The sequence below is a fragment of the Dendrobates tinctorius genome, unplaced genomic scaffold (assembly GCF_039654945.1).
Source record: "Dendrobates tinctorius isolate UK_male_01 unplaced genomic scaffold, ASM3965494v1 ptg000196l, whole genome shotgun sequence".
Classification (NCBI taxonomy): Eukaryota; Metazoa; Chordata; class Amphibia; order Anura; family Dendrobatidae; genus Dendrobates; species Dendrobates tinctorius.
Genome location: NW_027361863.1, coordinates 28531833 through 28676011, shown reverse-complemented (window position 1 = coordinate 28676011; position 144179 = coordinate 28531833). Strand labels below are relative to the sequence as shown.

The 144179-nt window shown below is 48.8% G+C and overlaps 1 protein-coding gene across 5 annotated transcripts; it reads right to left on the bottom strand.

The window, feature by feature from the left end:
- Positions 1-41863: 41863 nt before the first annotated feature.
- Positions 41864-122610, bottom strand: ADD3 (adducin 3). Of its 5 annotated transcripts, none has more exons than XM_073553092.1 (17): positions 122590-122610; positions 76380-76427; positions 61872-62087; positions 57406-57544; positions 57122-57166; positions 56281-56432; positions 55772-55852; positions 55540-55689; positions 55009-55152; positions 54029-54127; positions 53431-53613; positions 52432-52692; positions 52112-52231; positions 51773-51859; positions 51568-51664; positions 50994-51077; positions 41864-45439 (listed from the first exon to the last, which is right to left on the bottom strand). In XM_073553092.1, exons 3-17 carry the CDS (start codon positions 62064-62066, stop codon positions 45162-45164), a joined length of 2115 nt encoding a protein of 704 aa, XP_073409193.1. In that variant the 5' UTR covers positions 62067-62087; positions 76380-76427; positions 122590-122610; the 3' UTR covers positions 41864-45161. The 5 variants fall into 5 exon arrangements, with proteins under 5 accessions (XP_073409193.1, XP_073409192.1, XP_073409195.1 ...); XM_073553091.1 differs by lacking the exon at positions 122590-122610 and adding an exon at positions 105210-105354; XM_073553094.1 differs by lacking the exons at positions 50994-51077; positions 122590-122610 and adding an exon at positions 105210-105355.
- Positions 122611-144179: the final 21569 nt, after the last annotated feature.

The following is a 144179-nucleotide window of genomic DNA, read 5'->3' as shown; positions in this document are numbered from 1 at the left end:
AAAAAGGGCGAACCATCCTGGAACAAATGCGGGCCAAACTCTCCGGACTAACTGCAGCCCAGCTCTCTCAGATAAAAACACTGCTCGGACAGTACCACGAGGTATTTGCTAGTCATGAGGAAGATTTTGGATGTACCACCGCCATTACCCATGGAATTCCCATGACAGGAGCAGCCCCCATTCGTGAACGATATCGACAGATTCCTCCACAGCTCTACCAAGAAGTGAAAACTCTGTTGGCACAAATGCTACGGAAGGGAGTTATCCGAGAAAGCCAAAGCCCCTGGGGGGCTCCCATTGTGTTAGTCCACAAAAAGGACGGCACCCTACGCATCTGTGTGGACTATTGGAAGCTGAATGCTTGTACCATCAAAGACTCGTATCTTCTACCCCGTATAGAAGAATCTTTGTCCGACCTGGGGAAGGCGACGTATTTATCAACTTTGGACCTGGCCAGTGGGTATTGGCAGGTGCCTATGTCAGAAGAAGACGGGGCTAAGACGGCGTTCATACTTCCTATGGGACAATTTGAGCTCAATCGGATGCCGTTCGGACTGGCTAACGCCCCGGGGACTTTTCAGCGGTTGATGGAGCGGTATCTGGGAGATGTCAATTTCGAGGCCGCGTTAATATACCTAGACGACATCATCTATGCTGCCACATTTGAGGACCACCTGAAGCGGTTGGGGCAGGTACTCGGCCGGCTGCAAAAGTACGGGTTGAAGGTAAAACCACAGAAATGCCACCTGTTTCACACCCAGATCGAATATCTGGGCCGTATCTTCTCGGCGGAGGGTGTAAGGCCGTCCCAGGAAAAGATTGCTGCCATCCAGGGATGGCCTACCCCCGAGACGATAAAAGACGTGCGGGCCTTCCTGGGGTTGGCCAGATACTACCATCGTTTCGTACCGAATTTTGCATGTCGAGCTTGAGCCCTGCACGACCTGCTGAAAGGGGCTTCTGCTGGGGCAAATGGACGGAAAATCCAGTGGCTACAATCTCAAGAAGAGGCCTTCCAAGACCTTAAGGCTGCACTCTCGGGTGCCCCGGTGTTAGCTTATGCGGATTTCTCGCAACCGTTCATCCTGGACACTGACGGGAGTCTTCACGGGCTGGAGGCTGTGTTGTCACAGGTTCAAGATGGCCGGGAGAGTGATCGCGTATGGAAGCCGCTCACTTCATGATTCCGAGCGCAACCCTGACAACTATAGCTCCTTCAAGCTCGAGCTCCTCGCAGTAGTGTGGGCCATGACGGGGCGGTTTGCAGAGTATCTGGCGGGCTCTGAAGTAGTGGTGCGGACCGACAATAATCCGCTGGCTCATTTGGAGAATGCCAAATTGGGGGCTCTGGAACAAAGGTGGGTAGCCCGGATGGCGATATTCAACTATAAAATCATCTATAAAAGAGGGGTCGAGAGTGTACACGCTGATGCCCTCTCCAGGATCCGACATACCACCCCAGGGAAGAGCCGAGACGACAAACTGGAAGGGGAAGAGATATCGTTCGCCCTCACCGCTGCTGTGCTCACAGCTGCCACCCAAAAAGTACTCCCCTCAGAGACCCTAAGGGGCATGCTGGAGCAATCCCGTGATAAATGGATCCAACAGCAGCAAGAGGACAAAGAAATTGGGCTTCTCCGGACATGGGTAACCGCTGGCAAATTACCCACTGACTCCCAAAGACAGACTTTGACTCAGGACATGTCGCTGATGTTACGACAATGGGAGAAGCTGGTTATCAGAAAGGGACTATTATATCGTAAAATGACACCAAGGACAACATCCATGACAATTTGGCAGGTAGCTGCGCCCGGAACCCAACTTAACGAGCTGGCTCGAGAAGCTCACGAAAAAGGGGCTCATTTCGGAGCTTAAAAGACCTTGCAATGGTTACAACAGATAATTTACCATCCACGCTTGCATGCTGTTGTGGACGAGACTTGCCGGGCCTGTCGCCTATGCATATTAGCCAAACCGCCTGCACAGCGAGCCCCAGTACAAACAATAGTGACCTCCGCGCCCCTCGAGCTTCTAACGGTGGATTACCTGACCATTGGTCCCGCATTCCAGGGGTACGAACACTGCTTCGTCATGGTAGACCATTTCACTAAGTTCGCTGTAGTCACTCCCACTCGAGACCAGACCGCGGAGTCGACCGCCTCCGCAATTTGCAGAAACTTCATACAAGTATATGGCTGCCCTCAACGCATAAATTCCGACCAAGGCGCATGTTTTTTGGGAAAAATTATGGAGGAACTGCACCATCTCTACTGTATCGACAAATCCCGGACAATGACATACCACCCGCAGGGGAATGGGGCTTGTGAACGATTTAATCGGACATTAATCCAAATGTTGCGTACTCTGGAAAGTGACAAGAAGGCCCGGGCCCGTTGGCCCGAATATGTACCTGAACTAGTATGGGTTTACAATAATCGGGTACACCGAGTTACCGGCTATACCCCTTACTCTCTGCTATTCGGACGAGAAGGCAAAGGGATCACGGAGATAGAGTTGGACCCAGAGGAACCCCAGCCCTGGACCGGGGTATCATCGTGGGTGCGAAATCACCGGCACCGGCTGCAAACTCTCCATCGAATTGTACATACCAATCTCCAAGATTTAGAAAATCCAGGGAAGAATCTAGCCCCACCTCCTAACCTCCAAATTGGAGACCGAGTACTCGTACTAGACCAACACCCCCAAAACAAATTAGAGCCACGCAGGGAAGAGAATCCCTATCGAGTCCTACGCCATATAAACCCTGAAGGACCAGTGTACGAAATACGACCTGAGCAAGATGAAACACTACCAACTCGTATTGTGCATTGTAATATGTTACGCCCATGTACGTCCACCGACCCTGCACAACCTGAACTTTCTCCTCAGGTCTCTGAACCAGTGCCAGTGTACTGGGATCCAGACGACGAAGAAGACTTTCCCCCAATATCCAGAGCCTCTTCACTCAATGACAACCCAACTGGCACAATTAACCTGCCCGAACCAGCTGAGCCACCACCGACCACTACCCCAGAAGAATCCACCTTAGTCGAACTGAGACGCTCCGAGCGGTCAACGGCTGGCAAACTCCCCGAACGATACGAACAGGACCAGTTCATATGGCAACAAAAATTGAAATCTCCACAGACCAACCCAAGTATACTAAGGCCCTCGCCCGAGGACTGGCGAACATACAGGATGGGAGAGCGTAGGGGGGAGGACCCCGCAGAGTGTCCAGGCTGGAACCAAGGGGACCACCATCTAAGTTCCTAAGGGAACTGTACCCGGGGAACAGAGAGGGAAGGGGGACGGCTGTGAGTGACAGGGCAGCAAGGGGAGGGACGGATATAAAAGGAGCAGGGAGCGCGCAAGAGGGGCAGTTGGTGATACGTCAGACACGGAGCAGGAGACGGAGGGGGCGTGAGAGAACGAGAAGGACACAGACAGTTCAGAGAGTGTAGGGAAGGTGACCGGACGGACGGACTAGTCAGAGTGAAGAAAGATAGGTTTGCACAGTGTAGGTAGGAGTCAGTGATTACAGTGGGGAAACAACTAGGAAAGTGTAGTGGACGTGCAGTACCTTGGGATGACCATTAGATGGCAGGGTGGAGTGTGAGCAAAGGACTTTACAGCAGCTTAGGGCTTTAGAAACCGTTGGTCATGGGGGGCGTGGTGACAGTTAGAGTGACAGTTTCAAGGAACGGGGGAGTTATAAATACTGAGGGAGGGTTCCAGAAAGTTCCAGTCCCCAGGGGGAGCTCAAGTGACAGGAGGACTGCGACAGTCTGTGCACTCTGAGGAGAATCCAGACCAGGGGGACTGAGGAGAGAGGACGTCAGGGGGGTGGTCCTGACAGGAAAGGACCGCAGATGAGACGAGGTACTGGGTGTAAGACACCGTATGTGACACGACGACTGAGCAGTAGAAGCGCTGTTGGTTAATGGGCCTAAGGCGGCCACAGTGACGGACCTGTCAGGAGCGTCGACAGTAAAGGAGGGGACGGTGTGTGCAGACACGTCTCCAGTGTACGGTGTGAGAAGCGGCTCTGGAAACGGAGGGCCGCGAGGTGTGCCGTCAGTCGGACGGCAAGTGAAGAAATAAACTTGGACCTGTTGCACCCAGAATCTGCCTCCATCGTGTCTCTGTTGTCATCTCTGCGCGGTACAAAAGTAGGACCACCCCCCCCAGCTGGCCCGACCCCCCACCACCGACCCTACATTTGGCGTAGTCGGCAGGATCGCCGCCGCTAATACGCTATCTTCTGCGGCAGGCCTGCAACTGAAGGACTGAGGAAAACTTGGACTGCTCTATTTCGGATTATAAACACCTGTGGACTACCAATTACTGACCTGTGGATTACAAATTGGGACGCTGTGTCGGATCTGTGTTGCTTGCAGAGGATCCAAGGCAGTAGCTGATTCTGCCCAAGATGGCGGTATTACTTCAGCGCAGAGGAGAGGTCCGGGTGTTTGCAGTTGTTCAGAATGGACTGGGACCCCCTCCAACGTACCCCAAAAGGAAGCAATATATGCCCGGAGACCGACGTTTCCATATATTGGACCCTGGCAGATGGATGGAAAGGTCTGCCAACGCCCCACCCAGCAGGAGTGGCACAGAAGAAAAACTTGGCTGCGGCTGTCTGACGCCATTCGAGTGCTGCCCAACGGACGGTATGAGATGCTGCGGGTGTCGGGGCATCGGCCGCCTAGAGTGGCAATGGCGGCGAGAGATGGAGCTGCACCAGAAGTCATCTTCAGATTTACGGGCAGGCAGCGGGATGCTGAGCCTGAGGGGAGTCAGCGAGAACGGCTGCCACCAATACCAGCAGAGGACTTCTCAGCGGAGCCCTTGAGTCCGGAGGGAAGGCCCGCAGGACAGTGGAGCAAGGAACGGAGGCTGCGGGGGAAACTGCGTGATGATGGAACGGAGGCCGCAGCGCCGGGGAAGGTGAGAGTACCCCCGGCCCTACCAGTGCCTCCGCAAGCGGCCCCCACCATTCTGCTGCAGCACGCGGCCCCCTGCGCACCGGAAGGCCTAGTTACCAGGGCCCCGTGGTGTATGCAGAGCTGAGCGAGGTCCCCGCTCATGTCCCCGAACTACCCCGCCCGGAGTCACCAGTGCAGAGCTCACCCAAAGAAGATGCTGCTGCGCTTTCCCTGCTAATAGCAGCTGCATTGTTGAAATCGGCCGTTACTCCGACTCCGTTGGAAGTAGTGGATGCGGCCTGTCCTGAGGCCGCGGTTATGCCGCTGCTGGAGTCGGCTGCGACCGACTTAGCGGGCCCTGTGATTCCAGCCCCCGAGGACCCGGTTGTCCCCATTTGCCACCTGACCCCAGCGGCTGCTGGGCCACAGAAATCTTCGGCCGTTTCTGTCTTGCGGTCTTTTTCAGTGGAGGCCCGCCCACCGGAGTCCAGGGCTCATGCCGGACCCTCTGTTTGGGTCGCAGGAGTTATAGAGAAGAAGAGGGCCAGGGGGCAGGAAGTCTGGAACCTGCTCCATGAGAGGGGAGAGGCTGGCATGGCGGCTGCACGACCCCCGGGACGGCTCGTTTATATTATCTTGCAGAAAGGGACACTTCTTGCATCCTGGGAGCTCCACGGTTGTGGGGTCCCATACTACTGACCACCGAAAGGAGGATTGAACTGTCAGGAGTTCGTTGCACCGTTGTGCAGGTCAAAAGGACAGTTCGCGGTCAGCTTTTAAAAAAAAAAGAAATGTTTATCTGTGATTTTTATGTCTGTTTTTCTATGTTCCTCTTACAGGATAGATTGTGTTTACTTTTTAAACTTGACAGAACGGGGATACGAAGACAAGAGGGAGTGTTCATGTCCAAGAAAGGGAAAAGGAGTACTGGCGATGTTTATTGTTGAACGTTGAGTTTTAAAGCAAAAGAAAATGAAAAAAAAAAATAATATAAAAATGGGTACTTGTGCTATTATAAAGTTGTTTATTGTATGATATGCCAAAGTAAAATGCAACAGGTCCGGGTAAGGGAAGGTCTGCGGGACCAAAGGAAAGTGTGAGATCCGGTAGGGATCTAAGAGTTGAGGTCTGGGAGACCGGGACGCCGACCATGACATGTAATTGAAAGAAGGAAAATGAGTGGGAAGACGTGAGAAAGACAGCCGTCCTAGGTCAGGTCCCCAACACCACGGACACCCCTGAAGAAGGAAAGGAGGGCGCCGGCAATGATCTGGTAGGTGAGTGGCCTCGATCATGGCGTACCGGATAGTGAAAGGTAACAGTAGGGGAAAGATACACGCCGTAGAGAGAATACGGGTGTACCTTGCCCAATTTGAAAGACGTTGTCATGTGGCGTGCGCGCTGGTGAGTAGCAGTAGGCTGCTCAGAGCATAGTGCTCCCAGTATAGTTCGGCCCCCGCAGATAGTGGGTTTGGCTCAACTTCTGGTCCGACAACAGAATGTAGGTGTAGATTCAGAACGACGAAGGCAGGGATGACGATTGTCGAGGACGACAATGGACAAAGGAAGGGGGAGTGTAGGGAAGGTGACCTGACGGACGGACGGACTAGTCAGAGTGAAGAAAGATAGGTTTGCACAGTGTAGGTAGGAGTCAGTGATTACAGTGGGGAAACAACTAGGAAAGTGTAGTGGACGTGCAGTACCTTGGGATGACCATTAGATGGCAGGGTGGAGTGTGAGCAAAGGACTTTACAGCAGCTTAGGGCTTTAGAAACCGTTGGTCATGGGGGGCGTGGTGACAGTTAGAGTGACAGTTTCAAGGAACCGGGGGAGTTATAAATACTGAGGGAGGGTTCCAGAAAGTTCCAGTCCCCAGGGGGAGCTCAAGTGACAGGAGGACTACGACAGTCTGTGCACTCTGAGGAGAATCCAGACCAGGGGGACTGAGGAGAGAGGACGTCAGGGGGGTGGTCCTGACAGGAAAGGACCGCAGTTGAGACGAGGTACTGGGTGTAAGACACCGTATGTGACACGACGACTGAGCAGTAGAAGCGCTGTTGGTTAATGGGCCTAAGGCGGCCACAGTGACGGAACTGTCAGGAGCGTCGACAGTAAAGGAGGGGACGGTGTGTGCAGACACGTCTCCAGTGTACGGTGTGAGAAGCGGCTCTGGAAACGGAGGGCCGCGAGGTGTGCCGTCAGTCGGACGGCAAGTGAAGAAATAAACTTGGACCTGTTGCACCCAGAATCTGCCTCCATCGTGTCTCTGTTGTCATCTCTGCGCGGTACAAAAGTAGGACCACCCCCCCCAGCTGGCCCGACCCCCCACCACCGACCCTACAAGAGGAGACCAGCAGCAGAGGGTAGATATGCAGTGGCCCTCAGGAAAGAGGCGCCGAGCTTACCGACAGGGGACTGCATCTTCACCCCAATCCTGGGTCACGATCTGCCCCCCGGTCATCCTCGGCCGTTACTGCCCGAGCCCGCCGCAGCCTGTCCGCTTCCTCTCCCGGCCGCTGCCGTCCCACTTCAGCCCGCGGTTGCGGCCTGCCCGCTGCCACCCGTGGACACCGCCGTTTCACTTCAGCCCGTTTGTTTGCGGCCTGTCCATCACCGCTCACAGCCGCCTTCACACCGCTGCAGTCGGCAGTTGGGGCCTGTTCCTCGTCAACAGAGACACTCTGCACACAGCCTCAGGCTGTGCATGGTGCCAGTAAACCGCCACTCTTGAGCACTGCGACACAACCCTGCTTGGGGACAGGAGTCCCATTGAACTCGCTGACAAGCGCAACCCTGCTGTTACTACAGGGGGTTACTTCATCTCAGGACTCCATCAGGGCCTGTTGTGCCCCAACTCCTCCTGGGCGCTGGGGCGCCCGAAGACTGCGCCAGATCTTCAGCAGCTGGGCCCAGCGGCTGCGACGCCAAGGCAGCCTCATCAAAGACGCCACAGCAGCCTCTTCAAAGATGTCACAGCAGCTTCATCCGCAACGCAGCTCCAACAGAGACGCCGAGGGACGTCAGGACGGATAAGTGACATTAAAGAGTATAAGGACCCGTAGACGGCCAGACCGTGGCCTCATGGTAACCGGCCTCGGCCGGGTTAGTCGAATTCTCTTTAAATAGTGTTTGGTTGTACTGAGTCCCTGCGAGGACAACTGTTGTTATCTCTTTTTGGTTGCTTAGTATAGCCCTAGCGGCTTCAAATTATAAAAGTTTGCTTTCCAAAGTTCAACCAGTCTCGCGTCTCGTCACTGCATCCTGCGAACCTGCTGTTACCTACAGCTTAGATACAGGAGAGCCATGCATGATAGGCTTAGATACACTGGTTCAGGAGATAATATCACACATGATAGGATTAGATATCTTGGTTCAGCAGACGGTAAGCTGGCTATACCCCGGACCCCTCTGTTCCCTCCAGACATCTCTGTTCCCTCCACACTGCTCTGACCCCATCTGGGCTTTTCTGCCCCTCCAGACATCTCTGTTCCCTTCAGATTCCTCTTCCACCCTCCCCCTCCACACACCTCTGCACCTGCTTATCTCCCAGACAAGAAAAAGATCAGATGTTAAAGGGTTATTCCCAACATAACAAGTTATTCACTATCCATACAATGATCCCTGAGGCCGGACCCCTGAGAACAGGCCCCGCATCCCCTTCTTGAATGCAGTGCTGGACAATGTGGAGGAGCACTTGGCCTTTTCCAGCAGTCCCATAGTCAATCCATGGAGTTGAGATCCACCGTGTATGCCTCTGACCCATTCCAGTTTTCTCAGCATCCCAGCAGTCAGAACCCCAGCAATCAGCCTGTCGAGGTGACTTATTTCAGTAATACACTATAAAATATATCATGTCCAATTCTTCTGTCCCCCATCTTTATCTTTCTGGGGGCCCCATACAATATAGGTGTTGGCCAGACAGCCGGTTTGGGCAGCGTTTCTCCACTGGTTCCGCGGGCAGTTACATCTCGTGTGACAGGTGTGGATACATCCACAGTGTATCTCTCTGGGTCTTGCTGACATGTTTGACTCCTGACCGCAGCATTTTATGGCATCTTGTTGTTTTGTTATTTTTCGGCGGTGACATTTGACCCCGTCAGGGTGTTGATTGTCGCCCAGTAGAGGAATGCCAGCTGTGCACACTGATACTGGGACATATTGACACCTTTCTAAGAGTCAATACCAGCATTCCCGTATTATCCCAGTGGGTTCACCAAAGAGTTAGGATTACGTCCCTGCCGGAACCCCATGACATCCTATAGACTGCACAGACCGGCCCCCAGGACAATGGGACCACCCTCCTGATGAACGCACCAGTCCCCATAACAGGCCATCTGCCCCATCATATGAGACCCCGCGATGACAACTCTCAGCAACACGTCTACATTTCCCTCCATTGACGATGGTGTCTGAATTACAAGCTTATTGCTCCTGGACCTGGTGACAGCTCCTCTGTCACATAAGGAGACACCGTAGCAATAAATGGGCACGGTAGATGACGGAGCGTAGCAGAGTTTGCATTAGGACTCAGGAGTCTTATTCCTCTGTTGTTCAGCTGTGAGCCTTCGTTCTTTCCATACATTTTCTCTAGGATTCAGGTCCGGCGGTCGGCTCGGCCATTCTCTAGCAGCTTTATTTTCTATCTCTGAAACCATTTGAGAATTTCCTTGCTACGTGTTTGGGGTCATTGTCTTACTGAAAGGTCAATTGTACCTGAAGATTCCAGGTCTGTCTGTAGCTCTCCACAGGTGTCCTTGGCTATTGGACAAGTCTTCTGATAATTCTTTCTGTGAAATCTTGCGGGGAGCACCTAGTCGTGGTCGGTTATTGGTGAAATCTTGCGGGGAGCACCTAGTCGTGGTCGGTTATTGGTGAAATCTTGCGGGGAGCACCTAGTCGTGGACAGTTTTTGGTGAAATGATGTTCTTTGCACTTCCAGACTATGGCCTCAACTGTGCTCACTGGAACCTACAGTAGTTAAGAAATTCTCCAGTATCCAATGCTATCAGTATGTTTAGCAACAATAAGGTTGTGAAGGTCTTGAGACAGCTCACAAGTTTTACCCTTCAGGAGATGCTTCTTATGTGACACCTTAGTGAACCAACTATTATATGTCATTAAGTCGCAGGATTGCTTTCTAGTCACTGATAGATTTCGGCTGGTATCATGACTTTCCAGGGATTTTTGCTCCTCTATTTCTTCATGTGTTCAATACTTTTTGTCATTTCTCATTATTACACATAATTTATGGACATATATGGTTTTGAGTTCCTTGCCTTTGTGGCTTGGTAATGTTACTGACATCAGGTGAGAATTTCATGCCAATAACACCTTTAGAAATATATTTACCTAGAAAATTGGTGACGTTCTCAATACTTATTTAAATCACTGTATATTAAGTTTTGGCACATCAGCTCAGCAGCCCCAGTATCAAGCATGGAAGACATAGGAATGATAAGCAGACATCACACATGACAGGTTTAGGTACTTAACCTCAAAAAATTGTGTCACACAGGAGAGGATTAGATACACGGCTCAGCAGAAAGTATCACACAGGAGAGGATTAGATACACGGCTCAGCAGTCAGTATCACACAGTATAGGATTAGATACACGGCTCAGCAGTCAGTATCACACAGGATAGGATTAGATCCATGGCTCAGCAGACAGTATCACACAGGATAGGATTAGATACACGGCTCAGCAGTCAGTATCACACAGGAGAGGATTAGATACACGGCTCAGCAGACAGTATCACACAGGATAGGATTAGATCCATGGCTCAGCAGACAGTATCACACAGGAGAGGATTAGATACACGACTCAGCAGTCAGTATCACACAGGAGAGGATTAGATACACAGCTCAGCAGTCAGTATCACACAGGATAGGATTAGATACACGGCTCAGCAGACAGTATCACACAGGATAGGATTAGATAGACAGGTCAGCAGGCAGTATCACACAGGATAGGATTAGATCCATGGCTCAGCAGTCAGTATCACACAGGAGAGGATTAGATACACGGCTCAGCAGACAGTATCACACAGGATAGGATTAGATACACGGCTCAGCAGACAGTATCACACAGGATAGGATTAGATCCATGGCTCAGCAGTCAGTATCACACAGGATAGGATTAGATACACGACTCAGCAGTCAGTATCACACAGGAGAGGATTAGATACACGGTTCAGCAGTCAGTATCACACAGGATAGGATTAGATACACGGCTCAGCAGACAGTATCACACAGGAGAGGATTAGATACACTGCTCAGCAGTCAGTATCACACAGGAGAGGATTAGATCCATGGCTCAGCAGTTAATATCACACATGAGGCTTGGATACATGGCTCAGCAGTCAGTATCACACAGGATAGGATTAGATACACGGTTCAGCAGTCAGTATCATACAGGATAGGATTAGATCCATGGCTCAGCAGACAGTATCACACAGGATAGGATTAGATCCATGGCTCAGCAGTCAGTATCACACAGGAGAGGATTAGATACACGGCTCAGCAGACAGTATCACACAGGATAGGATTAGATACACGGCTCAGCAGTCAGTATCACACAGGAGAGGATTAGATACACGGATCAGCAGTCAGTATCACACAGGATAGGATTAGATCCATGGCTCAGCAGACAGTATCACACAGGATTGGATTAGATACATGGCTCAGCAGACAGTATCACACAGGAGAGGATTAGATACACGACTCAGCAGTCAGTATCACACAGGAGAGGATTAGATAGACAGGTCAGCAGACAGTATCACACAGGATAGGATTAGATCCATGGCTCAGCAGTTAGTATCACACAGGAGAGGATTAGATACACGGCTCAGCAGACAGTATCACACAGGATAGGATTAGATACACGGCTCAGCAGTCAGTATCACACAGGAGAGGATTAGATACACGGCTCAGCAGTCAGTATCACACAGGATAGGATTAGATCCATGGCTCAGCAGACAGTATCACACAGGATTGGATTAGATACATGGCTCAGCAGACAGTATCACACAGGAGAGGATTAGATACACGACTCAGCAGTCAGTATCACACAGGAGAGGATTAGATACACGGCTCAGCAGTCAGTATCACACAGGATAGGATTAGATAGACAGGTCAGCAGACAGTATCACACAGGATAGGATTAGATCCATGGCTCAGCAGTTAGTATCACACAGGAGAGGATTAGATACACGGCTCAGCAGACAGTATCACACAGGATAGGATTAGATACACGGCTCAGCAGTCAGTATCACACAGGAGAGGATTAGATACATGGCTCAGCAGTGGGTATCACACAGGAGAGGATTAGATACACAGCTCAGCAGTCAGTATCACACAGGATAGGATTAGATACACGCCTCAGCAGGCAGTATCACACAGGATAGGATTAGATACACGGCTCAGCAGGCAGTTTCACACAGGATAGGATTAGATACATGGCTCAGCAGACAGTGTCACACATGAAAGGATTAGATACACGGCTCAGCAGTCAGTATCACATAGGATAGGATTAGATCCATGGCTCAGCAGTCAGTATCACACAGGATAGGATTAGATACATGGCTCAGCAGACAGTATCACACAGGAGAGGATTAGATACATGGCTCAGCAGACAGTATCACACAGGAGAGGATTAGATCCATGGCTCAGCAGACAGTATCACACAGGATAGGATTAGATACATGGCTCAGCAGTCAGTATCACACAGGATAGGATTAGATCCATGGCTCAGCAGACAGTATCACACAGGAGAGGATTAGATACACGGCTCAGCAGTGGGTATCACACAGGAGAGGATTAGATACACAGCTCAGCAGACAGTATCACACAGGATAGGATTAGATACACAGCTCAGCAGTCAGTATCACACAGGATAGGATTAGATACACGCCTCAGCAGGCAGTATCACACAGGATAGGATTAGATACACGGCTCAGCAGGCAGTTTCACACAGGATAGGATTAGATACATGGCTCAGCAGACTGTATCACACAGGATAGGATTAGATACACGGCTCAGCAGACAGTATCACACAGGATAGGATTAGATACACGGCTCAGCAGACAGTATCACACAGGATAGGATTAGATACACGGCTCAGCAGTCAGTATCACACAGGATAGGATTAGATACACGGCTCAGCAGACAGTATCACACAGGAGAGGATTAGATATGCAGCTCAGCAGGCAGTATCACACAGGATAGGATTAGATACACGGCTCAGCAGACAGTGTCACACATGAAAGGATTAGATACACGTCTCAAAAGTGCCAATCAGATCTGTGCAATCACTTTTATCGGTACACTATTAGCTGTGTCATGCAGGTGTAATTGATTGATTCAGTATGAAATAGCCGTGTCAATCAGATCTGAACAATTTTTGGAAACAATGATGAAATGCCTGCGCCTACAGACCAGTGTGCAAATAATAGCGCCATATAGTGCTGTCTCTGTGTGAAGCGCGTGTGAGCTGCCTCGGTTGTATATTTCGCCTCTTGCTGACTAGAGGGCGACCCCAATACTGCATCTGTGTAATAAGTGATATTTCCCCACAGCGCTGAAGGGTTCATGTATTTTACCAATCTCCCCTACTTCATTATGTCAATCTGCAGAGAGGGGCTTCCCTGCTCAGAGACCCCCGCCAGTGATCCACTCCAGTCTGTTAATGTGACATGCCACAACCTGATTTAGGCTGAGGTCCCCTTTACATTAGAGTGTCAGCTCTTGATCCCAAGTCTCAGTCAGGACTCAGTGTCCAGGAGAGCTGGAACAGCAGATGAGATTTCTGCAGAATAAAGAACTCCAGTAAATTACAGTTTGTGTGCAATGAATGCTAGAAATCTGTTATTTTTTTTTTTTTTTTGGGGGGGGGGGGGTTCTCTAGTCTCTGGTAACGGATCTGTGATATCTGGGGCGGCTGAGAGTACAGAGAAAGGAAGGGACGGGGGTGAGGTCGGCACACAGTGTTCTTGGCACGGACTCTGGTGAATATCCATCCGCACGTAATCCGTGGTCGTCACATTCCCATGTAAATCGCCCCAGGGGGAAGTGGAAATAGTGACATCTCTGTTTTTTGGGGACGGTGGAATAATTTTACATACAATCATACTGATATAATTAATTGCTATCAAAGGGGTTTATCCTCAGTGTCTGTCTTGCTCTCTTGTTTTTCCTGATTTTCTTCCAAGAACTTTTTATTTCTGTCACTATAGCTGTGAGAACAAACTGTAATTATGAATGAGAACATTGATTCTACTACAAAATATCGTGTAAACTAAGAAAAAATGTCAAATGAGGAGAAATAGTGAAAAAAAGGCAATACCGTCATTATTTCTTCTTTTTTAGTGAGATTAATTGTCTTGGCCATATTTAGTGCGAAATAAAAATCACCCAGTAACTTGAATTTGTATAAGTCAGTAAAATTTTTAAGTTAAGTTATGAAGCAAAATGTTGAATTGGTTTCTGTCGCCGTTTTCACGTTGTCTGGTGTGACTCTCCTCCTCACCCTCAGGCACCAGCCTTCTCTGGTGTGACTCTCCTCCTCACACTCAGGCACCAGTCTCCAGCCTTCTCTGGTGTGACTCTCCTCCTCACACTCAGTCACCAGTCTCCAGCCTTCTATTGCGTGACTCTCCTCCTCACACTCAGGCACCAGTCTCCAGTCTTCTCTGATGTGACTCTCCTCCTCACACTCAGGCACCAGTCTCCAGCCTTCTCTGTTGTGGCTCTCCTCCCCACACTCAGGCACCAGTCTCCAGCCTTCTCTGGTGTGACTCTCCTCCTCACACTCAGGCACCAGTCTCTAGCCTTCTCCGGTGTGACTCTCCTCCTCACACCCAGGCACCAGTCTCCAGCCTTCTCTGGTGTGACTCTCCTCCCCACACTCAGGCACCAGTCTCCAGCCTTCTCTGGTGTGACTCTCCTCCTCACACTCAGGCACCAGTCTCCAGTCTTCTCTGGTGTGACTCTCCTCCTCACACTCAGGCACCAGTCTCCAGCCTTCTCTGGTGTGACTCTCCTCCTCACACTCAGGCACCAGTCTCCAGCCTTCTCTGGTGTGACGCTCCTCCTCACACTCAGGCACCAGTCTCCAGCCTTCTCTGGTGTGACTCTCCTCCCCACACTCAGGCACCAGTCTCCAGCCTTCTCTGGTGTGACTCTCCTCCTCACACTCAGGCACCAGTCTTCTCTGGTGTGACTCTCCTCCTCACACTCAGGCACCAGTCTCCAGCCTTCTCTGGTGTGACTCTCCTCCTCACACTCAGGCACCAGTCTCCAGCCTTTTATTGCGTGACTCTCCTCCTCACACTCAGGCACCAGTCTCCAGCCTTCTCTGGTGTGGCTCTCCTCCTCACACTCAGGCACCAGTCTCCAGCCTTCTCTGGTGTGACTCTCCTCCTCACACTCAGGCACCAGTCTCCAGCCTTCTCTGGTGTGACTCTCCTCCTCACACTCAGGCACCAGTCTCCAGCCTTCTCTGGCGTGACTCTCCTCCCCACACTGAGGCACCAGTCTCCAGCCTTCTCTGGCGTGACTCTCCTCCTCACACTCAGGCACCAGTCTCCAGCCTTCTCTGGCGTGACTCTCCTCCTCACACTCAGGCACCAGTCTCCAGCCTTCTCTGGTGTGACTCTCCTCCTCACACTCAGGCACCAGTCTCCAGCCTTCTCTGGTGTGACTCTCCTCCTCACACTCAGGCACCAGTCTCCAGCCTTCTCTGGTGTGACTCTCCTCCTCACACTCAGGCACCAGTCTCCAGCCTTCTCTGGTGTGACTCTCCTCCCCACACTCAGGCACCAGTCTCCAGCCTTTTCTGGTGTGACTCTCCTCCTCACACTCAGGCACCAGTCTACAGCCTTCTCTGGTGTGACTCTCCTCCTCACACTCAGGCACCAGTCTCCAGCCTTCTCTGGTGTGACTCTCCTCCCCACACTCAGGCACCAGTCTCCAGCCTTCTCTGGTGTGACTATCCTCCTCACACTCAGGCACCAGTCTCCAGCCTTCTCTGGTGTGACTCTCCTCCTCACACTCAGGCACCAGTCTCCAGCCTTCTCTGGTGTGACTCTCCTCCTCACACTCAGGCACCAGTCTCCAGCCTTCTCTGGTGTGACTCTCCTCCTCACACTCAGGCACCAGTCTCCAGCCTTCTAATGTGTGACTCTCCTCCTCACACTCAGGCACCAGTCTCCAGCCTTCTCTGGTGTGACTCTCCTCCTCACACTCAGGCACCAGTCTCCATCCTTCTATTGTGTGACTCTCCTCCTCACACTCAGGCACCAGTCTCCAGCCTTCTCTGGTGTGACTCTCCTCCTCACACTCAGGCACCAGTCTCCAGCCTTCTCTGATGTGACTCTCCTCCTCACACTCAGGCACCAGTCTCCAGCCTTCTCTGGTGTGGCTCTCCTCACACTCAGGCTCCAGTCTCCAGCCTTCTCTGGTGTGACTTTCCTCTTCACACACAGGCACCAGTCTCCAGTCTTCTCTGATGTGGCTCTCCTCCTCACACTCAGGCACCAGTCTCCAGCCTTCTATTGTGTGACTCTCCTCCTCACACTCAGGCACCAGTCTCCAGCCTTCTCTGGTGTGACTCTCCTCCTCACACTCAGGCACCAGTCTCCAGCCTTCTATTGTGTGACTCTCCTCCTCACACTCAGGCACCAGTCTCCAGCCTTCTCTGGTGTGACTCTCCTCCTCACACTCAGGCACCAGTCTCCAGCCTTCTATTGTGTGACTCTCCTCCTCACACTCAGGCACCAGTCTCCAGCCTTCTCTGGTGTGACTCTCCTCCTCACACTCAGGCACCAGTCTCTAGCCTTCTCCGGTGTGACTCTCCTCCTCACACCCAGGCACCAGTCTCCAGCCTTCTCTGGTGTGACTCTCCTCCCCACACTCAGGCACCAGTCTCCAGCCTTCTCTGGTGTGACTCTCCTCCTCACACTCAGGCACCAGTCTCCAGTCTTCTCTGGTGTGACTCTCCTCCTCACACTCAGGCACCAGTCTCCAGCCTTCTCTGGTGTGACTCTCCTCCTCACACTCAGGCACCAGTCTCCAGCCTTCTCTGGTGTGACGCTCCTCCTCACACTCAGGCACCAGTCTCCAGCCTTCTCTGGTGTGACTCTCCTCCCCACACTCAGGCACCAGTCTCCAGCCTTCTCTGGTGTGACTCTCCTCCTCACACTCAGGCACCAGTCTTCTCTGGTGTGACTCTCCTCCTCACACTCAGGCACCAGTCTCCAGCCTTCTCTGGTGTGACTCTCCTCCTCACACTCAGGCACCAGTCTCCAGCCTTCTATTGCGTGACTCTCCTCCTCACACTCAGGCACCAGTCTCCAGCCTTCTCTGGTGTGGCTCTCCTCCTCACACTCAGGCACCAGTCTCCAGCCTTCTCTGGTGTGACTCTCCTCCTCACACTCAGGCACCAGTCTCCAGCCTTCTCTGGTGTGACTCTCCTCCTCACACTCAGGCACCAGTCTCCAGCCTTCTCTGGCGTGACTCTCCTCCCCACACTGAGGCACCAGTCTCCAGCCTTCTCTGGCGTGACTCTCCTCCTCACACTCAGGCACCAGTCTCCAGCCTTCTCTGGCGTGACTCTCCTCCTCACACTCAGGCACCAGTCTCCAGCCTTCTCTGGTGTGACTCTCCTCCTCACACTCAGGCACCAGTCTCCAGCCTTCTCTGGTGTGACTCTCCTCCTCACACTCAGGCACCAGTCTCCAGCCTTCTCTGGTGTGACTCTCCTCCTCACACTCAGGCACCAGTCTCCAGCCTTCTCTGGTGTGACTCTCCTCCCCACACTCAGGCACCAGTCTCCAGCCTTTTCTGGTGTGACTCTCCTCCTCACACTCAGGCACCAGTCTACAGCCTTCTCTGGTGTGACTCTCCTCCTCACACTCAGGCACCAGTCTCCAGCCTTCTCTGGTGTGACTCTCCTCCCCACACTCAGGCACCAGTCTCCAGCCTTCTCTGGTGTGACTATCCTCCTCACACTCAGGCACCAGTCTCCAGCCTTCTCTGGTGTGACTCTCCTCCTCACACTCAGGCACCAGTCTCCAGCCTTCTCTGGTGTGACTCTCCTCCTCACACTCAGGCACCAGTCTCCAGCCTTCTCTGGTGTGACTCTCCTCCTCACACTCAGGCACCAGTCTCCAGCCTTCTATTGTGTGACTCTCCTCCTCACACTCAGGCACCAGTCTCCAGCCTTCTCTGGTGTGACTCTCCTCCTCACACTCAGGCACCAGTCTCCATCCTTCTATTGTGTGACTCTCCTCCTCACACTCAGGCACCAGTCTCCAGCCTTCTCTGGTGTGACTCTCCTCCTCACACTCAGGCACCAGTCTCCAGCCTTCTCTGATGTGACTCTCCTCCTCACACTCAGGCACCAGTCTCCAGCCTTCTCTGGTGTGGCTCTCCTCACACTCAGGCTCCAGTCTCCAGCCTTCTCTGGTGTGACTTTCCTCTTCACACACAGGCACCAGTCTCCAGTCTTCTCTGATGTGGCTCTCCTCCTCACACTCAGGCACCAGTCTCCAGCCTTCTATTGTGTGACTCTCCTCCTCACACTCAGGCACCAGTCTCCAGCCTTCTCTGGTGTGACTCTCCTCCTCACACTCAGGCACCAGTCTCCAGCCTTCTATTGTGTGACTCTCCTCCTCACACTCAGGCACCAGTCTCCAGCCTTCTCTGGTGTGACTCTCCTCCTCACACTCAGGCACCAGTCTCCAGCCTTCTCTGGTGTGGCTCTCCTCACACTCAGGCTCCAGTCTCCAGCCTTCTCTGGTGTGACTTTCCTCTTCACACTCAGGCACTAGTCTCCAGTCTTCTCTGATGTGGCTCTCCTCCTCACACTCTGGCTTCTGTCTCCAGTCTTGTCTGGTGTTGCTCTCCTCCTCACACTGAGGCACCAGTCTCCAGCCTTCTCTGGTGTGACTCTCCTCCCCACACTCAGGCACCAGTCTCCAGCCTTTTCTGGTGTGACTCTCCTCCTCACACTCAGGCACCAGTCTACAGCCTTCTCTGGTGTGACTCTCCTCCTCACACTCAGGCACCAGTCTCCAGCCTTCTCTGGTGTGACTCTCCTCCTCACACTCAGGCACCAGTCTCCAGCCTTCTCTGGTGTGACTCTCCTCCCCACACTCAGGCACCAGTCTCCAGCCTTCTCTGGTGTGAATATCCTCCTCACACTCAGGCACCAGTCTCCAGCCTTCTCTGGTGTGACTCTCCTCCTCACACTCAGGCACCAGTCTCCAGCCTTCTCTGGTGTGACTCTCCTCCTCACACTCAGGCACCAGTCTCCAGCCTTCTCTGGTGTGACTCTCCTCCTCACACTCAGGCACCAGTCTCCAGCCTTCTATTGTGTGACTCTCCTCCTCACACTCAGGCACCAGTCTCCAGCCTTCTCTGGTGTGGCTCTCCTCCTCACACTCAGGCACCAGTCTCCATCCTTCTATTGTGTGACTCTCCTCCTCACACTCAGGCACCAGTCTCCAGCCTTCTCTGGTGTGACTCTCCTCCTCACACTCAGGCACCAGTCTCCAGCCTTCTCTGATGTGACTCTCCTCCTCACACTCAGGCACCAGTCTCCAGCCTTCTCTGGTGTGGCTCTCCTCACACTCAGGCTCCAGTCTCCAGCCTTCTCTGGTGTGACTTTCCTCTTCACACACAGGCACCAGTCTCCAGTCTTCTCTGATGTGGCTCTCCTCCTCACACTCAGGCACCAGTCTCCAGCCTTCTATTGTGTGACTCTCCTCCTCACACTCAGGCACCAGTCTCCAGCCTTCTCTGGTGTGACTCTCCTCCTCACACTCAGGCACCAGTCTCCAGCCTTCTATTGTGTGACTCTCCTCCTCACACTCAGGCACCAGTCTCCAGCCTTCTCTGGTGTGACTCTCCTCCTCACACTCAGGCACCAGTCTCCAGCCTTCTCTGATGTGACTCTCCTCCTCACACTCAGGCACCAGTCTCCAGCCTTCTCTGGTGTGGCTCTCCTCACACTCAGGCTCCAGTCTCCAGCCTTCTCTGGTGTGACTTTCCTCTTCACACTCAGGCACTAGTCTCCAGTCTTCTCTGATGTGGCTCTCCTCCTCACACTCTGGCTTCTGTCTCCAGTCTTGTCTGGTGTGGCTCTCCTCCTCACACTGAGGCACCAGTCTCCAGTCTTCTCTGGTGTGGCTCTCCCCCTCACACTCAGACTTCTGTCTCCAGTCTACTCTGGTGTGACTCTCTTCCTCACACTCAGGCTTCTGTCTCCAGCCTTCTCTGGTGTGACTCTCCTCCTCACACTCAGGCACCAGTCTTTAGCCTTCTCTGGTGTGGCTCTCCTCCTCACACTCAGTCACCAGTCTCCAGCCTTCTCTGGTGTGACTCTCCTCCTCACACTCAGGTACCAGTCTCCAGCCTTCTATTGTGTGGCTCTTCTCCTCACACTGAGGCACCAGTCTCCAGCCTTCTCTGGAGTGACTCTCCTCCTCACACTCAGGCACCAGTCTCCAGTCTTATCTGGTGTGACTCTCCTCCTCACACTCAGGCACCAGTCTCCAGTCTTCTCTGGTGTGGCGCTTCTCCTCACACACAGGCACCAGTCTCCAGCCTTCTCTGGTGTGACTCTCCTCCTCACACTCAGGCACCAGTCTCCAGTCTTCTCTGATGTGGCTCTCCTCCTCACACTCAGGCTTCTGTCTCCAGTCTTGTCTGGTGTGGCTCTCCTCCTCACACTCAGACACCAGTATCCAGCCATCTCTGGTGGGCTCTCCTCCTCATACTCAGGCGCCAGTCTCCAGTCTTCTCTGGTGTGGCTCTCCTCCTCACACTCTGGCTTCTGTCTCCAGTCTTGTCTGGTGTGACTCTCCTCCTTACACTCAGGCACCAGTCTCCAGTCTTCTCTGGTGTGACTCTCCTCCTCATACTCAGGCGCCAGTCTCCAGTCTTGTTTCGTGTGACTCTCCTCCTCACACTTTGGCACCAGTCTCCAGTCTTCTCTGGTGTGACTCTCCTCCTCACACTCAGGCTTCTGTCTCCAGTCTTCTCTGGTGTGGCTCTCCTCCTCACACTAAGGCACCATTCTCCATTCTTTTCTGGTATGGCTCTCTTCCTCACAGTCAGGCTTCTGTCTCCAGTCTTGTCTGGTGTGGCTATCCTCCTCACACTGAGGCACCAGTCTCCAGTCTTCTCTGGTGTGGCTCTCCCCCTCACACTCAGACTTCTGTCTCCAGTCTACTCTGGTGTGACTCTCTTCCTCACACTCAGGCTTCTGTCTCCAGTCTTCTCTGGTGTGACTCTCCTCCTTACACTCAGGCTTCTGTCTTCAGTCTTCTCTAATGTGGCTCTCTTCCTCACACTCAGGCTTCTGTCTCCAGTCTTCTCTGGTGTGGCTCTCCTCCTCACACTCAGGCCCCAGTCTCCAGTCTTCTCAGGTATGGCTCTCCTCCTCACACTCAGGCCCCAGTCTCCAGTCTTCTCTGGTGTGGCTCTCCAGTCACACTCAGGCTTCTGTCTCCAGACTTCTCTGGTGTGGCTTTCCTCCTCACACTGAGGCACCAGTCTCCAGTCTTCTCTGGTGTGGCTCTCCTCCTCACTCTCAGGCTTCTGTCTTCAGACTTCTCTGGTGTGGCTCTCCTCCTCACACTCAGGCACCAGTCTCCAGTCTTCTCTGGTGTGGCTCTCTATAGGTGCTTGCTTGCTTTTTTTGTTTTCTGTTTTGTGAACAGAATTTAGAGATTCCAGATGTTTTTGCCTGATCCGACAATTGCGACTTTTAAAAAACTCCTTAAGATGCATATTTGGTACATTGATAATTTGGTGCATTTTTGCAAGATTTGGAACTTATGGTCCCAGTTCAAGATAACAAGTTTATTTTGACTTTATGGCAAATTAATAAATCTCGTAAGCCCGTGATACCACAAGACCAAAAAGGAAAGGGACTTAAAAAGAGCCGCAAATGACGCATCAGGGCTGAAATGTGCATACTTCTAATTACAGCTCTCCTTCCCCTGTATCTGTTCATGACATTAGCCGGAGATATAACTACAGTGGGTGGAGGGGTTGCAGTCGCACTCGAGCCCTGAAGTTAAGGGGTCTATATCTCCTTTTGAACCATAGAAGGAGATGATTTTTATTAAAGACCCCCAATAGTTGGCGACCCTATTGAACATTTTGCATTAGAGTCCACAAGCTTCGGTTACACTACTGACATTAAGCTCATCCTGAGTGACGGTTCCTTGCCTCAGACACGACTTTAGTTCATCAGTAGTCTAAGCCCTCCTTTATGACTGTTTCCAGGCGCAGCGGTGGAAACAATTACTGTCCTTTCTGATGGCATTGCAATTAATTTACATGGATGATGCGGTCGCCCATCACTAATAAGACGAGCACAGAGCGAGGGTTCAATCCTGCAGCCATCTGCTTTTCCCAGTCACCCTCTGCTGGTTCCGTCATCCCCCATGGAAAATGCAATAGTAAGTTTCGGATGGAGCGTCCCTTTAGTGAAGCCAAATAATTGACCATAAAAGCTTACAGTCTAATAATTCTTCAATGCTCGTTGTTGCAGTAAAGAATCCCTATCGATACAATGTAACAGAACGTAAGCACATTATATAACCATTAACCCTTTCAGTGCTGCGACTCCTACATTCTGGTGGGCGCCTCCTCATACTCTGTTACATTAAAGAGCATCCAAACTTTTTTTTTTTTTTTCTTTACCTTTTTTATAACCAAAATTGAAGAAAATTGAAAATGTTATAAAGTCCAACCTGACTCAATCATCGATAAACAAGAAAAGACCCCAGACTGTCCACAAGTCCCTTAAAGGGACCACGTGTTCTGAGATGGAGGATGACAGGCGGCTTTGGAACATCCAGACTGGATTAAGTGACAAGTCTGTAATGTTGGAGGAGCATGGACCTTACTTTACCCAGGGATGGGAGCCGGGGGGACAGTACATTTCTAAGCCCCCAATCAATAGTCTAATGATAGCTTTCTCTTTGCAGGCATCTGTCATCTCATGAGGGTTTTCTGCCCTTTACAGTGCCGACCATGTGCTAACGAGACGTCACGGGTCGCGACAATTCAGTCCGGTGCCTGAGAATCTTGCTGAGTCCTGAGAATAGGGTTAGATCCCATATATACGGCATATACTGAAGGAGAACTCCCATCATCTACCTATCTATCGGAATAGGGCTCCTGTGACCTCTGATTCATGTTGTCTGCCTTCCCCATAGATGAAGGGGACATAAGGTGAATGAAGGTCATGAGACCCCAATTCTCCACGTAGATGAGGGTCTTTATAGCATATCCCATGGACACGTTGAAAATATTCATGATGGGAGTTTCTCTTGAATCATTAAATGAGAATTTATGCAATATGCTTTATTATAAAATCCCTCACCATTTTGAAGATCTCTGCTTGCTGTCAGTGAATGGAAACCTTTACACAGCAATGACACTTAGAGGGTATTAACCACTAAATATATATTATGTCTGTCAAGGGGTCCTTCTCCGATACCACACAATCAACAGAGCGAAGGAAGTGTGAATAATCCCAAGACCTTTATTATAGGCAAAACTAAAAGGTCCATAAACAATCCACCACACTGAGGATACAATAGTCCAGAACACAAATGCAGTTCAGTAACAGGATGAATGTCCAAGGAGATGAGAGTCCAATAATCCAGCAGACAGAGGATAAAATGAGTCCATATGCTTCCCCTTCTCTCTGACATGAAGTCTTCACATGATCATCACCACACAGGGTCTGATTTGTCCACCCCCTGTCCTCCCCAGCCCCCTCCTTATGTCCAGGGGTAGTCAGACAGGTTGGGGTGGTTTTCAGGCCTCCCAGACCTGACAAAGGTGCCTTGGAGATTAAGGGCACTACAGTGGGTTCATCAAGAGGCATAGATATAGTCAGGCTGCAGACAGTAAGTGAGCTAATTCAATTATCAGACTTTTGGAAGGTAATTGAGACTCTAGACAATATGAAGAGTTACAAAGTCTCTTTGGTGAATGGAGCGATAATGCATGACCGCCTTTTCTATGGGAGCGACGGACAAAGAACAGCTGTCAGTCCCATAGAAGTGAATGGAGTTGTAACGGCCCCCACCGCCGCACGCCCTGCCACGGCTCCCACCGCCCACCCGGCCGCACGCTTTCATACTCACCTGCCAGCACTGCAGCTCCCCTCACTACAGCGTAGGCAGCGGTGTCCTTCTCTGTCCGGCCTGCGGCCTGTGACGTCACTGCGACTCCTGCGCAAGCATCCTAGGCCGCGGCCAGCTCTTCCTGCTGGATCTTATACTCCGGCGGTGCCTTAACCCGGTAGCACCGCCGGACCAATGGGGGCGGATCCTTACCTATATCAGGCCGCCCTCCCTTAGTGGAGGCACCTGATCATTAATGTTTCATTAGCACTCCGGGTCCCCGTGGTTTGCCCTGTATGTGGCTTTCCTCACTCTGCCTTGTGCTTCCTTGCAGCCTTGCCTGACCCGTGTCTGTCCCTGCCTTCCACCTCCGGTCCTGCTTCATCCTGTTGTCTGTGCTCCAGTCCTCGTCCTGCTGTCTGTGGTCCAGCCCTGCCTTCCATCTCCGGTCCTGCTCCGTCCTGTTGTCCGTGCTCCAGTCCTCGTCCTGCTGTCTGTGGTCCAGTCCTGCCTTACTACTCCGGTCCTGCCCTCCGTGTCCTTGCTTAGTCCTGCTGTCCGTGGTCCGTTCCCGCAGTCCTACTCCAGTCCAGCATAACCGTGCCTGCTCCATTTCCGGTCCTGCCAACCTGTGTTTGTTCTGCCTACCCGTGCCTAACTCCATATCGCACTCCGAGCCGCCCCTCTTGGTTCTGGCTACCGTGGCATTCGAACCCCTGGACCTGCTCCTAACGATCCCTGTATAGGGGTCGGTTCCACCTGGTTGCTCTTCCGGGTTCCCTCGGTGCCGCGGTCCAGTGGGTCCACTGCGGGACTTCCACCTTGCCTAGGCGGCGCTAACAGGAGTGGTGTTTACACGTGTGCATTACAGCTCCATTCATACAGGGGACTTTGGGACCCCCGTTCCTGTATCACAGTCCCAGTGTTCAGACCTCCAGCAAAAATGCATTATCCTTATCCATATGAGATACTTGTATCTAACTGGAAAAATCCTTTAAAGGGTTATTAACAATTGGACAAGTAATTAGCAGGAAAGGCGATAATGTGCGGATTTCTGAGGGTCCGAACACTGGGATCCCCACTGTTCTCGGAACAGGGCTCTGCGCATTGTACTTGGCCATCGTGGGCAGTCCCATAGACAGTGGATGCCATGATGATGGGCAGGGATGCCACTAGGAATTTCAGAGCCCAATAGTGGCAAAATTTTCGGGGCCCCCTTGAGACTCCGCCCAGGCTCCACCCCAGATGAGTCAGGGCCCGATGCGGGCCCCCTCTGCCCACCTGGCCCCATACGCCAGTCAGGGCAGTAATGCCCTGATGGCGGCCCTGATGATGGGGCACGACACAAGATCTCCGCTACATTTCATGGGGACGTCTCCAAGTCCTGTTGTTGGGATTGATCGGGGGATTAGGGTTTCTCATATCTGGCAATGACATCATGACATGTGTCTGATCTAAGCCTGTTCTGATAGAGACCCCCAAAGTACTACAACTCCCATGGTGGCATTTTAGCTCCGTCGTTAACCCCTGCATGACTGGCTAAGGTTAGGGACAAGGTGCGTGGACAATGAATTGCATCTGGGGGAGGTGGTGACACTGATCAGAAGCAGCGATGATGGTGTCCCTGGTCAGGATGATGCAGCTGCGGGTGACGCAATGGAGACTTTCACCGCAGCTGCGAAAGATGGCGAAGTAGAGGCCGGCAGGGACCCCGGGACTGTGAGGTCACAAGGGATAAACTTCACATGATGGGTCCCAGGTAACTGAACTCCTGCCTGATCCTTACAGCTGAAGGTTTGTTACAGTTGCATCCAGGCTAGAGAATCCTCTGCTGCACAGATCTCCCCACTTCTGACAGGTTGATACAATATACAATGCATTTATCCTACAGACAACTGTAACAAACCCTCAGCTGTGAGAAGCCTTAGATCTACAGCCTCTGGGAAAGATGTAACAGACTGAATGCGGCCCCCTGGATGCTGCTTCTTCCATTGTATGGGGGGCATGGTGACTCCCTGCAGATGGTCGGATTACAGAATGGATGTCACCTCAAGCCTCAGACTGGACCATTGTCATGGAGATCTCAGGAGCTGGGGCTGAGGGTCTCTTTATACCGTCCACCATTGTTATCTGACCCTATTCTTTGGCAGCAAGCCCCTGATTATCCCCCATTATACAGCAACCACGTGTATTTTTATTAATAGACTGTCAGGATCTATTTTTAGCAGACCCGGCTCATTCCAAGACGTCTCGTCTGTCTCTTTGTCCAGGATCTGTCTCTTAAAGGGCAATAACCTAAAATGTCATAAAATGTCCTCTGATATAAATGATTTCCACAAATCCGACCTGTCAAAAGGATTTACCAGCCGTAATCCGTAGAAACGGGCGAACGCGCCTCGCAGACGGTTGAGGATTTCTGGGTGGTTACATTTTTCTCTCCGTGTTCAGATAAATGAGTCACATGACCTGAGCAGTGTCACAATGTAACCAGGAGCGGTCATGTGATCCTGGCGCCATTCAGAGCGACAGCTCCGGAGCGAACGTTTAGTGGAAGCAATGGACCCTCAGGCTCTGTGCACATGTTGCGGATTCTGCTGCGGTTTTCCCCTGCGGTTTGACACCTGTACAGTGGAGCAGGCGCCGAACCGCAGCGGAATCCGCACAAAGAATTGACATGCTGCGGATTTAAAACTGCAGCAAATCCGCGCGGAAAATTCCGCAACGTGGGCACTGCGTTGTTCATTTTACATTACTGCAGAATCTGCAGCGTGTGCACACAGCCTTACCAACCTCCAGAATCTCCAGGACAGTCCCTAAAAATAAGGCACTTTCTATTTTGCTTTTTTCATAAAGACCATTAAGGCAGCCGTGATTTTTCTGAACTCCGGATGAGTTTGTCTGTAACTCTCCGATCTCTACATATCAGAATTATGGCTGCAGGCAGCGATCACTTACAATCACAATCATTTATCATCACTTTTCAATGTGTCTGTAAAAATATTGTCTGTGATTTTTATGGAAGTTGTCCAAAAAAAAAAATAAAAAGTAAAACTGCAGAGGAAAAATAGATATAATGAGTCGGCGCCAGTCTCCTCTGGGACTGTAAGAACGTTAACATTTACCACGAGCAATTACAGAACAGAACACAATATGGTCACCAAACATCGGCACAGATGTGTATGACGCCTGCTTTATATTTCCGGACAGATCTCTCCAGCACTGGGGGGAGGGGAGGGCGGCGGAGCGTAGAAATCACCTGCAGAAATCTCTCTCCCTCCCACTATCCGACAAAAGAACAAAACCAAAGCTAATAAAAAGTTACTAGAATGGTGGAATCACAGAGTATATACATCACATTATGTATCCTGTATTATACCCCAGAGCTGCGCTCACTATTCTGCTGGTGCAGTCACTGTGTACATACATTACATTACTGATCCTGAATTACATCCTGTATTATACCCCAGAGCTGCACTCACTATTCTGCTGGTGCTGTCACTGTGTACATACATTACATTACTGATCCTGAGTTACATCCTGTATTATACTCCAGAGCTGCACTCACTATTCTGCTGGTGCAGTCACTGTGTACATACATTACATTACTGATCCTTAGTTACATCCTGTATTATACCCCAGAGCTGCACTCACTATTCTGCTGGTGCAGTCACTGTGTACATACATTACATTACTGATCCTGAGTTACATCCTGTATTATACCCCAGAGCTGCACTCACTATTCTGCTGGTGCAGTCACTGTGTACTTTGAGCTAGTTAAGAATCTGGAGCATTACATTTGTTGGTTCCATTAATCTCTCAACATGGCCAGATAAAAAGAACTTTTGTGTGAAACTCGACAGTCTATTCTTGTTCTTAGAAATGAAGGCTATTCCATGTGAGAAATTGCCAAGAAACTGGAGATTTCCTACAATGGTGTGTACTACTCCCTTCAGAGGAGAGCACAAACAGGCTCTAACCAGAGTAGAAAGAGAAGTTGGAGGTCCCGCTGCACAACTGAGCAACAAGAAAAGTACATTAGGGTCTGTAGTTTGAGAAATCGACGCCTCACAGGTCCTCAACTGGCAGCTTCATTAAATAGTACACTCAAAACGCCAGTGTCAACGTCTACAGTGAAGAGGCGACTCCGGGATGTTGGCCTTCAGGGCAGAGTGGCAAAGAAAAAGCCATATCTGAGACTGGCAAATAAAAAGAAAAGATTATTATGGGCAAAAGAACACAGACATTGGACAGAGGAAGATTGGAAAAAGGTGTTATGGACAGACGAATCCAAGTGTGAGGTGTTTGGATCACACAGAAGAACAGTTGTGAAACGCAGAACAACTGAAAAGATTCTGGAAGAGTGCCTGATGCCATCTGTCAAGCATGGTGGAGGTAATGTGATGGTCTGGGGTCGCTTTGGTGCTGGTAAAGTGGGAGATTTCTACAAGGTGAAAGGGATTTTGAATAAGGAAGGCTATCACTCCATTTTGCATCGCCATGCCATACCCTGTGGACAGCGCTTGATAGGAGAAAATTTCATCCTACAACAGGACAATAACCCAGAGCACACCTCCAAATTATGCAAGAACTATTCAGGGAAGAAGCAGACAGCTGGTATTCTATCTGTAACGGAGCGGCCAGTGCAGTCACCAGATCTCAACCCCATTGAGCTGTTGTGGGAGCAGCTTGACCATATGGTACGCAAAAAGTGGCCATCAAGCCAAACCGACAAGTGGGAGGGGCTTCTGGAAGCATGGGGTGACATTTCTCCATATCACCGCAGCAAATTAATTGCTAGAATGCCAAAGGTCTGCAATGCTGGAATTGCTGCAAAGGAGCATTCTGTGCCGAAAGCAAAGTGTGAAGGAGAAAATTATTATTTCAAATAAAAATCTTTTTTTCGAACCTTGTCAATGTCTGGACGAGATTTTACATTCATTTGGCAACTCGATTAATAAAAGTATGAGTTTTCATGGAAAACACAAAAATTGTCTGGGTGACCCCAAACTTTTGAACGGTAGTGTACATTACATTACTTATTCTGTCTTGTTAATCAAAGTAGCACAAAGTGATTTTCAGGCTTCAGAGCTGAAATCTTCCTGTATTCTACTTGTAAACTGGGCTTTGTTTTGGTGATTTCATTTCTTTACACCCCCTCTGCAATGATCTCTTCTATATATTTGCTGTTTCCATTAGTAAACGATACATGTGGTTTTCGGTACATCAGATCACGATGCGTACGGAGCTGATGGGACGTGAGATGAATGCAGCTCTGCAGGGAGTTACAGGTTGATCACTGTCCCAGTGCATTATATCAGGTGTCTCGGCGGAGTTCTTTGTCCCTGTGAGATGCCTTTAGGAATTGGAAAGTCAAGTGCAGAAAATAAGAGTCCAACATTCCTCTCCCTCATATGAAGCCCCCGCACCCCACACATGGCCCGAGCTTGGCCCATAGAGACGTAAAGGGGCCATTTCATCATTCAGACCCACCCCAACCCTGATTGTTCCTATGGATGGGGATGGGATAAATGTTAATTATTATAATTGTGACTAATTTTCCACTGCAGCACTTGGCTTAATAAGTTCCCAACCTTCACTAAGTAAGAGGACAAACATCTGCCCTCACCTGCAGCGAGCAATGAAAGGGGGAGTCCTAATACCCCAGCATTGTCTGAGCACAAAGGCGGAACGTTAGGACCCAGAGAATGGTGGAGCCATCTGCTATACGTATAGCCCTCCCCCACCAATTGTACTGATGATGATGAGAGTCGTCCTCCTCTCTGTACAAGCATGTGACATTGTAAGGACTGGTCAATGGCAAGTCTCACACGTGACAGGACCGTCCTCAACCCAACTCCCGAAACAGCGATAAAAGCTGAAAACTGCAATAAATGTACAATAATAAGTGTATATATATATATATACATACACACACACCAAGGACAATGGTGAATCCCCAATAGAGAGAAACAGGAACATAACATAATATTACAGATAAAAGGGAGCCGTATTATAGTAGTTATATTCTTGTACATAGGAGCAGTATTATAGTAGTTATATTCTTGTACATCGGGGGGCAGTATTATAGTAGTTATATTCTTGTACATAGGAGCAGTATTATAGTAGTTATATTCTTGTACATAGGGGCAGTATTATAGTAGTTATATTCTTGTACATAGGGGCAGTATTATAGTAGTTTTCTTGCACATAGGGGCAGTATTATAGTAGTTTTCTTGCACATAGGGGCAGTATTATAGTAGTTATATTCTTGTATATAGGGGCAGTATTATAGTAGTTATATTCTTGTACATAGGGGCAGTATTATAGTAGTTTTCTTGCACATAGGGGCAGTATTATAGTAGTTATATTCTTGTACATAGGAGCGGTATTATAGTAGCTATATTCTTGTACATAGGAGTGGTATTATAGTAGTTATATTCTTGTACATAGGGGCAGTATTACAGTAGTTTTCTTGCACATAGGGGCAGTATTATAGTAGTTATATTCTTTTACATAGGGGCAGTATTATAGTAGTTTTCTTGCACATAGGGGCAGTATTATAGTAGTTATATTCTTGTATATAGGGGCAGTATTATAGTAGTTATATTCTTGTACATAGGGGCAGTATTATAGTAGTTTTCTTGCACATAGGGGCAGTATTATAGTAGTTATATTCTTGTACATAGGGGCAGTATTATAGTAGTTATATTCTTGTACATAGGGGCAGTATTATAGTAGTTTTCTTGCACATAGGGGCAGTATTATAGTAGTTATATTCTTGTACATAGGAGCAGTATTATAGTAGTTATATTCTTGTACATAGGGGCAGTATTATAGTAGTTTTCTTGCACATAGGGGCAGTATTATAGTAGTTATATTCTTGTACATAGGGACAGTATTATAGTAGTTATATTCTTGTACATAGGGGCAGTATTATAGTAGTAATATTCTTGTACATAGGGGGCAGTATTATAGTAGTTCTATTCTTGCACATAGGGGGCAGTATTATAGTGGTTATATTCTTGTACATAGGAGCGGTATTATAGTAGTTATATTCTTGTACATAGGGGCAGTATGATAGTAGTTTTCTTGCGCATAGGGGGCAGTATTATAGTAGTTATATTCTTGTACATAGGAGCAGTATTATAGTAGTTATATTCTTGCACATAGGGGCAGTATTATAGTAGTTATATTCTTGTACATAGGAGCAGTATTATAGTAGTTATAATCTTGTACATAGGGGCAGTATTATAGTAGTTATATTCTTGTACATAGGAGCAGTATTATAGTAGTTTTCTTGCACATAGGGGCAGTATTATAGTAGTTATATTCTTGTACATAGGGGCAGTATTATAGTAGTTCTATTCTTGTACATAGGGGCAGTATTATAGTAGTTCTATTCTTGTACATAGGGGCAGTATTATAGTAGTAATATTCTTGTACATAGGGGGCAGTATTATAGTAGTTATATTCTTGTACATAGGAGCGGTATTATAGTAGCTATATTCTTGTACATAGGAGCGGTATTATAGTAGTTATATTCTTGTACATAGGGGGCAGCATTATAGTAGTTATATTCTTGTACATAGGAGCAGTATTATAGTAGTTATATTCTTGTACATCGGGGGGCAGTATTATAGTAGTTATATTCTTGTACATAGGAGCAGTATTATAGTAGTTATATTCTTGTACATAGGGGCAGTATTATAGTAGTTATATTCTTGTACATAGGAGCAGTATTATAGTAGTTATATTCTTGTACATAGGGGCAGTATTATAGTAGTTATATTCTTGTACATAGGGGCAGTATTATAGTAGTTATATTCTTGTACATAGGGGCAGTATTATAGTAGTTATATTCTTGTACATAGGGGCAGTATTATAGTAGTTATATTCTTGTACATAGGAGCAGTATTATAGTAGTTATAATCTTGTACATAGGGGCAGTATTATAGTAGTTATATTCTTGTACATAGGAGCAGTATTATAGTAGTTTTCTTGCACATAGGGGCAGTATTATAGTAGTTATATTCTTGTACATAGGGGCAGTATTATAGTAGTTCTATTCTTGTACATAGGGGAAGTATTATAGTAGTTCTATTCTTGTACATAGGGGCAGTATTATAGTAGTAATATTCTTGTACATAGGGGGCAGTATTATAGTAGTTATATTCTTGTACATAGGAGCGGTATTATAGTAGCTATATTCTTGTACATAGGAGCGGTATTATAGTAGTTATATTCTTGTACATAGGGGGCAGCATTATAGTAGTTATATTCTTGTACATAGGAGCAGTATTATAGTAGTTATATTCTTGTACATCGGGGGGCAGTATTATAGTAGTTATATTCTTGTACATAGGAGCAGTATTATAGTAGTTATATTCTTGTTCATAGGGGCAGTATTATAGTAGTTATATTCTTGTACATAGGAGCAGTATTATAGTAGTTATATTCTTGTACATAGGGGCAGTATTATAGTAGTTATATTCTTGTACATAGGGGCAGTATTATAGTAGTTATATTCTTGTACATAGGGGCAGTATTATAGTAGTTATATTCTTGTACATAGGGGCAGTATTATAGTAGTTTTCTTGCACATAGGGGCAGTATTATAGTAGTTACATTCTTGTACATAGGAGCGGTATTATAGTAGCTATATTCTTGTACATAGGAGCGGTATTATAGTAGTTATATTCTTGTACATAGGGGCAGTATTACAGTAGTTTTCTTGCACATAGGGGCAGTATTATAGTAGTTATATTCTTGTACATAGGGGCAGTATAATAGTAGTTTTCTTGCACATAGGGGCAGTATTATAGTAGTTATATTCTTGTACATAGGAGCAGTATTATAGTAGTTATATTCTTGTACATAGGGGCAGTATTATAGTAGTTTTCTTGCACATAGGGGCAGTATTATAGTAGTTATATTCTTGTACATAGGGGCAGTATTATAGTAGTTATATTCTTGTACATAGGGGCAGTATTATAGTAGTAATATTCTTGTACATAGGGGGCAGTATTATAGTAGTTCTATTCTTGCACATAGGGGGCAGTATTATAGTAGTTATATTCTTGTACATAGGAGCGGTATTATAGTAGTTATATTCTTGTACTAGGGGCAGTATGATAGTAGTTTTCTTGCGCATAGGGGGCAGTATTATAGTAGTTATATTCTTGTACATAGGGGCAGTATGATAGTAGTTTTCTTGCGCATAGGGGGCAGTATTATAGTAGTTATATTCTTGTACATAGGAGCAGTATTATAGTAGTTATATACTTGCACATAGGGGCAGTATTATAGTAGTTATATTCTTGTACATAGGAGCAGTATTATAGTAGTTATAATCTTGTACATAGGGGGCAGTATTATAGTAGTTATATTCTTGTACATAGGAGCAGTATTATAGTAGTTTTCTTGCACATAGGGGCAGTATTATAGTAGTTATATTCTTGTACATAGGGGCAGTATTATAGTAGTTATATTCTTGTACATAGGGGCAGTATTATAGTAGTTCTATTCTTGTACATAGGGGCATATTATAGTAGTAATATTCTTGTACATAGGGGGCAGTATTATAGTAGTTATATTCTTGTACATAGGAGCGGTATTATAGTAGCTATATTCTTGTACATAGGAGCGGTATTATAGTAGTTATATTCTTGTACATAGGGGGCAGCATTATAGTAGTTATATTCTTGTACATAGGGGCAGTATTATAGTAGTTATATTCTTGTACATAGGGGGCAGCATTATAGTACTTATATTCTTGTACATATGGGCAGTATTATAGTAGTTATATTCTTGTACATAGGGGCAGTATTATAGTAGTTTTCTTGCACATAGGGGGCAGTATTATAGTAGTTATATTCTTGTACATAGGAGCGGTATTATAGTAGCTATATTCATGTACATAGGAGCGGTATTATAGTAGTTATATTCTTGTACATAGGGGGGCAGCATTATAGTAGTTATATTCTTGTACATAGGGGCAGTATTATAGTAGTTATATTCTTGTACATAGAAGCAGTATTATAGTAGTTCTATTCTTGTACATAAGGGCAGTATTAGTTGTACTTAGTTGTACATATATTGCAGAGCACAAGTCTGCATAGACTTCAGTCTGCATTGTGATTGCTATAAGTGTGTGCTAGAAGTGTGAAGATTAATTTAAGAATTAAAACCAGAATTGAACCAGAAGGGAACTGAAGGTAACTGGACACAGTCACTGTAAACAATGTTTCTGTTTGTTTTCACTTTCACCCCAATAATCCTTCACTTTCTGCTAATTCCCCTAATCCCTACTCCTAGTAAGGAACTGTTCATCTCTTCTTCAATCCTCCCCATCCACCTCACCTCCGCCTCAAAACTGTTCCTTAACATACAATCCTCTGTCTCCAAACACAGACAGCCCCCTCATGCCCTCTCCTGCTCCCACCTGCTAACACTTTCTCTGCTCCTTCTCACTGCTGGCGATATCTCTCCAAATCCTGGTCCTCCTCACCACATTCCCACAGTCATTTCTACCTCCCATCCACACTCTATCACAACCTTCCGTAACCTCTCCAACCTTATACCCATTCACCCAGCCCCCGCTTCCCCAGTCCCACTAACAGGAGCTCTGTGGAACGCTCGCTCTGTCTGCAACAAGCTTTCCTACATCCATGATCTTTTTGTCACTACCAAACTCTCCTTCCTCGCCATCACCGAAACCTGGCTCACCCCTTCTGACACAGCCTCTCCTGCTGCACTTTCGTATGGCGGCTTCCACCTTTCTCACACCCCCCGCCCTAGCAGCAAACATGGTGGAGGAGTTGGTTTTCTCCTGTCAGATACCTGCTCCTTCACCCCAATCCCACTGCCACCCTCTGTTACCCTCCCTTCCTTTGAGGTGCACTCTGTGCGCATCTACTCCCCCTCCAACCTCCAACTGGCTGTCATCTACCGCCCCCCAGGGCCAGCCACCACCTTCTTTGACCACTTCACCACCTGGTTACTTCATTTCCTTTCCGCGGACATCCCTACTATCATCATGGGCGACTTCAACATCCCCATCGACACTTCCCTCTCAGCTGCCACTAAACTTCTATCTCTCACTTCCTCCTTCGGCCTCACTCAATGGTCTTCTACAGCCACCCACAAAGATGGCCACACACTGGACCTCATCTTCACCCGCCTCTGCTCCCTATCTAACCTCTCTAACTCACCTCTTCCTCTCTCTGACCACAACCTGCTCACATTCCCTTCCCTCTTCACTCCATGTCTACAATCCCCACCCCACAAACTTTCACACCCTCGCAGGAATCTTAAACACCTTGACCTACACTCATTCTCTGAATCCCTCCTCCCTCTTACAGATATAAGTTCCTTACACAATGCGGATGACGCTGCCGCTCTATATAACACCACAATAGCTGTAGCTTTGGAATCCGCTGCCCCACTTACACATACCAAAACTCGCAAAATCAACAGACAGCCCTGGCACACCAGCCTGACCAAAGAGCTGAGGCGAGCTTCCAGGGCTGCTGAGCGCAGATGGAAAAGATCCCACTCCAACAAGCACTTCATCGCATTCAAACAGTCCCTCACTACTTTCAAGACCACACTCGCCACAGCTAAACAAACCTACTTCTCATCTCTCATATCCTCCCTGTCTCACAACCCTAAACAGTTATTCAACACCTTCAATTCTCTCCTCTGCCCCCCAGCACCTCCTCCCTCCCCACTCATCTCAGCTGAAGACTTTGCCTCATTTTTCAAGCAGAAAATTGATAACATCAGGGACAGTTTTGGTCAACAACCCCCAGAGCCCTTCCTCCCGACATCCCAGCCCTCCACCTTCAAAACCAACTTCTCCACCATTACAGAAGATCGACTCTCCACTCTACTCTCAAGATCACATCTCACCACCTGTGCACTCGACCCGATCCCATCCCACTTCATCCCAAACCTCACCACAGTCTTCATCCCAACCCTAACCCATCTCTTCAACCTGTCACTAACAACTGGTGTTTTCCCCTCAAGCTTTAAACATGCCTCCATCACACCTATCCTCAAAAAGCCCTCTCTTGACCCATCCTCTGTATCTAGCTATCGCCCTATATCACTTCTCCCATACGCCTCCAAGCTACTGGAACAACACGTCTACCTTGAACTGTCCTCCCATCTCTCTTCTTGCTCCCTCTTCGACCGCTTACAATCTGGCTTCCGGTCACACCACTCCACTGAAACTGCCCTTACTAAGGTCACCAATGACCTCTTAACTGCCAAGAGCAAGCGACACTACTCTGTCCTCCTCCTGGACCTGTCGGCTGCCTTTGACACAGTGGACCATTCCCTATTATTACAGACCCTCTCATCCCTCGGCATCACAGACTTGGCCCTCTCCTGGATCTCATCATACCTAACAGACCGGACATTCAGCGTCTCCCACTCACACACCACCTCCTCACCTCGCCCCCTATCTGTCGGAGTCCCACAAGGTTCAGTCCTTGGGCCCCTGCTGTTCTCTATTTACACCTTTGGCCTGGGACAGCTCATAGAATCTCATGGCTTTCAGTATCATCTCTATGCTGATGACACACAGATCTACATCTCTGGACCAGATATCACCTCCCTACTAACCAGAATCCCTCAATGTCTGTCCACTATTTCATCCTTCTTCTCCACTAGATATCTGAAACTCAACATGGACAAAACAGAATTCATCATCTTTCCCCCATCTCACGTGACCCCCCCTACGAACCTATCAATTACAGTAAATGACTGCCCACTCTCCCCAGTCCCACAAGCTCGCTGCCTCGGAGTAATCCTTGACGCTGATCTCTCCTTCAAACCACATATCCAAACCCTTTCCACTTCCTGCCGACTTCAACTCAAAAATATTTCACGCATCCGTTCATTCCTCACCCAAGAATCTGCAAAAACCCTAGTCCATGCCCTCATCATCTCTCGCCTTGACTACTGCAACCTCATGCTCTGTGGCCTCCCCTCAAACACTCTCGCACCCCTCCAATCTATTCTAAACTCTGCTGCCCGACTAATCCACCTGTCCCCCCGCTATTCCCCAGCTTCTCCCCTCTGTCAATCCCTTCACTGGCTCCCAATTGCCCAGAGACTCCATTACAAAACCCTAAACATGACATACAAAGCCATCCACAACCTGTCTCCTCCATACATCTGTGACCTCGTCTCCCGGTACTTTCCTGCACGCAACCTCCGATCCTCACAAGATCTCCTTCTTTACTCCCCTCTTATCTCCTCTTCCCACAATCGCATACAAGATTTCTCTCGCGCATCACCCCTACTCTGGAACTCTCTACCACAACATATCAGACTCTCACCTACCATCGAAACCTTCAAAAAGAGCCTGAAGACCCACCTCTTCTGACAAGCCTATAACCTGCAGTAACCACCGATCGACCAAACCGCTGCACGACCAGCTCTACCCTCGCCTACTGTATTATCACCCATCCCTTGAAGATTGTGAGCCCTCGCGGGCAGGGTCCTCTCTCCTCCTGTACCAGTTATGACTTGTATTGTTTAAGATTATTGTACTTGTTTTTATGTATACCCCTCCTCACATGTAAAGCGCCATGGAATAAAGGGCGCTATAACAATAAATAATAATAATAATATTATAGTAGTTATATTCTTGTAAATAGGGGCAGTATTATAGTAGTTATATTCTTGTACATCGGGGGGCAGTATTATAGTAGTTTTATTCTTGTACATAGGGGCAGTATTATAGTAGTAATATTCTTGTACATAGGGGGCAGTATTATAGTAGTTCTATTCTTGTACATAGGGGGCAGTATTATAGTAGTTATATTCTTGTACATAGGAGCGGTATTATAGTAGTTATATTCTTGTACATAGGGGCAGTATTATAGTAGTTTTCTTGCGCATAGGGGGCAGTATTATAGTAGTTATATTCTTGTACATAGGAGCGGTATTATAGTAGCTATATTCTTGTACATAGGAGCAGTATTATAGTAGTTATATTCTTGTACATAGGAGCGGTATTATAGTAGCTATATTCTTGTACATAGGGGGCAGTATTATAGTAGTTATATTCTTGTACATAGGGGGCAGCATTATAGTAGTTATATTCTTGTACATAGGGGCAGTATTATAGTAGTTATATTCTTGTACATAGGGGCAGTATTATAGTAGTTTTCTTTCACATAGGGGGAAGTATTATAGTAGTTATATTCTTGTACATAGGAGCGGTATTATAGTAGCTATATTCTTGTACATAGGAGCAGTATTATAGTAGTTATATTCTTGTACATAGGGGGGCAGCATTATAGTAGTTATATTCTTGTACATAGGGGCAGTATTATAGTAGTTATATTCTTGTACATAGGAGCGGTATTATAGTAGCTATATTCTTGTACATAGGGGCAGCATTATAGTAGTTATATTCTTGTACATAGGAGCGGTATTATAGTAGCTATATTCTTGTACATAGGAACAGTATTATAGTAGTTATATTCTTGTACATAGGGGCAGCATTATAGTAGTTATATTCTTGTACATAGGAGCGGTATTATAGTAGCTATATTCTTGTACATAGGAACAGTATTATAGTATATTCTTGTACATAGGGGGGCAGCATTATAGTAGTTATATTCTTGTACATAGGGGCAGTATTATAGTAGTTATATTCTAGTACATAGGAGCAGTATTATAGTAATTATATTCTTGTACATAGGGGCAGTATTATAGTAGTTATATTCTTGTACATAGGGCGCAGTATTAGTTATATTCTTGTACATAGGAGCAGTATTATAGTAGTTCTATTCTTGTACATAGGGACAGTATTATAGTAGTTCTATTCTTGTACATAGGGGCAGTATTATAGTAGTTATATTCTTGTACATAGGGCGCAGTATTAGTTATATTCTTGTACATAGGAGCAGTATTATAGTAGTTCTATTCTTGTACATAGGGACAGTATTATAGTAGTTATATTCTTGTACATAGGGGCAGTATTATAGTAGTTATATTCTTGTACATAGGGGCAGTATTATAGTAGTTATATTCTTGTACATAGGGGGTAGTATTATAGTAGTTATATTCTTGTACATAGGAGCAGTATTATAGTAGTTATATTCTTGTACATAGGAGCAGTATTATAGTAGTTATATTCTTGTACATAGGGGCAGTATTATAGTAGTTATATTCTTGTACATAGGAGCAGTATTATAGTAGTTATATTCTTGTACATAGGGGGTAGTATTATAGTAGTTATATTCTTGTACATAGGAGCAGTATTATAGTAGTTATATTCTTGTACATAGGAGCAGTATTATAGTAGTTATAATCTTGTACATAGGGGCAGTATTATAATAGATACATGTTATATAAGACTTTAGGATATAACTTGATCACTTTCTTGTGTTACGTACTATGACTATAGTTCCCATGTTATTTATTTTCTATTTGTGGACAGTTATGTGGCGGATATTACAGATAATTATCAGTTATATCATGCTCTGTCATTAGGTTGTTTGGCTGTAGTGATCTAATAATCCCTATCTGACCTCGCCTTGAACTTTGCAGATCGTCTCATTGTGATTGGGTAATAAAATTTGCAGTTTACATCTATGACGGGAAAAGTTAGTTTACCTTCTACTGTGATGGATGTTCGGTGTTTGCGCCTATAGAGCATTGTATGAGATACAGAGACACAGTCTGTACACAATAGGGAAAGTTTTGGCACCGCTTTGCCACGATTTTTTGTATTGCCGATGATTGTAGTAACTTTTCCATCCGTGTTATAAGCAGAAGTCAGTGTTCTTTATTTCTACTGAAATGATCTTGGTTTTAATACTCTTGTGCGTCTTACGCTGATGAGAGTCAGTGAGGGGGAAACCATTTTCTTCTGCATGGATACAAATAATAAGGCAGAAACACCCGGGATTCTTTGGGGGTGCGTTCTCCGTCCACTCCGTGTGATTACTCTGTGAGCCGCAGCCATATGGAGAAACATACAAAATCATCACTAAATTGAAAGACCTGTTCAAAAAAATAACGCTGGATGCAACCGGAATTAAATAAGTGCAAAAACGGCCACATTTGTTCTGCTGACATTTACTTCAAGTGCAGAAGCCCATATTTTTTGATTGAAAAAAAAATAAAAAAAAAATTTAAAACAGTTTTTCATATCTGCACCAACTACACACAAAAAAAGCTAAAAATGTAAAAAAAAAAAAAAAAAAAAATCCCACAAAATATACACATTAATTTGAGTAGATTGTGACCGAGCCTTTTGGTTCGCACCTGCAGTTCTTCTTGCACATGGAATGGGAACACGACCTTTTTAATGTAAACTGCAGAAGTTTTTTTCCTGAGTGATCTGTTCACACAAGGAAAAGTTATATTGCAACATCGCCACCTAGTGGTAAGATATGAATACAGTTTAAAATGCTAGCTTGTACTGCTATATAGGGGTGTGAGGTCATATTTGATTTTCTTAAAGGGACAGCATATGAATGGTGGATTTTAATCGGTCTTGAGATTTGCTGCCAGTCTCCACGATGAGCGCGGATGTGGCAGGAAGCGTTTATTGCCTGGTCTATAGAAAAATCGCTCATTACCGATCACAACTTTATATAAACAAGTCCTGGTCAGATACAGATATATTATACGATATATTATACGATATATTTAACCATCAGTTTTTCTTCTTTGCTTTGTTTGTTTTGTTCGTCGGTGATAATAGAGGAGCACGGGGTGAAAGTGAGAAGTTTTGTAACTTCCCAATAAACTTTGGTTGTACTTTTCTATTCCACAAGTTGGCAGCCACTGGCGCCGCTCGTACGGGATTCATATTTTATAACGTTTTTGTAGCCTCCGGCTCCTCCAGAGGTTTACCGTCACTTTACCAGAAATTGGCGCATTACCTTGAGTTCCAGGACTCGATGCATTAGGACCGGTGGTTCCTGCCGCAGTCGTAATTAGGGACTGAAGAAACATTTCTGGCGCATAAGAAATGCCGCCAATTTCCATGAATTTGACGGGCGGGTGTAGCCACATCCCATACCGCCTCTGCTCCGCCCTCTTTTTGGCATAAAAGTCATAAAAACTTTGCGGAATTGTGCAATAATGTCGCGACTATTCAGGCGCAACAACGATGTATCGGCTCAAATTATCCGCCAAAGTTTGCTCCAAATTTATTAAATGGGTTATTCTCACGTTTGGGGGTTCCCTCCTACTCATCCCCCCATAGTCGGGAGGATCGGGGGTCTGACCCCTGGGGACCTCACAGATTCCTAGAATTTGGTCTCCGTAGAGCAGCATGTGAATGGAGCGGAGGCCGATGGTGAACACCACCGCCATATTCAGACGGGACCTCTGGAGATTGGCGTCTGCTCTTCAGCACCGATCCAAGGAGTCATGAAGGGAGCAGTGGATTCACTGACAGCAAGCAGAGATCTTCAAAATGTTGGAGAATTATTAGAAATGTGTAGAACTTCTCATTCCTACACAAGATGGAGTTTTCCTTGAAGAGATTTTTATCTGAAGACATTATGGGGGGTGGAGGAGTCGGCGCCTGTGCAGAACTTTTTGCAATATGTCTTTACTCAAGGGGGATGGGTCTACTGGACGTGGGGTGTGGCTAGGTTAGAAAATGGGGTTGGTCTAATGGGAAGGGGTGTGGCTTGGTGGGAAAGGGGCAGGGCTTAACATACAAGGGGTGGGGCAAGAGTCCAATAGACCAATAATGGGAAAAAAAAATAATTACCATTTAATTAAGAAAACGAAAACTCTGAAAAGTCTAAGATTAACTCCTCTTTATTAAAAAGGTGAAATTACAAAAAATTTATCTACTTAAAATACTGTTTTATTTGTGATCGGACATGAATTAGCAATACAACTATCAGCAATTTCCAGGGTGACGCATAGATATTTCCACAGGACAGATTCTCAAAATGGCTCATTGTTTATGCTGAAGCAAGTACGGTATATAGAGGCGACGGCGTGGAGGAGGAGGGGACGGGGGGTAAAGGTGCGTGTTGCAGGAGACCGCTTCTTAGAAAACGTTTCCGCACATTGCATACATATAGATATACTTTATATAGACATTTCTGTATACATTTTTATCATTTAGAAAACTTCGTTATGTGTAGCATCGTTCACAGACTCTCGTTCCTACTGTTGTAAAAACAACAAAAAAAAAAGCGCAAAAAAATAAAAAAAAACCCAGATAAAAGCAACGTAAAAAGGCAACTGACGGAAAAAGTCACAACCAATTGCAACTATGAAAAAAGTTGAAATTTTACAAGAAATATTGGTTTGTCCAGTACACGTCCAGATCACTTCGAGAAACTACAATGAAGGAACAAAAAAAAAAAAAAAAAAAAAAAGTTGTTTTGCACAATATTTTTCAATATCGTTTTAAAATAAATTTTTCCTACGTCTCAGTGCGGACCGGACGTCTTGGCTGATCTATACAAAAAAAAACAAAAAAACACATTTTTAATTTTAAAAATTATATAAAAAAAAAAAAAAAAAAAAAAAATCGATAAGTAAAATGCAGATTAAAATTCTCCCATAACAGAAGCACCGTGGTAACGAAGGTGAGGTTTTAAAATAAGGCAGATGAGATTTGTATCGACTGAGTAAAAAGAAAAAAAAAAAAGTGAAATAAAAAACCTCAGAATTCAATGAGCTGTAAGTGTTTTATCATCAGTAGTGAGGGATTATTTTTTCAAAAATATATATTTTTTTTTCATTCTATCATTCCGGTTTTCCGTTGGGGGTCCGCTACTTCTAAAGGGGGACATTCATGGGAATTTGATGCAATATTTTGGGTTCTTTGTATTCGATGTGCAGTTTGCAGAACCTGGGGAAGTAACAGACTGTTAAAAGGGAAATGTAACAAACATAAAAAAAAATAAGTCACAGGGGGCAAAACTTGGAAACAGTTCAGTTCTTAAAAAAATTTTTTAAACACAAGTATAAGATTGGCAAAAATATTTTTTTCTTCTTTTGTGTCTATCAGGCCGGTTACACATGGCCGTCATTCACGGCGTGACCATGAGCCGCAATGACCGCACGTTTCCTGATCCAAACCGATCAGTGTCGTTTACGCCCACGTGTTTGAATCAGGAGGCTGGCGGCCGGTCCGGACAACGAGGTTCGTACTCGGACTGTTGGGAGTGAGGCCGGCCGGCACATGGAGCGGGGCCTGTCGGTGATTGGGATGTGCTTTGCCGAGTGGGTCGGGTCAATTCTTCAGAATTCTCTGCTCTTTGGGGGTTTTTCTTTTTTTTATTCCACAAAGCTGCAATTTCAAAACTTAAGCCCGGTGCTAGGCTCACAACAATAGACCCTCCAGGGATGGGTCGGGGGGGGGGTCTGGTCCTATCTATTACGGCTCTTAATTATCATCCCTCTTAAGTGTAACTTAACAACAAAAAAAAAAACTAAACAAAAAACCTTTCCACTCTGCTCGCGCAGAAGCCGATCTTTTCTGCCTCTTTGGTTGAGTGAGGGAAACTTTTTGCACGTCAAAAAGTTTTTAAAAAGTTTATTCCCACCCCAGAAAAACAAAAAGGCGCCTTTGTGCCCTACGGTCTTCCTCTACTTTCTACAATATCATACATATCTACACTGTACATACAGAACCATCTCCGTGTCGACCACTTACCGGACTCCTTATACCCCCCCACCACAAGCCTATTCAGAAAATATTTTTATTTTTAATTACATTTTTTATCTTTATAGAGTACCATTTTCTTTTAAATTTTTTTAAAATTTGAAGTAAAACAATTTATGGCAAAAAAAAAAAAAAAAAAATTATATATATATTTTTTTTTTTCCCCATTTCTAAAACCAATTAAAATTCGTTATTTTCCCCGAGAATTGTGACGTCGCGTGCAAAGAATTATAAAAATATATATAATTTTTTTCTTTTTTAAAGTGTGTGGTTTAAGCTGTAGATCTAATAAAATAGAATTTATGGGGGGGGGACAGAGATCATATTTATATTTTTTTTTTTTATATAAGGCCTGAGTGGTTATTTCCAAATTTATTTTTTGTACCATCACAAAAAAAAAAGTGAAGGGTTATATATATATATATATATATATATATATATATATATATATATACACATATATATATATATATAATCCACAGCACTCCTGAATTTTCTCCCATCACATATCGGTGCTATTTCCCCCTTTTTCTGCTTGTGTGATAGTTCTTTTTTAGAAGAAGCCCCTTTGGCAGCGTATCGGAAACGATGCTTATTTGGCAATTTTAAAGTTAAAAGATAAGTTTTTTTGGGGAAACCAAACATTGTTGATTTCTCTTCTACACTGAACCTTTGTTGCCTGAAATTTGCTATCTGCTATGTTTTATGCTGGTAGCATCCAAAATGATGTAGACACGGGGCGATGGTCCGCGGGGCGGGGCGGGGCGGGAGGTTCCAGCTGACGGCGTGTGGTTGGACCCTGCAGAATTATACGGTGCGGCACAGTCACTCCTTGGAGATGAACGAGGTAAATTTGTGGGGGGGGGGGGGGAATCTGTGGAGTTATCGCTCGCCTCCCCCCAGGGTCAGGCCTGTGATAAGATAATACAATCATTTGCGGGGGGGGGGGGGGGGGGGGGGGGGGGGATTTTAGATTCCAGTTGTAACTTTTCCAGCTGTGTATAAAAAAAAAATAAAAATTCTTCACCCCCCCCCCCCAAGAAAGAATAAAAGTAAATCCCCCTTCTCCGGGTGCATATCTCCAGCGTGCGCTTATATGATGGGGAATATGTAAAAAAAAAACCAAAAAAACTAAAATCTTGTGAAAATAAAATTGTCTCTTAAAATAACTGCACATAAATCCGGCCCGGATTCTGCAATAGTCCAGGAGGACGAGGTGGGGGGCTGAGGGGGTCTTAAAAGCTCATGGCGGCTGCTGGAGGCGAGGGTTTGTGCAGCAAACACTGGAGTAAAAAGCAGAATGGCGCATCCTGGAGACCCCAGAACGGAGGAGCGCCCCCTCCAGCAAGACAATGGGTTTCAATTAGTAAACCCCCCCATAAAAGGCTTCCCCCCCAGATCTCAGAGACCGGGGGTTACGCCTCAAGCTTTTCCTTCTTTTTGTTCTTCTTCAGGAAGGACGGGGTGCGGAATTTCTTCTTTTTCTTGTTAGGAGACTTAGACGGGGAACCTTCGGGGGTCAGCTCGCCTTCGATGAATTTCTCGGTGCTCCGGAGCGTAATCTCGATGTTGTCCCCCATGTTCAGCTGACTGACCAGCAAGGTCAGGTCCTCCTCCACCTTATGTTTGCCGCCATCTTTGCCATTCACCACAATGGGGGATTCTTTCTGGAATACAGAGTCGTCGAGAGGCTCTGAGGGGGAAGGAAAAAGCAATGTCAGAGGAAAACCTGACAAACAAAGCTCTGCACATCCTGAATGCTATCACTCATAGCTGCGATGCCCTGTGAGTTCCCCTACAAGACCCACACTGTACCGGGAATGCACCGGAAAGACGCCGAAATCCTGGGAATGTACCACAAGAGGCGCCGTAGTAATCCCAGGAACGGACCACAAGAGGCGCCGGAATGAACGGTGGCTCAGTGGTTAGCACTGCAGCCTTGCAGCGCTGGGGTCCTGGGTTGAAATCCCACCAAGGACAACATCTGCAAGGAGTTTGTATGTTCTCCCCTTGTTTGCGTGGGTTTCCTCCGGGTTCCTCCCACATTCCAAAGACATACTGATAGGGAGTTTAGATTGTGAGCCCCATCGGGGACAGTGATGATGATGTGTGCAAACTGTAAAGCGCTGTGGAATGTGTTAGTGCTATATAAAAAGAAAGATTATTATTATTATTATTATTATTAATCCTGGGAACGGACCACAAGAGGCGCTGTAATAATCCCGGGAACGGACCACTAGAGGCGCTGTAATAATCCCGGGAACGGACCACTACAGGCGCCGCAAAGAGCCATCCATATATCAGGAACACCCCACAAGACCTGCCGTATACAGGGGGGAGAATAAGTATTTGATCCGCTGCCGATTTTGCAAGTTTTCCCACCTGCAGAGAATGGAGAGGTCTGTAATTTTTATCGTAGGTACACTTCACCTGTGAGAGACAGAATCTAAAAATAAAAATCAGAATATCACATTGTAGGATTTTTAAATAATTAAATTGCATTTTATTGCATGAAATAAGTTATTTGATACAACAGCAAAACAGATCTTAATATTTGGTGCAGAAACCTTTGTTTGTAGTTACAGAGGTCAGACGTTTCCTGTACTTCCTGACCAGGTTTGCACAAACTGCAGCAGGGATATTGGCCCCCTCCTCCATACAGATCTTCTCCAGATCTTTCAGGTTTCGGGCTGTCGCTGGCAACATTGAGTTTCCGCTCCTACAAAGACCTTCTATTGGGTTCAGGTCTGGAGACTGGCGAGGCCACTGCAGGACCTTTAACCCCCAAACCTGTTTTCACCTTCTTGACTGAGCCAATTTTCACAATTCTGACCACTGTCACTTTATAAGGTCGTAACTCTGGAACCCTTCATTGGATCCCACTGATTCTAAGACAATTTTTATCATGAAATATTATTCTTGATGATAAAATATGTGGTAAAATTTCTTCGTTATGACTTGCGTTTATTTGTGGGGAAAAAATGGACATTTGACAAAAATTTTGAGAATTTAGCAATTTTCAAACTTAACCCTGATTTAAGGGCATAAAAAATTATGTAACATAAAATAGTTAATAACATTTTCAACATGTCTACATTACATCAGCACAATTTTTGATACAATGTTAGGAAGTTATAAGGGTTAAAAGTTGGCCAACAAAATTTACAAAACCAATTTTTTTTTTTTTGAGGAACCATCTCACATTTGAAGTGACATTGGGGGGCTATATGACAGTAAATACCCAAAAGTGACACCATTCTAAAAACTGCACCCCTCAAGATGTTCAAAACCACAATCAAGAAGTTTATTAACCCTTCAGGTGCTTTCACAGAAATGAAAGCCGTGTGCAATGATAAAAATGAACATTCAACTTTGTCAATTTTTCTTACGCAGACCGCAAAATTTTTATTTTTGCAAGGGTAACAGGAAAAAATAGACCTCAAAATTGATTGTGTAATTTCTTCTGAGTCCGCAGATACACTATATGTGGGGGAAAACTACTGTTTGTGCGCACAACATGGCTTGGAAGGGATGGAGCACCGTTTGACTTTTTAAAAGCAAAATTTTCTGGAAAATTAGCAGACACCATGTCACGTTTGGAGAACCTCTGATGTGCCTGAACAGTGGAAACCCCCCACAAGTGACACCATTTTGGAAACTATGCCCCTCAGGGAACTAAACTAGATGTGCAGTGAGCATCTTGCCCCCTCAGGTGCTTCACAGACGTTTAGAACATTGAGACGTGAAGAAAAAAAGAAAAAAAAAAAAAAAAAATCACATTCCCACAAAAAGTTATTTCAGCCCCAAATTTAGCATTTTCACAAGGGTAACAGGAGACATTGCACCATACAATTTGTGCAATTTCTCCTGAGTACGCAGATACCCCATATGTGGGGGTAACATACTGTTTGGGCACACGACAGGGCTCAGAAAAGGAGTGACGATTTGGAATGCAGACTTTGATGGAATGGTCTGTCTGTGTCAGGTCTCGTTTCGAGAGCCCCTGATATTCCTAAACATTGGAAACCCCCCACAAGTGACATCATTTTGGAAACTAGACCCCTAAGGAACTTATATAGATATGTGGTGAGCTCCTTGAGTCCCCAGGTGCTTCACAGAAGTTTATAACGTTGATATGTGGAAATAAAAACATTCCCACAAAAATTTTTTTTTTTTTTTAGCCTAATTTTTTTATTTTGTTTTCACAAGGATGGCAGGAGAAAATGGACCCCCCCCCCCCCAAATTGTGTTGTGGACTTTCTTTTTGTGGACTGAGTTTAAGCTTTTATTGGGAATATTTTACATAACATTTAGTTATCCTGCGCACTACACTTGAGCACTTACAGTGGGGTTTCCCTTTAAATTTCTGAGTGACGCAATTCAGATGAAACCCCCAAGAGATCCATTCACTATAATGTGGCAACAGAGTTAGTCTGGACTGTCTGGCCTCTCTTTAGTGATGTCCTTTACATAGGTGCAGAAACCTATGGTGACAGCACTTTGATGGACTAATAAAAAATTGGACACCGCTGGATCACAGGTCCTATGGCGTCCACAGTACCTCCATCTGCCTCACTATAGAGAATTATCCGCCGGGGTCCCGTCTGAATCACGCATTTCAGAGATTTACACAGAAACCCCGATGTAAGCGCTCAGTGCAGTGTGCAGGATAAATGTACGCCGAGCCTTACTGTGATCTTTGGGAGGCAGAATTAACAAATCCACAGCAGGTGAAGAATTGATTTTATTTTTTATACCGTTCCTCGTGCGGTATAAGTGATTAGGCGCCTTTATTCTTCGGGGTGGTGCGATTATAGCGATACCAGATTTATATCAGGTTTTTGTGTTTGGCTGTTGTCACACTAAAAGATGCTTTTTTATAGCTAAAACTAGTTTTTGCTTCAATATTTTGAGAGCTATAATATTTCCATATTTTGGCCCACACAGACTCATGTGAGGGATCATTTTTTGTGGGACAAGTTGATATTTTTGTTATTACGATTTTCGGGCTCATGACATTTTTATTTATTTTATTTAATCACTTTCTATGCTGATTTTTAGGAGACAGAACCCAAACCAGGAATTGTTTTCTGGGCTTATTTTAATACTGCTCCGTGTGTGGTAAAGTTGATAATGCAGCTTTATTATGCAGGTCAGTACGATTACAGAGATACCACATTTATACGTTGTGGTGCTTTTACACAAACTATTATATAAAAAAAAATATATATATATTTTTGCATCGCTCTATTCTGAGAGCTGTAACTTATTTTTCAGCTGTATGGCGGCTTTATTTTTGCAGGACAAAATGACGCTTTCAGCGCTACACTTATTTATATTCCTAGTTTTGGTTGCGTTTTATTCCACTTTTTTCTTTTTTTACGGTGTTCACTAAAGGGGTTAACTGGAGGGACAGTTTTATAGGTTGGGTCATTCCGGATGCGGCGATACCAAATGTGTACTTTTATTGTTTTGTATTTTTTTTTTCACAATATTTTTTTTTTTTAATTTTGTGCTTTTTAAAAAAAAAAAAAAAAAAATAATAATAATTTTACACTTTTTTTTCTTCTTCCCACTACGGGACTTTCACTTTCTGCAGTCTGATGGCAGAGTAATGCAGGCGCATTGTTATTCCTTATAACCCGTCAGTGCGGCAGACACAAGTTAGTTAGTTTAGGCGCAGTGCATGATCTAACTTGCTAGTGCCTGGTGACCCGGATGTAGTCATTACAACATTGGGTCACCATAGCAATGATCAGGACCACGCGATGACGTCATGGGGTCTTTGATCCAAGCGTGGAGGGGCTTTTCTTACCTCTGCCTGCTCTCTAAATGCTGTGTGCATTAAACTGCCGGGAGTGGTGCCCACACCGCTCCTCCTGGCACTGAGAACCGGGTATCAGCCGCTAAAATCAGCTGACACCCAGCAGCAACCGCTGGCACAAAGCCCTCTGTGCGCGGGCAATCGCCATGACGTACATCTACTGCATCGGTTGGGAAGTACTTCCCAATCATGACGTATATATACGGCAAATGTCAGGAAGGGGTTAATGCTTCTTACGGAGCCGCTCCTTAGTTGCCCCAGCTGTGTGTTTTGGGTCATTGTCAAGGTGGAAGACCCAGTCACGGGCCATCTTCACTGCTCTTACCGAGGGAAGGCGGTTGCTGGCCAAAATCTCTAGATACATCACTCCATCCATCCTCCCTTCAATACAGAATTGCAGAAAAGCACCTGAAAGTATGAGTTTCCCCCCATCATGCTTCATGGTTGGGATGGTGTTCTTGGGGTTGAACTCATCCTTCTTCCTTCAAACACGGCGAGTGGAGTTGATACCAGAATGTTCTATTTTAGTCTCATCTGACCACATGACTTCTCCCATGTCTACTTTGGATCACCAAGATGGTCATCGGTGAACCTCAGACAGACCTGGACATGTGCTGGCGTGAGCAGGGGGACCTTGTGCGTCCTGTGGGAGTATAATCCATGATGGCATAGTGTGTTATTAACAGTATTGTTTGAGACTGTGGTCCCGGCTCTCTTCAGATCATTGACCAGGTCCTCCCTTGTACTTCTAAGCTGATTCCTGACCTTTCTCAGAATCATCCTTACCCCACGAGGCAGAATCCTTCATGGAGCCCCAGACCGAGGAAGATTGGCTGTCATCTTGTGTTACTTCCATTTTCTAATAATCGTGCAGACAGTTGTCAACTTCTCACCAAGCCGCTTGCCCATTGTCCTGTAGCCCATCCCAGCCTTGTGCAAATCTACAATTTGGTGTCCTTAAACAGCTCTTTGGTCTTGGCCATGGTGGAGAGGTTGGAGTGTGATTGAGTGTGGACAGGTGTCTTTTATACAAATAATGATGTCAAACAGGAGCAATTAATACAGGTAGGCTTCTTACAGAAAAACTATCAGGTGTTTGAGAGCAGAATTCTCGCTGGTTGGTCGATGATCAAATAATTATTTCATGCCATAAAATGCAAATTACGTAACAAACCTACAATGTGATTTTCTGGATTTTATTTTTAGATTCTGCCTCTCACAGGTGAAGTGCAACTACGATAAATATTACAGACCTCTCCATTCTGTGTAGGTGGAAAAATGTGCACTATCGGCAGGGGATCAAATACTTATTCCCCCCCCCCCATCGTATCAGGAGCACCCCACAAGACGTGACCCAGTCATCTGATCACTTCCCTGCCCATCCCCCACCCATTACATCAATGATTTGTTGCCCGGTAAATACCTGTGGTGCTCGCTGGCGTCGGGGGTGGGGACTGAGTTACGGGGGCAGAAGAGTCGTCTTCGGACATTAGATCATGCTCAGCATCTGCAGGTTACACGGGGTTAATTCACATGCGGAGAAAGAGGAGGGGAAGTTAATAAGAGGAGAACCGGACGGTGAGGAGCCTCTGCATACAATCTATTACTCCCCCTTATCAGCCATTACTGGGGCGAGGAGACTGTAGGGAGGGTAAGTAGTGTCCTATTAGGACTAGTGACGAGCAGCCCCCCCAGACGCTGCTGGACCCTCCAGTTTCTACATAGTTTGCATTGAGGGAATGACCCCTTTAGGGTTTCCCCCACGATACTGCTCGGTGGCACCCCGACCTCTGCAATCATTGCAGTAACAGCAGAGCGCCCCCTTCAGCTCATGTTGCATTACCCTCCCAGTATAATATTTTGCGGGTGGTCAGTACGAGTCGCCTCCATCTGTGAGATCATGCAGGTTATCCATGGAAAACGGCGCGTGTAAGGGTTAACTCATGCAGAATTAGGGAGCAGTGGATCCCGACCAGATCCCCCTGGGACCCACTCACCTTGTGTCCCGTTCTCGCCTTTCACCACCTCTAAGAACTGGCTGAACGGATTCGGAGGGGGAGGAGGCGCGTTCTCGTCTTCTTCAAACTGCATCATCTGTCGGGGGAACAGGACAGGTCAAGAAGAGCGAGCCCCCGATCCGAGAGACCCCGCATTAAGGGGGCAGTCCTCTAATAATACCGGCCACGTGGCGCAGACACTCACAGGAGGCGGCTTCTCCACCACGATCCCCGCCAGGACCTGTGACTGCGGCCCGGCCGTCTTCAGGTCGTAGCGATTCTGCTCCCGGATCTGTAAGTCACCAATCGTCGTGTTACTTCAGCCTTACATCACCGCGGCTTACATCTGCTCTGACATCCATTGCCCCCAGCTCCGAACACTGACCCGGAGGTTGTCAGAGACTGGCCCCTTTCATTGCTCAAGGAGGATATCCCCCCCAACTATTCAGTCATCGCAGCTGCAGGAGCATCAGTGACCCCCCCCCCCAACCTGCGACCCTCCTGCAGTTGCAGAACAACAACTCCCAGCAAGCCCAGCAGTCACCTTGTTTCTCTTCTCTAGGACGTCTGTCGGGTTGGTGTTTAATGGAACAAACTGGTTGGGGTCTTCGATCTTGATGGGATACCCGCTGGAAGACTTTGTGAGCTCGTCGGCTTTCATCCACTGCAAGGAAAAGCGGAAACGGAGGGAATGAATTCAAGAAGCCCCCCCACCAAAAATACTAGTCCAAGAGTCATCTTTTTTCATGTTCTGCAGCTCTGCTCATCCTAATCTTACTGGTTCAGCAGCAGAATGCCAAAATGGCAGAAATGACCGACACAGGGGGTCCCGGATAAAATAAGACCAGGGGGTCCCCGTCTCACCATGATCTTCGTCCTCGGGCTCATCTCCCCATTCATGGACTCCTCTGGGACGTGGACTCTTAAGTACGTGTTTGGAGAGTTCAGCCATCGCGTCTTTTCCCTCTGCTGCTTCTGAACCAGGAACTTAAGAGGAGAGCGCGGCATCCCCTGTTCGTCCTCGAAGGAGAAGGCTGTGACCGTGGCCGGGATTTCAACATCGCTCTTGTGACGCGGCTTCTCTCGTGTCAGCGGCTGCCTGTAAGCGTACCCCGTCCTGTAACCCTGCAGGTAGAGGAGGACGACGGATTATTTCTGAAACTACAGCAATATTGCCAAGTAGAAGTATCCCAAGACCTCAAAGGTGCAGTACCCATAAATAGCCACTAGATGGTGCCATGTTACATTATAAAATAGTGTCCACTGTAAAAACCGCAAACTAAAAATAAGTAGAGATGTAAAAATAATCAAAAACTGTGCAAAAGAATATAAAATATCGCTATTAGTTGTAGGACTAGAACAGTACTGAAAAACAGCCACTAGATGGTGCCATGTTACCAAGTACGGTACATTTGAAAAAAAACAAACAAAAAAAAACAAAACACAACACTGCACTCTAAATAGGATAAAACCCCGCCCAAATATTACAAATGTTCAGAAATACAGAAAAAAAAAGAAAAACAGACCCATCATGTGGTTACAAGGAGGTTCAGTACCAAAGATGGCTCTCTTATTAAATAAAATGGAGTTTTCATAAAAGCTATTTTTTAAAGACGAGAAAAATTAAAATAAAATGGAAATATTAAAAATAATCAGAAAGAATGCAAAAAAATTAAAATGTGAAATTGAACCCATCAGCTCTGGTTTTAGGGAGAGTTGCAGTACCGTAGAACAGCCACTAGATGGCGGTGAATTACAAAAGGAATTTATAGCAGTGTGCTCAGCTCCTCCAAGTTCTTCAGGGGCCCAATTAATCTTGGACACCCTCTTAAAGCTGCAGTACAGATTGTGTCATCCACTTACCAGATTGTCCAGCATTCGCATCAGAGATTCGAATTCCAGTTCCCCGACTTTCCACTTGTGCTGCCCCTCCATGTTCACCCCTCCCCCGCCTCCTGCAGCCAAGGCGTGTGTGAGGGGCTTGTACTTCTCCAAATCCAACAGCAGAAGGTTGTTTATGCCTCCAGACCCGGCCAAGGCATGGACCTGCGAAGAAATGACAGCATTAATGGAGGACAGGGCGCGGGGAGATAATCACCCCGGCATTTTATTTGCTGCAGAAAAGGAACAGGAATCTTTGGCTATTACCCTGCAGAGCAGTGTGCAGCCGTAAATGGGCCCCCAGAGTCCACAGACCCACTAGATGGCTGTAACCCCCACATACCAAGCGTCCGCTCCAGCAGAGAGTATACAAGACTATTTTAGCCGAGGACCCCCTTTACGGTTACACACCACAGTATCATTAGATTGCAAAAGTGTTCACATCCCATAAAGGGGGCTGTGTGAGACAGTGAAGCAGCAAACAAGGGACAAGATGCAGCCTGAGAGCCGACTGGAAGTCAGCAGAATGCGGAGCGCAGCTCTGGCTGTGACTGGAGTAATATCAGTCTCCTGCCCGTACCTGAACCTCACAGGCCAGCTGCACATTGAAGATGTAATGAAAGGCTTCCTCCACAGTCTCCCCGAGAGCCATCACCCCGTGATTCCTGAGCACCAAGACCTGCGGAGAGAAAATCCTCAGTAAAACAAAAGTGGACGACGCAGCTAAAGCGGCAGCCCCCCCTCCCCCCGCAGACGACGAGGCTAAAGCGGCACCACCCCCCGCAGACGACGAGGCTAAAGCGGCGCCCACCGCAGACGACGAGGCTAAAGCGGTACCACCCCCCCTCCCCCCGCAGACGACGAGGCTAAAGCGGCACCACCCCCCGCAGACGAGGCTAAAGCGGCACCCCCCCCCCCCCCCAGACAGCAAGGCTAAAGTGACGCCACCCCCCGCAGACGAGACTAAAGCGGCGCCACCCCCCGCAGACGAGGCTAAAGCGGCGCCACCCCCCCACGCAGACGAGGCTAAAGCGGCGCCACCCCCGCAGACGATGAGGCTAAAGCGGCGCCACCCGCAGATGGCGAAGCTAAAGCGGCGCCCCCCCTGCAGACGAGGCTAAAGCGGCGCCCCCCGCAGATGGCGAAGCTAAAGCGGTGCCCTCCCCCGCAGACGAGGCTAAAGTGGTGCCAGGTACAGATCGAGCGCAAGGCAAAAAATGAAGCTTAATGATTACACATTTCTATAACAGATTCTCAGTTCTTCACTGCTTGCTGTCAGTGAACGGAAGCATCAACCCCTAGTCCTGAACTTCAACTTCTCACAGATGAGGGTTTGTTACAATTGTATCCAGCGTAGACAATACTCTATGTGCCAAACACATCAGCAGCACAAGTCCCCCTCCTGTCCGATAGTTTGTATCAGTCCGGAGTCCACACGGTGTCTACACTGATGGAACTGTTACAAAGCCTCAGCTGTGAGGAGCATTAGATGGGACTGACAGCAAGCGCAGATGTTGGACACAAAGCGGATGTAAGATCTTCATTACTTATGAGTGTTACCTTGGAACGAGGCCCCAGAACTTTCTGCAGTTGGATCCTCTCCTGCTGCTCGTCCAGAGACCCCTGGTAATTGTAGTACGCCACGTCACCGAGCAGCAAGGCCTCCTGGGAGATGGGGAGGATGCCGCACTTCATGGATGAGACCTGACGAGGAGAGGAAGAGGCTGAAATATGGCCGACGACTGAGTGTGTTCTGTGCACAGGGAGCGCGGCCATCAATACCTCTGCTTGCCGACATCCAATGTGAGCATTCATTGTGTAGAGAATGAGGTGGTCGTGTGATGGACACGGGGGCACGGCTCGTGGGGGCACGACCAGGCCAGTGACCGCGGGATTGTGCCCTCGTGGCCGTCATGTAACGAGCCGCGCTCCCACTAGTCCGTCACATCATCGGGATGGATCATCCTCCACCGGAAGCACACAGTGAATGTTCTTACTGGATGACAGCAAGCAGGGGTCTTCAGAAGGACCCCTGCAAGTTATCCTTGTCGTCTGGTGCTAGTTGAGCGTTTGTGGCCGGGTGTCACTCACAGCGGCAGTGGCGGGGGTGTGTATATGGATCACACATCGCACGTCAGGACGGGTGGAGTAAATGGCCGCGTGGGGGCTGAACCCGGACGGGTCGACGCGCAGGTTGGTTGTGCCCTGATCCACCACTTCACCGATGATGTTCAGCTTCACCTGTACAATTAATATACTTATTAGGAAACCGTAAGAAAATGGCAGTGGGGGGGGGGGGGGGGGGGGGGGGCACCGCGCCTACCAGGTTAGAGGCCGAAGCTTCAGAGAAGGAGAGGCCTCGGGGAATGATCAGGATGTGGTCCTGCTCTTTGCTGACCCGAACCTGCAGAAAAATAAGGTAAAAATTACAATTTTGGGGGCTGAATCCCGGGAGCGAATTATAATCCTCTGCAGTGCCCCCTGATGGCCGTCATGTGTCACTGCACCGACATCCAACACTAAACTTTGCACAAAAAAAGTAGTAAAACTTCTGCCCCATAAATTGCAACTTTTCGAGTCTGCAGAACCAAACCGGCCCCCACACCTTTGTGTTATATTTTCACACAAAATCTTTGCTGGCTGTTAAATGAATGGAAACATTCCAGTTTCCATCCAGAAGCTCAAACCCTTCCGACCCTGCTGCACATCGATGTACCAATGGGAGCACTGAGGAGAGGCGGCTCAGGAAACAGAATAAACTAACAGCAAAATGGTGAAAAATTGAAAGTCAGAAGGAAAGCTGCAGAAGTCGCCCTGAAGTTCTGTACGTACCGTGATGTAGGCGCTGGAGAGGTGTGCCCACCCGAAGAGGTCGGCCAGGCGGTACATGGACGCCAGCTTGCAGCGAGTCAGCTTCTCCCCCTTCACCAACAAGCTCTCGACGGCCGGGTGGATGTCGTTCACCGGAGTCACCATCCCCAGACCTGGAAGAGAAGAGCGGTGGTTAATTACTCGCCTCCCCCACTTCCAGTAAAAGCCCCCCGGTAAGGCAGGACGGACATAAGCCGCAGCAATAATGACATAAAAAGGATTAGGAGCAAAAGCTTCCAAATGATTGAAAAAAGTCAAAGCGCCCTACCCTTCCCCATGGCAGTGTGATCAGTAGGGGGCGCAATAACACCTAGTAACCGGCACCGCAACCATCAGAAGTTCAGGGGGTCAGAGATCCGGTAATTATAGATGTGAAGGATTTAATCCCCCGGCAGCCGCCGCAGCCGCCGCTCTCCCCGCGGTGACTAGGAAGGTGCAGCCGAGCCCTGCAGCTTGTTTACAGCTGCCAAACCTTTGTACCTGCCTATCAGTCGCCCTCAGGACACATTTATGGATGGGCGTGCCGGTGCGGGACGCGGCCAAGAAAACACGGGCGACGCTGACGATAACCATAATCATTTCACTTATTATTGGAGCGGCTGCAAAAGTATCCATGGAGCAGAAATCCGGAACACACGAGGCCGGCGCTCGAGGGTGAAAAGTCCTCGGCTGAAAAATCTATATGCAAAAAAGGGATTTCAAAAATATTCACGCCCCAGGGCGTCTCCCTTTTTTTTTTGAAGCTGGTTGCATATCTACAGACAGAAGCGCACACAGAGCGACAAGAAGAAGAAGTATTCACCCCCTTCCGGAAGTTTCGGGCTCGTCGGACTGAACGGCCTGTCGTCTTCAAACAAAACATTGCATTAGACAACGGAACTACATAGGGTTAATCGAGCGGCTAGACCACCCAGAATTAAATGCACCCCCCCATCCCGGACATATATACCTGTAACAAGAATGGGCTCGGATGCTACACCCCTTTAACGTGGGGGGGGGGGGGGGGGGGGGAAGGTTGATGGACGGTACGGACCGGGAATCTGGTCTCAAACTCGGGCAACTCTACAAAAGTTACCGAAAACTTACTGAGCGGAGACGAGGAGAAGCCGGCGAACGAGCTGGCCATGACGTAGTCCGCGATTTGCTGCAGCGCCAGCAGCCCCGTCGGGTTGTTTCCTTTCTGCCTCTGATCCTGAATGAGACTTTCCAAATCTTCGCGAAAAGCCTAAAAAAAAAAAAAAAAACACAGAAAAGCCAATTACAAAGAGAAAGGTCTGTGCTTCATCTCCTGTTGCATTACATTGTGTCGTTTTCTCCTTTCACACCTTCAGAGCTGCATTCACAATTCTGCTGAGGGAAAGTACCACAGCTCCGAAGCCGACAGATAAGCATCCGGATGGTGAATGCAGCTCTGGAGGTGAGTGGAGCATACGACGAGATGTAGCCATGAGTGCAATGACTGCTGTTATTCTGATTTCCACACCTTGGTCTGACTGATGGATAGAAGCGAGTGGAGGGATCAGCGTCACAAGGACATGCATCACCCCTTATCTTCAAGGTTCTGACCAGTGACACATACTATTGGATCTGCTCTTCCCTGGTGGTCGGTGTTGGGGGGCTGCACCCGTCCATGGACCCCCTGCATTATTGGCTTCGCCTCTTTTCAGTGTATCAGCGAGTTCTGCAGCAGAACAATTCAGCTGCCGTCACAGCCGGCAGGACGTGTGTTGGCAAGCATCACGGACGTTAATTGACTTTTTGACGTTAATTAATTTAGTGCCGGGGCGTAGGAGCCGCTAATTATCAGGATGGGTCAGCTCGTGTAGGAGGACGACCCTCAGCACGTCAGCCATTCCTCCTACACAAGAGTCTGGGAAACTTCCATCAACAGCTCATCCATCTGTGAAAACGCCAGGGAAATAAAATCCCACCAGCAACTCCGAGAGCTGAAGAAATGTGTCCAAAAACAGGAGAAAGTGGGACCAGTCCTAAAACTGGAAGCCTCAGCTGAACGGATGCACCTCTTGGTCACATGCCCTTCCCCGTCTTCTCTTGTGCTGCACCTCTGCTCTGGAACTCACTGCCAAAGCCAAACGTAAAGCTTAGAAACTGGCCTACTACTGAATCATCCAGATCTTCTCACGTGCTGCCCCTACTCTCTGGGATGCTTTCCACGCAACAGAAGCTCACTGAGACTAACATCCCTCCCGTCCATAATCGCGGTCGCAGACGACCAGCAAAGCTTCCTTCAGGAACCGCGTGGACACCAGTTACTTCTAAGCAACAATATAATATCCTTTCCATCGTCTTTTAGGACCCTCAGATCTTCACCCATCCTCTAGATCATGCATCCACCGGGCAGACAGGAGTTTTCTACATAAAGGGAAACTGTCCGCAACATTTTTGGCAGACTAGGGCAGTCTGATACTCAGCTCATCACCATCTGATGCAGCAAAATTTGCCTTCTTATCTGTATGTAAATTATACTTCAAGTTTTCCAAGGCGGCGATGGACGGGTCAATGTTGGTCCATGGCTCCTCTTCACTTTTTCCCATCCGGTATGGCCCTACGCTGCATGAGCGACCGTGGAGACGAGAGTCTCTATTGCAAGACGTCACCCCTGCGACCGACTGGGTCCGTGCGCATGCACCACCTCCTCTTGGCGCGCGCATGCGCAGTAAGAGACTGAGTATACCCACACATATTAGCAAAGTGCGCATGCGCCGGCCAGAGATGCAGGTGGCGTCAAACAGCAGAGCCAGGGACTCCCGGAGCACAGACACGGCCCCGGGAAACACTGGGTTATTTGCATGATAAAAAGACAAATTGAGCAATGCAACAAAACTAAATAGTCGTTCATATTTCTTCCTCTGATTACCTGCTGAAAACGCTGCTGACAAGTTTCCTTGAAAAGTTGATAAAAGTTTGGAATCTGATTTATATCGTCCATTTATGCCAAAAACCAAGAAACCGAACAGCGAATCCTCGTGAAGTAATCCTGCAGAATCACCGCCAACTAATCACTGGCCGTACAGTGCCCCCCGCCCCTCATCTGTAGGGTGTGCTCCAACAATCCCCCCCCTATCCTGAGACTCTCATTTAGGACTTCTCTCGTGCTGCACCTACGCTCCGGAATATCGCTGCAACTAGAAGCAAAATCATCAATAAATTTTGTAGTGTCAGAACATTTCCACTAAGTGCGACTGTCTGGATCAAGAGTAGAAACCGCTCGTTTGTTCCTCCCATTGCTCACATTTCCCGCATCTGCATACAATCCTTCCCTCCCAAGTCTCTTCCAGTGCTGCACCCGTTAGCTGATCTCTCTTCTGCTTGGGACTAATGGCCATCAACACGTAATCCCAGGACAATGAGGCAGATCACACCCAATCCAGAGCCCTTCGTTCTCCTCCTTCCCGGCCACCCGTCAGCTCACGGTTCCCTGGGTCGTCTTGAACCCATTCAACAATCTTAGAACTTCTCTCGAGCTGCACCTATTTTGTGGAACTCGCTTCTACCTGCCTGAAGTTCAGAGGTTCCGCAGAAAATCTGACAACCCAACACAAGGCTGTCGTTATTAGGTATCCGGAAATGACCCGACTGATGAAAGCAGCAGTGACAATCCCCATCCAAGTCTGCTGTAATAATACGATTTCGGAATGAGGGGCTCTCCTAGGACATCCCTCATTGACGATGCATACGTTTACAGGTTGTGCATGCAGTCCATCTCCAGCAGGGGGCACTCTCATACTTATCGACAGCTATCAGATGGGAAACTCAACAGGTTGAGGGGTCCAGGTCTCCGCTGCTGCAATGCAGGCTCCTCCAACTGCTCGACAGCAACATTAGTGTTAGATTACATCAGATATATTGCAGAGTTGGCACAAACGGGGCACAAGGGCACCAAGGCCAATATCCCAGTAAGTGCGGAAGTGTACCCTGATCCCGACTGCACCTCTAACCCCCACCCCAATCAGATTCCCTGCCTCTTAAAAGGTTAACGTGGGCTGCAGCCCTGAGCCAGCTCCCCCCGTCCTCCGCCCCCGCTGCTCCCCATTGAGAGCCGGACACTCTTGTGATTGTGTAATGAAGCGAAGGGCACCGAGAGGAGCGAGGGAAGAATTCCAAAGCCCTGCAGCCCTGGCCGGGCAAGTGGAGGCCAACACCGGGGTCTGTCGGGAAGAGGACCCCACGGGGTGCCGACTCTGAATAGAGAGCAGCCAGCAGACAGGATTATCTGAGGCCCAAAGCTAGAAATCCAGGATCCGCCAGCTGTGGCCGCACAGCGCAGATGTAGCAGAGTCTGTCGCCTACTTTTTAGGAAAGTAAATCAAAATTGATCACAGATAACTGGGTGGGATCATCACTTGTCGCAGGTGACACCCTGACCCCGGCTGCACCTCACACCCTCACGCCTCACCCCTGCTGTGCCTCACGCCCCCGCCCCCCCGGCTGCACCTCACACCTTTGCCCCTGCTGCGCCTCACACCCTCACCTCGCCCCAACTGCGCCTCACTCACTCACCCTGCTGCGCCTCACACCTTCGCCCCCCCCGGCTGCACCTCACACCTTTACCCCCCCCCGGCTGCGCCTCACACCTTTACCCCCCCCCCAGCTGCGCCTCACACCTTTACCCCCCCCAGCTGCGCCTCACACCTTTACCCCCCCCAGCTGCGCCTCACACCTTTGCCCCCCCAGCTGCGCCTCACACCTTTGCCCCCCCAGCTGCGCCTCACACCTTTACCCCCCCCAGCTGCGCCTCACACCTTTACCCCCCCCAGCTGCGCCTCACACCTTTGCCCCCCCCAGCTGCGCCTCACACCTTTGCCCCCCCCAGCTGCGCCTCACACCTTTGCCCCCCCCAGCTGCGCCTCACACCTTTACCCCCCCAGCTGCGCCTCACACCTTTACCCCCCCCAGCTGCGCCTCACACCTTTACCCCCCCAGCTGCGCCTCACACCTTTACCCCCCCCAGCTGCGCCTCACACCTTTACCCCCCCCAGCTGCGCCTCACACCTTTGCCCCCCCCAGCTGCGCCTCACACCTTTGCCCCCCCCAGCTGCGCCTCACACCTTTGCCCCCCCCAGCTGCGCCTCACACCTTTACCCCCCCAGCTGCGCCTCACACCTTTACCCCCCCCAGCTGCGCCTCACACCTTTACCCCCCCCAGCTGCGCCTCACACCTTTACCCCCTCCAGCTGCGCCTCACACCTTTGCCCCTGCTGCGCTTCACACCTTTGCCCCTGCTGCGCCTCACACCCTCACCTTGCCCCGCCCCTGCTGCGCCTCACTCACTCGCCCTGCCCCGGCTGCGCCTCACACCTTCGCCCACCCCCCGGCTCCACACCTTCGCAACTACTGCGCCACACACCCATGCCCCTGCCGCGCCTCACACCTTCGCCTCGCCCCGGCTGCACCTCACACCCCCTCGCCTGCGCCTCACTATACCAATGTTACTGAGACAATTCCATCCTGGGCCAAAGATTATCTGCTCTCAGACACAATGGCGAAACTTTCCGCACAGAACCCACAGACGCCGGGCTGGACCCACTCACCGGGCTCTTGAGGATCTGCGTGACTCTCTTCTTCTGCTCCATCATGTTGAAGTCCTGGCGGAGATCGGGGGACATGTTTCTCTCCCGGAGGTAGCTGGGGTCATTTTCATTGATGCGGTCGAAGTAGCGCTCTTTGTGGGGCATGCTGGGTGGGGGCGGGGAGGTGATCACCCCCTGGCTGGATCCGGAACTCATGGCGCAGTCACAGGGTCTCGCCTGAAAGAGAAAGCAGGTCATCACCTTATAAGTTAGGAGAACGAGCCCCCATATAGGGCGACATTGGAGGTCTTAGGTGGCACAGGGTCACCTGGTGTGAACACGGCTGTGACATACATGCTCCAGCTCCCAGCAGACAGATGGCCTCATCCCTCCCGCGTCCAGACTGCGCCCCAGATATGTTGTGAAACCTGAGAGGGTCACATGGCGGAATCAAAGACGAGGGATTATCTGACGACGTAGAAGCGTAGAAAACACAACAGCGCCCACGTCCGCGACGCCACAAACCCCGGCCCGAGTGCACAGACCCCCTCTGAAGAAAGCCCGCCGCTAATCCCCTACAACATCTGCGCAGGCGGGAGCGCAGCGCAGGGGGGAGCGCAGCGCAGGGGGGAGCGCAGCCGCGTTCTCATCTACCGCAGGTTACACATCTTCATTTGCTGCCATAAAAATGTATTCACAAGAATGGAGACGTCCTCCAGAGGAGATCCCACAAAAGTATCCAACGCCAGACTGATGCACTAACCACCAGGACTGGCGAGACTGTGACAAACCCTCAGCAGTAATTCACTTATTGACACGTGAGAAATCGAAGCCCAAAGTAAAAGTTCATCAGAAGCCTGGCGGGCCGAGCGTCAGTGATGTCATCGTGCAGATCACACGACCTCCGCTCTCCTATCATTAACTTCTCCTGACATCTGAACTTTAGTAACTTTTTCACTATAATCGCCGCGTCCCCCCTCTGGACCCTCCATATTCCCATGGACCCATTTCGGGGGGGGGGTTGTGTATTTTTCTAGTCCGTTTCCTATTCATTGTTCGGACACCATCTGCACATGACAGCGGCTTTCCTGTCCTCGCCGTTAACCCTTTAGATGCTGACAGGACTCCGCCATACGGAAATGCACATCGCGAAGCGACTTGCCCGCCGCCAGGTCAGGATGCGATCACGGCACTGCCCGCTACAGCTGTAACAGACCCTCAGCTGTGACAAGCTAGGTCACGATAGGTTTCATGTGCAGATGATGCCCCCCAGCGATGTCCCCATTTAGTGACGGTGCAGCACCTCGCTGACGCCGGATAAACATGTCGTCAGGCCAGAACATAAATAAAACTGCGCTCACGGGCATCACATGGCGGTACAGTTATGGCCTGTGCTGCGATCTCTGCCCGCAGACCGTTTTGGGACGTACGGACGGTCATCTGGCGGTCAATGGCATCACATGATGATTAAAGCTTTGTAATCACAGATGTGACTGTTGCCCCCGACAACCGGAGTTGTGATACAAACAGTTAGAATGGATACATTGTATCACACCACGAGAACAAAACTTCCCATCGGCGGTAGAGGAGCTGCCGGCGGTGGTCAGAATCTGGATGTTACCAGGGGTAACTTATTGCGACATCTCACCGCACCAAGTAATCGCAGCAGAGGATGGCAAAGCGTGTAACTGCAACTTGATGTGCCGCTATTCGTCCTCCTAAGGAACGGACACAAGATGCTGACGTGAAGGACGTTGCAAGATGCCGTGCGTCAATAGTGTCCTCCAAGCACAGCCAAAGCTGCATTCAAAACGCTGCAATTTTATTTCTCACTGGTGCCCCCTGCTGGTTCTGTCCTGTGGCGCGCATAACGCCAGATCCTGGATAAAAGTGCTGCAGAGCTTTATTTCAGAGGCTCTTAGCATTGCCTGCCTCAGTCTCAACTTAAAATACGGAATTTTACTCATGCACTTGGTGGCAGGATGAATCCCAGAAGAGAACATATCTTTGGCCATCAGCTCCTACCACTGATGGAAGCTGCAGACACCCTCTGCCCAGCCCGGGCTGATAAGGGTAAATTGTGAGAGTGGCGCTTGGTTCAGGCCCGCGTGCTCGCTACGTGCTGGGACGGCCGGGTCACCTCGCTCGCCTTTCAAATTTTAATTAGAAGGAGAGAAATAATAAAAGGCGCTCCAATTATCTGGGACAGGCACACACGTCACGTAACCGGGTTCACATGCCGCTGAGACCTTCTTGGCAGATGACAGGTGCTTGTAGTGCGCTTGGTGCTGCGTCTATGGAAAGCTGCAGAGAATCAGATTCTAAAGACACAGGCGTCTCATTGTGGGGAAAGGAAAGGGCACCCGTGCCAGTCACTGGAGGAGCCATGAAGTCATGCGTCAGCGATGCCCGGCCTCATTAACCCCAAAGGGGTGCTTTATGGACACAAGCATAGGGCATCACCAGGAGACCTACTATCACGCAGCACCCACCATATCCCATGGAGGACAAGGACCAACCTGTGTGTGTAAAGAAGCTGTTAAATGCGTCGTCAGGGGCGTCACATATTAACCGTGTGGTTTCTAGAAGTGTAACATCAACTAATATTAACTGGCACCTCGTATCTGAGGAGAGATGAACCATAGAGGAGACAAACCGGGCACATCAGTGGATGGGAAGAGTGGAAACGCGTCGGCGGTCTCGTGCAGCGCTTCTCACACGCAATTTCTTTTGCCATTTAGGCACTTTAAAAAACGACACATGATCCCAATCATTCCTTGCCGGTGGAGCCTCGCTTACGGCCTGAGCGATTAAAGGGTCTTCCAATGGGGCGGGGCTAATACTCGCTACATTTGTAGCAAAAGCTTTTACTTTTTTGAATATTTGTAAAATCTGGTTAAATGTGAGCAACATATAAAATTATACAGATGTGTCCCTGTGCTACCCTAATGTTTGGTAACGGGTCTCCCAGCTGGTCAATGCCCTGTACGAGCCCCCTAGCGAGCGGTTATCAGGCTGGAAACGTGTGGTGAAACAGATACATGCGATCGCAGCTCCGGCATCTGGCGGTGGTTAACATGACAAAGTCCTGACGGGGATTTGGGAGTCTGACATCATCCTCATAAGATTATATAACCTGGAGTCAGACGGAGAAAGGCTGCGCCGATCAGCCCTACGTGACACCATGGGGCGACCCTCGAATGGGAGGGGCCACGTCTACTAAACATCCGTCAGGGACACGAGAGCAGTGATCGTGGGGTCTAAATGTATCACGTCACACAGACAGACGACCCGAGATACTGCAGATTCCTCTACTGCTCTGATCACATCCAAAGCTGCAAGTTAATGTCTCACTGCTGCCCCCTGCTGGTTCAGTGGATTAACATATTTAGAAAAAATAAAAAAAAACACACACCATCTCCCGCGCCACTCTGTGCACCATTGCGTTATTTAACATCACATTTTTGCCTCTAGTAACATCCAAACCTGCAATCAGCAGATCAGGATAACAACCCTATTAAGCACTGTAATGGTGACAGTGGGGTTCACCGAGCTCTCCGCCCAGGATGACCAGGTACAATATGGCGCACAGATAGGGTATCCGCAGTCCGCCACATATCAGCCTCCCACCTCCCGCCCTGTGTTTCCAGTCGCAGACTCGTTCGCTGGAGCTACTAAGGAAGGGTTATAGAAAGGACGCTGAGAATCCACTTGGCAGGCAGACGGCGTCCGTCGTGGGGACTGCGAGGAAGGTCGCAATGTATTTCCGTTATTACAAGCAGCTGGAGAATCACAAAATGCGTCTTCTAACAGGAAAGATCTGTGTAAGCAGCTCATCACCAGGGGCGGGGGGCAGCGCAGGCACGCAACACCGGGCTTAAAGGAGCACTCCAAACCACCCAGCATTTACTACTTGTTCAATGTCTATTGTATGTACACAGTGACCCCACCAGCAGAATAGTGAGTGCAGCTCGAGTATAATACAGGATGTAACTCAGGATCAGTAATGTAATGTATGTACACAGTGACTGCACCAGCAGAATAGTGAGTGCAGCTCTGGGGTATAATACAGGATGTAACTCAGGATCAGTAATGTAATGTATGTACACAGTGACTGCACCAGCAGAATAGTGAGTGCAGCTCTGGGGTATAATACAGGATGTAACTCAGGATCAGTAATGTAATGTATGTACACAGTGACTGCACCAGCAGAATAGTGAGTGCAGCTCTGGGGTATAATACAGGAGGTAACTCAGGATCAGTAATGTAATGTATGTACACAGTGACTGCACCAGCAGAATAGTGAGTGCAGCTCTGGGGTATAATACAGGATGTAACTCAGGATCAGTAATGTAATGTATGTACACAGTGACTGCACCAGCAGAATAGTGAGTGCAGCTCTGGAGTATAATACAGGATGTAACTCAGGATCAGTAATGTAATGTATGTACACAGTGACTGCACCAGCAGAATAGTGAGTGCAGCTCTGGGGTATAATACAGGATGTAACTCAGGATCAGTAATGTAATGTATGTACACAGTGACTGCACCAGCAGAATAGTGAGTGCAGCTCTGGGGTATAATACAGGATGTAACTCAGGATCAGTAATGTAATGTATGTACACAGTGACTGCACCAGCAGAATAGTGAGTGCAGCTCTGGGGTATAATACAGGATGTAACTCAGGATCAGTAATGTAATGTATGTACACAGTGACTGCACCAGTAGAATAGTGAGTGCAGCTCTGGGGTATAATACAGGATGTAACTCAGGATCAGTAATGTAATGTATGTACACAGTGACTGCACCAGCAGAATAGTGAGTGCAGCTCTGGAGTATAATACAGGATGTAACTCAGGATCAGTAATGTAATGTATGTACACAGTGACGGCACCAGCAGAATAGTGAGTGTAGCTCTGGGGTATAATACAGGATGCAACTCAGGATCAGTAATGTAATGTATGCACACAGTGACTGCACCAGCAGAATAGTAAGTGCAGCTCTGGGGTATAATACAGGGTGTAACTCAGGATCAGTAATGTATGTACACAGTGACTGCACCAGCAGAATAGTGAGTGCAGCTCTGGAGTATAATACAGGATGTAACTCAGGATCAGTAATGTAATGTATGTACACAGTGACGGCACCAGCAGAATAGTGGGTGCAGCTCTGGAGTATAATACAGGATGTAACTCAGGATCAGTAATGTAATGTATGTACACAGTGACGGCACCAGCAGAATAGTGAGTGCAGCTCTGGGGTATAATACAGTAGGCAACTCAGGATCAGTAATGTAATGTATGCACACAGTGACTGCACCAGCAGAATAGTGAGTGCAGCTCTGGAATATAATACAGGATGTAACTCAGGATCAGTAATGTATGTACACAGTGACCGCACCAGCAGAACAGTGAGTGCAGCTCTGGGGTATAATACAGGATGTAACTCAGGATCAGTAATGTAATGTATGTACACAGTGACCGCACCAGCAGAATAGTGAGTGCAGCTCTGGGGTATAATACAGGATGTAACTCAGGATCAGTAATGTAATGTATGTACTCAGTGATAGGGGCATCCAATAATCCAGAAGATCTGATAATCTGGCCCGATCCTTCAATACCCTGGATTACAGGAGTCCATGACAGCGCTGCGCCCTCATGGTGTCCTCTGCAGGGATCCACATTATGGGATCTATCTCCTGTCTCCATACGAGCAGTCTGGGATCTTGGCAGCGGAGCGGGGATCCGGCACTCGGCTGCTCACTTGGAACGTCGAGATCAGGAAATAATTACGGTTCTGAGTGCGGTGGTAAAATAACTGACTAATCCGATGTATAAAAATCTGTGGTCAGGAGCATCAGCGTAATAAACAGCAGTGTGTCTCGTATATGGGGGCTCAGCCCAAAAATAAGGATCACTGCAAGTTCTTGTGGGGACCCCGCAGACTTGTGGCTATGGGGGCGGAGGGGCTCTGCTGCATCGCTGCAGAACATGCACATTCCAATATGGATAATGTCTGGGTGCAAAACCAAGAAAACCATAAATTACTATATACAGGGGAGAAAGGTGGAGCAATGTGCGGGGTCTTTTCTCCATAAGGGGCACAGCACGATGTAGAGGCCCCCTACCGCCGGCAGGAAGCTGAAGCATCGGCGCTTGCAGGACTCTCAGTGACAGACGCCTGGTAGTCGCCCTCTAAGTGGCTGCGGCTTCCCCAGTCATGGAGCTTCTTCCTGGGAGGAAATGATTCCTCCGTGGAGCCGGCGCATTGATGACGAGGAAAGACCTAAAATCCTGCAACTCAAAGCGCGGTAGCAAAGGATAATTAATCTACCCTTCACTGCTGCTCATCCTGAACCTTCTGTTTCACACACACAAAGCTACAACCAAAATGAAGACTGAGCATACACAGTGGCTTAACAAGCAAACCCTCACTCTCGTCGGGACCCCCATCCGCCCCCTCTCGTCGGGACCCCCATATGCCCCCTCTCGTCGGGACCCCCATATGCCCCCTCTCGTCGGGACCCCCATATGCCCCCTCTCGTCGGGACCCCCATCCGCCCCCTCTCGTCGGGACCCCCATCCACCTTTCCCCACCCTAGCCTCAGGACCCCAGGTCACCTCTTCTCTCCGGACTCCGTCCAGCTCCCCCATCTCCCTCCTACAGAAACCATCTTCTTTGTCCTTTCCAGCTGGATGCCAAACAGGGCAGAAGAAGAAACCTCACCAAAATCTGATTAATAGGTCATTAAGTGGCCATCTCTAGGTTACAAGCTGTGGGTCCAATTCAGTGACAATTCTACTGTCTGTTATGGGCGAGCTGCCCGACAACCACTGACAAGACTACTAGTTTGGCCATGTGTGGCAAGTTGTCAGCTGTGGCTGGTTCTGTGACCAGAGGAGGAACAAGTAGATCCAGCTCTTAAGTATTAATCAGATTGTTTTCTCTTCTACGTCGGTGACCAGTGCTGCCCCCTTGTGGCAGTCTGCACACTCCGCTTTAGCTCTAACCTAATGCTGAAGCGTCAGCTGGTGATCGACTGTCTACATGACTGCCAGCACCACGTCATCGCTGTTATCAGCCAAATTTAGCTCAGCTGTACTGTCTACCGAAATCCACTCCTATGCTTCATACTTTACACTGCAGCTATGCTCTAATACAAAACAACAAATCATGGCGGCTATGCTGCATTATCAACTGTAGGGTGAAATGTATCTCCAGTTATTACAAGCTCATTCACATGCTCCATTACTCCCTTATGCTTTACACTGCAGCTCCACTTGGTAAGAAGATGATCGGACACACGGAAGTTATATCCATTGTAGCAAGGACATAAAAAAAAAAAAAAAAAGGAAGGGGGGGTTGGAGAAACCTGCAGCCTATAAAAGTGAAGGGGGAGCCAGGAGTGCCGCACAAGGTCACGATATTCGGAATATTCCACTGCAATTAATAGCGCCATCTCCTACACTGCCGGACTGCAGTGACTATGATAACCACACTTGCCTGCGTATCTGGTGAATTCGCCTGGAGGGTAAAGGGTCGCAGGTCACATCCCAGGCGCAAGAACGAAAAACAAGAGCATGGAAGAGAGGAAATGGATTAGACATTCGGAAAAAACAGCACAGCGGGCGGCGAAAAAGATAAAGAGAGTGCGGGTGCGCCACAAAGTGGAGAGGAGAAAGCGCTGCACATCCTGAGCCTCCTGGTTCATGAATGGAATGCCATAATTTCAGGATCCGTCATTATCCTGTCTAAACTGAAGAGAGGTTTCACAAGGAACGATCCATGTGTATTAATGCGAGTGACCTGGGTCATGGTTCGGCTGCCCCTTATCGATGCAAAAATCTTTGATGAGAGAATAATTCCCCCCCCTATACGGGCATCGAGTGCAGGAATGTTGGTCCTGGAGTCAGATAAGTGACCCTTCTCCTAATTCATTCTTTTCTTCCCAGGAGTCTCATTTTTCCCTGAAATCATCTTTAAGAATGCTGCACCAAAGAACACCCTGGAGGAATAAAAGCCGCTGCACCAAAGAACACCCCGGGGGAATAAGAGCCGCCGCACCAAAGAACACCCCAGAGGAATAAGAGCCGCCACACCAAAGAACACCCCAGAGGAATAAGAGCCGCCGCACCAAAGAACACCCTGGAGGAATAAGAGCCGCCGCACCAAAGAACACCCTGGAGGAATAAGAGCCGCTGCACCAAAGAACACCCTGGAGGAATAAGAGCCGCTGCACCAAAGAACACCCTGGAGGAATAAGAGCCGCTGCACCAAAGAACACCCCGGAGGAATAAGAGCCGCTGCACCAAAGAACACCGCGGGGGAATAAGAGCCGCTGCACCAAAGAACACCGTGGGGGAATAAGAGCCGCTGCACCAAAGAACACCGCGGGGGAATAAGAGCCGCTGCACCAAAGAACACCGCGGGGGAATAAGAGCCGCTGCACCAAAGAACACCGCGGGGGAATAAGAGCCGCTGCACCAAAGAACACCGCGGGGGAATAAGAGCCGCTGCACCAAAGAACACCCCGGGGGAAAAAGAGCCACTACACCAAAGAACACCCCGGGGGGGAATAAGAGCCGCTGCACCAAAGAACACCCCGGGGGAATAAGAGCCGCTGCACCAAAGAACACCACAGGGGGAATAAGAACCGCTGCACCAAAGAACACCCTGGAGGAATAAGAGCCGCTGCACTAAAGAACACCCCGGGGGGGAATAAGAGCCGCTGCACCAAAGAACACCCCGGGGGGGGAATAAGAGCCGCTGCACCAAAGAACACCCCGGGGGGGGAATAAGAGCCGCTGCACCAAAGAACACCCCGGGGGAATAAGAGCCGCTGCACCAAAGAACACCGCGGGGGAATAAGAGCCGCTGCACCAAAGAACACCCCGGGGGGGAATAAGAGCCGCTGCACCAAAGAACACCCCGGGGGAATAAGAGCCGCTGCACCAAAGAACACCGCGGGGGAATAAGAGCCGCTGCACCAAAGAACACCCCGGGGGAAAAAGAGCCACTACACCAAAGAACACCCCGGGGGGGAATAAGAGCCGCTGCACCAAAGAACACCCCGGGGGAATAAGAGCCGCTGCACCAAAGAACACCACAGGGGGAATAAGAACCGCTGCACCAAAGAACACCCTGGAGGAATAAGAGCCGCTGCACCAAAGAACACCCTGGAGGAATAAGAGCCGCTGCACCAAAGAACACCCCGGAGGAATAAGAGCCGCCGCACCAAAGAACACCCCGAGGGAATAAGAGCCGCTGCACCAAAGAACACCCCGGGGGAATAAGAGCCGCCGCACCAAAGAACACCGCGGGGGAATAAGAGCCGCTGCACCAAAGAACACCCCGGGGGAAAAAGAGCCACTACACCAAAGAACACCCCGGGGGGGAATAAGAGCCGCTGCACCAAAGAACACCCCGGGGGAATAAGAGCCGCTGCACCAAAGAACACCACAGGGGGAATAAGAACCGCTGCACCAAAGAACACCCCGGAGGAATAAGAGCCGCCGCACCAAAGAACACCCCGAGGGAATAAGAGCCGCTGCACCAAAGAACACCCCGGGGGAATAAGAGCCGCCGCACCAAAGAACACCCCGGGTGAATAATCTGCTCCAGAGGATACTGTGCCGCCAAACAATGGAGTACTTGGTTCATAGCCTACGGGGCTGAGGGATAATGGCGCCCACTGGCTGGTTATATGGACAGGGCACTTATTAGTACATTTACATTTCGCACTGGGGTTGGATGCAGGAATCAGCCCCATAGCCCAACCCCACCAGTGCTAGTGTCATAATAGCACCCAATTACAAGTCTAGGACCTCAGTGCAGACTGACCCAAAGTAATGAGACACGGACCCTTATCTGTCATGATCTCACCCCATTACAAGGCAGGAATGGCAGCTATAATCAGAGGGGTGCGTGCAATCACAGACGCCCCTCTATACCCGCATGCTCCCATCCAGGCCGAAGACAAGGTAAGTGACCCTGCAGCAGTGTGCGAGGACTGAGGAACGTATCAGGGCGGCACACATTGAAAATGGCTCGATGCAGGGGAGAAGCCATGGCCGAGAGCCAGCGCCGCACATCAGATCCCACGTGCACACCGGCTCACACCTCCCATTTTTAGTAGAGGTGGGGATGGCAGCAAAACACAGAAGAGGCCCCTATAGACGTGGCATCGCTTACTGATCAGCAGCATCTAGATGACATAATGGACCGTGTTCATCCTGAGCCTCCTGCTTCATGAGGACACAGGAGAGAAATGTTCCATCTGGGGATCACAACGCTCCAAAATTACATCACAGCGGGGAAAGAGGCCAAAACCACCACCGAGACACGGCGTGTACCGCTTGCTAGCAGCTCTTACAGGAGCTTCATTATTGGGGGGTTAGAGGGGCGAGAGACGCGGCCGATCCTGACATTCGGCATCTGGGAACGATGTGGAAAAAGTGGAGAAACTGAACAAGACGAGGATCATTTACGGATAATAGAAGCGCCGAGTGTCCGGCCCAGCTGTGATTACATAACCATTTCTCTCCATCCTTCAGAGACTCGTAGTGCTGTCCTAGAGATGCATGACTGCTCATCCTGAGCCACCTGATTCATGAATAGAATACCAGCTCCACGGTGAAGACTGACAGACCGGATGGAAGGTGAAAGGTGTGAAATGATAAAATATATATATTACAAGTACAAATCGCTGCATCTCTGCCTTGACACCTGAAGCACGTCCACCAGGGCAGCGCCACTGGCAGAGGACCGGGTCCTAACACCCAATCAAGAGTCAGGAACTAATGACAAGCTGGCGGAAGAGCTAAGATTTGATGTATCCATCGCATGCAGCTCAGCACTACGCCCTCCGCGGGCGGCTGGACCGCTGCCAGGGGGCCGCAGCTCCCAGTTTTGGGGCGGCCAGATGTTTCTGATTACAATAGATGGAATACTGATAACGACCCAGACTTAATTAACCATTTCCCTGCTGCCTGAGGAATGCCCTGCAGAGAAGGAAGGAGTTAAATGTGCTAATTACTGGGCTAATTAGTAGCTGGGAAAGCTGGAGACAATAGGGAGGGGGAGGGGGGCTTCCGATTAAAGGGAAACTAATCTGAAGCGAGATAAGGCTACTTTCACACTAGTGTTTTTTTGCGCTGCATACGCAGTCCAAACGCATCAAGCGTTTTGCATGCGTTTGCTTATTTTATGCGCATGCGTTTTAACCAGTTTGACTCTTAAAACGCCGACGTGTGCATGTCCATGCGCACGCCAGCGTTCCCATAGACTGTAATGTGATTTTTTTTTTTGCGCATTCCGTGCGCATGCGTTTGACACAGGTTGAGCGCACAAAAAAATGCAACAGTGTGCGTCCGGCGCTCATAGGCGCACACTGCAAAAAAACACATGCGCACAAAAACGCATACAAACGCCAGACCATGTGCACCCATGTTAAACATAGGGGCGCATTGCGCATGTATGTGTACGATGCGCTGTGCTAAGAAACGCTAGTGTGAAACCAGCCTAACAAGCCCATAAATGGGGGCAGGACTGGGGGAGGGAAAGAATGTTTCCATTCACTGACAGCAAACAGTGAGAAATTGAGACACTGGCCGATTATTAGATCGGGGCTCCGGGGGTCCCGAGGAGCATCCATGTAAAATGCATCATTACACGACAGATATCAGGAAGACCCTCTGATAAGCCCCCCCTCAGCCCAGAGCTCATCCTCCAGGAATCTACTGGGAAGGAGATATGGAAGCTTATCCAGTACTAGGCGGGGCGAGGACGATGGGGGGGGTTACAGGCGGGGCGAGGACGATGGGGGGGGTTACAGGCGGGGCGAGGACGATGGGGGTTTACAGGCGGGGCGAGGACGATGGGGGTTTACAGGCGGGGCGAGGACGATGGGGGTTTACAGGCGGGGCAAGGACGATGGGGGGTTACAGGCGGGGCAAGGACGATGGGGGGGTTACAGGCGGGGCAAGGACGATGGGGGGGTTACAGGCGGGGCAAGGACGATGGGGGGGTTACAGGCGGGGCAAGGACGATGGGGGGGTTACAGGCGGGGCAAGGACGATGGGGGAGTTACAGGCGGGGCAAGGACGATGGGGGGGTTACAGGCGGGGCAAGGACGATGGGGGGGTTACAGGCGGGGCAAGGACGATGGGGGGGTTACAGGCGGGGCAAGGACGATGGGGGGGTTACAGGCGGGGCAAGGACGATGGGGGGGTTACAGGCGGGGCAAGGACGATGAGGGGTTACAGGCGGGGCAAGGACGATGGGGGGTTACAGGCGGGGCAAGGACGATGGGGGGTTACAGGCGGGGCAAGGACGATGGGGGTTACAGGCGGGGCAAGGATGATGGGGGGTTACAGGCGGGGCAAGGACGATGAGGGGTTACAGGCGGGGCAAGGACGATGGGGGTTACAGGCGGGGCAAGGATGATGGGGGTTACAGGCAGGGAAGGATGATGGGGGTTACAGGCAGGGAAGGACAGGGCATCCTGGAATATCAGAGGCTTATCAGTCAGTAAGAGGACATGGCTCCCTCATCATGAGTACTCTCAGCTGCTCCTCCGTCAGTGTGTAATTCTTGTGGAAGTGTCAGTCCTCACTGCAGTGTGGCATTCTATACATGAACCAAGGGGATCAGGATGAACTGCCCTGACAGGAATGCCAAAGTTCCCTGTTCAGTCAGGAAACAATAGTGATAATATATAGAGCAGACTCTCCAGCAGCTCCTGCTGATAACAGGCAGGATGCAGGTGGGCGGTGATCGAGGGCGGTGATCGAGGGCGGAGCCCGTCGCTGATCCTCCTGGAATTGTTAGTGCTTCTGAATAGTTACTCTGCACTGTGTGGTCATTAAAAGCAAAAAGTGATATCAATTATTTAGGTCGGTGCCCTGAGCATCAAAACAGAAAAAATTAACCCTTACGCCACTATTACCCCGGTCCAGACATCAGCAGCTCCCACCTGGGTTGCTAAAATGTAACATGCTAAAACAACAAAGAGTCAGCTGTAAAACATATTGGGGCATTCAGCCTCTGGATGGAAACATCAATGTCTCTATTCAGTGAAAGGAAGCAGATAAAACACAACAACAGTCTGTTGGAAAATAGTGAAAAGCATTTTCGAATCAATGACCAGAAGAGCGAGCGTTGTCCTAGAGGAGGTTCTCCCTTTTTAGGTCCGGTGACCGCTGCACGTCAATGGTGGAAATCTGCTATCCCCCCGCTCTGCATGTGTCAGTACACACTTTAGTTCTCGCATACTGTTCGTAAACTCCAGAGGAGTGTGGAGCAGAGAAAAGGCTGTAAAAGTATCGCTGCATCTGTAAGCGGGAACTGTGTGGCCCCGGGGGAATAAACCACAGTAATCCACAATTACTTTATATAAACTCTCACCCTATTAAGTTCAGATGCCGAACCCTGTAATTAACCCCGTCCATCCCGAGGGTGGAGGCTGCGGGTGAAGAACTCCACAGAGGAAGCATGACGCGAGGTTTAATAACACTTGCTATGCTGCACCCAAAAAGCACAAGACGACCGACATTCCCGGGACGCCCCACACGTGCCCGAGGAGCGCACAACACGGACATCACATACAGTGTGGAGTGGGCGACGCCATCCGTGGGAATTGGCCACATGCGGACGCAGTGCTGACTGCTGCAACGGCCAAACGCTGGAGTTTGTCAGAACGCGTACTCCACTCGTGAGCTGCAGAAAAATGCCATTTTCTGGTGTAAAATCATCCTGAACTTGCTGTTGTGAGCCTCCTGATAAGTCGGCCCACTTTCCACAAAATCTCTAAAAACTGCTAAAAAAAAAGTTGCAAAAAGCTCACTATATTAACTGATCTTCATGAACAGCACTGATTGTTATTGGAAACAGTCAGCAATCTGTATGTCTGCCATCTCCATCGCTACTTTTGTAATGCAGAGGGGGAGGGTGTATATCAGATGAATGTGCAATGTCAGGAGATAAGAGGTCACTTCTGCTCGGGTGCAGATGCTGATCCAGCAGGGAGATATCAGATCGGACGGGAACACTGGATCTCTTTACATAGATTTCATCTGGGCGTACCGGTGATATAATGATGCTCACATTTGCTTTGGATGTGAGTAGAAGTCGCTGAGCTCCTCCGCCCTCTGATGCCCGGACTAAAGGATACAGTATGAGAAGACACTGGATACCGAGCAATCTTCCAATACCCATCCTGTGGCCAAGGCTTGCGGTTTTCATGATCTCTGCTTGCTGTCATTGAGTGGAGAGCTTTACACAGGTGCACAACTGGGGGGGGGGGGGGGGATGTCACCTGAACACTCCTCCGCCCACTCGTCTCGGCTCCTGCGCAGGCACAGATCTGATAACTGGGCCGTGACGAGCCGCCACTGCCGACAAGTACTTAAGTACAGACGACATCTTCAGTCATGTGGAAGACATAGGACCGACGCCGCTGTGCGGGGTCATCACCATCAGGACGGTGGGAGAAACAAAAACCCTCAAAATGTATAACATCCAGCCACTTACCCAAAAATGTTCCCAAACCCAGGAGGAAACCGCTCAGCGCCTCTTCACCTACAAGAAAAAAAAATAAAAAAATCTTACTATCGTTCGGCAATTATCTGAGGACGACACCTTGTAATACAAAAGGTGCAACAAATCGATAAAACATTGCTAAAATATCGCAGTTAACTCGAGAAGCAATATACTGACGTCTCTATCACTGTGCTGTGTAGACTGGGACAGAATCAGCAGAGTCATCTCGTCATCATCAGGAGGTGGGAGAGTTAATGGCTGCTGTGTTGCATGGCTGGAGGCCTGGATAACAGCACAGTAACAATGTAGCCTGTGCGGCTCTCCATCACCACAGGTCGAGGGGCTCCGTCCGTCATGACTGCACGGGTCTATGGGCTACCTTCTGCCCATTCGCTGCACACACCGCGGCGAGGTCGGCCTGTCACCACCATCAGACAGATGACGAAATTCTGCATACGTGGCCAAGTGCAGCTGCTGCCCCACATTTCAGGATATGCAGGCCTTTAGTGTATGTGTGTGTGTATATGTGTATATGTGTGTATATATATATATATACACACACACACACACACACACACACACACACACACACACACATACATATACACACACACATATATATATATACACACATACATTTTTTTATATATTTTTTTTTTTTTTTCCTTTTCAGATAAATATCTTTTTTAACCCGACTGAAGAATGTCAAACTAATAAATTGAATATCTGGTTAATGTTTCTGTATCTGCCGCCATATCGCCAATTACTGCGCTGCGGCTGAACAAGTTTTGACAAATTTGTTACCGGCTTACTACATAGTAATCTTCAGATCTGAGCGTGGGCCGATCTCACGTAATTTCTCCACATCATTAAGGACTTACACGCGGATTTACAGATTAGTGGAAATCACTACAACACCGTGATGGCCGCTTGTGCTGGAGATTACCAGGAGGGAGAAACAAGGGACCCTCAAAGCGAACCAGTGCTCCCCTGGCCAATCATTATAAAAACTACCATACCCAATATATCCTACTCTAGTCGCAGCCAAAGCTGCATTTACTACTCTGATGGTCACCAGACTGCTACATCCAAGACAGACGCAAAGCCATTATAATTTCAGTTTTCAGTGTGAAATTTACATGCAGAACTATGAGTGCAGCTCTGGCTGTGACTGGAGTATAAGACAGGAAATCAACCCTTCTTTCATGGGATGACACTATATGGAAAGTTTATGACAACCACCGAGTACCACAATGGCTGCCGCTACTGGTTGTCACCCACCGCGACACAGGATCATATTCAGCTCTTTTTTTGCCCATCATAACACAAAATGGAAAATCTATAACTCAAAAAAATCCAGCAAGGCAAAAAAAAAAAAAAAAAATTCCAAAGGCAGAGTCTGTGAAATCGATCCCGACTCCCGGGAAGGCGTCAGGACGAGGATGGAAGATGGAAATATTTTCCTTTAAATGGAGTTTCCTCTTTGTAAAAGCCGCTCCCGGAGGAGCCACACAAGTGTTATTATTACAGGCGGTATGAAGTGCTGAGGACTGGACACGGGGCCCCAGGGACAATAAAAACTTACTGGTAGAGGATGATCAATTTGCAGACATGGAGAAACCATTAGATCCCAGTATGATACAGGCCAGAACTGGACAGATTCCATGAGACAGAGAATCGGAATCCTAAATATCACAAGATAAAATGATACAACGTTGTATCAATGCTGTGATGAAAAGTTCTACAGAAGTTCTGCATCAATTCCTCCTGGTTTCAGGTCTCTACTTGCTGTCTCTCAATAAGACACATCATCGTTTGCTTCCAATATGTCCTGTCCACATGAAGAACACACAGGTCCACGTCTCCTAAGGCCACGTGCACACGTTGCGGATTCTGCTGTGGATCCGCAGTGTTTCAGGCTCTGCAGCAGATTTAGCTGTGTTGTACAGTACCATTGTTTTCAATGGTAAACTGAAAAACGCTGTGCACACACTGCGGATGTTTCCGTGCGGATTTGCTGCAGGTTCAAATCCGCAGCATGTCAATTCTTTGTGTGGAATCCGCAGCGGTTTCACACCTTCTCCATTGTAGAGGTGTGAAACCGCACGCTAATCCGCAGGTCTTTTGATCTGCGGATTTTCCCAGATCCGCAGGGACAAATCCGCAGCACCTAAAACTACGTGTGCACACAGCCTTACATCTACACTCATCATTGGAGACACTCATATGACCAGGGCAGAAAACAACAAAGCTTCCTGATGAATGGCAGCAAAGATCTTGACAAGTCTTAAAAAGGACAAATTCTTTAATTGGGGACAAAGCAGCAGCCGGACCACCAGAACTGCTCAGACTGAAGGGGCCACGTTTCGGGGATGTGGCACAGGAGCACCGCCACCCCCACAATCAGGGTCCACTGCACCAATAATCGTAGGGAAGTTCCTGTAAGGCTAACCAAATCCAAAAAGAATTAAAAAAAGATGGGCCAGCCTATGCCAATTACCCGTGAACCCTGTACAGACCGCGGGCATGGAGCAGTGCCCAGAGGACACCACAGGAGGGTCGCGGGCCATTAAATATAGAGTGTGGGATTCCGAGCGGAATATTACATTACACTCCTTATACCTGAGAGACACCATAAGAATTCACACCCTATTTATGCCAGGGTTAAATGGGCAACTTATGCCAGGAATTCCAGCTGCCATTTCAATAAGGAATGTGGAGCAAAGGATTCAGGGACTACAGAGCCACCCGCTCTCCAGCCCTGCACCGGGAGGAATCCCGTGTAGGATCCATAATCTCTATTTACTACAGTAATTACCACTAAGGGCGTGATTAATTGGTGCCAAACATACAAGGCATCCAAAAACCATGGACGCGCCACAGACACTGCTTGATGTTAGTGGAGAGCAACACTCCCAACATGCAAGAACTCAGGATGCCGTCAGCTCATTAGCATAACTACATAACCCGGACCCAAAAAACCAAAGACCCCCATCAAATCCTGCACCCCAAAGACCACCACCAGTTCATTTCAGAGGTTTCTCAAGACCCCAATAAATCCAAAATCCCCATACAATTCTACAGCAACCACGAAGATGTAAGACACATAACAGCAACCAATGATATCAAGACCCTCATTAATTGGTGGCGCCCATAGAATACTCCAATACTGGATAGGAATAATAACATTGACTGGTTCCCGGGTGGCCGCTATAACTTGAAAAAAAAGGCACCAAAAGCCAATTATCTACTCCATGTACTGGGGTCACGCAATGCAGAAACTCAACACACCTAATGAAAAAATGGCACCATGGGCACACCCCTCGTTCACTGCTTGGGACCCCCCTCGTGTAATCCTGAAGCAATGGAAGGGATCAGGACTGAACTCGTTTGTAGTGTCTATCAGCGCACCCCTCTAATTTGGCAAAACTGGATGATTCTTGGTTCTGCGCTTCCAAGTGACTATTGTAACCACTGGTGCCAAGAGAGGCTTAGTGCTCAAATCTTTACCTTGCCAACAAAATAGGAACAGTCAGGTCTGAACCTGCAGCACAGGAGAAACCAAGGACAGCAAACAGAAAGGACCACATGGTGCCACCCATTCATAGGTTTCAGACTTTCAGTGCCTGCTTAGTTAGGTACCACGTAAACCCCAGATACACATCCATTCCTTGCAATGAAAACTCAAGACCCTCAATACAAAGGGCACCAACAATAAGATATAATGATTACTCGGGACACAAGAGCCACATTATGTCCTGAAACTGGATGCAAAAGGCTCAACTCTGACTGCTTTTATTGGATGCAACCACTGGAGGGAGAATGAACCCCATTACTGCCCCCTTTAAAAAATGGCAGAAAGTACAGAAAGTAATTGGCTGTTTGGGTGCCATTACCCCAATGTAACCCCATATATCAGTTATGGTCAGATTTCCCCTCCAGAACTGCATTGTTTGTCTCTTGAATGATTTACAACCCAAGTTTCCGGCACATCCAGCCCCTGTCAACCATAAAAGCCATCAAAGACAGACATGTAACCTGCTGATCGGCACAACAATGAGCGGAGGGGCTGTGCACAGTTCAGGGGATGGATGGAGCAGGAGTTTCCTGTCCTCTCGCTTTCTCCACATGGTCCGGGCCCAGATACACAGATCCTACAGCTGGGACCTCGCCTTGTGTTTATGCAGTAAGTAAATGAGGCTTGTTCTCCCCGCAAGGATGAAAGTCAATGGAAAGAAAACCCTACAAGGGTCAATGAACTTCACCTCGCTCCAAGCAAGCTCTTGTTTTATGTCTTGGCGTCCCATGTCTCCCTCTCAGAACATAATACTCCGCAGGCTTTATATCCTGAAGGTGTGGGACAGCTCTGTGCAGCCTCATCACCTTTCCATGATAAACCCAAGTCTGTGCAGCCTGGAGAGACAGTCTCATGTATGGCAGACAGAACTTTCTGCAACCAATTAGGAAATCAGCAAATATAACATCAAATTAAACAACCTTTCAATCATCTATGAGACGTTTCAGCTCTAAATGAGAAATCCTTCCATAGCTGCTGGCTGATCAGCAGCGAATTCTCCCCACGTCCCCATATACTGTACATGCACAGGGGGCTCAGCACAACACACATGTTCTCAATGGGGAGAGGGGAAGAAACTGCTGTTGGAGACATCTGTTGATTGCCATCTGTTGATTGCCATTCTCCCATAAAACAAAAGATGGGTCATACTGGAATCCAACATGTCCAATCCTTCCATCTCCAGCATTACTGCCATCAGTGGACATCTGAGACTTTCCCATACATAGTAGATAGTCGCAGGATCGCACAAAAGTTGAAGGGTTCTAATGATTTTTCTCCAAGTCCAGGGTCACCTTTCGATCCAGTTGGTCCCAATATTGGGCACATGGTCTGACTCATGGTCCATGGCAATTTACAAGCATCTCCTCAAATTTAGTTTCCATATTGGTGAACAGTTGGTTGGACGTATCCACCAATCCTCACTTTTTTGTGTATCGACTGGGGGCATCGACCATTTCTAGAAAACATATCAAGTTCTGCCCAATATACAACGCTCAGGAGTTCCCATTTAAACTGTGATAAAGTCCCAAATGTCAGGCCATAGAGGAAACGGCTTGTTTTTCAAAGTGACATTTGACATTGATGTTTCCGAGTCCCGGTTTGGTGGGAAAGAGGCAGAGGACAGTAAAGCGCTGCGGGAGCCAGCTGGCAGGGGTAGAATGGGCATTTTGTTGGGACGGCCGAAGCTTCTCCCATGGACACCTGGTTTCCCCTTCTTAAACCCTTCCTGATTTGCTTCCTGCTGGAGACTTCTTAGAAAGGCCAAATACAGACTAATGATTGTTGTGAATGTGTGAGAGCGCGATTCAGCAGAGATGACAGTCAGAACTGGTGGATGCACTCTGGAGAGACTCGTACCGTGCCCTCAGGACTGGTATATACAAGGAAGAAGGTTACAGAGATTTACTGTCACCCCAGGACCCCAAATTCCTAAAATGATTGTCTCTGTTCTATAGCCACAAAAATCACAGCCTCAGCCTCTAAATACCTAAATAACACTAGCACAAATTCCACATTGGTCACAAAGTTATAAAAGCATAAAACTAAAAGAACCGAGTAATCCTACAAAGACGACAGCGTGATCCCACTAAACGTGCGTGACCTCCCTGCGAGAGCGCCGGAGGTACGGGGCACGAATACGGGTTATATGGGACGATGGTAGAAAGAATCTGCGACCTTTGTTTTACATGTGACCTTCAATAAGCACATCCAATGGACGCCGGAGTGCTCCAAGGGGTCGAGAATTCCGTGAGCAGAATGTAAAGTGGAAACATTAAAAACAGGAACTTGGAGCGCTGCATTAAGGGAGAGGCCGCGGCTTGGTGAACGCCGCGGCCTGGTGAACGCCGCGGATCAGCTGAACTCTATACTACGGCCATTGCTGAGCCTCAAGCTCTCTCTTTTTCCTTCTTTAATGGAAGTATAATTTTTTCTTTGTTTTGTAAAATAAGTCACGGGGAGAAGGATGACCTCGAGTTGACACTTCAGTTCCTACTCCGCCTTTTGAATCATCTCAAACCCCTAAATAACCAACAAATACTACAAATGGGCACCATGACAGTATCCAAAAGCATCAAGAAATCCGCCTTCTGTGCCACGTTCTGTTCCCTCCTGCTGCTCCCTCTGTTCAGTGTCAGTCATGAACCAGGAGGATCAGTATGTACAGTGTTAAACATCCCCTGTGCGCAATAAGGATCTGTATTAGCAAAGTTTAGCAAGAGGCCGCTCTCCCCATGACCATTCATGGCAGCAGACCCAAAATCTGTGCTCACATCTGCTCAAATCCAGGTGCGAAGGGTGCAAATCACAGCGCAGACTAGCCTCAGGCACCAAACAGTTAATTGCAAAAACACAAGTGAAACTCAGGGACAAGGTGACCCGAGGGGCCACAGGAACAGAAAAGTTTGACTTTTTGAAGCCGGGAAACCAGTTCTGAGCCTCGGGCACATGTGACGTACTGACAGCCGCCACTCCAGGAACAGGACGGACTGGTTCCAGCCTTGGTTCCTTTAACATTTCTTTGATTGCAAGCTCTGCAAACTAAAGGGATGAAGAACCAAGTAAGACCACAACAGAAAAAGTCATTTTGGAAACGGCGCCCGGGGCGCCTGCGCAGTAGCAGCTTTCGGTTTGTATAGAGATCCGATAGCTGGTGTCGCGCAGGCGCCCCGGGCGCCATTTTCAAAATGATATTCCCCCCCCCCCCCCTCGATCAAGTAAATCTACAAAAGGGATTAAGTGCACAGTAACCATGCGATTATACTGCAGCTCAGGGGCCACGGCCGGCACCTGCCTCCAGGGGGCCGATCAGTGAGGGATCAGTGACCCGATAGCATTATGACTGTATAACGGAGCCGACCTGACACTGACTGTAGGTTACGGTGTACAATCCTGCTGACGGGTTCCCTTTAAGGAGAATGGGCAGTATGACGACAAAATGAACGGGCAGCTGTAAGTAACAGCTGAAAAAGAGGAGGGCTCCCTGAGACTACAGTGGAAGGTGGGCTCTGCTGCAATTACAAGGGGGAGCTTTAGTTTGACTACTGGGGGAAAAAAGAGTGTCAGAGAGATGTGTGAAGCCGAACACATCCAAACAGTAGGGACCTGCGATCAGTATCTGCTAGATACCTGCGAGGCCTAGGACTGCAGGATGATGGTAAACAGGCTGCCATCCTGGAAAAAGCTCCGCGGATCGTCCTCATGTAATGGAGGTCCGGAGGCATCGCTCAGCCGGCGACACCTGTCAGGTAACTTGTCTGTTACCATCCGGCATCTAGTCTCACCGCGCTCTCAATCCCAAGGCAAATAAGATAGCACACAAAGTAAACAGCTAAAATATCCTCCATGCACCCCACACCGATCACAGGGGCCCGCAGCCATGACAGGAGAGGACGTGTACCCATCACAAGTGCGCTCCACACACAGCTGTCTATACCCTCCCCCCAACAATCACTTCTCATACAGAAAAGAGTTATGAAAAACGGGCAGAGATGAAGTCAAAGAGAACAGGAAGGAAAAAGACCCCCCTGCAATACTAAAGACACAGGGTGAGGAGCGCTGGGCACAGTAGTCACCACCCGTCCCCCCCAGTCATCACAGCAGAGCCTCCGGCCCCCCACAGCAGAACCTCCGGCCCCCCCAGAGTCCTCACAGCAGAGCCTCCGCCCCCCCCCCACAGTCCTCACAGCAGAGCCTCCGCCCCCCCCCCACAGTCCTCACAGCAGAGCCTCCGCCCCCCCCCCACAGTCCTCACAGCAGAGCCTCCGCCCCCCCCCCACAGTCCTCACAGCAGAGCCTCCGCCCCCCCCCCCCACAGTCCTCACAGCAGAGCCTCCGCCCCCCCCCCACAGTCCTCACAGCAGAGCCTCCGCCCCCCCCCCCACAGTCCTCACAGCAGAGCCTCCGCCCCCCCCCCCACAGTCCTCACAGCAGAGCCTCCGCCCCCCCCCACAGTCCTCACAGCAGAGTCTCCGCCCCCCCACAGTCCTCACAGCAGAGCCTCCGCCCGCCCCCCCAGAGTCCTCACAGCAGAGCCTCCGCCCCCCCCAGAGTCCTCACAGCAGAGCCTCCACCCCCCCAGAGTCCTCACAGCAGATCCTCCGCCCCCCCCTCAGAGTCCTCACAGCAGGGCCTCCGCCCCCCCCCTCAGAGTCCTCACAGCAGAGCCTCCGGCCCCCCCCCAGAGTCCTCACAGCAGAGCCTCCGCCCCCCCCCAGAGTCCTCACAGCAGAGCCTCCGCGCCCCCCCCCCAGAGTCCTCACAGCAGAGCCTCCGCCCCCCCCCACAGTCATCACAGCAGAGCCTCCGGCCCCCCCCAGAGTCCTCACAGCAGTCTCTACCCCATACAGTCACAGCAGAATCTCTACCCCCACAGCCCAGTAGCCACAGCAGAACCCACCCTTTCCCCTTCAGTCACAGCAAGAGACAAACTCTCAGCTGTGAGTATTATTTTGTCTGTAAAAGACTGAGAAAAGAAAGACACAATAGACACCTTCACACAAATACAGGTTAAAGTGAAAGACATTTAAATTTGGAGTAACAAACTGATACTGAAATTGTCCGATCATGAAGATTCCCTGAGGGACTTTAGATTTCAGATTCCACAGAACAGCAAACCCCCAGGGAGCTGGCTCATTACATAGCAGATTGGCCGTCATCAGTGAAGGAGCCTTACAGCAAGTGCTCCATTTCCTTGCAGCACCCCTAGAGGGGAAATAAAGGACTACACAGTGTTCCATTACAGCTGACATGCTGTCTGTATAATGTACAGATATTCTGGGTACTCCGAATCAAATGACTCTGCGGCCGCTCTCCAGTCCTGAAAGTGGAGATCATTCACGGGCACCAAAGTGTTATTGGGGCCCAAGAATAAAATAAGCTATAAAGTAAGGCAGGTCACGTCTCGTTGTAAAATAGTCAACTACCTACACAAAGAGGCAAAAATCTGATGCCTCAATCAAGTCAAGAGGCAATCCCCCCCCCCCCCCCCCCAACTACCCACGCGTTTCAGATCCTGCAGCTTTCACAGGCCAGGCGGAGCGCGAGGCTCAGTGCTTGGTTTCTATTTACAAATAAGGTATTCTCCGTGATGGGAAACAATCGCTCTCTGAATGTTTGTACTATCTGGTTACCAAGTACAAAACACGAAACAGACCCACTGCGATCAAAAGAGCGGGCGAAGCCTGGGTAAACATCGCCAGGCAGGAGGCGGCAGTAAAGCCGGAGGAAAAATGGGGCGAAAATCAACAAACTGATGCAAATTTAGAAATCGCTACTAGCCACTGATATTGAGGAGGTTGGAGGCACTAGGAACCTGGGGTTCGGACAAGTCATAAAGACCCCCATATTGGAGGATGATATTTGTTTTAACTGCACTATATATTCGAAGTGCAACCGTGCAATACCGGAGGATTGCTTCCAGGGAGCGCAGTTTGCGGTCCTGTATTTAGCAGATATTCTTAGTAGTTGCTGCATCAAAGAGCATAAAAGACAGGCTGTAACGTGCAAACTGAAGCTGCATTAGGGTACGTGCAGACGATCAGTAAACGTGGGTTGGATGCGGCGTACTTATGCATCAGACAGATTTTAAGAAATCCCATGCCCACGGATCACCCGGAGACGGATATGCGGCCACGGACCACAGCATGACTAGTTATCATGCGGAGTCGCTAGTTTCCACAATAGAATTTTCACCCGTACCATGTATTGGACGCGGTGAATCCGCACGGTTCGGTCAATACATGCGGATCAATAGACGGCAGCACTTTGGACGCAATGGACATGCGCTGCCAATTCCTGATAGTCTGCATGGACCCCTCTGAGCATCCACACATTGCTACAAACAGCGCTACAGTCTCAGTGTAAATCTGACACATAAGAAGGAGACAAATCTGCAGGAAGCAGGAACCGGAGCAGGATGGTGTCACCTGCCAATACCCAGTACAACGCTGCTGGAATGGCGGGCTCTGGCACGGCTTGCGGAGGGCACGTGCGGTGACGGTCCCTGCGATAAGGAATGTCGTGGTCTGCAAACTGCTTCGACCCATTCATGTTTCCATCAGATTAACTGCAAGAGGAAAAGCAGACACCAGGTCACAGGGGAACCAGTGGCGAAGACACATACAGGACGAAAAGGTGCAGCAGAAAACCAGCGGCTGATATCAGACACGAGAGAAAACAGGGAAGAACTCGGGACCTAACAAAACACTGCTATGGGAAACCAGGGAACAAATCATCCACAGGTTGCAAAGGAGAACCGGCGGTCAAAATTATATACAGGACAAGAGTGCGGGGGAGAACCAGCGGCCTAAAATATAGAAAACAGACCGCCGAGGGTAACCAGGGTTCGAATCATCATTCTACAGGAGACAAGGTCGCAAAAAAGAACACGGGACAACATTATATGCAGGACACCTTGAAAATGTAGGTGAGGATCCAGGGGCCTAAAAATATACAAAACAGACTGCCGAGGGTAACCAGGGTCCGAATCATCTACAGGATACAATGCTGTAAAGGGGAACCAAGGGCTAAATTATATACAGGACGAGAGTGCAGGGGAGAACCAAGGGCCTAAAATACAGAAAACAGACCGCCGAGGGTAACCAGGGTCCGAATCATCTACAGGATACAATGCTGTAAAGGGGAACCAAGGGCTAAATTATATACAGGACGAGAGTGCAGGGGAGAACCAAGGGCCTAAAACACAGAAAACAGACCGCCGAGGGTAACCAGGGTCCGAATCATCTACAGGATACAATGCTGTAAAGGGGAACCAAGGGCTAAATTATATACAGGACGAGAGTGCAGGGGAGAACCAAGGGCCTAAAACACAGAAAACAGACCGCCGAGGGTAACCAGGGTCCGAATCATCTACAGGATACAATGCTGTAAAGGGGAACCAAGGGCTAAATTATATACAGGACGAGAGTGCAGGAGAGAACCAACGGCCTAAAATACAGAAAACAGACCGCCGAGGGTAACCAGGGTCCGAATCATCTACAGGATACAATGCTGTAAAGGGGAACCAAGGGCTAAATTATATACAGGACGAGAGTGCAGGAGAGAACCAACGGCCTAAAACACAGAAAACAGACCGCCGAGGGTAACCAGGGTCCGAATCATCTACAGGATACAATGCTGTAAAGGGGAACCAAGGGCTAAATTATATACAGGACGAGAGTGCAGGAGAGAACCAACGGCCTAAAACACAGAAAACAGACCGCCGAGGGTAACCAGGGTCCGAATCATCTACAGGATACAATGCTGTAAAGGGGAACCAAGGGCTAAATTATATACAGGACAGGACAAGAGTGCAGGGGAGAACCAAGGGCCTAACCAAACACAAAACAGGCAGCTGGGGAATCCAGGGACCAGATCATCAATACAAAACAAACGGGGAACAAAGCCTAAATCATTTAGAGGGCAGACAGAGGGTTGTACAGGATAACTAGCGACAAAGATTATATACAAGACTCATGAATTTAGATGGAAAAGACAGGCCAAGAACAATACAGGACACAAGAATATATGGAAGGGAACAGGACAAAATTAAATACAGGACATGGGTGCACTGGAGAACTTGAGGCCGAATCATAAACCCAAAAAACAAACTGTTGAATGTAATAGGGGTAAAACATCTACAGAACAAGGGGCAATTTAAAACACAAGGATGTGTGAGAGACCTAAGATTATATACTGGACAAAAAAAGTGTAAAGAGGGCAAGAGGATCTACAGGGTATAAAATGCTGAGATTAACCTGGAGCCAAGATCACGAACGACAGAACAGAGGATCCTGGGAGAAAAAAAAAACATACATAGGACAACACTGAGGGAGAACCATGGGGGCAAGATCATCTACAGCAGGGTTCCCTAACTCCAGTCCTCAAAGCCCACCAACAGATCATGTTTTCAGGATTTCCTTAGTACTGCTCAGGCGATAATTGCTTCACCTGTGCAATACAAAGGAAATCCTGAAAACATGATCTGTTGGTGGGCCTTGAGATGGGGAACCCTGATCTACAGGGCACCAAGGTGCAGAAGAGAAACTGGAGACGAGACCTTATCCAAGATGTAAGTGGAACCCAGGACCAAATCTTACACAGAACAATACAATGTGGCCATCAGGCCACCCACGTCCGCTTAGACATCAACATGGTGAACATCCGAAGATCTACAGCTGCAGTACATCTCCTTATCTAATCATTCATCTATACAAACACTGGTGAAGACATGAGATTGTAAATTCTTCAGTCAACAGGGATTACTATGTCCAAAGACACACTGATAGGGAATACAGATCGTGAGCCCAATGGGGACAGTGACAAAGAGGTTGTCTAAAGCCGTGGAATTAATGGTGCTGTAAAATAAGTATGCAAAAGGTCTGTAAAGAAAAACCTAAAATGAAAGCATATGAAAATCAAGCAAAATCAAAGAAACGCACATGCCTAAAGAATGAGCACAGTGCATATATCCCACTGTCACCATACATCCACCTCACACCAGGATCTGCTCTGTCTCATACAAAGGGTGGGATGGAGATAAGCAAGTATTCCTGATAAACCTCCTGCTCCTCGCACAGAACAGCTCGACTTAACCCTCACATCACCAATCGAGTCACCCAGCATTCCCAGATTCCCTTATAAACTATACATTCACAATTCCTATATTGCTACAAAAGCAGCCACATCATTGGCCATTCAGGGGTCTAGAAAAGTTTGCAGAGCCCTAATCACTAACAAGACGGAATCCTGCTCACACAAAACCCCCTGTGTAACAATGGCGGAGCAATCACATTGTTCTTCACGATTAAATCTGGAATAATTTCATCTTTCAGATAAACTTTCTTTACAGTTTCACCTGAACAAAAACAAACACGACACAATGTATCAATATAATAAATGGCAACTCTAGTATGGGGAAACCGATGGCTCCGGAGCACAGCGACACCTCGCACCGATCCCTGGGTTGTCACCGATCCCTGACTGCTCACGCAACATATGAAACAAAGTAAAGAAGAAAGTCACAAATGCTGAAACTTCAATCTCATGGGATTTTCTATAAACATTTCCGTGCAGTTTGGGATTAGAAGCAGCGGTAGAACTACAAGCAACAGCATGCAGAGCAGGGACGGCCCGGCGAGGTGGCCAGGATCAGTTTATTAGGGGAGGGGAATGACTGGCATTTCTGTAGAGATTTACATGACACCATATGACAGATGCCGTGATGGCTGCGGGGAGCTCACCACTGCAGGGTGACAGGGAGCAATGACAGGACCTAATCCAGGGCAGACAGGAATCCCACACATTCATTGGGGGGGGGGGGGGGAGGGAAAGGGGCTGTATGCAGAGGAGCCACTATCAGGCCCTCCTCGGTCACATGACCCAAAGCGCTGGTAAAATGATCATTCTGGGTGCTACGCTGTGTGTATCACTACTACATGTTCTCCCTGTACACACTGTGCAGAATTCTCAGCAGTGCGCAGGACGTCAGATCATTTTTATGCAGATTTCCCACCTCCACCTGTACAACCTTAAATGCTGATTGGATGAAACAGATCAGGTGATGTGTATCTGTGTAAGTAGGGGATGTGGCCTCAGGATACCCCCCCGCCCTTTATCAGGGTGTACTGAATAATTAGCAGCTTGGCAAAATGGGCCAAAAAAGAGATTTCCAGACTGTGATTCATCCCAGACTATTCCTAGATGAGTCACAATAGCACTACAGAAACACGGCTGAGGTGAGGAGGTCGAGCCCGACCACCACTGAGCAAGACGTAGAGAAACATCAGTACTGGACCTAGAATTATCCGATAGATTATTCCCAGGTTTTATAGACTGATGAACAGGGAGCAGATGGACGGGCTGTGGCTGACCAGTACCAGGCACAGATCTCCGGCAAGGTGGAGGAGGGCACTGCTATAGGTGGGATCATTACACAGGAGCTCGTTGGACCTTTTAGGGTTAAAGACGGATCAGAACCACCTCCTAAACCTCTTGCCATTGATTAGAGGACACGTTCTTCCAGTAGTGGAGCAGGAATAGCTTAGTTACTCACCGATAACGGTGTTTCTCGGAACCCATGACAGCACCACGGAGAGAGGGGGTCTGCCCATCAAGGACAGGAACCTACAGATAAAAAGGCGGCACCTCTCCTCCACCCCCAGTTGGTAACAGAGCATCAGAGAGTCTCCCGGTTGGTTAACAAAAGTATATACATAACATTATAATATTGCATATTATAGAGAAGCACCGTGTCTAACAAAAACACTTTGCACACATTAACTCGTGCTCACCGCACACGTGAAGGGGGAGGGGGGGAATAAGTGGGTGCTGTCATGGGTTCCGAGAAACACCGTTATCGGTGAGTAACTAAGCTATTCTCTCTCACCCATGACAGCACCACGGAGAGAATTTCAGAGATTGGTAGCTTAGTGAGGGACCACCGCCTGAAGGACCCTTCTCCCGAAGGTCAGACGTAGAGGCTAGATCTAAACGATAGTGCCTAAAAAAGGTAGAAGGTGTTGACCAGGTGGCCGCCTTACAGATCTGCTCTATCGATACCTCTGATCTTTCTGCCCATGAGGTCGCCATTGCTCTTGTAGAGTGAGCTTTTAAACCCTCCGGGATGGTATTCCCACTGGATGAATACGCCAGGGTAATCGCATCCCTTATCCACCTTGCTAGGGTACTCTTGGATGCCTTGAGTCCCTTCCGAGGTCTCTGGAAACACACAAAGAGAGACCCTTCCTTCATACATCCCTTGGTGGCCTCTAAGTACCTTCATTTCTGGGGCAGCGCCATCTTGGTACACCTCTGTACCACGGCGCTGCCCGTGCGTTTGCCGGCGTCCCCCAGCCCCATTCTCCTTTCCGGAGCGGGGCTCGGTCCTCTCCCGCCCGCTCACCCTGTACAGCCCCTCAGCTACAGCGGTGGCGGCTTCAGGTACCGACCCCGCCGCGACAGGGGCCTCCCGGCTGCCAGGACTGCGAACGGGACGCCCTGGACTCCTCTTCTCCCGGGTAAGCTGCTGCTGCTGCTGGTTCCACGGGTCACCCGTCAAAGACAGGAACCCAACTGGGGGCGGAGGAGAGGTGCCGCCTTTTTATCTGTAGGTTCCTGTCCTCGATGGGCGGACCCACCCTCTCTCCGTGGTGCTGTCATGGGTGAGAGAGTCTGCATCTCGCCAGAAAACCAGGATTGTTTTGCAGGACAAGGCTCCATCGACGTCTCAACTGTTCGGGGCCAGGAAAGGCCTTAAAGATGGAGAATAATGACCCGGCCCCATCCTCACCGAACCTACATCTCAATGAGAACTTGTGGCCCTTCTTACACATAGATTTACGGTAAAGGAGAACAGTCGCCTGACTGCACAGTGTCTGGGGCGGTCGTTAGTGCTACCCCAAAAAGTTGATGGACATCTGATTAAAAAACTGACGGACCCCATAGGATGGAGCTTATGATCGTTACTGAGAAGGGCGGCCATATTTATTTTACTCAGTAATATAGCACAGTATATACGGCACAGTTGCCACCCAGCTTTCCATAACACCTGAATGGCACTAAAGCTTCAAACCCTCCATCACCAGAAGTCCTATAGTTTTGAGTGTCAGTCGTCACCGTTTTCTAGCGTTGCACATACGAACCAGGAGGCTCAGGATGAGCACCGTCTTAAGCCCAGTAAATGCTGCAGGCATGGGATTGGGAGTTTGTTAACAATATGTTAATTCTGTTTAACCTTTAATAAGCCTCAAAATAAAAAAAGAAAATCTGCGCAAGAAATATGTCAGAAGAGGGTGGCTTGGGGCGAGTGTCAGCACTCGGTGACACAGAGAATTACATAATCTCCATCATTTGTGAGACCGAGACTCCTGCCAAATCTGCAGATGAAAGAAGGGACAATGACAGAACGGGGCTTGTTATACACCAGAGAGGCCAATGACAGGCGCATTGTGGAATACTGCTCTCATCGGGGTCCGGGGCGCACCCTCACTGCTACAATGCCAACCAGAGGGAGCGGCGTTCAATACCAAAAGGAATGTGCAGCCCCCATTCGTTATTACAACAATTAGGATAATTGCAAGCTCTGGGGGCCACGGAGCAAAGTGAAGCCATCAAACTCAATTATATTTTATTAAATTGAAGACTCTTCCTAATCCAGGATGATGAACCTTACACCCCAATTACCTACAAACTGCGCCTGCAAGTTATAATGTATACGGCACACCCCTTCACTGCTGGACAAATCTACAATTAAGCGCCCGACTTCTGAATGAGAAGGGAACTCAAAAAAGGAAGAAAAATCCTGAAACATAAAATTATATGAACTGATCCTTCAATAAAGTGGTTCATTCTACACATTCCATACATATTATAGTGTGTATAATGCCACATAACGGGCAGTAGTATATACACCTAAGGGGCAGTATTGTAATATTCTATTTCTGTACATAGGGGACAGTATTATAGTAGTTATGTTCTTGCACATAGGGGGCAGTATTATAGTAGTTATATTCTTGCACATAGGGGGCAGTATTATAGTAGTTATATTCTTGTACATAGGGGCAGTATTATAGTAGTTATATTCCTGTACATAGGGGCAGTATTATAGTAGTTATATTCTTGTACATAGGGGCAGTATTATAGTAGTTATATTCTTGCGCATAGGGGGCAGTATTATAGTAGTTATATTCTTGCACATAGGGGGCAGTATTATAGTAGTTATATTCTTGCACATAGGGGGCAGTATTATAGTAGTTATATTCTTGCACATAGGGGGCAGTATTATAGTAGTTATATGCTTGCACATAGGGGGCAGTATTATAGTAGTTATATGCTTGCACATAGGGGGCAGTATTATAGTAGTTATATGCTTGCACATAGGGGGCAGTATTATAGTAGTTATATTCTTGTATATAGGGGCAGTATTATAGTAGTTATATTCCTGTACATAGGGGCAGTATTATAGTAGTTATATTCTTGTATATAGGGGCAGTATTATAGTAGTTATATTCTTGTGCATAGGGGCAGTATTATAGTAGTTATATTCTTGCGCATAGGGGGCAGTATTATAGTAGTTATATTCTTGCACATAGGGGGCAGTATTATAGTAGTTATATTCTTGCACATAGGGGGCAGTATTATAGTAGTTATATTCTTGCACATAGGGGGCAGTATTATAGTAGTTATATGCTTGCACATAGGGGGCAGTATTATAGTAGTTATATGCTTGCACATAGGGGGCAGTATTATAGTAGTTATATGCTTGCACATAGGGGGCAGTATTATAGTAGTTATATGCTTGCACATAGGGGGCAGTATTATAGTAGTTATATGCTTGCACATAGGGGGCAGTATTATAGTAGTTATATGCTTGCACATAGGGGGCAGTATTATAGTAGTTATATGCTTGCACATAGGGGGCAGTATTATAGTAGTTATATTCTTGTACATAGGAGCAGTATTATAGTAGTTATACTCTTGTACATAGGGGCAGTATTATAGTAGTTATATTGTTGTACATAGGGGGCAGTATTATAGTAGTTATATTCTTGTACATAGGGGCAGTATTATAGTAGTTATATTCTTGTACATAGGGGCAGTATTATAGTAGTTATATTCTTGTACATAGGGGGCAGTATTATAGTAGTTTAATTATTGCATAAAAATTTTATTTCAGCATCTTTAGCAACCTTAACAATAAAGACTACAGTCATGGCCAAAAGTTTAGAGAATGACACAAATATTAATTTTTACAAAGTCTACTGCTTCATTTTTTCTAATGGCAATTTGCATATACTCCAGAATGTTATAAAGAGTGATCAGCTTAACAGCAATTACTTGCAAAGTCAATATTTGCCTAGAAAATTAACTTTATCCCCCAAAACACATTTCAACATCATTACAGCCCTGCCTTAAAAGGACCAGCTAACATCGTTTCAGTGATTGCTCCATTAACACAGGTGTGGGTGTTGATGAGGACAGGGCTGGAGATCAATCTGTCATGATTAAGTAAGAATGACACCACTGGACACTTTAAAAGGAGGCTGGTGCTTGGCATCATTGTTTCTCTTCTGTTAACCATGGTTATCTCTAAAGAAACAAGTGCAGTCATCATTGCACTGCACAAAAATGGCCTAACAGGGAAGAGTATCGCAGCTAGAAAGATTGCACCTCAGTCAACAATCTATCGCATCATCAAGAACTTCAAGGAGAGAGGTTCCCTTGTTGCCAAAAAGGCTCCAGGGAGCCCAAGAAAGACCAGCAAGCGCCAGGACCGTCTCTTAAAAGTGTTTCAGCTGCGGGATCGGGCTACCAGCAGTGCAGAGTTTGCTCAGGAATGGCAGCAGGCAGGTGTGAGTATCTGCACGCACTGTGAGGCGGAGACTCTTGGAGCAAGGTCTGGTCTCAAGGAGGGCAGCAAAGAAGCCACTTCTCTCCAGAAAAAACATCATGGACAGACTGATATTCTGCAAGAGGTACAGGGAGTGGACTGCTGAGGACTGGGGTAAAGTCATTTTCTCTGATGAATCCCCTTTTCGATTGTTTGGGACATCCGGAAAACGGCTTATTCGGAGAAGACCAGGTGAGCGCTACCACCAGTCTTGTCTCATGCCAACTGTCAAGCATCCTGAAACCATTCGTGTGTGGGGTTGCTTCTCAGCCAAGGAAATGGGCTCTCTCTCAGTCTTGCCTAAAAACACAGCCATGAATAAAGAATGGTACCAGAATGTCCTCCAAGAGCAACTTCTCCCAACTGTCCAAGAGCAGTTTGGCGATCAACAATCATGAGTTGATTAATTGCGTTAAGAACATGCATAGAAATTATATTTAAGGAGACTATGTAAAAAAATAAATAAGGTAAATAAAAAAATTAAGTAGCCCTTACAAACTTATCAAAGCACTTATATACAGTCATGGCCAAAAGTTTAGAGAATGACACAAATATTATATTTTCACATGATCTGCTGGCCTCTGGTTTTTATGTGTGTTTGTCAGATGGTTTTATCACATACAGAAATATAATTGCAATCATATTATGAGTAACAAAAGGTTATATTGACAGTTAGAATGAGTTAATGCAGCAAGTCAATATTTGCAGTGTTGACCCTTCTTCTTCAGGACCTCAGCAATTCTCCCTGGCATGCTCCCAATCAACTCCCATCCGCGCCCAACGAGAAATGGAGCTGCGCGATCAGCGATGGACAGTGGGAGAGCCGGTCGGAGGCAAGTATCACACATAGCGATATCGCTGCTGCGTCACCAAATCGGTGATGCTTTAGTGATATTGTTAGCGATATCGCTATGTGTAAAACCCCCTTAACTTTCCACTTGGTTACAGAACTTATTTGCCTCATTTTCTGAGGACTATAATCTGTTATCAGACATTGTAGACATCAAAAGGTCCCCAGCTGAGACTGTCAATAGACTCACCACCCACCAGCGACCATGATCAACACTGGAAAATGAACACTTTGTTTCCCCTCTTTCCATTATAAATGGGTAACAAACTTCCAACCATATAGTGACCTGGCAGTCGCTCAGAGAAGTTTCCTTTGTTCGAGCTAATAAGTCCTTGATGCAACAAAAAAACAAACAAACAAAAAGAATGTGTAAATGATATTTAGTGTATTATTTCTAGGATCTATAAATATCTATGGTCTATCGATAGTATCTATTATTTTTTCACTTGCTTTGAAATACTTCAGTCATTTGTTTATAAGAATCTGCACTCTTTCTCACAAACAATTCCGTTACTTTCACCCGTTCTGCATACAAATATCTACTTGGAGGAAAAGTGTTGAGACACCTGGGGGTGGAGAGGCCTGAGGACAGAGGACGGCAGGACTCTGCATTAAAAACTGGTCATCCTTGTTGACTTAGAAAAAAGCGAAGCAGCAGCAAGAGGCGCCGCAGCCGGACAGAGGAGGGGGAAAAAAGCAACACTTGATTTATCCCTCAACTTTTCTGCAACTTCAAAAAGAAAAAAAAAGAAAAAAAAAAAAAAGAACCCGAGTAAAGCCAAGTAACTATAACACAATAAAAAGGATATAAAATCATAAAACTACATGAAAATGATGTTATAATTCATTATTACAAGTTTCCCAGACTATAGTCATCACTTTCTAGTTCAGTAGAACCTTTAGGGAGAGGGAGGGTGGGACTATTCATGAAATTACCAGACCCCCGGGGCTGTCATGATAATTCGCCGAGAACCTAGAACATAATACTCCATGATCTACCGACATCAAGAGACGGCGTCCAGCATTAACGAGACCGCCCAAGAAATGTCACCAAAGTGAACGTACACAACAGAGGTCAATAGGACGATTCCAAGGCCCCATAAATGGGAACATTCAAAGGCAGTAAAAGAGAATAATCCAAGAAGTCAGGAATGATTACTGGGTACACGGACATTAGGAACCAGGGACAGGAGCAGCGAGTGCCCACTAGCTTAAGGGGTAGTGGTTTATGTACCAAGATCTTCAGCACCAGGAGTAGATGTAACAAGCACACAGTGATTAGGCACCAGGGGAAGGGGCATTATATACTAGGAGGGTCAGCACCAGCGGTAATTGTAACAGGCCCACGGACTTTAGGCACCAGGGGCATTGCTTACCCAGATCTTAGGGGCAGGGGGTAATAGGCACACCGACCTTAGGCACCAGGGGCATTATATACCCACATATCCAGCACCAGGGGCATTGCAGATCCAAATCTTCGGCACCAGACAGGGGCAACGTGTCTAAACTGGTTGACCATAGGAGCCAGCACTCTCTGTGCCAGGTCAATACTACACCAGAAAACAAATCCATAAATTGGGTGCCAGTAACATATTCAGCCATTTTTTTCTCTGCCACCTGCATGGAACATTTCTTTGCTTTATGAACAACATGAATACTACCGGACTTAGGTTAAGTTCTGGGTAAAAACTGTAAACCCAATGGGCTCTCAGGGGCCCAGGAACCTCTGCGCAGACATCAGAACCACGGGCTGTCGTCATTTGCGCATTCCTGGCTCACTCGGTTATTGGAATAATTGAAAACACTTCCCCGTCCCGTGAACTGACCCCTCCCGGAGACTTTCCATCTAAGAATTACCCCGATCCCCCACAGACTGAAGATGACAGGTCCAAACAATGACATCAGCCTGGATGGGTCACAGACTCCCCCCTAGCATGAGAGGAGGTGCAGCAGAGGGTGATGGGTTTGGAGATAACCCGCCCTGTGTGAGGGAAGGTAACAGATACCCACAGAGCCCGCTGCACTCAGGTTACACAGAGAACGCTGGACTCCAAACAGTGCAGGAATGTGACAAACCCGACAGGTGCAGATGTAGCAGAGTCCACCCTGCTAGATGGCACATAGGACTGCAGGCAACAAATACTGACGATACAACCTCAGTGATACTCCGCTGTGCTGCTACATCTGTATGTAGTGACAGATGGGAACATAAACTGACACATACATAACAGTGAGAGCAGGAAGCCCCTCCACCCTTCCTGAGAAGCTCCACGTCCCGTACTGCAGATATCACACAACCACCTGTATGAAACGCCCAAAACATTGTGTGCCACGGTACCAGCGAGATCACCAACAGTGCCCTGACTATGGTCTCCACACACCAACACAGCGCACGTCCAAAACCAGACCCCCGGCCACACAGCGCAAGCCCAGCGTCAGACCCCCGGCCACACAGCGCAAGCCCAACGTCAGACCCCCGGCCACACAGCGCAAGCCCAACGTCAGACCCCCGGCCACACAGCGCAAGCCCAACGTCAGACCCCCGGCCACACAGCGCAAGCCCAACGTCAGACCCCCGGCCACACAGCGCAAGCCCAACGTCAGACCCCCGGCCACACAGCGCACGTCCAAAGTCAGACCCCCGGCCACACAGCGCAAGCCCAACGTCAGACCCCCGGCCACACAGCGCAAGCCCAACGTCAGACCCCCGGCCACACAGCGCAAGCCCAACGTCAGACCCCCGGCCACACAGCGCAAGCCCAACGTCAGACCCCCGGCCACACAGCGCAAGCCCAACGTCAGACCCCCGGCCACACAGCGCAAGCCCAACGTCAGACCCCCGGCCACACAGCGCAAGCCCAACGTCAGACCCCCGGCCACACAGCGCAAGCCCAACGTCAGACCCCCGGCCACACAGCGCAAGCCCAGCGTCAGACCCCCGGCCACACAGCGCAAGCCCAGCGCCAGACCCCCGGCCACACAGCGCACGTCCAAAGTCAGACCCCCGGCCACACAGCGCACGTCCAAAGTCAGACCCCCGGCCACACAGCGCAAGCCCAACGTCAGACCCCCGGCCACACAGCGCAAGCCCAACGTCAGACCCCCGGCCACACAGCGCAAGCCCAACGTCAGACCCCCGGCCACACAGCGCAAGCCCAACGTCAGACCCCCGGCCACACAGCGCAAGCCCAACGTCAGACCCCCGGCCACACAGCGCAAGCCCAACGTCAGACCCCCGGCCACACAGCGCAAGCCCAACGTCAGACCCCCGGCCACACAGCGCAAGCCCAACGTCAGACCCCCGGCCACACAGCGCACGTCCAAAGTCAGACCCCCGGCCACACAGCGCACGTCCAACGTCAGACCCCCGGCCACACAGCGCACGTCCAACGTCAGACCCCCGGCCACACAGCGCAAGCCCAACGTCAGACCCCCGGCCACACAGCGCAAGCCCAACGTCAGACCCCCGGCCACACAGCGCAAGCCCAACGTCAGACCCCCGGCCACACAGCGCAAGCCCAACGTCAGACCCCCGGCCACACAGCGCAAGCCCAACGTCAGACCCCCGGCCACACAGCGCAAGCCCAACGTCAGACCCCCGGCCACACAGCGCAAGCCCAACGTCAGACCCCCGGCCACACAGCGCAAGCCCAACGTCAGACCCCCGGCCACACAGCGCAAGCCCAACGTCAGACCCCCGGCCACACAGCGCAAGCCCAACGTCAGACCCCCGGCCACACAGCGCAAGCCCAACGTCAGACCCCCGGCCACACAGCGCAAGCCCAACGTCAGACCCCCGGCCACACAGCGCAAGCCCAACGTCAGACCCCCGGCCACACAGCGCAAGCCCAACGTCAGACCCCCGGCCACACAGCGCAAGCCCAACGTCAGACCCCCGGCCACACAGCGCAAGCCCAACGTCAGACCCCCGGCCACACAGCGCAAGCCCAACGTCAGACCCCCGGCCACACAGCGCAAGCCCAACGTCAGACCCCCGGCCACACAGCGCAAGCCCAACGTCAGACCCCCGGCCACACAGCGCAAGCCCAACGTCAGACCCCCGGCCACACAGCGCAAGCCCAACGTCAGACCCCCGGCCACACAGCGCAAGCCCAACGTCAGACCCCCGGCCACACAGCGCAAGCCCAACGTCAGACCCCCGGCCACACAGCGCAAGCCCAACGTCAGACCCCCGGCCACACAGCGCAAGCCCAACGTCAGACCCCCGGCCACACAGCGCAAGCCCAACGTCAGACCCCCGGCCACACAGCGCAAGCCCAACGTCAGACCCCCGGCCACACAGCGCAAGCCCAACGTCAGACCCCCGGCCACACAGCGCAAGCCCAACGTCAGACCCCCGGCCACACAGCGCATGCCCAACGTCAGACCCCCGGCCACACAGCGCAAGCCCAACGTCAGACCCCCGGCCACACAGCGCAAGCCCAACGTCAGACCCCCGGCCACACAGCGCAAGCCCAACGTCAGACCCCCGGCCACACAGCGCAAGCCCAACGTCAGACCCCCGGCCACACAGCGCAAGCCCAACGTCAGACCCCCGGCCACACAGCGCAAGCCCAACGTCAGACCCCCGGCCACACAGCTCAAGCCCAACGTCAGACCCCCGGCCACACAGCACAAGCCCAACGTCAGACCCCCGGCCACACAGCACAAGCCCAACGTCAGACCCCCGGCCACACAGCACAAGCCCAACGTCAAACCCCCGGCCACACAGCACAAGCCCAACGTCAGACCCCCGGCCACACAGCACAAGCCCAATGACAGCCATACAGGACAAGCCCAACGTCAGACCCCCAGCCATACAGCACAAGCCCAACGTCAGACCCCCAGCCATACAGCACATGCCCAGCGGCTGGCACCAGGCCACACAGCACAAGCCCAACGTCAGACCCCCAGCCATACAGGACAAGCCCAACGTCAGACCCCCGCAATACAGCACATGTCCAGTAGCAGGCACCTGGCCACACAGCACAACATCAGACCCCAGCCATAGAGCACAAGCCTAATGTCAGACTCCTGGCCATCCAGTGCATGTCCGATCCAAGTGTCCCCATCTCCCCAAGCCACACAGTGCCCATCTGGAATAAGGTGGCGTGTGCACAACTATTAAAGGGTGCCAGAGTAGGTTCCCACACCGTTGATATACAACAGGAAAGTCGGCACTCAACTTAAAGTGATCAAACGGCAAATTTAATGCTGTCCACAACGTGTTTACTACACAGTGCACATCTGGCAACACACCCGCTCTACCACAGCCAAACAGAGAATGCCCAGCCACAGACCCCCTGCCCACACAGTGCATGCCTTTGCCAAATTTCCCGGGTACCGGTACATGCCCAGAGTCCTGATGTGTCAGTATCACAGAGCATTTCATTTGCAATTTCTGTGTGTGGTTCCACTATTACTCCCCAGCAACAGGCCCGCTGTCTTGGGGTCATACTTGATTCCGAGCTTTCCTTTGCACCCCACATTCGATCACTGGCTCGGCTCTTGTCATCTGCACCTTAAAAACATTACTAGAATTCGACCTTTTCTTACTTTTGACTCCGCAAAAACTCTTACTGTTTCTCTTATTCATTCTCGTCTTGACTATTGTAACTCTTCTAATCGGTCTCCCTCTTACCAAACTCTCCCCTCTCCAATCTGTCTTGAATGCTGCAGCCAGGATCATATTCCTCACCAATCGTTACACCGATGCCTCTACCTTGTGCCAGTCCTTACACTGGCTACCCATCCACTCCAGAATTCAGTATAAACTTATTACCCTCACCCACAAAGCCCTCCATGGCTCAGCACCACCCTACATCTCCTCCCTTGTTTCAGTATACCACCCTACCCGCACCCTCCGTTCTGCTGATGACCTGAGGTTAGCATCCTCAATAATCAGAACCTCCCACTCCCGTCTCCAAGAATATACACGTGCTGCGCCAATTCTTTGGAATGCACTTCCCAGGTCAATATGATTAGTCCCCAATCCCCACAATTTTAAGCATGCCCTGAAAACACATTTATTCAGACTGGCCTACCGCCTCAACACATTAACCTAATCTATCCCTGTGTGGCACAGCCAAAAGTTTTACCATAACCAGGTTCCCCGCATCATGTTCCCACATGCTTTATGCATCCATTAGCCCTCTGTGTCTGTACTGTTACACACTTAACATTATGGCTGGTCCATACAATCAGGGAAATTGTTACCACCCACCTTTCGTGTCTACCTCTTTCCTCATAGATTGTAAGCTTGCGAGCAGGGCCCTCATTCCTCTTGGTATCTGTTATGATCTATGTGATTATTGTTATGCTGTAATGTCTATTGTCTGTACAAATCCCCTCTGAAATGTAAAGTGCTGCGGAATATGTCGGCGCTATAAAAATAAAATTTATTATTATTTAACATTACATAGGCCAGTGTGGCTTTGATAAACATGTGACTGATGCAGATCCAGGGTACACATGGGTACAACACTGCATGCCAGGGGCAGGAGCACTGATCATGAATACCCGACACATGAGGGCACTTCCTCAACCCAAAACACTACCAGCAGTGCACCCATCACTGAAACGCCTAAAGAATACAGCGGTGTCACTGCAGCATCCCCCCCCATCAGCCGCCACACGGGAGCCGGACCCTGCAGCGTCCCCCCCATCAGCCGCCACACGGGAGCCGGACCCTGCAGCGTCCCCCCATCAGCCGCCACACGGGAGCCGGAGCCTGCAGCGTCCCCCCATCAGCCGCCACACGGGAGCCGGACCCTGCAGCGTCCCCCCATCAGCCGCCACACGGGAGCCGGAGCCTGCAGCGTCCGCCCATCAGCCGCCACACGGGAGCCGGAGCCTGCAGCGTCCCCCCATCAGCCGCCACACGGGAGCCGGAGCCTGCAGCGTCCGCCCATCAGCTGCCACACGGGAGCCGGACCCTGCAGCGTCCCGCCCATCAGCCGCCACACAGGAGTCGGACCCTGCAGCGTCCATCGCACAGACCAACTGCATGAGTCCCACATAACTAGTGCTTAGCAACTCTCGGATCAGGACATCTCCCCTCTCCATGTAGCCCCTTCACCCTTCTGAGGTCACTGTCATCAGCAGACATCCAGATACCCCATGGCAGCTGTATGAGCCCCTGATCTCCTGCTTCAGCCCTTGCAATCCCCCCCACCCCCCAGTCACCTCTTTCAGCCCCCCTGCACTCCCCCCAGTCACCTCTGTCAGCCCCCTGCACACCCCCCCCAGTCACCTCTGTCAGCCCCCTGCACACCCCCCCAGTCACCTCTGTCAGCCCCCTGCACTCCCCCCCCAGTCACCTCTGTCAGCCCCCTGCACTCCCCCCCCAGTCACCTCTGTCAGCCCCCTGCACTCCCCCCCCAGTCACCTCTGTCAGCCTCCTGCACACCCCCCCAGTCACCTCTGTCAGCCCCCTGCACTCCCCCCCAGTCACCTCTGTCAGCCCCCTGCACTCCCCCCCCAGTCACCTCTGTCAGCCCCCTGCACACCCCCCCAGTCACCTCTGTCAGCCTCCTGCACTCCCCCCCAGTCACCTCTGTCAGCCTCCTGCACTCCCCCCCAGTCACCTCTGTCAGCCCCCTGCACTCCCCCCCAGTCACCTCTGTCAGCCCCCTGCACTCCCCCCCAGTCACCTCTGTCAGCCCCCTGCACTCCCCCCCAGTCACCTCTGTCAGCCCCCTGCACTCCCCCCCCAGTCACCTCTGTCAGCCCCCTGCACTCCCCCCCCAGTCACCTCTGTCAGCCCCCTGCACTCCCCCCCCCAGTCACCTCTGTCAGCCCCCTGCACTCCCCCCCAGTCACCTCTGTCAGCCCCCTGCACTCCCCCCCCGTCACCTCTGTCAGCCCCCTGCACTCCCCCCCCGTCACCTCTGTCAGCCCCCTGCACTCCCCCCCGTCACCTCTGTCAGCCCCCTGCACTCCCCCCAGTCACCTGTCAGCCCCCTGCACTCCCCCCCCAGTCACCTCTGTCAGCCCCCTGCACTCCCCCCCCAGTCACCTCTGTCAGCCCCCTGCACTCCCCCCCAGTCACCTCTGTCAGCCTCCTGCACTCCCCCCCAGTCACCTCTGTCAGCCCCCTGCACTCCCCCCCAGTCACCTCTGTCAGCCCCCTGCACTCCCCCCCCAGTCACCTCTGTCAGCCCCCTGCACTCCCCCCCGTCACCTGTCAGCCCCCTGCACTCCCCCCAGTCACCTCTGTCAGCCCCCTGCACTCCCCCCCCAGTCACCTCTGTCAGCCCCCTGCACTCCCCCCCAGTCACCTCTGTCAGCCTCCTGCACTCCCCCCCAGTCACCTCTGTCAGCCCCCTGCACTCCCCCCAGTCACCTCTGTCAGCCCCCTGCACTCCCCCCCAGTCACCTCTGTCAGCCCCCTGCACTCCCCCCCAGTCACCTCTGTCAGCCCCCTGCACTCCCCCCCAGTCACCTCTGTCAGCCCCCTGCACTCCCCCCCCCAGTCACCTCTGTCAGCCCCCTGCACTCCCCCCCCAGTCACCTCTGTCAGCCCCCTGCACTCCCCCCCAGTCACCTCTGTCAGCCCCCTGCACTCCCCCCCAGTCACCTCTGTCAGCCCCCTGCACTCCCCCCCCAGTCACCTCTGTCAGCCCCCTGCACTCCCCCCCCAGTCACCTCTGTCAGCCCCCTGCACTCCCCCCCCAGTCACCTCTGTCAGCCCCCTGCACTCCCCCCCAGTCACCTCTGTCAGCCCCCTGCACTCCCCCCCAGTCACCTCTGTCAGCCCCCTGCACTCCCCCCCAGTCACCTCTGTCAGCCCCCTGCACTCCCCCCCAGTCACCTCTGTCAGCCCCCTGCACTCCCCCCCCAGTCACCTGTCAGCCCCCTGCACTCCCCCCCAGTCACCTCTGTCAGCCCCCTGCACTCCCCCCCCAGTCACCTCTGTCAGCCCCCTGCACTCCCCCCCAGTCACCTCTGTCAGCCCCCTGCACTCCCCCCCAGTCACCTCTGTCAGCCCCCTGCACTCCCCCCCCCGTCACCTCTGTCAGCCCCCTGCACTCCCCCCCCAGTCACCTCTGTCAGCCCCCTGCACTCCCCCCCAGTCACCTCTGTCAGCCCCCTGCACTCCCCCCCAGTCACCTCTGTCAGCCCCCTGCACTCCCCCCCAGTCACCTCTGTCAGCCCCCTGCACTCCCCCCCCCGTCACCTCTGTCAGCCCCCTGCACTCCCCCCCAGTCACCTCTGTCAGCCCCCTGCACTCCCCCCCAGTCACCTCTGTCAGCCCCCGGCTCCGCAGTCCCCTCTCCCGGTGCCCCGGAGCTGCAGTGTTCGGGGAGCACTCGGCTCCTGCCGGCCCCGCCACTCTCCTGCTCCCCCCACTCCCGGGCTCTGCGGCAGCTCCGGACACCGCGCGCTTCCCTCACATGCCGGGCAGCGCATCCTCCCGCCTCAGCTCCCTCAGTGTTGGGGCTGCAGACACCGCTCGGCCCCCGGTGCAGCCCTCGTCCTGTCCCCGCTCTCCCGGGCTGCACTTACCATGGAGGGTCCGGAGCTCCGCTCTCCACAGCCGCACTGCTCTCACTGAGCCAACGACACACGCCCCCTCTAACGTCACACCGCGGGGAGTGCCGGGACCTGGACAGCCCGCCAACCATTGGCCACGTCCTGACCAATCCCGAGCCCGGAATATCGGGACTACACTACCCAGAAACCTGCGCGAAGGATGAAGAGGTCGCGGTGACCGAAAAGTACCGGGCCGTCCTGTAACCCTCTCCGTGCCGGATCATCCCGAGAGCTTAAAGCCTGCACTGACGCATTGTAACGAACCATCGGGAAGGAATCGAGCAGCGAAATGTCACCTCACAGAGGAATCATATACGGCGGTTCTCGTGGGGTGTTCCCGGTGTACGGAGGGTCTCGTGGGGTGTTCCCGCTGTACGGCGGGTCTCGTGGGGTGTTCCTGGTATACAGCGGCTCTTGTGGGGTGTTGCCCTTATATAGAGGGACTTGTGGGGTGTTCCCGGTATACGGCAGGTCTTGTGGGGTGTTCCCGGTGTACGGCGGGTCTCGTAGGGTGCACCCTGTATACGGCGGGTCTTCCCGGTATACGGTGGGTCTTGTGGGGTGTTCCTGGTATACAGCGGCTCTTGTGGGGTGTTGCCTTTATATAGAGGGACTTGTGGGGTGTTCCTGGTATATGGCAGATCTTGTGGGGTATTCCCTGTATATAGAGGGTCTTGTGGGGTGTTCCCAGTATACGGAGGGTCTTGTGGGGTGTTCTCAGTATACGGTGGGTCTCGTGGGGTGCTCCCGGTGTACGGCGGGTCTTGTGGGGTGTTCCCAGTATACGGAGGGTCTCGTGGGGTGTTCCCGGTATACGGTGGGTCTTGTGGGGTGCTCCCAGTGTATGGCTGGTCTTGTGGGGTGTTCCCAGTATACGGAGGGTCTCGTGGGCTGTTCCCGGTATACGGTGGGTCTTGTGGGGTGCTCCCGGTGTATGGCGGGTCTCGTGGGGTGCACCCTGTATACGGAGGGTCTCGTGGGGTGTTCCCGGTATACGGTGGGTCTTGTGGGGTGCTCCCGGTATACGGAGGGTCTCGTGGGGTGTTCCCGGTATACGGCGGGTCTTGTGGGGTGTTCCCAGTATACGGAGGGTCTCGTGGGGTGTTCCCGGTATACGGTGGGTCTTGTGGGGTGCTCCCAGTGTATGGCTGGTCTTGTGGGGTGTTCCCGGTATACGGAGGGTCTCGTGGGGTGTTCCCGGTATACGGCTGGTCTTGTGGGGTGTTCCCAGTATACGGAGGGTCTCGTGGGGTGTTCCCGGTATACGGTGGGTCTCGTGGGGTGCTCCCGGTGTATGGCGGGTCTCGTGGGGTGCACCCTGTATACGGTGGGTCTCGTGGGGTGTTCCCGGTATACGGCGGGTCTCGTGGGGTGTTCCCGGTATACGGCGGGTCTCGTGGGGTGTTCCCGGTATACGGCGGGTCTCGTGGGGTGTTCCCGGTATACGGCGGGTCTCGTGGGGTGTTCCCGGTATACGGCGGGTCTTGTGGGGTGTTCCCCGTATATAGAGGGTCTTTTGGGGTGTTACTGGTACACAGTGGGACTTGCGGGACGTTTCACCCCACAGGGCGTCTTCAGGGGTATGACGATTCCTGACCTCGATGAATCAGACAGTTGAAGCTACACATTATTAGGTGGTTTTAGTGTCTTGGCTGATCTGTGTGTACAGTTGTGGCCAAAAGTATTGACACCCCTGCAATTTTGTCAGATAATACTCCGTTTCTTCCTGAAAATGATTGCAAACACATTCTTTGGTATTAACTTCATTTAATTTGTCTTAAACGAAAAAACACAAAAAGAATTGTCCTAAAGCCAAATTGGATATAATTCCACACCAAACATAAAAAAGAGGGTGGACAAAAGTATTGAAATATATAAATAAATAATAAATATATAAATCTGACATTTCCCTCTCCGTGGGTGGTACCACAATAACACCCCGGCAGCAGGCGCGCTTGTCTGGGTGTTATGTTTGATACCAATCTCTCCTTCACATCCCATATACAATCCCTTGCCCGCTCTTGCCGCTTACACCTAAAGAACATCTCTAGAATCCGCCCTTTTCTTACTTTCTTACTATGGAAACAACAAAAACCCTCACTGTTGCATTGATCCACTCTCGCCTGGATTACTGCAATGCTCTATTAATTGGCCTCCCCGTCACTCGACTATCCCCTCTCAGTCCATACTTAATGCAGCGGCCAGGATCGTCCATCTGGGTAATCGGTACTCGGACGCGTCCGCTCTTCGCCAGTTCTTACATTGGCTGCCCATTCATTATAGGATCCAATTCTAAGTACTTGTTCTCACCCACAAAGCTCTCCACAGTGCGGCACCCCCTTACATCTCTTCTCTCATTTCTGTCTATCGGCCTAGCCGATCGCTGCGCTCTGCAAACGACTTTCGACTAACCTCTGCACTAATCCGTACCTCCCACTCCCGACTCCAAGACTTCTCCCGTGCTGCTCCTATCCTCTGGAATGCTCTACCCCAAGAAATCAGGACTATCCACATATTTGCATAGTTTTAGGCGCTCCCTCAAAACACACCTGTTCAGAGCGGCCTATCACATTCACTAATCAAAGTCATTCTCTGTGTAAGTGTGCGTGTGTAGCCCATTCACTATCTCCATCCATCCTTCACTCCCTCAAGATGGCTGGACCTTCATTGTAAATACACCATTGTAAATACACACCTGTACTCTGTATCTCCCTCACCTCATTGTAGATTGTAAGCTCTCACGAGCAGGGTCGTCTTATTTCATCTTATTTTGCTTTAGTTATTGTATTGTTAGCGTTGTTACTTATGACTTGTGTTTTGAAACTGTTAAACTGTAAAGCGCTGCGGAATATGTTGGCGCTATATAAATAAAGATTATTATTATTATTATTGGCACTGTTCGAAAAATCATGTGATGCTTCTCTAATTTGTGTAATTAACAACACCTGTAACTTACCTGTGGCACCTAACAGGTGTTGGCAATAACTAAATCACACTTGCAGCCAGTTGACATGGATTAACGTTGACTCAACCTCTGTCCTGTGTCCTTGTGTGTACCACTTTGAGCATGGAGAAAAGAAAGAAGACCAAAGAACTGTCTGAGGACTTGAGAAACCAAATTATGAGGAAGCATGAGCAATCTCAAGGCTACAAGTCCATCTCCAAAGACCTGAATGTTCCTGTGTCTACCGTGCACAGTGTCATCAAGAAGTTTAAAGCCCATGGCACTGTGGCTAACCTCCCTAGATGTGGACGGAAAAGAAAAATTGACAAGAGATTTCAACGCAAGATTGTGCGGATGTTGGATAAAGAACCTCGACTAACATCCAAACAAGTTCAAGCTGCCCTGCAGTCCGAGGGTACAACAGTGTCAACCCGTACTATCCGTCAGCGTCTGAATGAAAAGGGACTGTATGGTAGGAGACCCAGGAAGACCCCACTTCTTACCCCGAGACATAAAAAAGCCAGGCTGGAGTTTGCCAAAACTTACCTGAAAAAGCCTAAAACGTTTTGGAAGAATGTTCTCTGGTCAGATGAGATAAAAGTAGAGCTTTTTGGGCAAAGGCATCAACATAGAGTGTTATGAATGAGTCACCATAGGAGGCAAAAACAGAAATACAAGCTAAGTCCAGAAAACCAGAGAAGTTGGCATCTATCAGATTGCAGACCCCTGAACCTATCAACACAACTAGCAGTAGCCGTGGGGGGTTCCTACGATGCCCTAGACCCCTCGATCACAGCCGGAGAATTAAATAGGCCTAAAGAAGGAAAGGGGAAATCTAAACTGCCCCAGAGCAGACCCCAAAGCAATAGGCAGCCCCCAACATATAATGATGGTGAAGCAAGATGAAAATACTAACACAGACAGAAAGACAGACTGAGCAAAGACGGGGCCCAAAACCACCTAGATAGGAAAGGACGGGAAGGCTGCTGTCTGCAATCTGCCAAAACCCTATCAAAGACATAAGCCAACAAGCTGATATGAAAAAGGCCCTGAAGCAGCTAGGCTTCAAAAACTAAATCAGCACTCAGGTATTTTCAGAAGACAGAGCTAAAGGAATTCAGCACACCCCAGCAGGGAATGGCAGAAATCCAGAAAAGCAAAACAAAGTCAAAGCACCAATGCAAAAAGCCGAGCAGCAAACTTAGCTTTAGAGGAGCAGGAATTCAGACTGGTCTCCAAGGATCCCACAGAGAAATCACCCGCAGTGCAGGAGGGCGTCGGCAGCCTTATATCCAGTTAGTAACTCCACTCAGCCAGTCATCATCATCAGCCTCAGGTGTTTGATAATCAGGCTCACTACCTTTCTTTACCAGAAGAGGGAGTTCCTCGGGCCTCAGTAGTGAAGGGGAAAATGAACTCACAACAGTACCTCCCCCTTGAGGAGGGGTCACCGAACCCTCAACTACGCCACCAGGGCGATCAGGGTGAGCCCGATGAAAGGCACGCACCAATCTTTTGGCATGAATATCAGCGGCAGAGACCCAGGAATTATCCTCCTGACCATAACCCTTCCACTTAACCAAATACTGGAGTCTCCGTCTAGCCAGACGGGAATCCAGTACTTTCTCTACCTCATATTCCATGTTACCTTCAACCAATACAGGGTCTGGAGGTGCCACCCCCGGAACAACAGGTTCAACAAACCTCTTCAACAAAGATTTATGGAACACATTATGGATTTTAAATGTGACAGGAAGAGCCAAACGAAAAGAGACCGGATTAATAATCTCCACAATCTTGTAAGGTCCAATAAATCTAGGCTTAAACTTAGGAGAAGCCACCTTCATAGCAATATTTTTTGATGATAACCACACCATATCACCAGCCTTAAACTGGGGACCAATGGTCCTATGTCGGTTGGAAAACCGCTGGGCCTTTTCCTGGGAGAGAGATAACTTATCCACCACTTGGTCCCAGATCTGGTGCATTCTCTCCACCACAGTGTCAACACATGGGCAGGCAGAGGGCTCCACCTGCCCTGAAGAAAATCGAGGATGAAACCCAAAGTTACAAAAAAAAAGGTGACATCAAAGTGGCAGAACTAGCTCTATTATTTAAAGCAAATTCGGCCAAGGGCAAAAATGAAACCCAATCATCCTGATCAGCAGAAATAAAACATCTCAAATATGACTCCAAGGTCTGGTTTGTTCTCTCTGTCTGCCCATTGGTCTGAGGGTGAAAAGCAGAGGAGAAGGACAACTGAATTCCCAGCCTGGAACAGAAAATTCTCCAAAATCTAGACACAAACTGGACTCCTCTGTCAGATACAATGTTCTCGGGATTCCCGTGCAAACGAACCACCTGTTGTAAAAACAGGGGCACCAACTCAGAGGAAGATGGCAACTTAGGGAGTGGTACAAGATGAACCATCTTAGAGAACCTATCACAAATAACAGTCATTCTTTGAGAGACAGGCATATCAGAGATGAAATCCATTGAAATATGGGTCCATGGCCTCTTGGGGACAGGCAAAGGCATCAACAACCCACTAGAGCGAGAACACGATTTAGACCGGGAGCACGTCCCACAGGACTGCACAAAATTCCTGACATCACGAGACAAGGAGGGCCACCAAAAAAACCGACTCACCAGATCTCTAGTACCAAAAATACCTGGATGACCAGCCAAAGAAGAGCAATGAACTTCAGACATCACTCTCTTCTTCCACTGGTCAGGAATATACAACTTTCCACTGGGACAATGCTCAGGTTTGTCCTCCTGGAACTCTTCCAGAGCACGTCTCAAATCGGGCGAGATGGCAGAAAGAACTACCCCTTCGCCTAAGATGGTAGCAGGCTTGGTCACCACAGGAGAATCAGCAAAGAAGCTCCTAGAGAGGGCGTCTGCCTTGACATTCTTCGTTCCAGGAAGAAAAGAAACCACAAAATCAAAACGTGTAAAAAAACAAGGCCAACCTAGCCTGTCTAGGGTTCAACGCTTAGTCGACTCTAGGTAAATCAAATTCTTGTGGTCAGTGAGGACCACGACTTGATGCTTAGCTCCCTCCAACCAATGTCTCCACTCCTCAAATGCCCATTTCATGGCCAACAGTTCCCTATTCCCCACATCATAGTTACGTTCAGGTGGAGAGAACTTTCGGGAAAAGAAAGCACAGGGATTAATTTTAGATGTTTGGGACAACACCGCTCCTGCACCAATCTCAGAAGCATCCACCTCTACCTGGAATGGAAGTGAGACATCAGGTTGCCGCAAAACCGGGGCGGAGGTGAATCTTCGCTTCAGCTCCTGAAAGGAAGAAACAGCCTCCGGAGACCAATTTAACACATCAGCACCCTTCTTAGTCAAATCAGTCAATGGCTTGGCAATACTAGAAAATTTTGCTATAAATTTCCGATAAAAATTAGCAAAACCCAAAAACTTCTGGAGGGCCTTCAAAGAAGTGGGCTGAACCCAATCGTAAATGGCCTGTACCTTGGCCGGGTCCATTTCAATAGTTGACGGGGACAAAATAAATCCCAAAAAAGAAATCCTCTGTACTCCAAAAAGGCATTTAGATCCTTTGACATACAGGGAATTCTCCCTCAAGATCCGGAACACAGTCCGAATATGTTCCACATGAGAATCCCAATCCTTGGAGAAGATCAAAATATCATCCAGATAGATAATCAAAAATTTATCGACAAAATCTCGGAAAATATCGTTCATGAAGCATTGGAAGACAGAAGGGGCATTAGTGAGCCCAAAAGGCATCACCAGGTACTCAAAATGTCCCTCCGGAGTATTAAACGCCGTCTTCCATTCATCTCCATGCTTAATGCGAATAAAATTATACGCCCCCCTGAGGTCAAGCTTGGTAAACCAGCAAGCACCTTTAACTCTGGAGAATAGAGCAGAAATCAGGGGTAACGGATACTGATATTTAACAGTAATTTTGTTGAGGGCACGATAATCAATACAAGGTCTTAATGATCCATCCTTTTTGGCTACAAAAAAAAAACCGGCACCTATGGGTGACGAGGATGGTCTAATATGACCCTTCTCCAACGCCTCCTTAATATAGGATCGCATAGCCTCGTGCTCGGGTACAGATAAATTGAAGAGCCGACCTTTGGGGAATTTACACCCCGGGCTCAGTTCAATTGCACAGTCATAACTCCTATGAGGAGGCAGAGACGCAGACTCATTCTCACTAAATACATCATAAAAGTCCGCCAAATAATCAGGAACATCATGCGACTGAGGAGAGGTGGAAAACACCGGAGCCTCACTAAAGGCACACCGACAACCCCAACTCACCACAGACACAGATTTCCAATCCAAAACTGGATTATGAATTTGTAACCAGGGAAACCCTAGAACAATAGTATCATGCAGATTATGCAACACCAAAAATCTGCAATTTTCTTGATGGTCTGGGGCGACCCGCATTACCACCTGGGTCCAAAACTGAGGTTTATTTTTAGCCAAAGGAGTAGCATCAATCCCCCTCAAAGGGATAGGCGTCTGCAGAGGTGTCATCGGAAATCCACAACGTTTAGCAAAATCCAAGTCCATTAGGTTTAGGGCTGCTCTCGAATCCACAAAAGCCTTGGCGGAAAATGTGGACAGGGAGCAGATCAGAGTAATAACCAGAAGAAACTTAGGTTGAACACCACCAACAGAAAACGTGTGTGCAAAACGTTTCTCTCGTTTAGGACAGACAGAAATAATATGCGAGGCATCTCCACAGAAAAAACACAACTTATTACGCCTTCTGAACTCCTGACGCTGCTCTCTGGAAAAAACTCTATCACATTGCATAGGTTCAGACATTTGTTCAACAGGTGGCAACACCTCTCATGCAGCTTTGCGTTCGCGCAAACGCCGATCAACCTGAATGGCTAATGACATGGAATCGTCAAGACCAGAGGGAACAGGAAATCCCACCATAGTATCTTTTACGGCTTCTGACAACCCCTTCCGAAAGAGAGCAGCCAAGGCATTATCATTCCAGGTAGTAAGTACTGCCCACTTTCGGAATTTTTGACAGTACAATTCTGCAGAATCACGACCCTGGCTCAATGCCAGCAGGGTCTTTTCAGCCTGATCAATGGCATTAGGTTCGTCATACAACAACCCCAAGGCCTGAAAAAATGCGTTCACATTAGTCAGAATAGGATCATCTGGTTTCAAAGAAAACGCCCAATCCTGGGGATGGCCACGCAGCAAAGAGATGACAATTTTAACCTGCTGCGCGGAGCTCCCTGACGAGTTAGGCTTCAAGGCAAAAAATAATTTACAATTATTTTTGAAATTCAAAAATTTAGACCGATCCCCAAAAAATACATCAGGTGTAGGAATCTTTGGTTCAGCAGCATGTGAATGAGCAAGGTAGGCGGAAATTCCCCGCACTTCCGCAGCGAGCTGCTCCACACGATCAGACAATTGCTTTATCTCCGTTGACAGAAAAAAAAATTCCCCCTACGGCCTCAGAGATGTAGAGAATCATAGAATCATAGAATCATAGAATCGTAGAGTTGGAAGGGACCTCCTGGGCCATCTGGTCCAACCCCCTGCTCAAAGCAGGATTCGCTAAATCATCCCAGTCAGATGTCTGTCCAGCCTCTGTTTGAAGACTTCCATTGAAGGAGAACTCACCACTTCTCGTGGCAGCCTGTTCCACTCATTGATCACTCTAACTGTCAAAAAGTTTTTTCTAATATCTAATCTGTGTTTCCTCCCATTCAGTTTCATCCCATTGCTTCTAGTCTTTCCTTGTGCAAATGAGAATAAAGTTGATCCTTCTACAATGTGACAGCCCTTTAGATATTTGTAGACAGCTATTAAGTCTCCTCTCAGTCTTCTCTTTTGCAAACTAAACATTCCCAAATCCTGCAACCTTTCCTCATAAGACAGGGTTTGCAGACCGGTCACCATTCTGGTCGCTCTTTTCTGAACTTGCTCCAGTTTGTTGATGTCTTTTTTAAAATGTGGTGCCCAAAACTGGACACAATATTCCAGATGAGGTCTGACCAAAGAGGAGTAGAGGGAAATAATGACTTCACGTGATCTAGACTGTATGCTTCTGTTAATACATCCTAGAATTGCATTTGCCTTTTTTGCTGCTGCATCACACTGTTGACTCATATTCAGTCTGTGATCTATTAGTATACCCAAGTCTTTTTCACATGTGCTGTCACTTAGCCCTATTCCTCCCATTCTATATATGCTTTTTCCATTTTTATTGCCCAGATGTAGCACTTTGCATTTCTCCCTGTTAAAAACCATTCTGTTAGTTGCTGCCCACTTCTCCAGTTTATTTAAATCTTTTTGAATCCTCTCTCTCTCTTCTCTAGTATTAGCTATCCCTCCTAGCTTTGTGTCATCAGCAAATTTAATCAGTTTACCCTCAATTCCTTCATCTAAATCGTTGATAAAGATGTTGAACAATACAGGGCCCAGGACAGAGCCCTGTGGTACCCCACTTGAGACATTCTTCCAACTGGATGTGCAGCCATTTACGACCACTCTTTGGGTCCGATCACTAAGCCAGTTATGAATCCACCTAACAGTTGCCTTGTCCATTCCATACTTAATCATTTTTTCAATAAGGATTGTATGAGAGACTTTGTCAAATGCTTTGCTGAAGTCAAGATATACTATATCTACAGCATTTCCTTGATCTACCCAATCAGTGATACCGTCATAGAAGGAAATTAAGTTAGTCTGACATGACTTATTAGTTACAAACCCATGCTGACTCTGTTTGATCACTTCATTCTTATCCAGGTATTGACATACATGTTGTTTAATAATTTGTTCAAAGATCTTTCCTGGTATAGAAGTCAGACTCACCGGCCTATAGTTACCTGGGTCCACCTTCTTCCCCTTTTTGAAGATAGGAACAACATTTGCTCTTCTCCAGTCTTCTGGCACTTCTCCTGTTCTCCAAGAATTTTCAAAGATTATAGAGAGGGGTTCAAAAATTTCTTCTGCTATCTCCTTCAGTACTCTGGGGTGTAATTCATCTGGACCTGGAGACTTGAATTCATTTAGGTTAGCTAAGTGTTTCCTCACTATCTTTCTGTTTATAGATATCCTGGATTCTTCTATTCCCTTAATAGGACAGTGAATAACAGTTGATGTTACATTTCCTTTCTGAGAGAAAACAGATGCAAAATAGGAATTTAAAAGTTCAGCCTTCTCAACATCCTGTCTTACCATTTCATCATTTTCATCCTGTAAAAATCCTATAGCATCTTTGACTTTTCTTTTACTTTTGACATATCCCCAAAATCCTTTATTATTGCTTTTGACATCTCTTGCAAGCCTCAATTCATTTTCAGCTTTAGATAATCTGATTTGTGTCCTGCAGGTTCTGCAGACAGCATTATATTCTTCTTTAGATATGCCTCCCTCTTTCCATTTTATAAACATTTTTTTCTTCCTTTTTAGCATGTGCTTAAGTTCTGTGTTCATCCATCCTGGTTTCCTTAAATGCTTCCTATTCTTCCCTCTTTTCGGAATTAACAACTGTGCTTTGAGAATTTCATTTTTCAAGATTTCCCATCCTTCCTGGACATTTTTGTCTTTAAGGATATCCAGCCATTGGATCCCTCCAATTCTCTTTCTGAATCCCTTAAAATCTGCCTTTCTGAAATCTAACCTTGACGTCTGAGTCTTCACAGGTCTTCCGCCTCTAGTTATCCAAAATTCTAAAATAGCATGGTCGCTACCTCCTAGGGTTCCAGCCACTTTTACCTCCTCAACCATTTCCTCCCTGTTTATAAGGATTAGATCCAAGGTAGCAGTTCCCCTTGTTTTCTCCCTTACCTTTTGGAAGATAAAGTTGTCAGCAAGAGAGGATAAGAATTTCCTTGACCTGTTAGTTTTGCCTGAGAGAGATTCCCAACAAATGTCTGGATAGTTGAAATCTCCCATGACAACTATGTCATATTTTTTGGAGAACTTGGCCATTTGATGCATAAAGAGTTCATCCATAGCTTCAGCTTGCACAGGCGGCCTGTAGTAAATGCCTACAATGGTGTCCTTTCCGTTGTTCTGTCCTTGTATTCTTACCCAAACAGTTTCCACAGAACTCCCAGTCTCTGAAGCTTCAATCTCTGTGCAGATATACGCGTTTCTAACATACAATGCGACACCCCCTCCTCGTTTATCAAGTCTGTTTCTTGCAAATAAGTTGTATCCTTCTAGTCTTGTATTCCAATCATGTGTATTGTCCCACCAAGTTTCAGTGATTCCAATGACATCATATTTCTTTTCCTGTGTTAGTAGTTCCAATTCTCCTTGTTTGTTGCCCATGCTTTGTGCATTAGTATAGAAACATTTTAGTTTGTGATTGGTTTCTCTTTCTCCAAAATTTGTATTAATTAGATTCTTTCGTCTTTGTTCTTCCTTTCCACTTCTAATAGCAGAGTTCTCAATAGCATTTGTCAGGTGTATGGCTTTTTCTGGTCTTTTGCTTCCCTTCCCATGTTGTTCTAGTTTAAAGCTCTCCTTACAAGTGTAGCAAGGCGACTTCCAAATACATGCTTTCCAGTCTTCGTAAGGTGCACCCCATCTCTAGCAAGTAGTCCATCGTATAAGTAGTTCACTCCGTGATCCAGAAATCCAAATCGTTGCTGACGGCACCATCGACGTAGCCAGTTGTTCACCTGCAGAATCTTATTCCACCTCCTTGTTCCATGGCCATCCACTGGGAGGATGGAAGAGAAGACCACCTGCGCTCCCAGTTCTTTCACTTTCTTGCCTAAGTCTTCAAAGTCTCTGCAGATGGTTTCCAGGTCGTTTCTTGCAGTGTCATTTGTCCCCACATGTAGTAGCAGGAATGGGTAGTCATCTGTAGGTCTGAAGAGTCCTGATATCCGGTCAGACACATCTTTAATTTTTGCACCTGGAAGACAGCACATTTCTCTTGAAGTTATATCCGGTCTGCAGATAGCGGCCTCAGTTCCTCTCAACAGGGAATCCCCCATGACCACCACTCTCCGTTTCTTCTTCACAACATTTTTCTTTCTCCATCCAGGAGGACTCTGAAGGCGTACAAGGTTGCTGCTTGTTAGCAAAGTCTTATCCTGATGTATTTCTTCATTGTTTTCCTGCGTGAGAGCCTGGTACTGGTTTCTAAGCAGTATGGGTGCTGACTGCCTCCTGATCCTCCTGCTTCTCTGGGTCACATGTCTCCATTTCTCTGTTTCTTCAGGTGCACTTCGAATTTCTTCTCTTTCTGTAACATGAAGAGATAATTCTGCTCTGTCCAAGAACTCTTCACCTTCCTTAATGATCTTCAACGTAGCTAACCTCTCTTCGAGATTTTGCAACTTTTCCTCCAACAGGGACACAAGCTTGCATTTGTGGCATGTGAAGTTTGGCTTTTCCACTGGTAAGTCTGTGAACATGTAGCAAGAAATGCAGCTCACCAAATGGCTCCTGGCCTCTTCCATCTTAAGATTTCTTAAAAACGATGAAAGATGAGCCCAAATTCGCGCGCCGAAAGGCACGCGGTTTTTCCGATTTCAGCTGCAACGGCCAAAACCCAGTGATCGTTGAGCTCGCGGAGACTCTTCACTTATCCCAGAAGGCACTGGGAATATGCAAATGATCTCCTCAAGACTCTTCCCCTGGTTTTCCGATTTCCTCTTTTCAGCTGCAACGGCCAAAACCCAGTGATCGTTGAGCTCGCGGAGACTCTTCACTTATCCCAGAAGGCACTGGGAATATGCAAATGATCTCCTCAAGACTCTTCCCCTGGTTTTCCGATTTCCTCTTTTCAGCTGCAACGGCCAAAACCCAGTGATCGTTGAGCTCGCGGAGACTCTTCACTTATCCCAGAAGGCACTGGGAATATGCAAATGATCTCCTCAAGACTCTTCCCCTGGTTTTCCGATTTCCTCTTTTCAGCTGCAACGGCCAAAACCCAGTGATCGTTGAGCTCGCGGAGACTCTTCACTTATCCCAGAAGGCACTGGGAATATGCAAATGATCTCCTCAAGACTCTTCCCCTGGTTTTAGAGGAAAAAATATACACTTTTTTTTTTTTTTTTTCTCTTCTCAATTCTTTCCTGCTATTGAGTACCCTAGGATCTGCGGTATGGCAGGTGATTCTGTTATGAATGAGTCACCGTAGGAGGCAAAAACAGAAATACAAGCTAAGTCCAGAAAACCAGAGAAGTTGGCATCTATCAGATTGCAGACCCCTGAACCTATCAACACAACTAGCAGTAGCCGTGGGGGGTTCCTACGATGCCTTAGACCCCTCGATCACAGCCGGAGAATTTAATAGGCCTAAAGAAGGAAAGGGGAAATCTAAACTGCCCCAGAGCAGACCCCAAAGCAATAGGCAGCCCCCAACATATAATGATGGTGAAGCAAGATGAAAATACTAACACAGACAGAAAGACAGACTGAGCAAAGATGGGGCCCAAAACTACCTAGATAGGAAAGGACAGGAAGGCTGCTGTCTGCAATCTGCCAAAACCCTATCAAAGACATAAGCCAACAAGCTGATATGAAAAAGGCCCTGAAGCAGCTAGGCTTCAAAAACTAAATCAGCACTCAGGTATTTTCAGAAGACAGAGCTAAAGGAATTCAGCACACCCCAGCAGGGAATGGCAGAAATCCAGAAAAACAAAGCAAAACAAAGTCAAAGCACCAATGCAAAAAGCCGAGCAGCAAACTTAGCTTTAGAGGATTTCTCAAATAACAAGGCCTATATAAAGCTTCCTATAATATACTACAATCCAAGAGAAAGAGGAAGTATGAAAAACATGCAGTAAGCTAAAAACAGCATTTATTAAGTCATATAAAATACATACTCATTGTATGGATCACAAAAGGTATACATAGATACAATGTGCACAATGGAACCACCAGCAGATGTATCACATAGACAAAAGTATAGGGAAAGTGTTACTATTGTATGATTTTATTTTGGTGCACTGAATGATTATTTGAAAAACAATACTGACAGTATAAAATGTATAGTTACATAAATGCACCCTTCTTAAATATGTAAATACTGAACAAAATCCCCAATAACAAAATTTATCATGTGATATGAGATAATTATAAAAGGATGAGCTGTCAGGTAGCATATGTAGATAATAAGCCACCAGCTAAATCCTCCCAGACTAGCTAGTGCATAGCAGAACTAAAGAAGGCTGACAATATGTAAGAGAATTGTATGTCCATCTTGATCCAAAAAGTGCTAAGTGCAAACTGCAATAAGGTAAAGGTATTATATAGCCTAGTGGAAATGCATGGAAAACGAATCACAAAGTCAGAAAGCCTCCTACCATGGGAAGAACATATCGCTATGTGGAAAAGTGCAACTGCACAGCTGAAATAATTAAATATGCATAGCAGCTCAATGTGAATACCTGACCTGTAGGTGGCAGCCGTTCCCCGACGCGCGTTTCGCGTGAGTTTCTTCAATAGGGGGTAATTGACACCCCTGCAATTCTGTCAGATAATACTCAGTTTCTTCCTGAAAATGATTGCAAACACAAATTCTTTGGTATTATTATCTTCATTTAATTTGTCTTAAATGAAAAAACACAAAAGAGAATGAAGCAAAAAGCAAAACATTGATCATTTCACACAAAGCTCCAAAAATGGGCCACACAAAAGTATTGGCACCCTCAGCCTAATACTTGGTTCCACAACCTTTAGCCAAAATAACTGCGACCAACCACTTCCGGTAACCATCAATGAGTTTCTTACAATGCTCTGCTGGAATTTTAGACCATTCTTCTTTGGCAAACTGCTCCAGGTCCCTGATATTAGAAGGGTGCCTTCTCCAAACTGCCATTTTTAGATCTCTCCACGGGTGTTCTATGGGATTCAGGTCTGGACTCATTGCTGGCCACCTTAGAAGTCTCCAGTGCTTTCTCTCAAACCATTTTCTAGTGCTTTTTGAAGTGTGTTTTGGGTCATTGTCCTGCTGGAAGACCCATGACCTCTGAGGGAGACCCAGCTTTCTCACACTGGTCCCTACATTATGATGCAAAATTTGTTGGTAGTCTTCAGACTTCATAATGCCATGCACACGGTCAAGCAGTCCAGTGCCAGAGGCAGCAAAGCAACCCCAAAACATCAGGGAACCTCCGCCATGTTTGACTGTAAGGACCGTGTTCTTTTCTTTGAATGCCTCTTTTTTTCTCCTGTAAACTCTATGTTGATGCCTTTGCACAAAAAGCTCTACTTTTGTCTCATCTGACCAGAGAACATTCTTCCAAAACGTTTTAGGCTTTTTCAGGTAAGTTTTGGCAAACTCCAGCCTGGCTTTTTTATGTCTCGGTGTAAGAAGTGGGGTCTTCCTGGGTCTCCTACCATACAGTCCCTTTTCATTGAGACGCCGACGGATAGTACGGGTTGACACTGTTGTACCCTCGGACTGCAGGGCAGCTTGAACTTGTTTGGATGTTAGTCGAGGTTCTTTATCCAACATCCGCACAATCTTGCGTTGAAATCTCTTGTCAATTTTTCTTTTCCGTCCACATCTAGGGAGGTTAGCCACAGTGCCATGGGCTTTACACTTCTTGATGACACTGCGCACGGTAGACACAGGAACATTCAGGTCTTTGGAGATGGACTTGTATCCTTGAGATTGCTCATGCTTCCTCACAATTTGGTTTCTCAAGTCCTCAGACAGTTCTTTGGTCTTCTTTCTTTTCTCCATGCTCAATGTGGTACACACAAGGACACAGGACAGAGGTTGAGTCAACTTTAATCCATGTCAACTGGCTGCAAGTGTGATTTAGTTATGGCCAACACCTGTTAGGTGCCACAGGTAAGTTACAGGTGCTGTTAATTACACAAATTAGAGAAGCATCACGATTTTTCGAACAGTGCCAATACTTTTGTCCACCCTCTTTTTTATATTTGGTGTGGAATTATATCCAATTTGGCTTTAGGACAATTCTTTTTGTGTTTTTTCATTTAAGACAAATTAAATGAAGATAATAATAACAAAGAATTTGTGTTTGCAATCATTTTCAGGAAGAAACGGAGTATTATCTGACAGAATTGCAGGGGTGTCAATACTTTTGGCCACAACTGTACATTGCAACGAACCGTCAGGACGGGGGCCATGTGCTGTAGATGTTCAGCTCCTGGAGGATTGTCCACACAGAATACAATTGTAACAAACCTTCTGCTGTGAGATACATCCTTTTGGCTCTGCATTGTGTGTACATTAAGATATCTCTATTCTAGAGCTTCCTTGTAATTCACAGCTGGTGAAATCTTCCTGTGATGCCTCAGCGCGGTCATTGTGCCACCGCCACGTGTCGGATATTGTGACACCGCTGCGCACTCGGCTCGTAGCTGCGCTCACTTTCTGCACCGACACACAGACAAAAAAACTAAAAATGTGGCTGAAAGTCGCCGCTCTGGTGGTTCCACGTTTGACCTCTTGTAGGGTAAAACTTTCCTGGTTTGTAGTGAAACCCGCTGCAGAGAAAAAAAATGCTGAAATCTCAGGTCGCATTCAGGGTTAACCCCTTCCCTGCCGCTGCTGAAGGGGGAAATATGCTGGGAATGTGGCAGGACAGATAACAGTGCATGATGTCCTCCCGAAATGATGAGCGCCTCTCCCCCTGGTTGTGGCCAGCCCTCGGGCGGTTCTTGGTTAGATCTCTATTCAGGAAAGCTGGATTCAAATAATATGGCCGCCATAAGAGCCGCTGTTCCCCGGCTCGCTAAAGCAATGGAAGGAATTTCGTCCAGATCCCATATCACCATCTTAGTTTGTGGAAAGTTGGGCGATAACCCAGTGGCATTTGTCGTGGTTGTCGGTTGTCACACAGATACAACTGGATTTTATTACAGTATGGACTTTTTATGTCAAGAACTTTAAAGGGACATTCTGGGTAAAAGTGATCCATTGTGTCCTACCTGATGTGGCCCCTCACTGGGCTGAGCATGACACAGGCATCCGATCCGTCACACCCGCCGTCTTAGGCCTCGTGCACACAGTGTTTTGAGGCAGTCAAAAAAAAAACAAAAGTGACTTGTGGGATAGAAAGTCCAAACTCATGAAATTAATACAATATAAAATATTTGATATCCTGTAATGTCGTAGCTCGTGGGTAGAAATACTCAACCAAAGAAAGCCGGGAAATAATTCTAATGTGTGAATGTGAAGTGTAGAGACCACCTTTGTAGTGCGTGTCTGGAATGAACCCCAAACTTTACATTTGGGGTTAGCTCATCTGTTGTAGTCACCCATCTCTTCTAGAATCCTGAATGGCATCTGCCCTGCTGTTATGAAGTGATATATTCCTGCCACCCTATCATATCAGGGCAGATTTTTCATGCAGGGTAAAGGGAAAGCTGGGTAGCTGTTACAAGGACGATACTAGTTGTCACCCAGCTTTCCTAGATTACCTGATTTGGACTAACGACGAGATCTCAGGTTCTTCTTGACCGGTTGTTGTGAAAACACCCGTTTCCCTTTCTGTGGGAGATCCGTTGCCCGATGTCACCTGTTTGGGCGCAGGCTCTTTCTGTTGTAAGCAACTAATGGCGATTGCGACATCGCAGATCACACGCCTGTGCTTTCCCCTCCGAACACAATGACTGGTGCAGTCACCAGAGCCAAGCTCGGCCCCAACTGGGAAACATTGCAAAGTTTTCAGAACTTACTGGGACTCGGAGTATTATATAATATCTTCCGGAGCCAGAAAAAGAAAAAAATGTTCCATTCTGGAGAAAATGTCTTCATTACTAAGAGAACTATAGAAATAAAAATCCACAACTCTCATGTTATTAGTATGTAAAACGTTTCTAATGAAAAGGGATCCTAAGTGTGTTGTGTCCCTTTAAGAACAGTTCAAAATAGTGAGTGCAACATTGTAGCAACTTTCTGGCTTAATATGTAAATACTATCTTCAGGCACAGGGCAGGGTGTGACTGCAAACTGAAGTCTTCTCCAACATAGCAAACTCATTTATATTCTTGCATTGTTTACCCGTGAAAATTACCATGTTGACTTACATATAGCGCCCACAAAGGTAGGAGGAATGCAGTGCAAATAACACCCATGTTACTCTCTTCTGGCAGCCTGCAGAACATAGTGTTGGCAGCGGATTATTCAGGAAACTCTCCAAGCGTGTTGACAACAGACCTTTATCCAGGAACAATATTTGATAAGCTTAATAGATGAGGAATAAATCATTTGTGTGTCTCCATCTGTGCAGCATCTGCAGCAGGCTGCTTCTCTCATACACAGACACAGGAAATACAGGCACATGCTCTCCCTGTGTGAGCCGCTGGGATTTTTTTTTTAACTTTATAAACAGCATACAAATCTAGCAACTAAACACTCATAGACAGGTATATAGTTGTTGCACCAAACATATTCCAACACCCCCACTCAACAACTAAGTATCCTGTTAGTCCCATTGTGGTTCTGAAGTCCACAAACTTGGCTCTAGATAATGGCTTTGTCATACCACCAGCTATCATCTTGTCAGACTGTGGCTCTGGTTCAGGAAGTGTTCTGGCCATATAAGAAAGGCGTCTAGCTGGGGTCCCTTTGTTTGGCCTTTCTGATCTCCTGACCGGAGATTGACTTGGTTCTTCTGTGTCTTCCTTGGTGGCTTCAGAGCTTATCCACACTTCAGTGTTTTCCTTTTCGGCATCTGGGTTTGGTGATTGAGATTCTTGTTCTTGCTTCTTAGGTTGAATAACTGGTGTAACTTCATGGAATTTGAGCGATACAGAGTTTTCATCAATCATTACATCTCTTCTGATTGTTACTGTGTTGGGTGCAGGATTCTGTATCCCTTTGGAGTTTCGCTATAGCCCATCAGGACTCCTTGCTTTGCATGTGATTCCCACTTGGAACGTTTTTCTTTGGGAACATACATAAACGTTTTGCTTCCAAATATCCTGAGGTGTTTCAGATTAGACTTCTCGCAGTTCCATAGCTCATATGGAGTTTTATTTGTGGCTTTACCTGGCAGTAGATTGCTTTCAAGGCTGGGAACATAGAGAACATCCTTTATTGGGATCTTTCTGCATTTTTCTGAGGAAACTGAACAGTGGACGTAGCAATCTCCTACTCCTTCTGAAGTCATATAGCGACCATTAGCAAAGATGACCTTTTCTGACTTGCTTTCATTAAAGTCGGTGAATTTGTTATATGGCTGCTTGCACCAGAATCTATACACCATATATGCTTTGCAGATGGACCTGTACTGGCAATAAATGCAGCTTCATCACATGCAGAATCTTCCTTTACAGCTGTTTTAACCCTGACTGCAGAGACCCGTCTGTCGTAAGCAGTGCCTTCCCGCTTCCCACCAATCTCATAATAACAAAACACCGACAAGCATGGATGGGTTGAACAGGTCGGTCACAATTTATTAATAAGCAGAGAGAGGCAAGTACAATTCGCAACAGACTCAAAGCTGTAGGCCCGCGACCGCTGGGCACGTCGGCTGATGAGAGGTTACGAACTTTACCCCCCTCTACACTACCGTCACGGAGGATCATGTGTATGACCTACACAGGACTCCGACCCCCACACAACATCATTAAGGCCTGTTCAACCCCGTCCTGCAAATTAGTTAAAAACATACAGTTGTAGCCAAAAGTATAGACACCCCTGCAATTCTGTCAGATACTCAGTTTCTTCCTGAAAATGATTGCAAACACAAATTCTTTGGTATTATTATCTTCATTTAATTTGTCTTAAATGAAAAAACACAAAAAGAATTGTCCTAAAGCCAAATTGGATATAATTCCACACCAAACATAAAAAAGAGGGTGGACAAAAGTATTGGCACTGTTCGAAAAATCATGTGATGCTTCTCTAATTTGTATAACTAACAGCACCTGTAACTTACCTGTGGCACCTAACAGGTGTTGGCAATAACTAAATCACACTTGCAGCCAGGTGACATGGATTAAAGTTGACTCAACCTCTGTCCTGTGTCCTTGTGGGTACCACATTGAGCATGGAGAAAAGAAAGAAGACCAAAGAACTGTCTGAGGACTTGAGAAACCAAATTGTGAGGAAGCATGAGCAATCTCAAGGCTACAAGTCCATCTCCAAAGACCTGAATGTTCCTGTGTCTACCGTGCGCAGTGTCATCAAGAAGTTTAAAGCCCATGGCACTGTGGCTAACCTCCCTAGATGTGGACAGAAAAGAAAAATTGACGAGATTTCAACGCAAGATTGTGCGGATGTTGGATAAAGAACCTCGACTAACATCCAATCAAGTTCAAGCTGCCCTGCAGTCCGAGGGTACAACAGTGTCAACCCGTACTATCCATCGGCGTCTGAATGAAAAGGGACTGTATGGTAGGAGACCCAGGAAGACCCCACTTCTTACCCCGAGACATAAAAAAGCCAGGCTGGAGTTTGCCAAAACTTACCTGAAAAATCCTAAAACGTTTTGGAAGAATGTTGTCTGGTCAGATGAGACAAAAGTAGAGCTTTTTGGGCAAAGGCATCAACATAGAGTTTACAGGAGAAAAAAAGAGGCATTCAAAGAAAAGAACACGGTCCCTACAGTCAAACATGGCGGAGGTTCCCTGATGTTTTGGGGTTGCTTTGCTGCCTTTGGCACTGGACTGCTTGACCGTGTCCATGGCATTATGAAGTCTGAAGACTAACAACAAATTTTGCAACATAATGTAGGGCCCAGTGTGAGAAAGCTGGGTCTCCCTCAGAGGTCATGGGTCTTCCAGCAGGACAATGACCCAAAACACACTTCAAAAAGCACTAGAAAATGGTTTGAGAGAAAGCACTGGAGACTTCTAAGGTGGCCAGCAATGAGTCCAGACCTGAATCCCATAGAACACCTGTGGAGAGATCTAAAAATGGCAGTTTGGAGAAGGCACCCTTCAAATATCAGGGACCTTGAGCAGTTTGCCAAAGAAGAATGGTCTAAAATTCCAGCAGAGCATTGTAAGAAACTCATTGATGGTTACCGGAAGCTTTTGGTCGCAGTTATTTTGGCTAAAGGTTGTGCAACCAAGTATTAGGCTGAGGGTGCCAATACTTTTGTCTGGCCCATTTTTGGAGTTGTGTGTGAAATGATCAATGTTTTGCTTTTTGCTTCATTCTCTTTTGTGTTTTTTCATTTAAGACAAATTAAATGAAGATAATAATACCAAAGAATTTGTGTTTGCAATCATTTTCAGGAAGAAAGTGAGTATTATCTGACAGAATTGCAGGGGTGTCAATACTTTTGGCCACAACTGTAGTCCTGCATATTCTGTCCATCACTTAGCTTAGACTGAAACAGCTTTCTCATGAGATAAAGCTTATTGCTGAGATTTGATCTTTCATGCACTTTCTGTAACTCATCCCACATCTCCTTTGCAGATGCACACTTGCATATATATCTGATCATCTACAATGAGGGACATTGTGCTTATTGCTTTCTGATCCTTCTCTAGCTAGTCATCTGGTAATGGATGAGGCACTTGTTCCTAACTATATTTCCACGTACCTTCTCTTATGAGCAGCATCTTCACCTTGAATTTCCAGGACTGGTAATTCTGGTTAGTGAGGCTTGGCACTGAGAACTTGGCAGGATTGCTGCTAGTGGACATCTTCTCTCTTGCTCTGTGCTGTTTTTGCTCTGGGCTTCTGTTGCTGTGTTACTCTGGGGTTCTGTGTCACTCTGGGCCCATAACCTGTTGGCAGCAGATTATTCAGGCTACTCTTCAAGCATGTGACAACAGAGCTTCTTTGTTCAGGAACAAACAGAATCAATATATGATATGCTTAATAGATCAGGAATAAATCATTTGTGTGTCTCTATCTGTGCATCATCTACAGCAAGCTGCTTCTCTCATACACAGACACAGGAAAAACAGGAAATAGTGTCACATGCAGTGAGCACCCCTTTTATATTTCTAATTACTGATCCTGAATTATATCCTGTATTATACTCCAGAGCTGCACTCACTATTCTGCTGGTGCAGTCACTGTGTACATACATTACATTACTGATCCTGATTTACATCCTGTATTATACTCCAGAGCTGCACGCTCTATTCTGCTGGTGCAGTCACTATGTTCATACATTACTGATCCTGAGTTACACCCCAGAGCTGCACTCACTATTCTGCTGGTGTAGTCACTGTGTACATACATTACATTACTGATCCTGAGTTACATCCTGTATTATACACCAGAGCTGCACTCACTATTCTGCTGGTGCAGTCACTGTGTACATACATTACATTACTGATCCTGAGTTACATCCTGTATTATACCCCAGAGCTGCACTCACTATTCTACTGGTGCGGTCACTGTGTACATACATTATATTACTGATCCGGAGTTACATCCTGTATTATACTCCAGAGCTGCACTCACTATTCTGCTGGTGCAGTCACTGTGTACATACATTACATTACTGATCCTGAGTTACATCCTGTATTAAACTCCAGAGCTGCACTCACTATTCTGCTGGTGCAGTCACTGTGTACATACATTACATTACTGATCCTGATTTACATCCTGTATTATACTCCAGAGCTGCACGCTCTATTCTGCTGGTGCAGTCACTATGTTCATACATTACTGATCCTGAGTTACACCCCAGAGCTGCACTCACTATTCTGCTGGTGTAGTCACTGTGTACATACATTACATTACTGATCCTGAGTTACATCCTGTATTATACACCAGAGCTGCACTCACTATTCTGTTGGTGCAGTTACTGTGTACATACATTACATTACTGATCCTGAGTTACATCCTGTATTATACCCCAGAGCTGCACTCACTATTCTACTGGTGCGGTCACTGTGTACATACATTACATTACTGATCCTGAGTTACATCCTGTATTAAACTGTACATTATATTACTGATCCGGAGTTACATCCTGTATTATACTCCAGAGCTGCTCTCACTATTCTGCTGGTGCAGTCACTGTGTACATACATTACATTACTGATCCTGAGTTACATCCTGTATTAAACTCCAGAGCTGCACTCACTATTCTGCTGGTGCAGTCACTGTGTACATATATTACATTACTGATCCTGATTTACATCCTGTATTATACTCCAGAGCTGCACGCTCTATTCTGCTGGTGCAGTCACTATGTTCATACATTACTGATCCTGAGTTATACCCCAGAGCTGCACTCACTATTCTGCTGGTGTAGTCACTGTGTACATACATTACATTACTGATCCTGAGTTACATCCTGTATTATACCCCAGAGCTGCACTCACTATTCTACTGGTGCGGTCACTGTGTACATACATTACATTACTGATCCTGAGTTACATCCTGTATTGTACTCCAGAGCTGCACTCACTATTCTGCTGGTGCAGTCACTGTGTACATACATTACATTACTGATCCTGTGGTATATCATTCATTATACCCCAGAGCTGCACTCACTATTCTGCTGGTGCAGTCACTGTGTACATACATTACATTACTGATCCTGAGTTACCTCCTGTATTGTACTCCAGAGCTGCACTCACTATTCTGCTGGTGCAGTCACTGTGTTCATACATTACATTACTGATCCTGAGTTACATCCTGTATTATACCCCAGAGCTGCACTCACTATTCTGCTGGTGCAGTCACTGTGTACATACATTACATTACTGATCCTGAGTTACATCCTGTATTGTACCCTAGAGCTGCACTCACTATTCTGCTGGTGCAGTCACTGTGTACATACATTACATTACTGATCCTGAGTTACATCCTGTATTATACTCCAGAGCTGCACTCACTATTCTGCTGGTGCAGTCACTGTGTACATACATTACTGATCCTGAGTTACATCCTGTATTATACTCCAGAGCTGCGCTCACTATTCTGCTGGTGCAGTCACTGTGTACATACATTACATTACTGATCCTGAGTTACATCCTGTATTATACCTCAGAGCTGCACTCACTATTCTGCTGGTGCAGTCACTGTGTACATACATTACTGATCCTGAGTTAAATCCTGGATTATACTCCAGAGCTGCACTCACTATTCTGCTGGTGCAGTCACTGTGTACATACATTACTGATCCTGAGTTACATCCTGGATTATACTCTAGAGCTGCACTCACTATTCTGCTGGTGCAGTCACTGTGTACATACATTACATTACTGATCCTGAGTTACATCCTGTATTACACTCCAGAGCTGCACTCACTATTCTGCTGGTGCAGTCACTGTGTACATACATTACATTACTGATCCTGAGTTGCATCCTGTATTATACTCCAGAGCTGCTCTCACTATTCTGCTGGTGCAGTCACTGTGTACATACATTACATTACTGATCCTGAGTTGCATCCTGTATTATACTCCTGAGCTGCACTCACTATTCTGCTGGTGCAGTCACTGTGTACATACATTACATTACTGATCCTGAGTTGCATCCTGTATTATACTCCAGAGCTGCACTCACTATTCTGCTGGTGCAGTCACTGTGTACATACATTACTGATCCTGAGTTACATCCTGTAGATCTTTTATTATAAAAATGAAAAACATAACAATAATAATAACAAACATAACAGGAATATCAGCCAGACAATAATCCGTATACTGAACACTGGTCCCGCCGCTCATTCTCTCCTCTCACACATATTATACATATATACAGAATAATAACTTACAGCTTCTGGTCCGGTCACCAACAAACTAATAACAAACAAAATAAAACAAACATTAGCAAACAAAAACTATATACATACTTTTTTTTTCTTTTATATATATATATTATATATATATATATATATATATATATATATATATATATATATATATATATATATATATATTATTAACCAAACTATACAAATATATACAGGACTAAACTAAACACCCCACACTGAAGCCCACCATTCCCAACACCCGCACTGACCTGAGAGCTGGTCCTGCGTCTCATGCCTCAGTCCATGTCCAATGTCCATAGGTCAGATCAGGCAGTGCCAGTGTTTCCCCAAACACCCCAGCGTCCCATAGTCCCACAAGATAAACCCACCTCCCCCCTTTTCCCACCTCCCAACCTAACACCTACACACAAATATATATTCCTATACACAATATATACAGAAACAAACACTACAATACCCACAAATCACAAAGCCCAAGTTCGGCGCCTGCAGCCCTACATCACTGTATACTGATCACAAAACAAAAATCTACAGTGTCAGCAGCAGCCCACCACCAAGAAAGGAGATGACCAGACTAGGACACACTAAAAGAAAAGCCCCTCCCGAGGAGAGCGGCCCTACGTGTGCCCAGTCTCCCATACTCCAGAGAGCGCACCTTCACCAGGTCACCGAGTATGGTCCTAAACACATCGTCCACTGGGTTGGATTTTCCGTTGCGTCGATACTAAGCACTGTGCGTTCCACGTGTGATACCTAACCACTGCGCTAACTAGAAATAAGGTGCAGCGGTCCCGGACACCAAGGTCTCTGAATGCTCCATAGGCCCAATCCGCATAGGAGAGACTGGCCAGCCGAGACCAACCAATGGAGGCACCGACCCTGTTGTACACCTCTGTGTTGAAGGGATAATGAAGCAGGAAATGGTCCATGCTTTCCAGCACGGTACCACAATGCTCCCGAGGACAGTTCTTGTCCTCAGAGCTCCTACACTTCAGATTGTCCCTCACGCAGTTTCCCATGGAAGCAGCGCCAAGCCAAGTCCCAAAACTTTGAGGGGATCCTGATAGAATTGATGCAAACCCACCCCAAGATCCCGACTTAGGCAATCCCTGAGCACCAGAGGCCTCTGGAAATGGGTCAACAGAACCCTATTGTCAAGGAGTTTGCTTGGCAGAGTTCTGATCTCCCACATTTCCAGACCCCACCGGCGAATTACCTTCAGAACCAAGGTAGCGTAAGCGGGAAGATGTCCATGTGGTGTGCGAAGATCCTTCACTTGCCCTCCTGTCTCCCATTCCTGGAAGAAAGGCTGAAACCATCCCCTACAGGAGTATACCCACGGAGAAGCCCTCTCTTTCCAGAGGTTTGCAAGATTGATCTTAATGAACGTATCCACAAGGAATACCACAGGGTTGACCATACCCAACCCTCCTAGTCTCCTCATACGGTAAGTAACCTCCCTCTTGACCAGGTTCAGTCTAGTCCCCCATAACAGTTGGAAGAACAAACTGTAGACCCGAGCCTGCTGTCCCAATTTTGTTTGGGGTAATCACCCTGGCCAAATTTGATGCCAAAGACTTTTCCAGAGACTTTGGGTCCCGGAAGGGTGTCCGGGAGATCAAAACCAGGATCTGCTCCTCTCAGCCAGAGACTCTCACACTTATCCCGGTTGATCTTGGACCCGGATGCCTCCGAGTAGCGATCTACCTCTGAAATCAGTCACCCTGCCTCCTCGTGAGAGGAAACAAAAACAGTGACATCATCGGCATAAGCCACCACCCTCAGAGTGGCTTCCGGTGGTGCCCGGTCCATCCCGATCCCGGCCAACGGTCCACGCTCCACCCTCCTAAGAAGTGGGTCAATCGCGAACATGTACAGCAGCGGGCTCAAGGGACAACCCTGGCGAACACCAGATCCAACCTCAAAAGAGCTACCAATTCAACCGTTCACAAGCGGGAAACTCTCTGCCCCACCGTACTAGGTTTTAAGCCAATTAACAAACCCCCCGGCAGGCCATATCTCAGAAGGACAGACCAGAGGTACTCATGATTAACCCGATCAAACGCTTTTGCCTGGTCCAGTGACAGCATGTACCCCTTCCAGTGACCAGCCCTACCCTGCTCCACCGCCTCCCGGACACCAAGCACAGCACTAAATGTGCTGCGACCTGGAACAGAGCAATGCTGTGTCTCCGAAAGGAGTCGGGGTGCAAATTTCACCAGCCGATTTAATAGCACCTTTGCCAGAACCTTCCTGTCTGCATTGAGAAGCGCTTTGGGATGCCAATTCTCAATGTACGATGGGTCCTTACCCCTTTGACAAGATGCTCAGGGCAGACCTCCTCTGACTTTGGCAGAGTGCCCAAGGAAAGACACTCATTGAATACCTCAGTCAAGAGGGGAACTAAAGCGCCCTTAAAGGTCTTATAAAACTCAGATGTTAAGCCATCTGGACCAGGCGATTTTTTTGGGGGCAAGCCCTTCAATCGCCAACTTAACTTCCTCTTCCCTGATCATCTCTGTCAAAACGTCAAGAGAGGGGTCTACCCCTGGTTCGGGAACGGCTTCAGCCAGAAAAGCCGACATCTAATCCCAATCAAGATCCCTCTTCCCCAAGAGGTGCGAGTAGAAGGATCTGACAACCTCCTGGATTCCTGATCTGGATCGCCTCAGGGACCCCATAGTGTCGACCAGTCCTGTAACCACTTTACTATTCACTGACATCTTGCAGTTTCTGTAAGGGTCGGGCGAGCGGTACTTCCCGTAATCCCTCTCAAAAGCCAAAGATGCGTGTCTATCGTACTGACACCTCATGAGCAAAGATTTCACTCTGGAGATCTCGCGGCTACCTCCAGTTGAGACAAGATGCTCGAGTTTCCTCCTCAGTCCCTGATACAGGCGGTACCTGTTCAGACTCCTGAGGCTCGAGGGCTGGCGGAAGAATCTCGCCACCCTTTTCTTGAACATCTCCCACCACACTGACTTACTACTACAAAGATCCAGTAAGGGTACCTGGCTCTGAAGAAAATCCTCAAAGGACTGTCTTATATCCGCTTCTTCCAAGAGAGATGAATTGAGCCTCCAAAAACCTCTTCCCATCCGGAGGGTCTCTGTAACATTCAGAGAAAACAATATTAAACAGTGGTCGGAGAACTCCACCTCAACAGCAGACACTGCTGAAGAGACAGCTTCCTCCTTTAAATAAAACCTAACTATTCAGGACCTACAGTTATCTCTATGATAGGTGAACCCCTCGTGGCCTGGGGTGTGCCGAATGTGGACATCCACCAGGCGAGCCTCACTAGCTTTACAATCAAGGGCGACGCCATCATAAGTCAGCTTGTCTCTAGAACAGTGGCGGATTATAATGAGGTCAATTTGGGCAGTTGCCCCGGGCCCAGTGGGGTTAAGGGGCCCACAGCCCAGGCCAGTAAATTGCCCCATTATAATCCGCCACCGCGCAGGGCCGGATTATAGGCAGGGCAGGCGGGGCTTCAGCCCCGGGGCCCCCACCACAAGAGCTTCTAAGGGGGCCCCCACCACATTCCTGCTGGCTGCTGCAATGGCACTCCATCTTCTCCCCACCTAAAAGTGAGTGACCGTGGGGGCGGCATTATGTGCTCTGCTACCAGCAGCATCTACAAGTAGCGTGAACGCTGATGCTGCTGGTAGCGTGCAAAGGCTTGTGATGAGATCACAGGAGGTAAGGTGTCAGGACCCCCGATCATGTGACCCCTGTCTCCTCCCCTCCTGTGACCTCATCACAGGTCCTGTGCGCACAGCACAGAGAGCAGCCATGTATGTGGAGTGCGGCTCTGTGGGTGGAGGTCGGTGCTGGAGGCCCCATTATTCTCTATGTGGAGTGCGGCTCTGCGGGTGGAGGTCGGTGCTGGAGGCGCCATTATTCTCTATGTGGAGTGCGGCTCTGCGGGTGGAGGTCGGTGCTGGAGGTTCCATTATTCTCTATGTGGAGTGCGGCTCTGCGGGTGGAGGTCGGTGCTGGAGGCTCCATTATTCTCTATGTGGAGTGCGGCTCTGCGGGTGGAGGTCGGTGCTGGAGGCTCCATTATTCTCTATGTGGAGTGTGGCTCTGCGGGTGGAGGTCGGTGCTGGAGGCTCCATTATTCTCTATGTGGAGTGCGGCTCTGCGGGTGGAGGTCGGTGCTGGAGGCTCCATTATTCTCTATGTGGAGTGCGGCTCTGCGGGTGGAGGTCGGTGCTGGAGGCTCCATTATTCTCTATGTGGAGTGCGGCTCTGCGGGTGGAGGTCGGTGCTGGAGGCTCCATTATTCTCTATGTGGAGTGCGGCTCTGCGGGTGGAGGTCGGTGCTGGAGGCTCCATTATTCTCTATGTGGAGTGCGGCTCTGCGGGTGGAGGTCGGTGCTGGAGGCTCCATTATTCTCTATGTGGAGTGCGGCTCTGCGGGTGGAGGTCGGTGCTGGAGGCTCCATTATTCTCTATGTGGAGTGCGGCTCTGCGGGTGGAGGTCGGTGCTGGAGGCTCCATTATTCTCTATGTGGAGTGCGGCTCTGCGGGTGGAGGTCGGTGCTGGAGGCTCCATTATTCTCTATGTGGAGTGCGGCTCTGCGGGTGGAGGTCAGTGCCGGAGGCTCCATTATTCTCTATGTGGAGTGGGGCTCTGCGGGTGGAGGTCGGTGCCGGAGGCTCCATTATTCTTTATGTGGAGTGCGGCTCTGCGGGTGGAGGTCGGTGCCGGAGGCTCCATTATTCTCTATGTGGAGTGCGGCTCTGTGGGTGGAGGTCGGTGCCGGAGGCTCCATTATTCTCTATGTGGAGTGCGGCTCTGTGGGTGGAGGTCGGTGCCGGAGGCTCCATTATTCTCTATGTGGAGTGGGGCTCTGCGGGTGGAGGTCAGTGCTGGAGGCTCCATTATTCTCTATGTGGAGTGCGGCTCAGCGGGTGGAGGTCGGTGTGGAGGCCCCATTATTCTCTATGTGGAGTGCGGCTCTGCCGGTGGAGGTAGGTGCTGGAGGCTCCATTATTCTCTATGTGGAGTGCGGCTCTGCGGGTGGAGGTCGGTGCTGGAGGCCCCATTATTCTCTATGTGGAGTGTGGCTCTGCGGGTGGAGGTCGGTGCTGGAGGCCCCATTATTCTCTATGTAGAGTGTGGCTCTGCGGGTGGAGGTCGGTGCTGGAGGCTCCATTATTCTCTATGTGGAGTGTGGCTCTGCGGGTGGAGGTCGGTGCTGGAGGCCCCATTATTCTCTATGTGGAGTGCGGCTCTGCGGGTGGAGGTCGGTGCTGGAGGCTCCATTATTCTCTATGTGGAGTGCGGCTCTGCGGGTGGAGGTCGGTGCTGGAGGCTCCATTACTCTCTATGTGGAGTGGGGCTCTGCGGGTGGAGGTCGGTGCTGGAGGCCCCGTTATTCTCTATGTAGAGTGCGGCTCTGCGGGTGGAGGTCGGTGCTGGAGGCCCCATTATTCTCTATGTGGAGTGTGGCTCTGCGGGTGGAGGTCGGTGCTGGAGGCCCCATTATTCTCTATGTAGAGTGTGGCTCTGCGGGTGGAGGTCGGTGCTGGAGGCTCCATTATTCTCTATGTGGAGTGTGGCTCTGCGGGTGGAGGTCGGTGCTGGAGGCCCCATTATTCTCTATGTGGAGTGTGGCTCTGCGGGTGGAGGTCGGTGCTGGAGGCCCCATTATTCTCTATGTAGAGTGTGGCTCTGCGGGTGGAGGTCGGTGCTGGAGGCTCCATTATTCTCTATGTGGAGTGCGGCTCTGCGGGTGGAGGTCGGTGCTGGAGGCCCCATTATTCTCTATGTGGAGTGTGGCTCTGCGGGTGGAGGTCGGTGCTGGAGGCCCCATTATTCTCTATGTGGAGTGTGGCTCTGCGGGTGGAGGTCGGTGCTGGAGGCCCCATTATTCTCTATGTAGAGTGTGGCTCTGCGGGTGGAGGTCGGTGCTGGAGGCCCCATTATTCTCTATGTAGAGTGTGGCTCTACGATTCGTGACCCCCGTCACGTGACGAGGGGGGCCCACAGAGTCTGAACTGCCCAGGGCCCTGGCTACCCTTAATCCACCCCTGCTCTGGAACCTCCTCTATCTCGGGGCCTCGTGAGAGTATTAAAGTCCCCTCCAAAGACAACTTGCCGACTTGTAAAAAGGTAGGGCTTGATCCTCATCAAGAGACACTCCCGGTCTCACTTAGATTGGGGACTGTGAGAATCATGTGGGAATAGTGGATGAGGGCAGGTATATCTCGCCCAGATGCCTTTCCTATGTGGCCTAGTCTGGTCAGTATCGCACCTGCTTACTAATGGATAATGGGAGGTGGATATAAAAGGATGCCAGGTGCTTGTGTGAGTGTCTCAGCCTGGGAACACAGAGAGCCTGTCTGTGTGAGAGACACACGTGAGTGGAAGCAGTGCCCACTGCAACTGTGGTTTGGCTGGACGGGAGAAGCCCGCCAGTTGGTAGTTAGGTTGTCCATTGTTTAGTTAGTGCCGGACAGGCAAGGATTTGTTTTATGTTTTATTTCCTTTTGCATTGCTTTCACCGTTAATAAACCTGACCCAGGGTCAGTTACACCCGAATCCCAGCTCTGCGCCTGAGTTTCACGCTGAACGCACGTGACCTTTGACCCCAGCAAAGGCGATCCCGGAGTGTTTTATCACATTGTGGTGGAGAACGCGGGCATCACGTTGCAAGCATGAGCATGGAGGACGTGGTGAAAGCGCTGGTACAGTCCACCGCCGTCCAGCAAGAAGCTAATCGGGTGATGATGGCCCAGCTGAAGGAGTTGGTGGATATGACAGTTACCGATCGTTCGCTTCTCCAGCAGGTGGCGCAGCGCTTGGCAAGCTTACCTGAGGTTAACCTGGAAGCCGAGTCAAGAGTGATTCACGTGAGTCGGTACTGGCAGAAGATGACGACCGAAGATGACGTCGAGGCATACCTGACCACGTTTGAACGGACGGCGGTGCGAGAAAAATGGCCGAAGGCACGATGGGCCGGCCTGATTGCCCCGTTTCTTTCCGGTGAGGCCCAAAAGGCTTATTATGACTTAGAGCCTGAAGCCGCGCAGGACTTTGACAAATTGAAAGCCGAGATCTTGGCCCGGCTGGGAGTGACGACCGCTGTCCGTGCACAGAGAGTGCATCAATGGACTTATCAGCCGGATAAACCACCGCGGTCACAGATGTTCGACCTGATCCACGTGACGAAGAAGTGGCTACAACCCGAGGTGTTGACAGCGCCAGAGATAATCCAGAGAGTCGTCATGGACAAGTACCTGAGAGCTCTACCGCCAGCCCTGAGGAAGTGGGTAAGCCATGGAAATCCTACGACGGCAGATCAACTGGTGGATCTGGTTGAACGTTACTCCGTGGCGGAAGGACTCCGAGACGACGTTACCCCACCTCGTTCTTCATCATCTCCACGTGGAACCGGTAAGACTGTTCCAGGGAGTAGGGGAGATGGAAAAATCCCTAAGACAGTGGGGGAGGAAAATGGGACTGCCCGCACTGCGAGGCCAAGAGTAACGAACTATGGTCTAAGCAAGGGGCCCGTTAGGTGTTTCCGCTGCCAAGAGATGGGACATATTGCTGCGAACTGTCCGGTCACTACTGAACCCATGCAGTGCGACGTCACAGACTCTAAAAACCGCATGTCTATGGTTGCACGGGTAGTGAGTGTGAATGCCGGTCAAAAGGATGCGGAAAAACACTTGTGTGATTTAACTGTTGATGGCAAAAATGTGGTGGCATTGTTAGACTCGGGAAGTGTGGTGACTCTGGTGAAAGCCAGTCTGGTGTCAGCCCCGACTGGACCATCAGACAAATTTTCTGTAACGTGTGTGCATGGAGACACCTGTTCGTACCTCACCACGGTCATATGCATTACAACTTCCTATGGGTCTGTGCAACATAAAGTGGGACTCGTCCCGGCGTTATTGCATGATGTTATCCTGGGCCGGGATTTTCCCCACTTCTGGCAATTGTGGGAGAATCAGTTGATGCCCTCGGGTAATAGTGTACATGATTCTTCTCCCAGGGAGCGTGTGGGTCCCGAACACCTGGAAGAGGTCTCCCCGGAAGACTCGGGGGAAGAGTCTGCGGGAAATGACCTGCAGATCCCATTTTCAGTCATGGCGGGTGATACGGAGGAGACCGGGGAAGAGGAGGAGGCCGACAGCCGTCCACCTCCCCGTTTGCCGGATTTAGAAGTTCAGAAAGATGACTTCCAAAGTGAGCAAATAAAGGATCCTACCCTTTCTCAGGCTAGGACAAATGTGAAAGTGATAAATGGGGTACCCGTAGAACCTGGCTCTAGGCTGGCATATCCTTACATGGTTCTGGAGAATGATTTACTCTATCACATAGAGAAAAAGGGGGAAGATACGGTGCAACTATTAGTCGTGCCAAAACCCTACCGGCGGCAGGTGCTGGACCTGGCCCACGGACATGTGATGGGAGGTCACCTGGGAGTCCAGAAAACCACCGAAAGGATATTACACTGTTTTGTTTGGCCAGGCATGCATCACGATATTCGTGTATATTGCGAGTCTTGTCCTGACTGCCAAGCCTCTGCACCTAAGCCCCGGTTCTGTAGCCCTTTGGTACCCCTACCTATTATTGAAGTCCCGTTTGAGAGGATTGGGATGGATTTAGTTGGGCCCCTTCCACGGTCTGCACGTGGACACCAACATATCCTGGTCATCTTGGATTATGCCACCCGTTACCCGGAGGCCATCCCTTTGCGTAACACGGCCACCAAGACGATTGCCAAGGAACTGGTGCATGTGTTTAGCCGGGTCGGTATACCAAAACAGATACTCACCGACCAGGGGACCCCCTTTATGTCCAGGATAATGAAGGAGCTCTGCCGATTGTTACAAATCGAACCGTTACGCACATCCGTGTATCACCCTCAAACAGACGGGTTGGTTGAACGGTTCAATAAAACTCTGAAGCAGATGCTGAGAAAGGTGATAGACAAGGATGGGAAGAACTGGGACTATTTACTTCCGTATTTGCTTTTTTCCATCAGGGAAGTACCCCAGTCTTCCACGGGATTCTCGCCTTTCGAGTTATTGTACGCCCGACGTCCTCGCGGACTGTTAGACGTTGCAAAAGAAACCTGTGAGGGTCAGGTCACTCCGTTTAAAACAGTGATAGATCACGTCACACAAATGCAGGACCGTATTGCGGCTGTTATGCCTATCGTCAAAGAACACATGATACAGGCTCAAGGAGCCCAAAAAAGAATCTATGATAGGGGCGCCAAGGTCCGTACGTTTGCACCCGGAGATAGGGTGTTGATCCTGGTCCCCACGGTGGACAGTAAGTTCCTGGCAAAGTGGCAGGGTCCCTTTGAGATCAAGGAAAGAGTTGGTGAAGTAAATTACAAAGTATACCAGGCAGGTAAACGGAAACCTGAACAGATTTATCATGTAAATCTGATAAAGCCCTGGAAGGATCGGTCTGCCTTGTCAGCGGAGCTGGCCCGTCCCGTCTGCTCACATACCGTACCGGAGGTACGGGTTGCAGAGACTCTCTCGGAGCGGCAAAAGACTGAGGTCAGGCAGTTTTTACTTCACAACCAAAAGTTTTTCTCAGAAAAACCCGGGCAGACTACACTAATGAAACATGACATTGTAACGGAACCTGGTGTCACGGTTCACGTAAAGCCCTACCGAATCCCGGAAGCGCGCCGTGAAGCCGTTTCCCGAGAAGTGAAGGCAATGTTAGAGTTAGGAGTCATTGAGGAATCGCACACTGCGTGGTCCAGCCCGATTGTGCTAATTCCTAAACCGGATGGCACCATCCGGTTCTGCAATGACTTCAGGAAACTGAATGCGGTCTCAAAATTTGATGCCTATCCTATGCCCCGGGTCGACGAGTTAATAGATCGGTTAGGAAAAGCCCGGTATATTACGACCCTAGATCTAACAAAGGGGTATTGGCAGATCCCTCTGGCGGAGGCTGCCAGAGAAAAGACGGCATTTGCTACCCCAGAAGGTCTATTTCAGTATGTGTATATGCCGTTTGGACTGCACGGAGCACCAGCGACCTTCCAGAGACTGATGGATCGAGTCCTGAGGCCACATAGGCAGTACGCTTCGGCCTATTTGGACGACATTGTCATTTACAGCTTGGACTGGGAGACTCATCTCCAGAAAAAAGGGAAGAAAGTTCCAGCGCCAGGAATGGAAAATTAAAAATCCATTTTATTGTGCCAATGCATATTAAAATTCCAGCAGGTACAGCATATCAGTCGGATGACTGCAGAACAACGCGTTTCGACGCCTCAGGTCTTAATCATGATTAAGACCTGAGGCGTCGAAACGCGTTGTTCTGCAGTCATCCGACTGATATGCTGTACCTGCTGGAATTTTAATATGCATTGGCACAATAAAATGGATTTTTAATTTTCCATTCCTGGCGCTGGAACTTTCTTCCCTTTTTTCTACTATTGATTGACTGCCTAGTCAAATCCGTGCGCAGGATTTGGATCCTACCAGCAAGGCAGTGCGGTGAGCTGGATTATTCTGTTCTTTTACTTCACTCATCTCCAGAAAGTACAAGCTGTGATTGACGACCTGCGGGAGGCAGGTCTAACCGCAAACCCCAAGAAATGTCACATCGGGCTAGAAGAAGCCCGGTATTTGGGGTATGTAATTGGGAGGGGTGTTGTTAAACCCCAGGTTGATAAGATTCAGGCGGTTCAGGACTGGCCACAACCTGTCAACAAGAAGCAGGTGCAAGCCTTCCTGGGGATCGCCGGCTATTATCGCCGGTTCATACCCAATTTTGCAGCTATCGCTACCCCCCTGACGGATCTTACAAAAGGGAAAGACTCCGTCATGATTAAATGGAGTTTAGCGGCTGAAGAAGCCTTCCATGGCCTAAAACGGGCACTTTGCTCTCAGCCCGTACTGGTGACTCCGGACTTCCGCAGCGAGTTTGTGGTACAAACGGATGCCTCTGATACCGGTATCGGGGCTGTACTCTCACAAGTGAGGGACGGAGTGGAACACCCAGTCCTCTATCTCAGCAGGAAGCTGAATAAACACGAGCAAAGGTATGCAGTCGTAGAAAAAGAGTGCCTCGCCATTAAGTGGGCTCTAGAGGCCCTCAAATATTACCTGGTGGGCCGAAAGTTCAGGCTGATCACTGACCATGCCCCTCTCAAGTGGATGCACTTGAACAAGGAACGGAATAGCCGGGTGACCCGGTGGTTCCTTGCCCTGCAGGCCTACACTTTTACGGTGGAGCACCGCCCAGGGGTACAGATGGGGAATGCAGATGCCCTGTCCCGAGTGCACTGTTTGGCGGGTGTCATTGCTCGACCGGAGTGGTCTGAGCAGAGGGGGGGGGATATGTGAGAATCATGTGGGAATAGTGGATGAGGGCAGGTATATCTCGCCCAGATTCCTTTCCTATGTGGCCTAGTCTGGTCAGTATCACACCTGCTTACTAATGGATAATGGGAGGTGGATATAAAAGGATGCAAGGTGCTTGTGTGAGTGTCTCAGCCTGGGAACACAGAGAGCCTGTCTGTGTGAGAGACACACGTGAGTGGAAGCAGTGCCCACTGCAACTGTGGTTTGGCTGGACGGGAGAAGCCCGCCAGTTGGTAGTTAGGTTGTCCATTGTTTAGTTAGTGCCGGACAGGCAAGGATTTGTTTTATGTTTTATTTCCTTTTGCATTGCTTTCACCGTTAATAAACCTGACCCAGGGTCAGTTATACACGAATCCCAGCTCTGCGCCTGAGTTTCACGCTGAACGCACGTGACCTTTGACCCCAGCAAAGGCGATCCCGGAGTGTTTTATCACAGGACCATAGATGTTAATAAGCCGGAGCTCTTGTCCCTTCATGAGGACATCTAAGACCAGGCACCTCCACATTTCTAACTCAACAACCCGTCGGCATTCTACCGGTGCGGTAAAAAGGACCGCCACTCCGCTATACATCTCGGCCGCAAGACAAATAGGAGGGCCCGAGTCTCCACTCCCTTTTGGCTTTGAACACATCTGCCATGTTTGGCAGTCTGGTCTCTTGCAAAAAGAAAAATGTCAGCTTCAACACGGCTGAGAAAATCAAAGGCTGCAAATCTGGCTGTATTTGACTTTATGCTGGTGACAATAATGGACGCCAGCATCAATGGAGTGGGAGCCGCCATCATTGGTGATTGAGTTAGATCGCTTTCTTCTTCCCACTCCCCTTATACTCTGCCTCAGAGGAGGAATTCTTCCCCCTCTTTAATGACACAGAGGCGTCCATTCCCACGTTATTTTTCTTATTGTCGTCCTCGTCGCCAGACTCTGGGCCAGTCCCTCCCTCCAAGGACCTTACATTCCCAGAAGAAGGAGACTCGGCACCCCCTGTAAGCTCCGCCAAAGCCGGAACCTCACCCTCAGCTTCCTCCTCAGAGGAAGAGATGTTCTCAAGGGCTTGGAACCGGTTAGAAAGACCAACCAGAGGGGAGTCAGTTTTTCCTTCCTTAGGTACCTTGGTCAGAGCGGGAGAAGATGTTTTATCTCCCTTCTCTCTCTTCTTTTTGGTGCCGAGCTTACGCTTGTTCTCTAGCCACTGCTTATTATCCTCATCCATACTTTCATAATGGGAGGATTCGGAGGCAGTGGCAGTTTCCTCCCTGTGGATTCTCCTGACCTCATCCAACTCATCATCCCTCAGGGCCTCAGCAGCAAGACTGGCATCCAGGACAGGGGTCACCGCAGTAGCCTGGGGCTCGTCCAGCTCCCTCTCCTGTCTGCGCTTGTCTAGATGCCTCAGCTGGGCAGGCGTCTTTTCATTGCTTCTCCTTGGCCCCTCAGCTCCCTCACCCCTGCTAGTCCTTTCTCCAGCAGAATCAGCCTCACGGCTTTCTCCCACCGGGGTCACGACTGCATTAGCGAAGGAGCGAGGACAACGGCTGAATGGGTGACCTAAGTCACCACACAGGTGGCACCTAATCTCCACACAAGATGCAGCAAGATGGCCGATATCCCCACACAATGCACATTTCTGCTCAGTGCAGTTTGCACTGAAGGGTGTGGGGTCGCCGCACCTGTGACAGAGCTTCGGTTGCCCCTGGTAGAAGACCTGGATACGATCCCTACCCAGGAAGGCAGATGATGGAATGTGGGCAACCGTACCACCTGAACGCTTAAGTTTTACCATAAACGTCCAGGCCCCTGACCAGATACCATACTCATCGCGGTTTTTCTTTGGCATTTCCACCACTTCTCCATATCTGCCAAGCCACGTCATGATGTCATAACAAGAAAGCGACTCGTTACAAGTCATCACAGTCACTTTCTTGACTTGATTTTGGCGACACACCGCCTGGATGGCAAAGTCTCGCCAGCCGGGCTCACTTTTTGCCAACTCATAATTCAACCAGATGAGCTCAAGCCCCTCTGGCCGAACAAAGCTGACATCAAACTTAGGTGTGGAATAGGGATGTATCAAGGCGTAGATGTCAATAGACTTGAAGCCCATCTTCAGCAGGAGCTCCACAACCTTAGACCTTGGAGGACACGCATCACTGCCAATCCACCGAAGACGGACCACATTCCTACACACACTACCTGCCCCGGCTGTCGGAAAGGACCACGCTGTGTTTCACCCATTTTGCTCTCGGAAGGCCCCCTTCTTTAGAGCCTCCAGGAGACGCCGCTGCAACATGCCGTCCCCAGAGCCCGGAGACGAGGAGTACACCCTATTTCCCCCGAGGTGACAGCGGCATAACTACTAACGGGAACTGCCACCACCGGGGGGGCAACCGGACCAGTGACCACATCAACACCAACAGTATCACTATTATCCACCTCCATAACACCCTCACTCTCCACCAAACCAGCAACCACACCACTAGACAAAGAAATTTCCTCATCCACACCTCCCACCACATTCTGCCAGGAACCCCGCACTGCACTTGCTTACTGAGCCAGTGCGTGTGTCCTGAGTTCAAAAAACAGTGCTCAAAGATACCTGTGGAGCAGGGCAGCAGCTGTGACGATGCATGCTCCAGGCTCACAGGACCTGAATCACGTGACTGCTGGGGGGTGGCCTAAGCTCCACAGAGCTAGGAGCTGCAGGGAAACTCCTAGAAAGGTAACTACAGGATAATGTTACCAAGGGGCATAGACAGAGACAGAAACCAGATGAAGCCGGGGTCAAAGCACGAGATAGCAATATCAAAGGGTTAGACAGATCGAATAGTCAGGACGTAGCAATAGATCAGAAAACCAGAACGGACAATAGATGGTACAATAGGGACAAACTGTAACGGAGTAACGATAGCCAAGCCAGGAGGTCAGAACCAGAAAAGACAATAGTACCAAAATGAGAGACGGAGTACAGAGTGAGGGAACAGACCGGGTCATACACGGGAAGCAA

Coding starts and splice junctions, on each gene's coding strand:
- ADD3 (XM_073553092.1), bottom strand. CDS start 62,066: ATGAGTTCCGGATCCAGCCAGGGGGTGATCACCTCCCCGCCCCCACCC. Junction 56,433..57,121: donor CCCGAAACTTCCGGAAGGGG/GTGAATACTTCT, acceptor CTTCTCTTCCAG/GTCTGGGGATGGTGACTCCG. Junction 45,440..50,993: donor GACGCCAGCGAGCACCACAG/GTATTTACCGGG, acceptor CTTCCCCCTCAG/AGCCTCTCGACGACTCTGTA.